General features: G+C 39.8%; 1 pseudogene; it reads left to right on the top strand.

Annotated features, from left to right (window-relative positions):
• The first annotated feature begins 27,613 nt into the window (after window positions 1-27,613).
• On the top strand, window positions 27,614-27,934 carry LOC139020512 (small ribosomal subunit protein mS33 pseudogene; annotated as a pseudogene).
• The last annotated feature ends 116,245 nt before the right edge of the window (window positions 27,935-144,179 follow it).

Here is a 144,179-nt window from a genome sequence, read left to right on the forward strand (position 1 = left end):
TTTATTCAGGCAAGGTTGGAAAAAATCAAAAGAGCACATCTAAAGCATTTTCTTCCCTTTTGCTTTTCTATTTGAATCAGGTTGAAATGCGTGGGGGAAAAGAAAAGCAGTGCTTATTTTTTTATGAAGGGGGAAAAATCCAAGTAAAAAGCCTTTTTAAACTAATACATCTGTTAGATCATTTGAATCTCAGTTTAATGAAGGGACATCAAAGGCGCCCCCAGCATCCCATGGTGGGGATTCTTTCAAGGGCTACCTGGTCTTGGCTCATGAAACATTGACTCGAAATTAATGTGGGGTTTTTTTTTCCCTTCTTCTTCTTCCCTTTTCTTAAACTCTAAAGACTCTCATTACTATGTTTTATACTCGAGCTCACAGGACAGAGGACAGACATTAGCAAACTTGCTTCGCCCAGTTTAAAAGCCGATACAGTAATAAATTGAAGTCTAATAGCTCCGGTCAGGCTGTCTTTCCCCCTAAACCAATTGATTTAAATGGCAGTAATTTGGCCAGCGAGGCTAGTCCTGTTTAAATTAAACCCATTAATATAATAGCACAAGTCCTGAATGAAATCCATCTGCAGCAAAGGCTCTACTGGTCAGTAGTTTCATAACTGCCAGGGGATGTCCTGAAACACCCACAGTCGTACAAACAGAAATTACAGATTACATCCAGGACCCTGGAGGGAGGGAGGGAGGGAGGGAGGGAGGGAGGGAGGGAGGGAGAAAGGGAGGGAGGGAGGGAGGGAGCTTGAGGGAATAGGATATGAACAAAATAGTGTGAGCATATACATTCAAAGCAAGTGAGAAACCCACCTGAAGTTTTCAAGGGAAATGACCTTGGTTATTAGTAACAGCGAAAGGTTAATTTTATTAATAACGATAAGCAGTGTTTCTGCGGGGAAAGCCCTGTGCATCCTTCTTCTTTCCCTACCTCCCATCTGACTAAGGAGGCATTCCCCGCCCCCCCCCCCCCCCCACCTTTAACTGTTCTGCCTGAACCTCGTGGCCCAAAAGGACAAAAATAATTTTTTTTTCAATGCGGGAACATAACCCAAAAGGACAAAAATAATGTCTCCAAGCAGAGAATTTGAGCTATGCAGCTGAAGGCATATGTTTGTGCATATTTCAGGGTTGGGCTTCAACAGGACACCCTTGCCACATCCGTGTTTGGTTCGGAGTCAGTTTGCATTAAGGTGGTCCAGCGAGTGAGATTTGGATTTGGGAATCAGGAGTGCAGCTGCCATTCCCATCACCGAGTCCGAGACAGTGTTTAAACCCCAGCAAATTGTCTGCCATCTGTTCAAAGGGAAGAGATGCTTCCTAAACAGACCAGAGAGAGCTTGAACTGATAAGCGATGGAATTGGGGGGACTTCAGCATTTAGGGATGTTTGAAGGGTGACAGTAAAATAAGGCCACACACGTTCGCAGGTGGCCGGTCAAAGGAGTTTAATTACTTTATGGGCACACTCTGAATCCAACACTTTAGAAGCTGGTAGGAGGCGGCGCGGATCTGAGAGCAGGACTAGGGGTTAGGGATCCGGAGTTCCGGGTTCTAGTGGGTCTCTGTCATCGATCAGCTGTGCAGTCATAGGCAAGCACCTTCATCTGAGTTTGTTTCCCCATTTTAAAAAAGGGAGGGTGGGAGAGGTAGCACTTGTTCTGCATTCCTTACAGATCGTTGCTGGAATCGAGCAAGAGTGCATGGAAAAGCACTCGATAATCTATAAAACCTTAAATATATGGATGATAGTAGTAGTAGTAGTAATAGTAGTAGTCATTGTACCATTATTAGGTTTACCAACAAGGCAGCAACTTATAATATACTAAATTTAATGGGTGATTGCATAGATTAATGCGATTTTTATTGGATGCTTACCATGTTGGGGCACAGTGATAGAGGCTCTCACAAGTGCCATCTCATTTACAGCTCATGCAACCAAGTGAGGTAAATATTATCCTCCATTTTATAGGTGAGGAAAGTTAAGCTTAGAGCATTTGGCTCATCACTTTCAACTCTTCAACTAATAAACAGTGGAAATAGCATTAGAATCTAGTTCTATATTGTTTAATGTTCTTTGAGAAGGACGTTCCCCTTCCTCAGAATTGCCACCCTATTTCTTTACTCAACTATTCAGTGGGTCTTAACTCTGAATGCACATTAAAATCACAAATATGTGTGTGTTTTGTTTTTTTTTAATAATGACAGTCAGGGCTCCCGCCAGAGTTTCTGAATCGAGAGTTCTGTGTTGGGCCCAGTGTGAAGAATACGGGTTTAGCCTAACAAGAGAGAAAAAATTACAATGAGTAACCCACTGCTCCTTCCAAACTGTGCCCTGTTCCACACAATGAAGAGTCACACACAAACACAGTTTATAAACTAGGAAAAGTGCATATTTCTGTGACTGCTTTTATGACTCAGGCCTTAAAAGGCAAAACAACAGGATGATGGTAGACCTTCCCTAAGAAATGCCTCACTTCCCTTGCACACTGTCGAGTAAGACAACAATATTGCTCATCCCCTTATCCTCTAACAGGAGGCCATATCCCAAAACATAAAGGTCCGCCCTCTGAGTGACAGACACGCACAACCAGCACACTCCGGTGCTGTACAAGAGGAGGTGGGTGGGGCATTCAACAGGTGAGAGGCCCGGAGCAAGAAGGGGAGAGCTCACCGTTTCCATGTCAAGCTGCTATTTAGGGGCATTTCTTTGCTCCTGCTTCTTTCATGGAGTGATGAACACAGTTCCTTTCTTGCCTGGTGGGCCCTATGCTTTTCTCCCAGTGTTATTATGCCAAAATTGATCCTTCTCTGAGAAATATCAGTCAAAGGACACCAGAAATCCAAATGGTTGATCCCTCAGCTTTATCGTATACATCACACAGATTCAGGAGGTGGGCAGAATACATATTTTTTACTCCATATTTCACTAGTAATGAAATAGGAGATGTGTGACTTACCCACAGTCACAGAGCTAAGATACATTGTAAGTGGGGCATGTTCATTATTTATACTGGATGCCTACTATATCCCAAGTAATGTTCCCAGTTCTGAGAAATCTGCTATCATGAAACTGACATTTTTGTCAGATAATAAGACAACAACAAACAAATGTATAATGTGTGTGTGTGGGGGGGGCGGGTGGGTGGGTGTGAAAAGTTCTATGAAGAAAATTAAGCAGGGTCTGGAGACTGAGGATGATGAAAGCGCTATTTCATACAGGATGGTCAGGGATATTCTTTCTGATAAGATGGCATTTGCATGAAATGAGGGAGGTAGCCTGGAGGAATGCATTTAAGGCAGAAGAATCAGCAAGTGCAAAATTTCTGATGCCTGGCTGTGCTTGTCTATTTAGGAGTTTCAAATAAAGTTTCCTAATCTAGGTTCTGTATTCTTTCAATTATTTAGTACAGTCAATGTGAATGTCGTAAATCCTAGCACATGGTATTTCCTCATTGTCTCCATCTGTGCCCATAATCCAGGTATTTAAGCAGATATTCTAAGGAGAGAGACAGGGGTGTGCACCCCTCCCTGGCCCCATGAAGGTCTCTTGGGAGAGAAAAAGGACAACGTGAAATGACCATGGCTCGGTGGAAGGGAGCCACCTTGCTCCCGCCTGCCTTTTCGCTCTGCCAAGAGTTGCATGCAGCTCATTATAAAACCAGAAGATTTTGCTTCCTTTTATGAGCTTTTCTCATGGGTAGATTGGTTTGCTATGGAGCCAGTACTGGGGTTCAAAAGCAACAGAGAGCCTTAGTTCACAGCCAAGCCTTGGCCACTGCCAAGCTCTGGGCTCTGCCATTTGAGGAGTCATGCAAATGTCATCTAAATAGCAGTGGAAATGCTGAAAGTTTCACAATGCTTTTGGGTTAGTTCCCATTGCCTCAGAACCACCATCTCCATCAAAAAAAGCCAGGAATCCCACTTCTATCCCAAGAAACCAGAAACACCAATCAGAAAGGACATATGCACCCCTATGTTCATAGCAGCACAATTCACCATAGCTAAGATTTGGAAACAACCTAAGTGCCCATCAGCAGATAAGTGGATTAAAAAACTGTGGTACATCTACACAATGGTATACTATGCCGCTATAAAAAAGAAGGAACTTTTACCATTTGCAACAGCATGGATGGAACTGGAGAGCATTATGCTAAATGAAATAAGCCAGTTGGAGAAAGATAAATATCACATGTTCTCACTCATATGTGGGATATAATGATCAACATAATTTGATGAACAAGAATAGATCCAGAGACAAATGGTGTGTGTGGGGGGGGGGGGCGGGGGGAATTAGAGAGCAACTAAAGGACTTGTATGCATGCATATTAGCATAACCAATGGATACAGACACTAGGGCAGTGGGGGCTTGCCTGGGGTGGGAATGGCTTAAGGGGGGTGGGGGTGGGGGGTCAAGTGGGGAACAAGGAGATATATGTAAAACTTTAGACAATAAATTTTTTTAAAAAAGAGAAAGAAATAGAAAAAAAAAGCCTCCTTGTTTTGAAAACCACTGCCCTATTCTATTTTTTCCCCCTCTCTAACCTCAGCCACCACTTATGCCAAAATGCTAAACCAAAAAGCTAGGAAATGCAGAGCCTGTGGGATGCCTATAAAGTAGCAAAGATGTAGTTAGAATATGGGTCAACTTTCCCTTTCCAATGAACAGGACTATTGAGCTATCCTTACACCCACTGGCGAGTCTTTCTTTAAATGTTTGTCAGATCTCACCATGAATGCCTAACATCAGAGTTTGAATCAATACTTGTAAATATTTGCTTGGAAAATCATGATTACGGACAGAGGTGAGCCCACATATGCCTACCAATAAATGGCTGCTTAGGATGCTGGGCTCCATGTGCCATTTTGTGGGAATCTTGAAATACAATCTACATGTTTGGTCTTGGAGGTCACACAGATCCATTGTCCCATCACCCAGGCACTTACTTCCAGCTGGCAGAAGCTTGCAAAATTGTTGGTTACACAGTATGCAATTTTTAAGAACTCATTTGTTAACAGAAATCATTCTAAAAACGTAGACTGTAACAGGCTTTTTTGCTGCTTAAAACTCTACATCTCCTCTGTCCAACTCTTCCAGAGAATTTGATCAGGAGGAAATGGATCAGGAAAGAGCACTCAGATTTGCAAACCTCGGCCCTCACCCACTCTCACACTCCACAACTTTAGCCACAGCCAATAGCCTCTGAGACACACACACAGCAAGGCTCTGTCCTTACCCTTCAATGCATATTTGTTTTGCTCCACCTTCTGTCCAGAGGTCTGGCTTCATCACACTCCCAGTGCACAGTGGTCGCTCATGACTTGTGCCTGCAGTTGCCTAGCCGTCCTGTCCTTCTTCCTTTTCCCTTACCCACAGCCCACACCCTTTCCCTTCCCCCTCCTCACTAGACAACTGTCCTCATCAGTTTAATGAACATCATTTTGTTTGAATATATTTTTGTAAGGGGTGTATGGTTTTCCCCACACATTTTAAATTAATGCAAGAATGTTGTCTGGTATATGAAAGCTTATTCTTTTTTTCTTTTTTTTAAAACTCAGCACTATTTTTAAAAAGGACTAGACTATCTTTTAAATTAGTTTTAGGTTACAGAAAAAATTGAATGAGAAGTACAGAGTTCCCATTCATTCCATCTCCATCCCTTCTCCCCATGCTTACGGATTCCCCTGTTATTAACACCTTGCATTTGTGTGGTACATTTTCTGTAATGGATAAGCTAATATTGATACATTATTATTACCTGAAGCCAACAGTTCACATTAAGGTTCACTCTTGGTGTATGTTCCATAGGTTTGGAGAAATGTATAATAACATGTATCCATCACTATAGTATCACGCAGAATAGTTCCACGCCCTAAAAATCATCTGTGTTCTGCCTATTACCCCTCCCTCCCCTCTAGCCCCTGGCAACTGGTGATTTTTTTTTTTTACTCTCTCCATGGTTTCACGAATGTCAGATATTTGAAATCATACAGTATCTAGCCTTTTCAGATTGGCTTCTTTTACTTAGCAATATACATTTAAGGTTTTTACAAGTCTTTTTGTGGTTTGATAGCTCATTTCCTTTTAGCTCTGAGTTCCATTATATGGACATACCATAGTTTTTAATTCATTCTCCTATTGAAGGACAACGGTTGCTTCCAAGTTTGGGAATTATAAATAAAACTGCTATAAACATTCATATGCAGGCTTGTGTGTGTACCTTGCATTTTTAAGGCCCATTCAGTTGTTATTTGTACACTCAATGTAAAAACATAAATGTGGCTGTCTGATGCTCCAAGGTACTCTGTGGTGTGCGCCCACCACATTTCATTCTCTTCTATTCTCTCAATGGCATCCATGTTGCTTCCTAGTTTGTCACCATGACTAAGTTGCCATAATCATCCCCATGTCTTTTGGTCCTGTGTCCTGTGTAAGAATTTCCTTGTTATACTTATGTTTGGGAGCTGGATGTATTCCTGGATATGCATAGACTTAATTTGACTAGATTGTATCAGCTTGTTCTCCAGAATGAAGGAAACAGTCCCCTTTCCCCCAAGCTGGGCATGAAAATCCCAGGTCTCATACATCTTCACCAATACTTGCATTGGCCAGATGAATTGTATCATTCTCATGAATATGAAAAGATACCTCATTGCTCTCTTAATTTGCTTTCCTCTGATTACTGAGTTTGAGCTCATTAACCTTTTGGGCCCCCTCTTCTCATAAATTGCACATTTATGTCCCTTTGCTGTCTATCTTCTCTATGTACAAAATGTCCTGTGGTCATTAGGTGAGTCTACATTCTCTGGAATGCCTCCCGCTCTGGAGTGGGGTAGCAGTCTTAGCAGTTCCTTTCCTCCCACCACCCACAGCGAATCCCTACACATTTTTCTAATGCCCAGCTGCTCTGTGCCCAGAAGATGCATGCTAATTGTGCTCCGACATGCCAGACCCAAGTTTTTCAGATCCTGTTGTGATGAAAATGCATAGAAATGGCATACAGAGTTTTGTACATTATAGTATCAGTTTTATAGAAAGAGGGTTTATCCTGGTAACAGGAAGATATATACTGGATTCTCTTTAATTAGAAATGACAAGCTCAGCAAGGTTTTAAAAAAGAATCGAAGTTGCCAGTGGGTTATAGAAAAACGAGTCTGTTACATTGCACAACCTCACTCCTAATATTTATGCCTTATTTGAGGGGCTTGTTTGCAGAGTAAATACACTTTTAGTTTTACCTCGCTGCTTAGTTATTAATAGTTATTAATACAACTGAAGAAATAAAAATAATCTTGCTAGCTGTTTTTTGCTACTCATGATTTTGTTTAAAAACATATTAATTTAGTGAGATTATACATGTCATTCATTGTACAGTGATATTTTGTTATATACACTTTTTAGTCCAAAGATTTTTATTTTCTGAAGGTTTTTTTTTTTTAAAAAATGGGAATTCAAATATTCTAAACTCAGTGCTTTTGTGTCCCATTTAACTGTCAGTATCTGCTCATTTCATTTTTTCTCCGAAATGGTTAACTTGTGAGGAGTTTCTGGCATAAACTAACGGAAGGATCTCTTCCCCTTTTAAAGTGAAGAAAGGAGAAATTTTAATTAAAAAAATTTTTTTAGATAGAGAGAATCCTAGATGACTACTTGGGGAGCAGGGGGAAGAGAAGCAGAAATGTGACTTTGTGGTATGAGACTTTTTGTGTAAAAGAAAACTTGAGTGTTTTGTGTGTTCTTTTTTCTAATTCCAGAGACTATAAAGGTCTACTCTGTATAACTGGATCTCTATTTTAGTATCTCATTTGAATTTCCTCTTCCTAATTTCTGGTAACTTCTAAGCCCCTAGCACTCATACTATATGTTCTCGGGGTAATAGTTACATCCTGTAGAAATTCCTTCCCTGTCAAAAATTTGAACAAGATGTAGGGTCCCTTAGCAGCGGATCTAAAATGCATGTTGAGTAAATTAACAAGTGAATGTGTCAAGACTTAAAGCTTGATTTCCTCTCCCCAGGAAGGTCTGAATTTTAATAGATGTATCTTGGGAAAATAAAACAAAACAAAAAACAATCCAAACATTGAAAACCTGAAACCATTAACCTCTGAAAAGAGGTTTTGGGGTGACCAAATGTCAGTGGCGATGAGTACAGGGAATCATACACCATCCCATGACACCTCAGAGCAGCTACCAAAGTTACTCAATTATAGTTCAATTTTATTCCACTCAGACCTGCCATGTGGGGCTTGTCTGAGATGGTTCTCTAAATCCCCATCTCACAGATTTAGTATGAAACATTGGCCAGATTTGTTCATGAGGTGAGTACAGTGAAGCCAATGGTAGGAAACAACTCTTCCTGGGAAAATCCTGCCAGGCTTCCTAGAAGAAGCAACATTTGAATTGTATTCTCTAGATCTTAGAGAATGAGGAGGAGTCCAGCAAGTGACTAAATACTGAAGAGAATGAGACACTAAAAATACCATGGGCCCTCAGAGGGGAGGCAGCGGCGGGGAGGGAGCGGGTAGATGGGAAGAGATCAATCAAAGAACTTGTATGCATATATATATATATATATAACCCATGGACACAGACAACTGGGTGGTGGAGGCCGGGGCGGGGGCAGGAGTGGGCCAGAAGGGGTCAATGGGAAAAAAGGGGGGGGACATATGGAATACTTTCAAGAATAAAGATTTTTTTTTAAATAAAATTAAAAAAAATACCATGTACTAACCTCATATTATATATCACCAATAGAGAGAAACATGATCTGCCAAGTCCCCCACAGCCACGTTCTTTGGGACACCTTGCTGAAATGGTTGAAGATATGATGGGCACATACCATTCCACTATCCCTGCTCCTCTTACAGTCAGGTCACCTTTTTCAAGGGCAGTCTTTTCTCTTTTCATTCTTAGGTTCCCTTGGTACAAGTCTGTATTGTGACAATCAAGGTTGATTGTCTTGGATTAGTTATACCGATGAGCTTAATTTTCCTTTTGAGCTATTAGCCATTCCAAATGTGCTTGAGTCTGTGATTAGTTTTGCTGAGATTTCCGGTTTGGGAACGTGGGTAGCTTTTCAACCCTGTTTTTCTGGCAGCATTATGCAGATTTAATAAGAACTCAGGTTATAGAAAATTTGGGGAGACGAAGAGATGTTAAACCAATATTATGCTAATATTTATTGCCTCTGAGCCTATTCTAAGCAATGAAGGAGAAATGGCTGCTACCTGAGAGGTCAGAGTTAACAAAGAAATGACCGTATATTTTTAATTATAAAGCCTGATGTTCCCCTTTGTGCACCCCCTGCCCTTAATTTTCTTTGAGGAAAGAACACAGCTAATAGAGAAAGGCCATCTCTGCCTTCTGTGTCTTATCTTGAGATGGCGAGTCCATTTCATCATTCTCTTGAATAAACGAATGCTGCATGCTAACTACTTGACATTTCCATAGCAAAGGTGAGAGTTCCAGTTATGGGGCTCTAAAAAAAGGGATTTGGACAAAGGCACAATGGATTTCTGGGTATTTATTGTAAGGATGCATATCTGAAAAAAATCATAAGAAAATACTAAGACAGAAAGGGAGGTATTTAAGCAGGGTAGCCAGGAAAGCTGGCTCTTAGTCTCGGGGAGATACCTGGCTTATGTGAGCCAGTCTCCCAAGACCTCAGCTACATTCATTTGCCCATAAATCTCTTTTCAGTTTTGTTTTTTTTTAAGATTTTTAAAATCAATTTTTAGGAAGAGAGAGAAAGGGAGAGGGAGTGAGAGAAAAACATTGATGTGAAATCAGCTGCCTCCTGCACACCCCACACTGGGAATTGAGCCTGCAGCTTGGGCATGTGCTCTGACCTGGGAATGCAACCTGCCACTTTTTGGGGTATAGGATGATGCTCCAACCAACTGAGCCACACTGGCCAGAGTCTTTTCAGTTAATTTTATCACAGAGACACTGAGGTATGGAAGGGGAAGTGGCACCAGAGAGGGACAGATAACTACTGCTTCACTATAATAAAAAATTGGCAGTAGTTTCATGCCAATGAAGCAAGTATACAAAGATTTCACCCACGTAGGAAGCTACAGTTCATTGCCTTATGTTCCATCATAGCCCCCGCTAGGTTGACAGAAAGCCACACCCTTGGTCTACAGTAGTGCAGTGTGGGAAAACACCACTCTCCTGGGTAGAAGCCCTCTGTGTCTTAGATGTACACATAGGCTCTCCCAGGCACACAGCCGCTCACAAGGAAACCCTTGATGTATGGGCTATCAATCCTCAGTGTGTTTACAGAGAGATCCCCAACTGGGATCTCCTGCTGGAGGAAATACTAGATATGATACAGCACACAATACATTTCAATTAAAGCAAAAAGGAGTTTCTACTTTACAGAGTGCAATACGAAGCTAGAAGATGTGTCCAAATGTAAAATTGAAAGATAGAAGTCTTGGCAACATTAGATAGTAGCTTTCTACGTGTGCAATAATTTGGAAGAGATCACACTGCATTTCCTTTCTCACCCTCAACAGTTTATTCCAAATCAAGGTGAAATCAGGTTAAAAAAATTGGTGTCTGACTGGACATAAGAAAGGACTCAGCTAGAGGAGGCACGGTGTGTACAGACTGGAGGAGTAAGGCAGAGAGAGAGAATAGCTCACCCATTTTGCCTTGGTGATAACTCAAGCAGAGGGCTGGTTGTTATAAATGAATGTTATGTGCATTTTAAGTGCATGACTTCTCTTGATAAACATAGTTCAAACCATCTCTAGATTTGATATCAGGAAGGAAATTCTCCAAGAATGGGCCCTAGTTCTCCTCTTTTGCCCATAAGTTACAACTATCCCTTTAGGAGTTTCTAAAGCTTTGTGATTCCTAATGTCATCACTATGTTCAGTTGTCATGGGTCTGTGATTCCTTCAGCATTCTACCCTAGTATAGATCTAAACCCTTCTTTTTGTTCTCCATCAATATGGTTGATATTTTCAAGGTAAACTTTACTTTGAAAATGATGATCTGATCAAAGACTATCAAAATAAAAACCAATGGAACTAAGAAAAAAGCTATAAAATACAATTTTATTTTTTGTCTTAGAAAAGACTATATAGTGACCTCAAAATAGTTGGAGCTACTATATTGGCTTTAAGTTCTTGATCTCTTGATTCCTGATCTCCGCTTGGATATGAAGATTTTCATTTTCTCTTATTGGGACCGTTTTTAGGGCCATTTCTTCCTATTCCACTTGTAGGGGAGAAAAATTTTTGTACCTTCACATGTCTTGGGTTATCTGGCTGGGGCCCTAAGAAATTAGACTGTCAAAAGACAGAATAAAAAGAGAAGAACAAGCAGAAGTTTACTATTTTACATTGTACATTCACATGGAAGTGTCCAGTGATGAGTAACCCAAAAGGGTGATTAGAACTCTGGCTTAAATAGCATATTAGGTTAAATAAGGTGAAAGGGGTTTGGGGCTTCTGTGGGGAGGAGGCTAGTCATGGGAAGGGGACCAGAGAAAGTATGGTAAATAAGGGTTGCTTAGTCAAGTTGGTTAGGCAGATTTAAGTCAGGGCCTTCTCCATTGATGAGTTATTAAAAGTCCTCTTCAATCTTGAACAAGAGAGGGAAACACCTTTATAAATGAAAATTTTCTTTCTACAAGTAAATATATTTTACAAAAGGAAACCATATGCTCTATTTTTAAAGCTTTTCCTGGTCTACTGGTTTTCAATGGCTTTTAGCTCAAAATAACCCACATGCTAAGGAAGCATATTTTAAGGTGATATATTCTGGTCCCCGTCACAATGAAAACCAGAAGATCTTGTCTTAATGTCTTAGTCTCCATTGGGTATCTTCACTAAACTCCTTGCCATGGCTCTTTCATTGGCAATGGCTGAACTGTCTACTCTGTTACCCTAAGGCCATGATATCCACCACATGGGAAAAACTGGCAATATATTAACATCATACATATGTGTTGAAACATGTCTCACCCAAGAAACTGAGATCATCAAAGAAATAGTAATTTAAAGTTAATTTAGGTATTTTCCTTGTATTTCTTAAAAACAGTGAAGGGCATTCATAGCTCACAGCATAACATTATTTTTTTCTCTTTTAACAACTTCCTTCATACCACTCAGGTGCTCTTGACTGATTTATTTTCAAACTTCTTAACTAGGTCTTGCATCCCACCCCCATCAATATCAGCAGTTTTTCACTAATCCAAGCCGATGTATCCTTTCTTTTCTACCCCTTGCCCTTACTTCTGTACCTCACTCCCTTCTTTTATTCTGTACTACATGGACCTGGATTACTGCCCTGGCGATAGTGGCTGTCAATGAAGTAGCAGAAGCCTCCTCAGCAAGTTGGAGTAGAAATAGAGAAAGTGAAGCCAGGATCCTTTCTAATGGGCAGGGGAAGGGGGAAGGTTGCATACTTCCATGTAAATAATTTTTGTTCTTCTATACTTGGAATAAGATTAGACATAGTTGACCTGGGAGAGTCTTGTGCCTAGTCTTTATTTAAAAGATTGATATATAATTAACATATAGCATTATATTACTTTCAGGAATACAACATCATGATTTGATATTTGGACATATTGTGAAATGATTACCACTGAAAGTCTGGCTAACATCTGTCACCAAACATAGTTACCAAATTTTTTCTTGTCATGAGAACTTTTAAGATCTATTCTCTTAACAACTTTCAAATATGCAATACAGTATTATTTAAACTATAGTGGCCATGCTGTATATTACATCTGTGTCTAGTCATCCTTAAAAGATGAACTGGACAGGTCCCCTACTTCAGTCCCTTTATTCACTACCCCTGTTTCTACCCATGTTCCTCATCAACAGCATTAGGCCCAGGTCCATCTCTGATCCTGAGATAACCTGTTGTTAATTATTTGAGTTGTTGGTATAACAAAGCTGTGGCCTAGACATTTGGAATAATTTTAATCAAACGCTTTGAAAGTATCAATATTAATCCCAATTCTCTCACATTCATCAAGTCTCTTTTTCTCCATTAAAAAAGAGAAAAATTCTCCCTGCAATATTTTTGAAATGGTATGCTTACCCTCCTAGGCATATTTACCACTGACCTCTGATATGTGAGTTTTACTTTAATGTGGCTTTCAAGAAAGGAATACAGAGCTCAAAATAGCACAAGCACATTTGAAATAGGTATGGGAATTGAAAAGATATGATATTGGGAATGTTGGAAGTAGATTCTTCTTCTTCTTTTTTTTTTTTTTTTTTGAAATTTTCAATAGACTTTCTGGATCAGCAGCTCCCCTCCCCCTTGACAAGAAACTCTATGGTTTGCAGGAACACAGTGGTTTAATAAAATTGGCCTTCTTCCTTCTACTAAAAGTTTACCTGCGAGAGCCCCGAACATAATAAAATCAGATTATGAAGGCAATCATATTTACTTGTAATAAATCAAATCTTGCAGACATCAGTTAAGTCTCCCTCCTGCACTGGGACAATATCGCGCGTGCATACATCAATACCTGAGGTGTCAGAAATATATTTCATAAGTTCAGAAAAATTGCACATACACTTGCAGCACCATTATGAGCAGTGAATTTGTAATGTGAACATTATGATGTATAAAGTGGCTTTGTTCCTACATTTAATAAGCACCGCATGTCAAGCCCACAAACATAATGGAATTTGCTGGTGATTTCTTACCATTAAATGTAGGTTATTGTTTTCAGAAAAAAAAGAGAGAACTTTTTCATGCTTTGCTACCATTACCCATTTCTAAGCACACAACCTCCTTCCATATAGCACAGCCTCTTTAAATGAGTAAATAAATAAATAAAACCAGACCCACCACTGTGACATTAAATTAGGTTGGACTAAAATAACCACCGACTCCACTCTTTGTCTAGAATTAGCTGCTATGAAAATATATGCCTTTCCTTTTCAGAGACATCTTTCAAAATTACAGCAGTCCAAAAACGCACTGTCTCCTGTAGAAAGGTCCCAATACAATATGTCATTTTCAGGATGGATTCATGGAAATTTTATGGCTCTTTCCTGCAATCCAATACTTCAAATTGCTAGCTTATTTATAAAGGGTTATAAAGTGGAGTTTGAGTTGAAAGAGTTAGTAAATTTTACAGAGGTGATTTGGAGGAGGTGGCACTTGTGTGTATTTAAATATCTTTTAATAATTTCATAGGTTTATTACAAGAATGAGTCTATGGCCCTCTTTTGAGAATCTTTAAAAAACTAGTTAATGAATCGTAAAAATAACTATAGACTATATCCTTTCTTTAATATGTTTTTTGAAATAATATTTTCTCAGCATTCTATATGTATGAGGTCTTGCTGCATTAGGACATTAGTATTTCTGTTCTTTTTGGAGGGGGGAATAGTTAGAGATGTTGGAGGGTCTGGGAGAAGCAGCTGTAAAATTGATAAATCTGTGGGGAACCAATGTTTGATGCAGACTAATGCATATCATATGCACCCGATGATGCTAGAAATGTGGGCCCCACTGGGCGAAAGTAACATCCATCAGCCAAGTTCAATGCTTTATGTCACATCTCAAGCAATGACATCTGGGAAGATTTCACAGATTCTCCAGGAGCTTTGTTTTCATTCTTTCTCATTCTTTCCACACCTTCCCACTGTTCCGTCCTTTCCCATGTCACTTCCTTTTTATCAGAGTACATCTTATAAATGCACCTTGTATTAAGCATTTTGTAAACGGAAATGTTTGATGAAGTCTCTATTTTCATGGGGATTACAAGATAAGAAGACAAGGACAGTCCACGAAGGGGTCATAGAAGACCTTACACATGTTCAAGTGAGTGTTTACTGGCAACAGAGGTGAGTTATGAGAGGAGAAAGTGCACTGAACTAAGTGGTGGGTTTGAGTGGGGACTTTGAAAAGGGGTTTTGTATTTGTAGGGAATACAGACAGAGGAAAGAAAGCCTGGAAACATACTTTCCACTTCCTGGCAGAAAGGCAATGCATTACTGTTTAATTTTATTCTTTAGATTTTACCCAAAGGAATTTTAAGCACGTCTCCAGAAAAAGTTCAGCATGTTTACTTATCACAGAGTATTTTCAGATGGAACATTTCCCCCTTTTTGATGTCGTAGAAATAAGCATTTCCATTCATAATTGATCTCAGAGATGCTACTTCAAACACCACCCACAATGTGTTTCCAATGGTATTTAAAATGTTCTGTGTGTTATTGTTCATAAGACTTACGCCAGACACACAGTAGAAAAGCAAAGTTCAGTGCTGCAAGGAACTGAGAACATCCATTTTGTTGCTCTCAAATTAAGGAAAAAGACAGAAAAGGAGGAAGAAGAGACGCAGACAAAAGAGAAGGAGGAAGAGATTTACTAACATTGCTTGAACACTTACACCCATTTTTGTATCAAGTTCCTCTCATGTATTTCCTCACATCAACCACACAATGACTTTTGAAGCAACTATTAAAGTTATCCCTATAGTTATGAACTGAGAATTCAATATAGAGAGATTAAGAAAATTTCCCAAAATTCCCAAGAGGTAAAACTGTGTTTGAAACTCAAGTCTATTTGTTCCAAAGCGGGTGTGATTATTCACTGCATTTTCTAATAAGACTATCAAAAAGGGCAATTGGCTCAGTTGGTATGGCTTAGTAGTTGAGCAGGGACCTATGAACCAGAAGGTTCGATTCCCTGTCAGGGCACATGCCCTGGTTGTGGGCTCCATCCTCAGTAGGGGGGACCAGGAGGTAGCTGATCAGTGATGCTCTCTAATCATTGATGTTTCTCTCTCTGAAATCAATAAAAAATATATAAAAATAATAAGGGCAATTGTCTGATATTTTCATTTGTTTACAAATTTACCTAATTTAACTAAACTCAACCTTTAGGCTTGATGGGTTTCAAATCCTTTTCTTATTGCCATCTAGTTGGCAGTGCAAAGGAAAACTAAACTGGGGGGTTTAATTTTCAGTTATCCAGTTAAACTTTTTGAGTGATTGATACAATTTTTTCTTATTGGTAGTGGAGACTAAACACCATTAGGAGGGGAAAATGTCTTTCCTGTGTCTGAATTGATGGGGATGGCATATATGCTTGAAAATAACTTGATTCTTTAATGATCATCATTAATATTATCAGATGTTAAACAGAGTATGTAAAGTCTTTAGTGTGCTGGCTTTGTCATGTCAACATGGCTATACTGAGCTACAATTTCCAGAGTTCCATTTCCTATATGTTTCTGGCTAAGTTGAGCCACCAGAGAGATTCTTCTATGAGATTTGAGTTATAGCTGCCATTCTGTAACTCACACATTTTGGTTTACCTGCTGGCTCACTCCTTGCTGTGGGGAGGCAGGCAGGCTGGCAAATGCCCACCATGCCTTGGATCCTCCAACTCCTCTGACCCCTGTGCTAGGTGAGTGTCCAGCTGCATGATGAAGTTTACCATCTTCTCTGGCAGCATTCCCATAACATCAAAACCAGATGCAGTGTAACTGACGTGGTGTCAGTCCATTCCTGTGGGTTCCAGCTCATGCTGTGGACCCCAGTTTGTCCTTCTCTTTCCCAATGTTATGGATTGAATTGTGCCCCTCTTCCAACCCCAAGAAAGTTGTGTTGAAGTCCTTATCCCCAGTAACTCAGAGTGAGACCTTATTTGGAAATGAGGTCTTTACAGAAGTCAAGTTAAAAAGGGGTCATAAAGGTGAGTCCTAATCCAATATGATGATGTCCATATGCAAAGGGGAAATTTGGACACAGACATGCACAGAAGGAAGACTATGAGAAGACACACAGGGAGAAGTTAAAGGACCAAAGTGATGCATCTAAAGCCAAGGGATGCCAAAGACTGGCGGCAAACCCCGAGAAGTTCCCAAAAAGGAACCCATCATGACATTCAGACCTCTGGCCTCTAGAACTGTGAGACATTAAATTCCTTGAATCTAATTTTAAGCCACCTGGTTTATGATACTTTGTTAAGGGCAGCCCTGGAGAGCTCAATCCCCAGTATCAGAAGCTAGTACAACTGTCTTGCAAAGACTTAATCAGCTACCACAATCATGTAAGTTCTAGTCCTGGCTACAAGTCCCTAATGTTCTGCTTCCCTGATTGAGCCCTAACTGATGGGAAAAGAACTTAGTTTAAAAAGGACCATAAAGCTTCAAGACAGTTACACAGTAGGGAATTTAAGGGTAACAAGACGAGGGATACTACTGTGATAGTGATATTCTGTTATTCCATAACAAACGGAATAAACCCGAATCTTAGTGAAAAAAACTGACAGCTTATAACAAAAGTTCTTTTCCTCTAACACGAGCTGTGCTATTAAGTTTGTTAGTTTATTGATGGTGCCTGTGTTAACTAAACACATTATAAGCTCTGAACAATTTATGCTCTTTCAAAAAAGAGGACTACAAATTCAGGGAATACTGTCCTATGTATTATTGTATACAGTTTAACTATCAGTTATTAATATTGTAACTTTCTTTGAAAAAATATCAATGTTTGGCAGGTATTACTTTATTAAAACCCTAGCAGTGTCCTTGTGAGTGAAGAGATAGCACAATTAGTTATCACTGTTTTCAACACACTCTGGGCCCAGCAGCTGATCAGCAGGAAGCATAGAGCACACCGGTGGTTGTTTGAATCCCCAACTAATGTGGTATTTCCTCATAGAAAGAGCAAATTTCCAGTGAAGTTGTTGATTTCTTGGCATTTTTTAATTAAAATTATTACAATAATTATTTGTCCTTAAGATTCCACATTGTTTTGGATCTAAACAGAGGAAAACATATTTGTTACAGAACCATATATCCCAGCAAAAAGGAAATGTATTCAAGTTCTTTTTTTTCTGCAGGAACAAAAGCATTTTAATATCTTAAAATTTGCCTTTGAATCATCAGCATGATATTTTTATACTGCAAGGTATCATCTTGTAAGTTATTTATTTTTGTTTAATTTTCTCTCTTAAAGACCTTAATCAGATATTCAGAAAGCTACTTAAGACTGAACTGTTTAAAATGCATTTTATAACTAGTTTTGGCAAAACTAAGACTTGGTGGTCATTCCTTAAACACTGCTTCTCTGTCTTTAATCTGGGCATCAGTTCAGCTGTAAACACTTAGAAGTTACTAGTCCACTTCTGGTAGATTTGTGATTTAATATGTTTTCCAAGGTAGAACACAAGAACGAAGCTAATCAGTACAAGCTCGCAGTATCTCATGGCTGTAAGCTTGGTCTAGGTATGCTTCTTCACTTGCTACCATATAATTTATTTATATTAGTGTGGAGAACTTTGATACAGAATATTCATCATTTTTTTTCAAATTCCACTTGCCCACTTTACCCCGTTGCGAATGCTGCAACCAATAGAATTACCTAGTACATCCATTTAGGCACTTGACAATCTCTTGTAAGAGGATCTATGTGAAAGGTGTGTGTATTTTAATAGCCTGCTATGTTTCAATTGTCTTTTTAAAATAGTAAGATAGGAGGGAAAAAGTAATAGAAGTTCATTCTACCAGAGATCTTTGACAGAATAACAGTTAGTTATTGGATTACTTCAACCCCCTCATGCAAATTAACTTATTTGCTTGGATAGTCAAAATGGTGAGCTTAACGATAGCTGTAGGGGGTGACATAATTACGGTGGTTAAGAATAAAACATTTCTGGTTTGGAGAATCACAGATATTTTTGCAGAGCAAGTAAGCGGGAAATGACCTTGTATATATATATTTTTTTATGTTGCTCTGTCCCCATCATTCAGAGAAATGTTGGGAGCAAAGTCAGTCAGTTCTCTCTAAAGAGGAGTGGCGGGGGGGGGGGGGGGGAGGAAGGAGTAGGAGTAGAAGGAATCTGAGAAGGATTCATATACCAGCAAACCAGCAACTATTAAAGAGACAGTGCTGTACTTGTGTGAATACCAAGCTGTAGTAGTATTTGCAACCAAGTAATTAATGACTGTATTCAACAAAGCAGTTCAGAGCATATAAAACAGGCAGACCTGGCAATATAGCAGAAAAATGGAATAAGACCTCCTAGTAAATAAAGAGCCAAAACTAAAATGAGTGTTGCATCGTGTGTGAATAGAGTTCCATTTGGGGTGTTTACATGTAGGTGTTCATATTTCTTTTAGTAAGGTTCTGTATTGTATACTTAAGACTTGTTAAGCAAAGTCATAATTAACATATTTCATAAAGTATGTTTACTTTAACAGAAAAGCAACATTGCCAGGGTCATTGGTGTGGGAGAAAGCAAATTAATTAGTTCCCAGAAAGCTTAGCTCCTGGTTCGAATTTTGCCATCAGAACTTCTTTCACCTTGGGTAAGTGGTTATTTAAAAGACCCTTATTTCTATATCTGGGAAATAGAGAATCTGGAGAAGAGCAGTGTTTTTAAAACTTGGTTTTCAGGCTTGAAACAATGTGTTCAAGCAGAAATCTTACCTGGAAACCCAGTGTGCAAATCTAGAGCTGCTCAACTTGAAGCTGAGGTGGAGAGAACAGCCCCTGCCCTTGCTACTCCCTAAGGTCAGATGGCCGGGGGCAGCCTCTACTGGAACCGCAAGCATCAGAAAGTGAACAGCTCTCCAGGAGCTATGTTGTTGAATGATCAAACATCCCACCTTCCTGGAGCCCTTGGTGTGCTTATTTCTCCTTCTAAGTCAGCCTGAAATGCCTGGTGATCTGATCTGGGGACCTGCCATGTACACTGAGTGGCCAGATTATTATGACCACCTGACATTTGTAGGCAAATTAGCTATAATTTCACGCTGAAGTTGCTAGAGGGCCAGACCATTATAAACGTCTAAATAGCACAACATACCTAAGTATCATTGCTGATCAAGTTCATCCTATCATGTTGATGGTGTATCCCAATGGAGATGGCTTCTTCCAAAAAGACAATGTGCCATGTCAAGGTGCTCGTATTGTGCAGGAGTGGTTTCAAGAACATGAGGGAGGCTTTACCTTGCTTAGGTGGCCCCCACAATCACCAGATCTCAATCCAATTGAGCATTTGTGGGATGAAGTTAAAAGAGCCATCAGGCAGCTGGTTCCACAACCATCAAATCTCACAGAACTGGACAGTGCTATTCATCAGGCATGGTGTCAGATTCCTCACATCACCTTTCAACATCTCGTGGAGTCAATGCCAAGAAGAATCGCTGCAGTATTGAAGGCAAAAGGTGGCCCAATGAAGTACTGATGGGGTGGCCATAACAATCTGGCCTGTCATAATAATCTGGCCACTCAGTGTATAATTACACTGGTTCCCTTTACTTTAGTTTCTCTCAGTGGTTATGTTTTGAAGTTTCTTTTCTCTTATAATTGGCCATCTCCAATTATTGCTAAAACTGTCCCTATGCCACATTAACACATCGGCTCCCCTTTGCTCACCCATGTCTCAGGGAACACTTGATTTGGATTATAGTTTCACAGCCTGGAGAAAACCTTCCCTCACCAACTGACATCAACCTGTCACTCTTCACTTATCCTACGAAGTTCAGGCTGCCCTCCAATCTGAGCATATGCTAATGTTTTACAATGTCAAATGCCTTGTACTAGTATATAATTGTGCTACAGGTTAGTGTATGAAATAAAACAATTAATGAGGAATTCATTTAGACATAGTGTTTGTACTTATGCTGTTAACTAGAACAACCTATTTATTTCTCTTGAGGTTGCCATTATTTTAATCATTACTACCAGCTGGTGATTAAATAAGAATTGTAATAGTATTTTGCAAGTACATGTGACTCACAGATTTAAGTTTTTAATTTATTGTTTTGAATCACAGAATACACAGCATGGTTTTAAATGTCTTAAGGCTTTACCAGATTCATAACAAAAAACAATATTTCCAGCTTCACTCGCCCCTGTACCTGATTCTTATCTCTGGCAGGTTAATCCATTAGCACAATCTTCTAGTATTTGCCCCCATATTTCTAAATAATATTTTTATTTTTTTAATTTTATTTAGATATTAGCTATTGATCATTGACTAACCCCTCTAACCCCACCACCTTGGAAAGAACACATCCATTTCTATCAAATACCTAATGCAGTTACCTCACAATTTACTTAAATCAATAGTCCATGTTTACATGGTTATGGCTCTATGAATGTTATTTATAGTTGAATCAATGATTATATTTCTAGGTAGTATTACTTTATGTTTTTCCTGGAGTTAGTAATTGCCTTGCTCTTTCATGTTCTCTGATACTTCAGTACATTTTAGCCACAAATTCTTTTTTCAAAATAAATTTTTATTTATTTCAGAGAGGAAGGGAGAAGGAGAAAGAGATGGAAACATCAATGATGAGAGAGATTCATTGATAGGCTGCCTCCTGCATGTCCCCTATTGGAGACTGAGCCAGCAACCTGGGCATGTGTCCTGACCTGACCAGGAATCAAACTGTGACCTCCTGGTCCATGGGTCGATGACAATCACAGAGTCATGCAGCTAGGCATACACAAACTCTCTTGAGAAGTGTAATTATTCACCTAATACATCTCAAAAACATCAGGTAATTTGCTAGTTGTATTTTTCCTTTCTTGTGCTATATCCATATTTTTGCTCCAATTTGGTCTTTTTTTTGCTGTCTTGTCCTAGGTTTTTGCCACAGTTCTAGGATTTTACTTCATTGTCTTGTATCTTCTGTTACTTGAATCACATGTTTTGTTTTGTTTTCTTTATTTATCTTTTGCCTTATTTTGGTGTAGCACATTCTCTAGTGGATTTCTAATAAAAAAATGGAGAAACTACATTTCTTAAGAATTTGCATAACTGAGAATGTTTGTTTTTTATACTCTTACATTTGGTTTATAGTTTGACTCCATGAGTTTTCTATGCTGAAAATTCACAATTTCAAAGGCATTTAATCATTGTCTTCTATTTTTTAATTTTGCTTTGGAGAAATCCAGCATCATACTGATTCTTAATCTTCTGTGACATGTTTCATATTTCTCCCCTTTGGACATATTTAGCATTTTCTTTTTAACCATGGTATTCTGAAAACTTAGCATAAGTTTTCATGTTGTTGAATGAATGACTACTCTCAATCTGAGAACTTATAACCTTTGATTCTGGAATATTTGAGTATGGTTATTTTTTATTTAATCATTTCTTCCCTTCTTTATGGTTATTTTTCCCATTCTGGAAATACTATTATTTAGATTTTGAACATTCTGCACAGATCCTTTAATTTACTTATATTGTGTCTCTCCTTTCCCAACTCTTTTGTTGTTTGTTTCATTTTGTTTTGCTTTCTGATTGAAGAAATAACCCAGGAATTACCTTATCTTCCATAAGTCTTAATGTATTTTTTATTTATCTTATCTATTATTAATTTCAGTCATAGTTTAAAATTTTTCTGAGTGTTCCTTAAAAAATAGCATTCTTTAATGTAATAGCTTCTATTATCTCTCTAAAGATAACATTTTATAGTTTTTTCTTCTATTAGTGTTGTGATTCCTCAGAGTTCCTGCTTATTCTTTGCTTATTTTAACCCTTGTATTTCTGATAGAGGATTTCCTCAGATCTGGTGATCCTTAGCTCTCATTTGTATTTGAGGCACTAAAAGGTTGATTAGCAGCTATCTATGCCCATGATCAAGACTTGTCAGGTGATCCAATAGGAACTATGGGTTTAATTGGGAGATTCTTTCAGTTTCCTCTGGGGCTATAAGCTTGCCTGCCAGTATTCTCTGTGCCAGGTGGGGGAAAGGAGCTGGTCATGTCATTGTCCTCTGTGTAATATTCACTAGCCTTCTGTTTTTAGCTGTACTTGATGTCCCCAAATAGTCCCTCTGGTGGAACCTTCTCAGAGAGTGTACCTCCAATCATTCAATCTTTTGCTGGGGTGAAGGAGGGGTAGACACCTCACTGTGTGAAGTAAGGGGGGTGGATTTAGGCTAAACTGGCTACATAACTTGCAGGACCCAGTGCAAAATTAAAATGTCAAACCACTTGTTCAAAAATTATTAAGAATTTAATGATGGCAACAGGAGAGCATTAAACTGCACAGGTGCCTCTTAAGTGTGGGACCCTGTGCAAATGCACGGGTTGCATGCCTGTGAGGCCATCCCTGGATTTAGGTATCAACTACTTCTCACATACTTTTCAAAGTAATTTCCCTATTTACAGTCCTGCCTGTACTCCCATTCTTCAGAGGCACCCGATCCCTCCAGTGCCTAAGTTTACCATGCTTCTACAGCGCAACCGAGTTTGCTTCCTGGTTTTCCTTTCCTCCCCTAAGGCTGTCTCTTCACAGCAATTGATTTTCATGTTGCTTTAGTCATCCTTCTGCATTTGAAATTGCAAAATTGTGTTGACAACTTTCATATGTTGTCCTCATCTCTTGTTCTATTTGTCCTTATGGGTTTTTGTTTTCTTTTCACAAACCTATGTTCTCTTGTTGTACAATTGTAATGGGAGAAAGTTGAAGTAAGCCCTAGTCTTATATCTGTCATGTTTGATAGGAAATCTGAATTTCAATTTTATATTTCTCACAAAATCATTTCCCCTTTACTCCATTGATTTTAAAAATAGATTACTACTTTCTGTAAGGATCAAATTTTTCATGTAGTTAATAAATTATTACTAAAAAATATTTTAAAAGAATACCTTAATCTTAACAAGCAGTAATAAAAGCACTTAATAATGACTTCTACCTTGTTTTGATCATTACACCAAGTTAGTTTTTAAAAAAAATATGTTTTTATTGATTTTAGAGAGAGGAAGGAAGAAGGAAAGAAAGATAGAAACATCCATGATGAGAGAGAAACATCGATCAGCTGCCTCCTGCACACCCCCTACTGGGGGTCAAGCCCACAACCTTGGCATGTGCCCTGACCTGGAATCAAACCTCCAACCTCCTGGAGCATGGGATGAAACTCAACCAACTTAACCACACAAGCTGGGCCCAAGTTAGTTTTTAGGAATTGCTTTCCATACTAAAGTACCTATATTATTTATTGCTTTTTAAAAAATATATTTTTATTGATTTCAGAGAGGTAGGGAGAGGGAAAGAGAGAGGGAAACATCAATGATGAGAGAGAATCATTGATCGGCTGCCTCTTGCACACCCCACACTGGGGCACAGAGCCCGCAACCTGGGCATATGTCCTTACTGGGAATGGAACCGCGACCTCCTGGTTCATAGGTCAACACCCAACCACTGAGCACACTGGCCAGGCTACCCATATTATTAAACATTCAACAAATATTAATTGAATACATCCTATGGGCCAGGTACTGGTCAGAATGCTTAATTATATTACATCGTTATAAAATATAACTATATTTAGTAGTCTTAGAACTGGGAGGGATCTTGGAGAAAATTGAGTTCAATTTCCTTACTTTAAATAAGATGGAAATTAAGCCCAGAGAGATTACTGTATCATGAACTTCTTTAAGAAGTTGTCAGCTAACTTGCTTCAGTAAATTGATGATATACAGTATTTGTTTCTTAAGCATTTTAAAAGATAAAGTGAAGTGTTAAATATTAAATGGTAGATGATATACATTTTATTTGTTATAAAAACTATGATACAGTTAATATATAAAAATGTGGCATTCTCAGACATTTTGAACATTAAAGAAAGAAAATAATTTTAAAAACCTAAAACTTAGAAGAAAAAGAATAATTCGTTCCATATAAATGATTCAAATAAAGGCTGCTCACCAAGATTTAAGAATCTTTGCCTTAAGGAAGAACACACCAAGGACAGCATCTCCTAATGCAACTCATGTGGGGCAGCAGTGGTACCCTAAATGTGACCTTGGCCAGGGGGTTGGGGAAAGACTTAAGCAAGAGAAAGACCAGGAAGAAACTAGAGCTAATTCACTTCTAATGAAGGTCAGTGGCTTTCAAAGCCGCACAACCAGTTTCACGGGATCCTTATATTTGTGATGACTACAGTTAGTTGCCAGGGTTCAGCCAGGTGTTCAGCTGCAGCACCTCTAATGGGGTGACTTCAGGAGAAAAGGGGAAATAAACTTTCAGTTTGTCTCTTATGAATGCCTTCTTGCTAATAGATACAATGGTTCTAAGAGGCAAAAATTAAAACTCCTAGGATCTCTTGAAAGCAAAAAGAAATTAATAATTTTCAGAATCATTTGCCATCCCTTTGTATCTGTTGCCTTACTAAACAATGACAAGAAAGTTGCCAGAATTTATTAAATATCTTTGTTGCACCAGGAAGTGTGCTAAATGCCTTTCCTCCATTGTTCTGTTTGAAATTTACAATAACAATCCTGTAGTATATTTATAGCTGTAGGAATTAAGTCTCAAATATATTAAATAACTCATTCAAAATAAAAGTATAAAGAGAGGAGTCAGATTTTTGAACCCAATTTTCTCTTAGTTCAAAGCCCATGTTCCAATCAAACATACAGAGATCATGCTTATTTGATTAGATTGATTGGTAAGTATCATGGTTTGTTGCTGTTTATATTAATGCCTAATTGATTGATTACCAGATGATGGAAAAGAGTGAGTTGAGGAAATTAATATTATCAGTGAAGGTGGTTATATCAAACAGTGCCGTGAAAACAACCGAGAACTCTATGTAGAGACGTTCACGGGATCCTCTGATTCCTGTTGCTTACATCTGATTCTGATAGCAGATCATCAAATATGATATGATCTAATCTAATAAAAGAGAAACATGCAAATTGACCGTACCTTTGCTACACCTCGAGCCATGCCCACCAGCCAATCAGAGTGACAATATGCAAATTAACCCAACCAAGATGGTGGCCGGCAGCCATGGAGCTGGAGCAAGCAGGAGGCTTAGTTGCCCTGGCGATGGAGGAAGCCAAGCTTCCCACCTGCCCTGGCCAGCTGTGGCCTCCACTAAAGGCAACAAAGTTTCAATTATAGAAATAAATAAATCCCAGATACCTGCTTCCAGCCAGCCTCCACTGGGAGCTTGGGTGGCTGGGGGCCATGGCCAGCCTGTAAACAGCCATCAGCCCCTCACCCAGGATGGCCAGGCACCCCAGTGGGGTCCCCCCACCCTGAAGGGGCTGTGGCCAGCCTGTAAACAGCCATCAGCCCCTCACCCACGCTGGCCAGGCACCCCAGGGGGGACCCCCACCCTGAAGGGGCTTGGTCAGCCTGCAAACAGCCATCAGCCCCTCACCCAGGCTGGCCACACCCTCAAGGGGTGAGGGTCCCTGCTGGGGGGCTTGACCAGCCTGCAAACAGCCGTCAGCCCTAGCTGGAGAACCACTGACTATAGAAAACCAAAGCGCTCAGTGTAAGATACACAAGCCCCGCTCCTCTCCACTTGATTGTTCCAAGGTGGGAATACTGGCCCAACATGGCCAAACCTGAAAGGTTTTCAACAGAAGCCAGAATTCTAGGTATTTTTAAATCTCAAAGCAGAGTTTTAAAATACTAGTATATAAGTGCCTTTCTTACATTATTTCTAGAGTATGACTATGATGAGGATGAGACAGTTGAGGGTTTTCAGTAACTTCTGAGCTGGATCATCTCCAACATAGGAACACACATTTTCATGGAAGTGTGTGTGTCTGAGATAGGTCACTTTTGAGTGCTGGCCAGAAGGAATAAGTGTAGAGCAAAATCGGTTTGAAATTATGGGGAAAAGCAGTAGCTCAGAGAAGGAATGAGGTAAACAATGTACTGTTTTTAGACTGATATGTGTATCTTTCATGAACTCTCCCTAGTTTCCTTTACCCAATCATGGCTGCTCAAGTGTAGCCAGTTGTTAGAATTTTTATCATGGTGTTGCCGGGGAGCATCCACACCATGTCCTGGCTCTCCACGAGGAAATCAAATTCAGAACAGAGATGTGTTATCCTTGCCCATCCTTCAGCCACGAGCACCATTTTCTGGCTATTTACCTGACAGATTAGATGTACCATCTACCAGAAATAAACATCTTTATAAAACCAGCAATTTTGAAGCATTTAACTCATTTGTACTTAGACTTCTGCTCTCTCTTTAATCATACATTATCAAATAAATGTCTGAGTCAATTCTCCAAAAATATTCTTTATAAAGAAAAACCCAAATCTTTAATAATAATACCACATTTATGACAAAACCAAGCAACAGAAAAGCATTTATTAAGATGATATTCTCCCTTTTGCCCGACCAGTGTGGCTCAGTGGTTGAGCATTGACTTATGAACCAGGAGGTCAGAATTCAATTCTCAGTCAGGGCACATGCCAGGGTTGAGGCCTTGATCCCCAGTGGTGGAAGAGGGGTGTGCAGGAGGCAACCAATTGATAATTCTCTCTCATCATTGATGTTTCTATTTCTCTTTCCCTTTCCCTTCCTCTCTGAAATATATATATATAATATGATATTCTTCCTTTTATATTAAAACATTGAAAATATGCTGAATGTGTCAGGTCTACTAGGAATATAGTAATTAAAAATTATAGTTATTTTATTATGTATTAATAGTCATTAATTACAATATATGGTGATTAAGAATAGCAGTTCTTTTTCATTATAAGAAAAAGAATTCAGAGTTATTTAAGGGACACAATACCAAGTTGTAATCCAAAGAACTGGTCAGGCTTCTGATAGAAGGGCGTGTGGTAGAGGAAGGTCACCACTCGGGGCTCTTCCTCCTTGCTGCCCCAGAAATGTCTTCACTTTCAGAATATGCCTTGTGCCTGACTCATTTGAGTGCCCGGCTACTTGGTGAAGTTGCCAGGCCTACTGATTCCAAATCCATGAAAGTGGTGAAACTGTTTAGTGAGAAGCCTTTGGCTAAGAGGAAGGAGACATATGACTGGTATCCAAATCACAACACTTATTTTGTGCTCATGGGGATACTGCGTTTTTATGGCCTCTACAGAGATAAGCATCAGGACTTCAAGGATGAGCAAAGACGTCTGAAGAAACTTCATGGAAAGGGGAAACCAAGGAAAAGAGGAGGAAAAAGAGCAGCAAAAAGGAAATAGTGTTGGTCAGTATAGAGAGACACTTCCTCCCCAGCAACTGAGAGCAGAAGCAAGAGTATTTATACTCTTTCCCCATGTTGGATGGGTGTAGGCTTCCTGAGCTGAAGAGCATTTGGAGGAACACAAATGCTCCCTGTTGAAGTCTGAGCCAGTTAAAGTGACTGGTTTCTTGAACACATTCTAATTTTGCAAAGTTATTTTGGCCTTGGCTTTGTAATCTGAGGTTTACCACATTCCCTAAAGAAATGAATGCAGCCCAGCCAGTGTGGCTCAGCGGTTGAGCATTGACCCAGGAAACAAGAGGTCATCAGTTGGATTTCTGGGTGTTGGCTCAATCTCCAGAGTGGGGCATGCAGGAGGCAGCCAATCGATGATGTTGCTCTCTCACTCGTCAGTGTTTCTCTCCCTCTCCCTTCCCCTCTCTCTAAAAATAATTAAAAACATTTTTTAAATAAAAAAAAAAAGAACTGGTCAGAGGAAAGTGAATGCTTTGGATTTTAGGGTGACCAACTGAAACAAAACCTCCACCAGTCATTCACATCTTCCTTGTATTCCAGAAATCATTTCACTGACTTGAAATCCCTGAAGTCCAGTTTTGACAAGACTAACTCTCTAAAGTGTGAGAAGACGGTGATAGCGGAGTCTAGCAGTTTAAAAGTTATATGCTCGGGAAATATTTCAAAGAGTGTTAGACTGAATAAAGACGTCTACCGTCTTTATGATGCCAAAGAATCTAAACTTCACAACATGATATTTTTGATTGCCAAGGTGTGCATTTTGTAATTCAGTGACCAAAAAATGGTTTCGGAAAGCTTCGCCCTCATAATTCCCCTTAGTAGATGGAGTTGTAAGCACAACTCTGGGGTAGAGAAAGTTTTGCTCAGCTCCCCCAGGCCAATATTTCTCTATATGTCACTTTCTGTACTCTCTATTACACCTTTAGGTGTCTTACATTCACTCCCAAATTCATTCTTAGGAAATTATCTGATATTTAACATTTAGGGTGTGTTTGAGTCAACATGTTGATGTATCAAGTAAACCTTATCTCTAACTGTGGAACAAATGAATACTTCTTGTTATAGAAATTTCAATCATCAGCTCTGAGATGAAGAAATAACCTGTCATGTAAGAAGAAATTGTCTTTGGCCCTCATAATCACAATACGTGGATGGCATGAAAAAGTTCCCAATGATAAAGAAACAATAGTCCTATTATGGTTGTGTCTATGCCAAACTCTTATGTAGCTTGGCTCAGCCTAGGAAGCATTCTGGGTTTATCAATAATATGGTTTAACCTGAACCCTTGGCTCTGAATGAAAGCAGGTATACACATGAAATCAAGATGACACTGGAATACCCCTAAGGGTATTTAGGTATGTGGTCAATTACTCATGGAAACTTTGATTCCTATTGGCTAGCCACTATGTTTCATTCACTCCTCTTCTTTACCCTTATCTAAAGTTCTCAAGATTTTCTTTTGGAAATTTTCACCAGTGTTAAACGTATTTCCAAAACTGTGCAGGAAAAGTTGACCAGTTGGGGATTGAGTTTTCATAAAGGATCAAGATACACTAGCCCAATGAAGTAGAGTTAGGAATAGAGTGGGAGTAAAATAAAAGTTGCTCAAACATTACATCACACAGTGGCACCTTAGTCAAGGTCAAAGTTACAGATAATGTTTTGATTCATTTGCTATCCACCAGATCTACATCAGCTTTGGAAAGAGGAGAACATGCCCAGTTTTTCCAACTCTAACAGCCGTCACTCATGTATGGCTCTATCTAGTACAAGGGAAACATTCATTTACTGCTTGCCCTGAAGAACTCCAGAAGTGTGAATCATCCATAGTTGTCCTGCTCTTTGGCTCAACTTCAGGTACTGATACTATTGTTAAAGCTCTGCTATGCTCACTTGATATGTCACATTTTAGTATTTCATCTACTTCTACCACACTTAAAATGCACCCTATAGCCAACTGTTGGATATGTGATTCTGGGAACAACACTCTAGTCCTCAAATGATCCCTATGAGCCCACAGTTCATATGGCCTCTCTCTCCATGTTCTATAAAGGGAGGAGTTTGCAGGAATAAAGTACATGGTCACTTGAGCTTTTGTGAGGGTAAACAAAACAGACTTTAATGCCTTTGTTTTATAGTCATCTACTTCCCAAAAAGAAAAGAGTGAGTCTATGTGATTTTTTTTATCCAAGTATCATTCTCCAAGACAACCCTCCCTCCCCGCAACTTCTTTCTAATGAAAGCACTCCTCAGTGATCTAGTATCATAAAAATATTCTCAGTCTAGGACTAGGTTATATTCCAAAGAGGCTATCTTATCTGTAAGATCTAAGGCAATTTCTTTGAGTACAAAGGCAACTTTTTATGTAGCTTAGGGCATTAACAAAATAATTTTAAATATTAATTTTTCATTGGTTATTCCATGAAGAGCCTGTCTTCCCCAGACAATCCTGATAGAGGCTGAAATTCAGGTTAGAAGTTAGCTATAAAGAAGAGATTTCCTTTCATGTTTATTTACATATACCACTAAACTGGACAACTCCAAAGCCACCATTTACATCATAATCCATGTGCATTGTCTTATATGGCAACCTTGTACTTGGATTTTTTTTTTTTTGCAAGCGCAAGAGAAAACAATATAGTCACAAAGTATGTGGGATCTGTGTGTTTGTGTGTGTTGTATGCACTGGAGATGAGCTTTGAGGAAGACCAAAAAGGAAAACACAAGGTTGTTCACTAGAATACAAGTTCCATGATGGAGGAGTTTTTGTCTTTTGTATTCACTGATGAATCTTGAGCACTTAGACTTATTCCTACCACATAACAGACCCTCAATAAATATTTGTTGAATAAAAAAACCATTTATGTTTCATTCTCCATAATAGATAACTGAAAGTAATACTGCCCAGTTACCATATGAGTCTTGGAAAAATCTAATTTACTCTATATTATCCTAGCAACAAAAGATATTTTGAAAAAAAATAAATTTAATGTTGATAATAATTTATGAGGCTTTTAATTTATGTAGCTGCTAGCTACAATCCTAGGTGCTTTCCCATAATTTATTTAATTTGATTTTTCCAATATCTGTAATGGAAGAATAGTTATGCATGTTTTTACAGATAAGGAAACAATGCTAAAGAGACTTAGTTACTTGCTTAAGGTAATATATAATAAATAGCAGAACAGGGATCTAAATATTGATTGGTCTTTTGATTTCAAGTCCAATGGTTTATTCACTCTGCTGAAACATATGTTTAATTTTTATGTAGAAACTAATTTATTGTGCTCTGTGGCATGCTTCATTACATTATATATTCCAAATTCATTTCCTGCATTGTAGTAAGAGAAACTCTTTATACCAGAGGAGAGGAAATCCTAAGGATGATTTTAGTCTTGGCCCTAAACTTTTCTACCTAATTCTTTTTTTAAAAAATATATTTTATTGATTTTTTACAGAGAGGAAGGGAGAGAGATAGAGAGTTAGAAACATCGATGAGAGAGAAACATCGATCAGCTGCCTCCTGCACATCTCCTACTGGGGATGTGCCCACAACCCAGGTACATGCCCTTGACCGGAATCGAACCTGGGACCTTTCAGTCTGCAGGCCGACGCTCTATCCACTGAGCCAAACCGGTTTCGGCCTACCTAATTCTTCTTCAATTCAATTGAAATGCATTGTTAGGCTGGAGTGACACATTTTAGATCTGCAGTCCCTAAGAATGTAAGGGAGATGTTGGGTATGGGCTGGATGGTAGAGTGGGATGAGGTGAAGGGGGATTGACATGGACATTTTATTAAGTAATAAGGGTGCCAGGTTGTCAAAGGACCTCTCAGATCTAAGACTACTTTGAAGCAAATCTGTTTTTAATAATAACAGTTGGACATTAAAAATTCCTGATTTCATTCAGAAAAGAATGTGACCCATAATTGGAACTAGAGCAATTCTGAAACAGAAATCAGAGGAACAATAGTGATTTTGAAATATGATTATCTATGTGCTTCCCATTCAAGATATCAAATATGTTTGAGTCATTACAAAAAGTATAGAAAAATCCAATTAGAAAGGGAAACACTAAGTTTTGTTTCCAAAACCTCATTATGATAGTTTAATATAAAACAAAGAATAACTATATACTTTGAATTTTCTGATGTTGGCAAAGTTACAAAGTAAATTTGAGCATTAGGACTCAGTATAAATGTTCCTCCACTGTGAGCATTTCTTGAAATACAGAGGTAACCTTAGAGGGTTTATCACCCTCGCACACTCTATTTCCTTTAATCACTTATCTTATTGTCCTGTGATTATTGGTTTATTTCTCTTTCATTCATCATTAAACGTGTACTAAATGAATCAACGAGTCAGCACAAGGCAATAATGTAGCTGGAATATGTTACTTTCTTAGAGAACTTTGATTTAATATTTGCTTAAGCCATGCTGTATCAGATTGTCTATATTATAAATGTGCCTCATGGTTTCTCATAGATATTGTTTTCTAGGTTTCTTCCCATTCCTAAGGTTTAAAAATGATGATATTGTTTCTTCAGACCAAACCAAAAAGGGGATATTGCATTTTAAAACAGTAATAAGCAAAGGTCTTCTAGCCAAGTTGTTCCCAAACTTCGGTGTGTAACAGCATTATCTGGAGGGATAATAAAGAACACAGAGGAATAGACTGGTTGAAGAGGTGGGTCTGGTCTTTGTACTTTACCAAATTCCCAGGTGATTCTGATAACCAGCCAAGGTTTGGGAAAAAAGTCTTCTCCCTACTCCCAATACCTTGAACCAATAGGGACCCAACAAAGGAATGAAAGACACCCAGGCAAAGGAAGAAACAGTGCCACCTGACACATATATCATGGGTATTTCATATGTCCTGAGCCATCAAGAGCCAGTCAGACTTCTTTTGAGTTTGAAGAAAATACAAATTGTTTACAGGGCTTATTTTTTAGGGCTTTGTTTCCATAGACTCTTTTTCTTCAAATGAAATCTTATGTGGCATCTGGATAAGTAAAATCCAATATCCCTGGAACTTTTCTGTTGGAAATGAATGTGGTCCAGAGTGAGGCAGGGCTTGGCCCTTGGTCTACTAACTGCCCCTTTGGTTTTTATAGTGGCTTTTAAGAACTTTCCATGGAATTCCTAGGGTGTATTGGAGCACGATTTGAAAATGACCAATATAGTTTAAAAACTTTCCCCCATCATATCCTCCTGGATTCATTTTGGTGGATATAGTCAGTGCTGATGTGATAAATCATGAAAATACAACTTATACCTGATTCTCACATTTAGGAAGGCACCTACAAGCCAGGAAACACATGCCAGATCTACTCAAAGAAAAGTCAAGATGAAATTCTTGGCTTAGGTTTGCCTCTGGACAGAAAAAAACCCATGAAGAACAACAGCATTGAACATGCCAGGCAGACGAGTTTTCATCCTGCAGTTGCCAGTTTGGCTTCCTGTTCTCTTCCTCCAATTGCAGGAGATGTGTGTCTTTTTCAAGGGGAAAGGGAAGAGAAAAGGTTCCTGATGTTATTCCATGTATGGTCATCTGCTTCCTTACCCTCAGAAAACGGTAGCCTGACCGTCTCATTGATTGGTGAGATTGCTTCGTTATTGCCTTATTTGATACAATCATTTTAACCAAAGGTTAAATTTTTCTTTGTAAATGGATCTTAAAGACACTTTAAAAAAAAATTAGCCCTAGATGGTTGGCTCAGTGGATAGAGCATTTGCCAGCGGATTGAAGGGTCCTTGGTTCAATTCTGGTCAAGGACACATGCCCGGGTTGTGGGCTCCATCCTCAGTAGGGGGTGTGCAGGACGCAGCCGATCAATGATTCTCTCTCATCATTGATGTTTCTATCTTTCTCTCCCTCTCCCTTCCTCGCTGTAATCAATAAAAATTTATTTAAAAAAATTTAATTTAACAGTTTCAATTCCTTAGCAAACTGACTTTTGACTTTTAGAGGGACAAGGGAATACCTGATAGTGGTTATTAATCAAACTGCATAAGCGATGGACACAGGAAACAAATGCACGTTTCATACAGCTTCATCTACTTTATTTCAAAAGGGATCTGTCTGACATGAAAAAATGGAGAAATTACAATTTTTTTATTTTTAATGTACAAACCAAGATTCACCCATGTTGCAAAGGACCCTGATGAGACGTATGTAGAAGCATGAAAGTAAAACAGAATGCTTCTTCAGTAAACCTGCAATACTCCTTTCATATCTGACACGACAATCCATTTTACAATTATCTCATAGGATTAAGTCACTAGAGGATAAGCTCCTTAAATCTGCTTTCCAGAAAACAATTATTAGAAGGTTCCAAAACAGATTCTTAATTCTTTCACTAGGGAGGCAGGAAGAAATTTTACTTTTCCTTTATCAGGAAAATCTCAGGATCCTCCTGGGAGAAAGACATGTGGATAATGTATTGGGATTTTTTATTCTATTCTTTACACTGCTTTATTGCCATTCCTAACGCAAAATTTGTTCAACTGTCTGAGCTTAACAGATATTTCTGGGAGAAAATTCTCTCTGGCCTCAATAAGAGCAGTGAAAGAGAAAAAGGCAAATTTCTTATTTGTATTAAAATATTCATCTATAATAGCAGGGTAAAACCTGCTATTTAGAAGTTGGCAGGAACAGATAACAAGATGTGGATTTAGCTCTTCTCTGTATTTATACCTGTATTTATGCACGTGGACCGTGGCCCTCATACGCGTTTTCACTGCAACGAGCAGTTTGTTGTCCATGTGAGGACACCGTTTCTGTGCTGGTGAGTGTATGCATTAGCCAATGTCCAAGTTTTACTTTCAGAGCAGCACCAACAATGTAGTCTTTAAATTCACAAGTGTCACAGACTTTCAGAAACTTTGTCTTCTCTGGTTGCCATACCTATACTCACACATTTAAAAGGAGCTTAGAATTAACACTGGTATTTCCATCATGCCACACATTTGCTCCATTTTGTTTTTTTGCTGCACAATATAAATACAAAAAGCAGTGGGCAATATATACAAAATAAATGTAATTCAGTTCAATATCAGACCAAATGATTTTTTATGTAAAAAGCATGAAAATAAAAAATGAACTCAGCTAAGTCAGAAGTTTTACTTTTTTGCATAAGGATACTGATGAGAAAAAGTTTTTTTTTTTACAGTGTGAGGAAATAATAAAAAATCAAATGGTTCCTTGTTTTGATTCAATTCCAAATTTTTAATGATCTGAGCATACTTCATGCAAAAGAAATCCTCAAGGTTTATATCGGTTGAATTTTGCCTCATCTAGAATGTTAAATATAACTGAGTACCTTGGCAGTAATGAGAAAAGAGGATTACCCAGTCTAAAATTCTTGGAATGTGGCCTAAACAATCAGTTGAGAAAACCTCATCTATCGTTGTCAGTGCTTACCACCTTCAGACATGGGAGGACCGAATATAGTTAGTTCTATTGGGTCTCAGTGTTTGTACCAATTTCTCCTCAAGGTGAGAATGTTAAAATATTATTTTGGGGAGGGAGGGTGTTAATCCTTACCGGAAGATATTTTTCCATGGGTTTTTAGGGAGTGTGGAAGAGAGAGAGAAAGACAGAGGAACATCATTGTGAGAGGAACACATCGATTGGTTGCCTCCTGCATGAGCCCTGACCAGGGCCAGGGAGGAGCCCTGACCAGGACTGGGGAAGAGCTGGCAACCAAGGTACATGCCCTTGACTGGAATTGAACCCAGGACCCTTTGGTCTGCAGGCCGATGCTCTATCCACTGAACCATACTGGCTAGTGCTGTTAAACCATTATTTATTGCTCTGCTAAAGGCCTCAGGAATCTGAAAATATTTCCAGTTACATGGGGATAAGTTACAGGCATTTCCTAAATGCTAACTTCTCTGAAGCAGTGATAGAGAGAATGCCACATTCCTATGAAAATCGCCTACCCCCTGAGGAATAGAGAAAAACCTCTTTGAGGGAGCTGACATGCATTTTTCTGGATCAGAGCATTAGGCACCTTGGCCCTGGTTTGGTCATTCTTGTAGTTTGGTCATTCATACACTGGCAGCTCAGCTCAAATCCCAAATGATGTGGATTATACTGCTATCGCTATCTCTACCATCTCTCTATGCAGCTCTCTTTCTCTTTCTCCGCTTCCTCCTAGCAAAGATAAGTTTAAGAGGGTTTGATGGTTAATTTTATGTGTCAACTTGACCAGGCCACATTATATCCAGGTATTTGGCCAAACATTATTTTAGGTGTTCCTGTGATGGTATTTCAGGATGAAATTTAAAAGGGGAGACTGGCCTCCATAATGTGGATGGGCCTCATCCAATCAGTTGAAGGACTCAATAGAACAAGAAAACCAGCTTCCCTCAAGCAAAAGAGAATTCTCCAGCAGATTGTCATGAACTTCATCTGTGGCACTGGCTTTCCTGGGCTTCTAGCCTGCCAACCCCTCTACGGATTTTGGACTTTCCAAGTCCCCATAATCACGTGAGCCAATTCCTTATATTAAGCACACCCTTCTTCTCCTCTCCCCTCACTATATAAGTGTGCGTGTGTGTGTGTGTGTGTGTGTGTGCATGTGTGTAGTGCATGTCTCCTTAAATTAGGCAAATGCAGTTAGAATTATCCTTCACTAGCACTTTCTACAAATTCCTCAGAAAGCCCTTAAGATCACCCTGCTTTCACGAAATTTGGTCGACATCTTACAATCATTACATTATTTTCATCATCTGATCTGAATCAGATTTCTTGCAAGGTATTTAGGTTTCTTGATTTTTAGAGTAAAACAAACAAGAGAATAAAAGACATTTTTAATTATGAGTTATCTCCAGGAAGGAGAGGACTGGGAATACCCCCCATTCCGCTATACACACAACCCAGTACCAGGACACGAATAGTTCCATGGGACAGTGCCCCACACCGAGCATACAATGGAAAAATAATTTCTTTCATCTGCATCAAAAGGACCAGGTTCCTGCTAAAACTTCTTCGGTTATTAAACACTCAGTATCCTCTTAATATAGAGCTTATACCAGATAGACATTATTATATCAAACTAGAGGCCTGGTGCATGAAATTAGTGTACAGGACGGGGGTTCCCTCAGCCCAGCCTGCACCCTCTCGCAATCCAGGACCGCTGGCTCCTAATTGCTCACTTGCCTGCCTGCCTGATCGTTCCTAACTGTTCACCTGTCTGCATGCCTGATTGCCCCTAACCACTCGCCTGCCTGCCTGCCTGATCACCCCTAACCACTCTGCCTGCCTGCCTGATTGCCCCTAACCACCTCTGCCTCAGCCCTCACTGCCGCAGCTTCACCTGGAAGGACATCCAGAATGATGTCCAGAAGGTCATTTGGCTGTCCAATCTAATTAGCATAGTATGCCTTTATTATTATAGATGAAAAAACATTTCAAATGTGATAAAGAACTATATAAATGTTGTTGTTGTTATTAAGATAATTGACCTTCAGGTTAGAAAATGATGCTGAAAGGAGTATTTTTTTTGTGTGCCCAAGTATAAAGACCAGTGCAGACTATAACCATAAGATACCTTTTTTTTCATTCCAGTTATATCTCCTTCTCCAACTTGTTGCTAGCTTTTCTATTTTTACTTCTTGGGCTCTTATAGCTTGCTCTCTCAGCCAGCCCCAGAATAGCTGGAGTGTCCATTGCTAAGAATTGTATTGGAGCAGCATTTTCCTTTCAGTCATGATGAACTGGGGAGCTATCTAGGACTTTAGGGTTGGATGAATCATTCCTTGCCATTCAAGAATCATGAGAGAGAGAGAAACTATCCAGAATAGGAACCTGAAATCACAATGATAAATAATAATAATAATAATAATAATAATATGAAATTTGGGCGGCTTATAATTTCTTTTCATCCTTAAGATAATCATGTTTCACACTCTTTTCTGATGTAGAAGTGATGGAAAAAGATAATACATTTCCTAGAGTGACTTTTTAGCTCATAACAAATTGGGTATCCTCTGGTTGTCTTTGATACCCCATAAGAAGGATTTAGCAGCTGATTGTGAAAAAAAATCCTTATAATAGAGCTGAAATGACAGCTGGCTCCTGTCCTCAGCATCCAACTCTAAGAGAAGCTGAGGGAAACATTTTCCAGAAATAAAGCCTACCTTTCTTTAAGTCCTATGTCCGCCTGCATTTCCAGCGAGCCTGCTGACATGCAGCCTGCTCTTTGCTCTCTCCTCAACCACATCAACTAGAGAGATTTTATGTTACTATTAAAAATTTTTATAAGAAAATGTAAAAACAAACAAACAAACAAAAAAATCCACCACAACAGATCTGTTATTACCCATGTCCCTTGGAAGGATGATGAGTGAGGCAACACGTATAAAATGTTTAACTATAAAATAATTCTCCCCACTCTCTGAAATCTCCTTTAGAAAAAGCTACCCTCACTGATGCCATAAAATAACTTTATATTAGATTGCCTTGTTTCCTTTCTTTCTTTCTTTTTTCCTTTGGAGGGAAAAGAGGCTATTTTCTTCTGAATGGGACAAAGAAGGCTGTCATGTGGCTCCCGCTTGATGCTTTCCCCCGTTTTAATGAAACCCTCATCAGCGAATGTCCAGTCAACCAATTATTTGAGTCCAGCCTTTACATTAAAATATAGATTAAATATAAAGAGTTCACTACACAAAAGGGAATTTGCCTGATTCCTCAATAAAAAAAGCCCCCATGTCATAAAAATATCCTTTCCCTAATCAAAATATCACCTGAATGAAGTCATCATGTTTAGCCTGATTGCATTTTCCTCATATATCTGCAGCTGCATTTGCCTCTCCATAAATGTCATTTGATTATGAGAAAATAAACAGGAAGGGACTCAAAGGGAGTCAGTACAGGGCCTGCTTGTTTACCTGTGGCAGCTTTCTTAGCTGAAGAACAAATGTCATGCAAATGGTGCACCAGCAATGAGCTGCCAATCACCCGGGCTTGGCATTCAAGATGATTTGCTAAATCATTTAAAGAGACATGCTTTACTAAATGAAAAAATATCAGAGGCAAGGGCCTGTGTTTAAACACGGGGCTGAGTTATTATCCCAGTAGGCTGGAATGAAATGAAGACATCTTCCAATTAAAGCTTGCAGATGAACCCAGACAAACCCCCCTTTTTTCATAAAGACAAGCAGATTATGATTGGGAAGGAACAGCGACAGAGGCTTTCATTACACGCTGATTATGGTGATAAAATTCCCAGCGCTGTGTGTCTGCGGGCCCAACTTCACATTTGAAGGTTTTTAATATAATTTCCTTAGGGTGAAATGCTGAAGATTTATTAAACTTTATGAAGGGCTTACAGATCCAATTTAAGAGGACATATCATAGGGCAAAACTGACAGACGATAAAATACATTCCAACTATAAGAGAAAGGAGAAAAAAAAAAGCAAGGAGAAAGTTGAGCCGTGAAACTGTTTTTAAACATTTTTTGTTGTTGGCGGTATTCAAGTGAAATCAATCATTTCCCCCACTGTTACAGCCTTGTTGCTTCACTGAAGTTTTCTGCATGCTTTTTACAGGAGGTAGGTATTCGGGCCACAGAAGGGATGCTTGGAGAGCTTACCTAATTTAAAGCACCAAAATAATTTTGAGGTCATTGAGGCATAAACACTCTGAACATTTAGAGTTTTTCTGCAATGAAGCTTGCATGATGCTCTTTATTCCAAAATACCACCATTTCGGCATTATGCTGATATGGATGTAGACCTGTTTGCTCTGACCATTTTCATACAAACAGACATTGTCAGGAACACAGGTTTAGCAACTTCTATTGGTTTTGCTTTTTCTTCAAAAGTTTCAAAACATTTGTAGGAACTACTTCTCTTTAATTTTTAGCACGATTTCTTGAGCCCGCACTCATGAATTTAGGTAGAATTTTTATATAGGGTAACAGACAGTGTAGGATCAGGCTTCTAGTAGGGAGGACAGAAACGTTTTCTAGGTACTGACAAGGTTTCAATAACTGACAAGCATTGTTCATCACTCCAAGCAAGGCACAGGTAAGAGCAGCCACAGGGAACTGATGTCTTCTGTTGCCTTTATCTGGGAGGCCCCAACCCTGAAATCTTCCTAAATTGCTCTACAGATAAGATTTCTTGGTCCAGAGTGTTTTTTTTCTGGGACCTACCTTTCCTTTTCCCTCCCTCTCTTTCTTTCTCCCTCCTTCCTTCATTCCACCCTTCCTTTCTCTAGCTTTCTTAATGTACAATTTACATAGCATAAAGCCTACCTGTTTTAAGTATATGATTTAATGCTATTAGTAAATTTACAGAGTTGCACAATCCTCATCACAATCCAATTTTCAAACATCTTTATCATCACAAAAAGATCCCCCATGCCTGTTTGCAATCAATACCAGTTTCCACCCGGTAGCCTCAGGCAACCGCTAATCTGTTTTACTTCATATAAATGGAATTGTACAATACGTAGTTCTGCCCATACCTTTTAACCATTTCAGGGCTAGACACGGATCCCACTCAGGAACTTTGCAGGGACTTGGTTTATACTCAAAGCATGCTGGAAAATAGGGCAGGCCAAAGTAGGCCCAGCCCTGTGGCTGTTTCATGGTAAATGACCTTCTTAAGTGGTCTTGGTGAAACCAGAGAGGTGAGATTAAAGCCCCTTAGTTTGTTTTGTTTTTTTTTGTTTTGTTTTTTTTTGTTGTTGTTTTTTGCGGGTAGGGATTTTTGGTAGAATCAAAGAAAACTAATAGTTCTTGTAAAGAATCTATTCTACTTTATAAAAATATGCTGTTCCTCATTAGAAATAAAAGCTTTGTCTTCACTGATTTTTGCACCACACTCTCGCATGTCTCCTAGAACAAGGAGATAAATCCAGGAAGGAGGGGAAGGAGACAGGAAACTAAATGTAACAAATGAGCCTACCTTGGATCAGGGAAAATAAAATACTATAATAATCTAATTAGGGAGAATTAGTGAAAATCTCATATAGACAGCATATAGAAACTAGTATTATATAGATCCTGGATTTGATCATTGCACTGAGAATGTCTTTGTTCTTAAGAAAAATATGCCAAAGCATTTGGGGTAAAAAATATATATATGTACATATATATTATTGGTGAAGGATATAATGGGATATTCTTTGCTCTATTCTTGCAACTCTTCTATAAATTTTACATTATTAAAAAAATAAGTTTAAAAATATGTAATGGTAATAGTAGTTATAAAATGGAAACAAATAAACCCTACCTATTGTGTCTGCTCTTTCCTGGGGATGAAGTATTTAGAGCCCAGGCCATCAAGGAGATAATGATGATAATTATTGATAGCTCATTGCATGCCAGACATGGCTAAGTGTTTTGATTTTTTATCCCCTCCAAAACAAAAGGTAAGGGAATGGACTAGTTGAAAATCGCTTTGTGTTTAAGTAGAAGGGCAAAAAGAAGGCTGCCCCGTAACTTTCTTTATCACATCTTGACCACAGCACAAGTACCTAGAGGTCATGAGATATAAATCAGGTCCAGTTTCCTGTGACAGGCTAGCGGGTGCTGGAGCTCAGCACTTGGCTCCCGACATCTAAGGGGATGCAATGAGCAGTATGGCTGCATCATCAAAAAACTAAGAGCCAAGTGCTTCAAATGATGAAAATACACTCACATTTCAATGGATGCTTCAATGTGCCAGCTGTTACACAAAGCATGCATGTGCAATAGATGTTGGGGTGTGTGTGTTGGGGGGGAGGTGGCTGTGAATGTGCTATCTGTACAGATATATATTCTTGTTAGTTCCTCACAACCATCTTTTCAGATTGACATTATGTATATTTTTTTGTTGCTCAAGGTCTCGGGGCAAGTCAGTCACAACGAAAGACTCACAGGCAGCTCTGCCTGACATCATGAGTGGCTCCCCACCGCTTCTGCTCTGTCTGTCAGCCTATCCATCCAGTTAGGAGAAATGAAAATATGTCCTCTATGTGCTTGATAAGGATGGTAAGAGGATTTATGAAACAAATATATTATGATATGCTTCATAGAAAAAAGAAAATAAAGTTCCTTTTGCAGAACAACAAAGCACTGGGGACAGGACTGCATATTAAAGAAAACCCAGCTTCCAGTTGGCTGGCTGTGTCATTCTCACGTACACTAACTGCATATCCCACAGATCAATAATGGGTCGGAGACATGAAGACAGGAAATATTCCTTGTTGCCGAATTCTTGCTAAGAGATGTATTTAACAATGCAATTGCTTATTACTCATAATGGGTTCCTAAGAACAGATTAATTCAACTAATAATAGTGATATAATATAAACATGCATTTTATTGTAAAGCAAGTAATATTTATAATTATATGACACATAATAATGATTGATAGCAATGGAGATAACTTCTATTATTTCTTCAACAATTTATTTTCATCATTTTGCAAATATTTGACATGTGTGATTTATTCTTATTTTGTTGATTTTATATGCATTTTTTACCCTTGTTGCTGCCACATAAAAATAGGTTTACAGTTGTATGGATAACACAGAGTTTATTCCTGTATTTTTATTAATTATTATATTATTTTCCATACAAATCATTGTAAACCTACTTTTGCCCCACCCTGAATATTCTGTGGAAGAATGCGGCTCCAATTAGTATTGCTTCTCATTTCCTTATTCATGTCTAATTATATCTGGAAAGTGCTTCAAAAGCATCTCCTTGGTTATCAGCACTAACTTTTCTGCCCTCTCCACACTTTCCCTATTACTCTGTCCTGTGGTAGAACTGAAGACTAGGCAACAGTTAAGTTGACAAATACATAGCTCTTTCAAAATTCTCTCATTTAATTTATATTTCTGAGGCATTGCACCTTTACTAGTAGGTACTTTGGGAACTCACAACATTATTGAACAACTGGATAAAAATATGAAACATTCCCCAAAGGCATGCTGGAAGCAAAAAGGACAGGTCAGCCTGCCTTTCCTTGAGCATCCAGACAATGCGGTTTCCCAGGCTGCAATTGTGCTGTGCAGCTAGAAACACATCTGGATCTCCTCCCTTAGCAGAATTCCTTCCCAGATTGGGTGCTACACCACCTAGTGAATTACTGCATTCTCCCTTCTGGGGCCCTAAAGATCTCTACACTGCTCTATTGTTACAATTAAGTTAAAATATGAAAGACTTATCGGAACACAAGTGTTAAGTCTGTAATAATTTGGATTCCCAAGTATGAAATGTTAAACCATTGGCTAATGGAACTAAAAGAAATCTTTGAGGTCATCCCTACTGACATCCAATATTCTAAGTGATGCACTGGTTTGCTCGGAGTTGGGGGTAAACTGAAGAAAAGAGCAGAAGAGACGCGAAAGAAAAAATTTACATGACAGAGAAAGGAGGTGAAGATGGAAAGCAATGGAAGAAGTTCATTTCATTTGGGGAATTGTAAAGTGACATTTAAATTCTGAGAGTGAGAAATAAAGTGGAATTGAAAGAGGATATTGAGAATTAGAGAAGTACCAAATAGAGTCTTTTGCCCTTTATGGATAAGTATGAATGAATTTTAAGAGACTCAACTCAAACAAATATTTATTGAAACCTATTATGTGCAAGGCATTCTGCCAGGTGCTGTATTATGCCAAAATGAGTCAAACATCACTCCTGATTAGAAAAGAATCCAAATAATGGAGAGACAGAGAAATCTCCAACAAGGAGAGTTCATGTCAGTTAGGGGTAGAGAGAAAATAAAGATTTAATTGAAGATTCTATCTTTGGGCTAGAGCTAAAAAGACAAGTGAGATCACAATAGTTCAGGAGGCAGTCTGGACGTATGGCTATTCTAGGTAGACTGAATGAGCAAGAGGACATTGATAGTGGGGTTAAGAATCTTCTAGAACCAACCCAAAGTCCAGTTAGGCTAGTATACAAATTTTATACCAACCAGTACATGGGAAATAAGGCTGCCATATGTTGAGAGAGTTTGTAGTATAGTTGGTGATGAAGAACACTGGGTATTGACTTTGGGTGTACAGTGAACTTTGAACAATGTTGGGGTTGGGGTTAGGGTCTCCCACCCTCCCTGGAAGTGAAAAATCCATTTATGACTTTTGACTTAAATTGTCCTTCAGTATCCACAGGGGACTGGTTCCAGGACCCCACAGATACCACAATCCATGGATGCTTAAGTCCTTCATATAAAATGGCTTAGAACAGTGCCCTTTGCCTTCCCAGATTCCCAACTGTGGACTGAAAATATTGTTTTTGTATCAAAGTTTCTTGAATTCATGGATGCAAAACCTGAGGATATGGAGGGCCAACTTTATTTATATTTATTTTAAAAAATCATGGGTAAAGGGACCCATGCAGTTCCAGTCTGTGTTGTTCAAGGGTCAACTGGATTTGCTTGTTGATTTTCTGTTTTACACAGAAGACTGTATGTGAACAAGAGTTGAAGCAGTGAGTAGAAACAAAGGAGGAGGGCAGAGTGAGGGATAAAAAGAGATTAGAACCTACAAGCTATCCTAAGTGAACAATGGCAGAAAAAGGACAATGGATTCAAGAAACACAGAAAAGAAGACTGAAAATTGACAACTGATCAGATAACAAAAAGCAAGATTAGCAAAATGTTTCGTTTGCAGATTTTCCTACAGGAAAACGTCAATTTGGAAATTAAAATTGCTTTTAACTCATTTAACAAATAGATATTTAGCATCTACTATGACCAGATGCCAAGTGCTCTGTGGGTAAAACAGAGGAATTATACAGTTCTGCACCCAAGGAAGGCACACATAAGTATTGTACAAAATAGAATAAGATAGGTTTTGTTACAAAATCCAGTTCTCTGGGGCTTTATTACAGAGGGGATCAGGAAAGGGCCTTTGGACAGGGCCAGGGAAAAAGAAAATTCTGACAAACTAAAATGGTAGTGAGTGGCAGCAGAGGGAAAAAAAAGAGATTTAGACTTACCTGGGAAAATTTCAGGAGGGGCTTAAACTGGTGGGAAATCCCTATCTGTGTTTCTCTGTGTCTGTCTCTCTAATGCCCTCTTCTTGGTTTTGACTATGGTTATATGGTTAAAAGTGGAGAGTCTCTTTCCCCTTCATCTTCATCTTTATCCACATATCTCATATGGATAGTGTTAGGATTATCTAAACTATGTAAAGGCCTTCTATAAATTCAGAAAAAAACCACCATAGAAATATGTATAAAATATAAATATAAATGAATAAGGCTGCCTTTCATTATCAGCTTGCAAATACCTTAAATATAGCTACACAAATGATCATTAAAGATAGTCACTATCAGAAGACTTCTTGTATGATCCTCAAAGGGAGAAAATATATTTTATTCCATTTTAAAAAAATAAAACTTCCCTGAACTCATTCAGCTATAGAGATTGTGTTATTATTTGGGATCTCCCGAAAAGTTTGAAAATCTGGTGGGTAAAAGCTGATGCTTAGCCTCTGAAACAGAACAAAACAAAATAAAACCTTACAGTGGGCTTTTCTAAGTAATATCTGTTCCCGAGGTCATGAACTGAAAAGCCACAATTCTAAGTTCAAATCAGAACCAGCTCATGCTTAAGGCCCAGCCGGTGTTATAATGAATCTGAGTCATCTGGAAGACTCAATTATCAAGAAGCTACTTTCAGCCCTGGGCAAAGATTGCAGAACTACATAAAACAATATCACCTACATCTTCTAACAAAGAGTATCATGAGGCTTGTGTGCTATTTCTGACCTGGTTTCTCAATGAACCAACTCAAAAGGAAGAAAAAAATAACCATTAAGGATAAAGGGCTGGAATTAAGCAATGTTTACTTATTCATCTTCAAAGGAATTCGGAAGGCCCTTCCTGAAGCATGGGGCAGCCTCAGAAGAGAGCTGGGGATTGATGTGTCTGCCCTGATAACAACTCAAGGCCGCAGGCTTGGGGGATGGCCTGCACAAGGCCAAGTGCTCCGTGTTAATTGTGTTCTCCAGCAGTGGCCTCTGTGATCTGGGAAATGCTCTCTCTCTGGTTTTCCCTTCAGCCATGAAAAATACTAGCTACTTACTTTTCCCTCCTCCAAGGATGACCACTGGGTTCTTTATTGAATAGTGTTATCATTTGCAATGTAGGTGAAGAAACAGAATATAAAGCAATCTTGTTCCTACTGCAGGTTTACTAAGGGGACAGTGCCTAGGAGAAGAGACCACCAAAGGTCTGCTGTTCATGCCCCCCCCCCCCCCCCCCCCAGCTGGCTGCCCACTGTTCCCAACACGTCAGATTGGAGAACTCAGTGACCTGGCCTGGTTTCTAGGATGTGTACTTGAGTTACCAATAGAGAGAGGAATTTAACTGTATGCACGGGGACAGACTGACAACAAATAGTATGAATAATTGATATTTTTCCTTATTTTTATTCTGTTTTAAAGGGTTTGAGAGGCTCCTCATCATTAAATTTAAAATGTGTATGGTCCCTTGTCATGGAAAGAGACAGGAAAAATTTTTTGATAATCAGAGTAATAGTTTCTTTCTAATATATTGTCCAATATCTTCTTGCCTTGTATGCAATAGATAATAGTATCAACAGTAATAATTTTTTTTTTATCACCACACATAGGTGGTTTCCCTATTAGTAAATTCACTAGGAATTTCCTGGTACATAATTCCTATCAATAGTCACAATAGCTGTTGCAGAGAGAAGCAGGAAAAACCAGATCCAAACAAACCACATACCAAGTTTACACTATGCGGTTCAGAATTCTTGGCCATGGCTGAGCCACATGATGGATCAAGCCTGTTTCACTTAGATACTGAATATCAGAACTATACTCAGAGCCTGGGGAGCAATATGCCAACTTCTAGTTAACAGCTAACAATAACAGACAAACCTGCAACCATTGCAAACAAGAAAAACTAAAAGTTGCCATGATTTATAAGTGATTTCTTGCTTCTATGAGCAGCTATTCCTAAAGGGAGCCTTATCTTGATACTACCCCTTGGCCCTCCCTCCACATGCTTCATTTTTCTTTCAGTCTTTAGCCTTGGCCAAGAAGTCTGCTGTGCATTAGCCCTTGATTGACTGCTCTCAGCGCTTTCCATCTCCTGTTCTATATTAGTGAGTATTGATTCTCACTATTGGATCTCTCCCTCCATGTCCCATACCAGGCACTATTAAGTCTGTAATATATTCTTTCAGCAATGCAACACTTTCAGTTGCTTGAGTATAAGAAGCACAGAGGCACAGAGTCTCAGAGTTAAAAGGAACCTTACCATCAATGCAGTTCAACTCCATCATTTTACAAAAGATGAAACTGAAGCCTTGGAGAGGTTAGGAGGCTTGCATATGATCAGGATCAATCAAGTATTAAAAGTGAGAGATCAAGGACCCAAACCCATGGATTCTGTTGGCAAGTCCAGCCCTGCTCTTGACTACCTTGCACAGAACTGAGGCTCATTAATGAAGTAAATCCGTCACCTCTGGGCTTGGCTATAATGAAGGGATATATTAAGGAGAAAATCCAGAACAGAATGTTATATATCAGAGGAAATTCAGTTGTTTAAGATATAGAAATTCTAATAAAATTATACAAGATTAAAATATTATTACTTCCTTGTGGTATCCAGGAAACAGATAGGAAATTAAAAACAAAAAGATTTTTTCAAAATTTCAGGCAAATAGATTTCTAATAGCTGGCCAATCATTCTCCTGCACATGTCTAAAGGCTTAGAAAATACAACTGCTTGTTAATTTGTTCTCCTTTACTTGGAGAATATAGAAACATGCAGAAGAGAGTTTGAGAAAGGTATACTAGTATGGTTGGTTGGCTATGGCAGACAAGGAGGCTATGGACAATTGTTTCATATTGTGGCTCATCTGCTGGTCATTCTCCATTAGTCCCCCCTGTCTACCCATTCTTCACTTTCTCTGTATTGATATTTGCCTGGACTGGGGAGACAGAAGTCCTTTATGACCTCTACCTCTGCATTGGCCAGACTTCCTTAACCACTAGCTGCTGGTTGGAATAAGCCAATGGGAAGCTATGGCAGGAGATCAAAGGGCAGAAGCAAAAGGATAGGGCATTCTTCCTCTATTTGCTCCCTGCTTTGTGCTGCCTTGGCCAAGAAGCCTCCATATCCCTCAACTACAGGTGGCTCTTCTCTATGCCTCCAGCTCTCGATGGAATTCTCTAGGACCACTCTCTCCCCTGCCTCTTCAGGTCTCAGAATGGTAATAGCTTCCACTGTGGCTAGTCTCTGAGTGCTCCTTGTCCCCTGGAATTTCCCTTAACGCTGCTCTATAAAGAGCCCCTTTTCACTCTGTAAATTGTCTCATACTTCCACCTGAGCAGACTTTCTCTGCTTGTCTGGGCAGTGACTGAAACAGTTCATTTGGGGTTAATCATAGTCTGAAGTCACCATTTATCTTCTTTGCTACAGCAGCAAAGCCATCATTAAAAAGGATAGGATCAATTCTTGTTCATTTTATATCTCACAGATCTGCTAATCCATGAGAAATGCAGCTAAGCTCAGCAGAGGACTGAATCTCACTTCCACTTGCATTTTTGCCTTTTGGGTATGGTTGACATCACATGTAAAAAAGATCATTAGCCAAGAGGAGGATACAGAAGCAAAGATTATATTTGGTTTATGCCTATGGATTCTAACACTTTCTCCTGAATTATGGAGACTGATGTAAAAACTTTGTCTTTCTATATAGAACCTGGTAATGTTCAGAGGACAAAAATAGGTCTGGATTTGTTGAATTATTACAGGATGAGCAAATATACCTGGAAAAAAAATATCACCAACTTTATTTATAAAAGGGCATGGTAACTGGGTAGGTTTGAAACTGGCCCCGATTTTCCTTAAAACAGAATTATTATGGACTTTTTAAATAAATGTTTTCTCTTTTCTCATTGTGAAACTAACCAATGTTGATTAATGAGAATTCATTTCCTAATTCTTCTAAATATCACCAACTGCTCTTTAAGCTGTAGGAATTATTTCTGCTAGTGGAAGAAATGATATACTTGGTTGTTGTGTTTTTTTTTGTTTGTTTGTTTCACTTTGTTTTATGAAAAGGATGCTGTTGTGTTTGTTCTTTTCCATTAATCTCCATGAGTTCAGGGAGTTCTGAAGGACAGAGATACATTTTCAAAACTAGGAAATAGGCCTGGCTGGTGTGGTTCAGTGCTTCAGTATTGACCCATGAACCAGGAGGTCACAGTTCGATTCCTAGTCAGGGCACATGCTTGGGTTTCAGGCTCAATCCCCAGTTGGGGGTGTGCAGGAGGCAGTCGATCGATGATTCTCTCTCATCTTTGATATTTCTCTCTCTCTCTCCCTCTCCCTTCTTCTTTATGAAATCAGTAAAAACATGTTTTTAAAAAACAGAAAAAAATTTAGGAAGTGGGACAAGAGGCAGAGTATGGAGCTTCTCTCTGGCCTAAATGTTGACTGAACTAGGGTTATAAGTCATTCATTTTTTCCAATCCATTAACATTTATCACTTCAGTATTTATTAAGTCCAAGTAAATGCCAGGAGCTGGGGATGGAAAGATAAATAAGACATGCTTATGGCACACAACCAAATAGGGAAGGGGTTGTCTGGGGAAGTCACTGTCCTTCACCAAGCGAAGAGATGGCACCAGCTCTTACATATCTAGTTGGTTTGGTTTAAGAGAGAAGGAAACTCAAGTCCTGTTTCACTGGCTTTGTCATTTTGGAACTCAACTTTACTGTAGGGCAAGCTTCTGGCTCCACTTTGGGGAGCAATATGTGGCAGGAGGGTGTTGAAGGTGGAGCTGCAGTTCCCTATAAAATACTTTTTTAAAAGAAAGTTTTGATTGCTAAAAGAAAGGAAGGAAGGAAGGAAGGAAGGAAGGAAGGAAGGAAGGAAGGAAGGAAGGAAGGAAAGAAGGAAGGAAGGAAGGAAGGAAGGAAGGAAGGAAGGAAGGAAGGAAGGAAGGAAGGAAGAAAGGAAGGAAAGATGAAGAGGAGAAAGAAAGAAAGAAAAAAGAAACCCATTGAGTCTGCAGACCTTCTCTATCAAGGGCCAAATAATAAATATTTTAGGCTCTGTGGGCCATATGGCCTCTGTCACAACTATTCTGATATGCTTTGTAGCACAAAAGCAGTCAGAGACAGTAAATAAAAGAATGGGCATGGCCTTGTTCCAATAAAACTTAACTTTGGCAACACTAAAATCTGAATTTCATATAGTTTTCACATGTCACAAAATATTACTCTTCTTTTCCACCTACTTGAAAATGTAAAAATCATTTTTGACTGGTGAGCCACAGTCCAAATTTGGCACATGGACCACAGTTTGCCAATTCCTGGCCTAGAGTAAGAAGCCTACGGCACCAGGGGAAGCATCGTATATTACTGCTCTGCTAGAATAGCTAATCATTGGTGTCCAACCCTCCATTCAGTGTATCCACTGATGAGGACAACTGGTTAACTAGATCCAGCATGTCCCTGTGACCATGGGTGCACTAGTTGGCCTATGTGAACTTCTCCTTCTTGCCTGTTAGACAACTTTACCTGGCATTTTTAAACTTACAGGTTTTGATGAGAAGAAATGAAATAAGCATCCATGGAAAGGACTTTGTGCTCTGAGGAAGAAAATCAGTATACAAACCCAATGTATTATTTAAAAAAAAAAGCAAATCTGTCTGAGAGAATTGGAAAGCCCCAAGCATAGTGCAACATGACTAAAAAATGCTGCCCAAGATGGAGTTCTTTCTGCTAAGAACAAATCTAGCTCTCCTTCCCTTACACAATCATCCCATATTTCATCATCTGCAACTGGGATTACTTGACTGCCTGTTCTATTTTTTTCTTTTCTCCCCACTACCCCTGCTTCATTAATGCATTGAGAGAACCAAATTGTTCCTCAAATGGATCGCTCTGTGGCACTTTGCTGGCTCCCTCATCTGACGTAGCTTACGGGGCTGTAGTTATCCAGCCAAGGCCTGTGCTTGCCTCCCAAATTTCATAATTATTTGACAGATTATCCCTGTGTGTAGCATGGTATCAAAAGCTTTCCAATAAAGTCCAGGCAAAATATGTCCATGGTTTTTTAGAGTCAACTTATTTCTATACTTAATCAAATTGCCTTTTTAGTGGTGATAGAACATGATTATTTTTGTGAACTAGACCTCCCTTAATTTTGGTAAGATGAGCATTTCATTGTGTTTTATAATTCTTTCCTCAGATGAGTTCTTCTGGCATCTTTCCCTATAAAAGTAATTCTGATTATCCTCATTCCCCCCAGGTAAAGTAGACTAGTTTTATTAGACTCAATTTGCCCACCATAGGTTGGCCCATGTTTCTGCCTGAAAGTACTGAGTTTCCTATCTTCACATATTATGATTCCCAGATTTTTCTCTATCCAAGTGTAGCTGGAATTTCTAAGAATGACTAAAACAAGATTCCATTATATCTTCATGTCATAAGAGAATTTCTTCTTTCCAATGGAAGTTGCCCTCACCTCCAGTTCTTGGTATATTGTCTTAGAAATTATATATTTTAATTTTCTGTACATGAACTGTTGTTGCTCTTGTAACTTTCCAAAGCTTGCTTTTTAGAGTAGAATTAGGCATAGAAACACTCAATGGGAGAGGATGAAGACAAAGAGTAAAAAAAGGAGCTGCCCTTGACTTTGATTAAGGTTAAACTTTATAGTCACTTAGCTCTTAGGGATGGTATGATTAAACCTCATCTTTCTATAATATCACCATTCATGTGATATACCTTTTCTTCCTAACTTTTAAGGTCCATTTCCATGTCCTGGATTTATTTCTCTGTGTTCTTGTTATTATTATACCAATAATATTTCCACATGAATATAAGTGACGTGAATTAGTCTATTATTCTATAGTTCTGCTCTCCTGGTGATTTCTTCCAGACTTTCCTTTGTAGAACAGAATTCCAATATTCTATGACAACCTTCCTCACCGTAGTTTGATACAAACTTGTAATGTCAGTGCAGGCAGAGTAAAAGATAACTTTCTAGAGCCTTGTTTCATAAAACTCGAACCATAATTGATATCAGATGGAAAAAGATCTCTCCTAGTAGAGGGGTAGAGAAGAAAAGCACTCTTTTCTTTAAAAGGAACTTTGAGTGGTTTTAATAACAAACCATTCTGGGCCATTGCTATTGTGTCTAAGAGGTACCAATGTCCCTCACTTCTGCAGTTTGTGCTTAAAACAGTGTCACTTGTTTTCAATCAAGTACAGTCCTCTGATTACTCTTATTTCTGGGACAGATTTTCAAGAGCAACTTCTAATTTTAGGATTGTAGCTGAGGTACTTTCCATTCTTTGCACTCCAATGATGTTCTCTGTGCATTAACATCCCTCTAAAGGCGACAATCATAGGCACTCCATCGATGAGGCAGAAAGCTTGTGTGGGTGGAGGTGAGGGAGGGCAGAGATAGAAAGATATCTCTTTGTCTGTCTGTGTCTGCATGTTTAATTTACATGACCATTTTAACAAATAAGCAACTTTTTAAAACCTATTTTAATTATTTTAATCCTAGAGACTAGAATACAATCTGAAGCTATTGTAATGATTTAGAGTAAGGCGTAACATCTCTTTTCTTTTGTGTATGAATCTCAGTTTGGATTCTTACTGTACTTGTGATACATATAATACACACTGCTTCTTCCTAGATATCTTAAAGTTGCTCTCCACAATATTTTATCTCTGCTATTAATGCAGAAACCAGGACAGATAAGCTGAAGAGGAGTCACTATGGGTGCATGACTTAGGAAGCTTTGAAGTTTAATTCTCAAGTAAGTGTACCTCCTAGGTTGTAATACTCATCCAGACAAATCCAACTGCCTGGGACAAAGTCCTCCCAAGTTAATTTCCTCATTGTTCTGAATTGTCTAGAACTCTAGATTCCTGCTCATGACTGAAAGCAAAGACCTACTTGTAGGCAGAGATTAGGTTCAAGGCAGGACCACCAGAGACATTGCTTAAAAGGTGAGTGTCATAAGGATTGAGGAATAATGCCAGGGCAAAAAGATTAAGGAGTCTACCATCTTTCTGTGTTAGAAAGATGGAGTCATCATTTCCGTTTCCCACTTCCTACCTGGACTATTCATATGTAACTCAGTGTGGTTCCCATTATGTTCTTAATGTTCTTGAAGTTGGATATGGGAGCTCTTGAACTCCCTGTGTGAGTTAGGATCCCAGCCAGAACTAGTGGACGTTTTCTTGAGGAGCATTTAATGAAGTGACTATATACTTGCAAGATGTGAGTAACAGTTAAGGGAAACAAGTATGAGATGATGTATACCCTTGGACTGGCAAAAGAGGGAAGCCAGGATCAATCGCAGGGCTGAAGGGCAAGAGTAGCAAGCCAGTGAGGCTGTGGCTGTACAGGAGGGTCCGAGATGCACTGAGACCAGGCAGGTCAGGGGTAGGGAGGAAACAAACCTCTCCCCATGTTTGTCCTCTGATTCTCTCCAAGTGGCTCCCATTGGATAGTACCAACTGGCTGGAGAGAGCACGGGAGACCCTGGCAGCAGGGTCCTCAGAATCCAGCCGCCTGGCAGAAGATCCAGGCAGAGGAGGGGCGGATGGAAGATGCCCGCACATTCTCCTCACATAACCCTGCTTCTACATTTTCCTGAAGTTCTTGGCTTTCTTTCTTGATCTTCTCCTCCCGTCCTTATGCTCTCAGTTTCCCTGCTTAGCAGTATTTCCTCACTCTGCACACTGTCTGTGCCATCCATCGTGCGATTGGCACCCAAAGGCCTCCTCCATCTGCCTGCTCCACACTGCCTTCAGCTCTGCACAGCTTCACTTCAACATCCAGGCCCGCAGCTCCCCCTTCAAGCTGTCCCCTCACCTGCGGGGGCTCTGTGTGGTGTGTCTCAGCCGCCTTCCGGAACTGGAAATCTTTCCGGCACCAATATTTTGAAGTCACGCTTTGAGGTTGCAAATCTGTCACTTCCATATATTTCTATATATCCCTTAACATCACACCATTTGTATTTTAAGTGTTGCGTAGTAAATCCTAACTGCCACCAACTAAAATAGAAATAGGAAATAGGAAGTGTGGGCATTTGTTAAAATTTACCATTCACATTGAATCTCCTCCCCAATGTGACTGCAATAACAGCTCTTGCATAAAACACCAAGCAACACGTTGGCCTGAACTGAACAAAAACTGCTTATTTGCTCCAAGTTGCAGTTAGCTTATCGTTTGAGGCCTGGTGGGTTTTCTCTCCACAGGAATTTTGAAGATGCCCATTGATGATAGGTCTGCTTGCCAAAGCCAAGCTGAGTCATTGAAATGGTTGGTATTGTGGTCACTGGAAGTGCACAAATGTAAGGAGTGATGTTTACATCCAGCTGCCCTTGTTATGAGCACCCAGAGGAAAAACTTTGCAGATCTCAGTACTAAGAACTGCCACGCTTCCTCTGACAAAGCTGGCGTATTTGTATCCTCTGAACATGGAGAACCTTGTGTGAGGGAATCAAGCTCTTCTCTTGGCTTCAGCAGTTAACTATCTAAGTATGAGATTCACCCCTAACGTGAGTTTATATACTATATGACTCCCATCATTATTTTATTTTTTCACTTTCACTTTCTCACATTCAATCTATGAAAAAGCTGTTAATTCTACTTCCAAAATACATTTGAATCCATCTATTAGTCAACCTCCAAATTTACTCTTAATATCCACTGCAATGACAGGGGGGAACCACCAGCATTTCTATCCTGGGCCACCTCGATAGACCCCTGGCTGTTCTTCTGCATGCCCACTAACCCCAAACCCCATTTCTTCTCTGAGTAGCACTCTGAGTAACTTCTAAAAAACAAGAATCAAGAACCTAATTATTTCCTCAAACTTATTTTAGAAAAAAAAAAGAAAATTTGTAAGAATAATACAATAAACATTCATGTACTCATCACCTAGGTTCATAGTTTATCCCTGAACCCTTCATTATATATTTGCTAACACAAGGGCATCCTACATAACCATAACACCTTTATCATTGAGGAAACTTAGCATCGACACAATACTATTATGTAACATATAGTCATTGTCAAACTTTCACAATTGTCTCAATAAGGCCCTTTATAGCCATTGTTTTTTTTTACTGATGTTTGTGTCTGTGTGTATATTTTATCCATGATTTAATCCAGGATCATGCATTGCATTTAGCTGTCCTGTCCCTTTACTCTCAATTTAAAGAATTCAGGCCCGTGGTGTTACAGGATATCTCAGAATTTGTCTAATTGATTTCTCATGATTAGCTTCAGGTTAAAATGATTATTTTTTATTTTTGAACACTATGGAGTTGATGGAGTGCCCTCAGTCCATCATAGCAGGGGCATAAACTGTGATTTTATTCCATTATAGGTGATATGAATTTAATCATTTGGTCAAAGTATTAGCCACTAGATTTTTTTTTTTTTTGTAAATGTTCCCTTTCCCATTTGTAGTTTATATCTAATATTCAGAGTGAGGAATCAAGTTACTTTAAAGCTATATGTCCAGTCTTTAGAAAAAAATATGTAGTTAAAGCCCTTTGAACTATCTTCTACCTAAAGGGCTTCGTATATGTTGTTCTCACCTCTGTGCTCATCGCACAGTTATCTTCTCTATAGGCTTCATGTCAAGGATCAAATGCCTGCTGTCAGAGGGGCTTTCTCCAATTATCCAATCAAAGCAGGCCTCTCACCAACCACTAGCTCTTCAGTGTCACAGTGCCCTATCTTCTAGTGTTGCCTGGCTACTTATTTATCATCTAAAGCTGTAACTAGACTGTAAGCTCTTGAGGGTAAAAATACCAGGATTGTCTTTTCCACTATTGTAATCCCAATGCTTGAGTATATAGGACCATACACATGGTAGACTATCAAAGAAACATTTGTTGAATGATAAAATCAATGAATGTATGAATAAATATGATATCTTGGTAGATTTTACATATTCATATATTTAAAAACATTTTTACAGCAAGAAGGCCAAGGGAATGGGGCAGAGATGTGGGACTCTACATCAAAATTTATGAACACCCTGACTGGCCGGGTGACTCAGTTGTTTGGAGCATCATCTCCTTGGCTTCAGCAGTTAACTATCTCAGGGGGAGGCAACCGATAGATATGGATTTTATTCTCTCTTTCTCCCCCCCACTCCATTTCTCTCTCTCTAAAATCAATAAGCATATCCTTAGGTGAGGATAAAAACAATTTATGACCACCCTTCCATAGTATAAAGTTGGGAAGCAGCTGCCCAAGCAGGAACTACATTTCCTTGCACTCCTCATATCCAGGTGGCCATGTGATTAACTCTTGCCAATCAATGTGGGCGTGTCTCTTCGGCTCTGCTATTAAGAAATAGGTGGGATTTGTCCATGGGCTCTTTCTTCCTGACAGCTGGAAAAATTCAAGCTTTTAGGGCTCAGCAGAGTCATAGATAGAAGAATCCTAGATCCCTGAGTCATGATGAGGAAGGAAGCTATCTGTCAGACTGTGAAAAGAATAAGAAAAAGATGTAGTGTATGTATCCATTTAATATTTGTGATTTATTTATAGTAGTATCTAGCATTACTCTGAATAATCCTATGTAATAAAAGGCTAATATGTAAATTGACCGAATGGTGGAACGACCAGTCACTATGATGCTCACTGACCATCAGGGGGTAGACGCTCAACACAGGAGCTGCCCTCTGGTGGTCAGTGCGCTCCCACAAGGGGAGCACCGGCGAGCCTCTCCTGCCTCTGAGGCAGCACTAAGGAGCAGCAAGGCTGGCTTCACAGCTGGTGAGCACAGCAGCAGTTGGACATCCCCCAAGGGGTCCTGAACTGGGAGAGGGCACAGGCCGGACTGAGGGACTCCTGCCCCCAGTGCATGAATGTCATGCACCAGGCCTCTAGTATAGAAATAAAATCTGAAAAACTGGTAGTCAGAAAAAATTTTCTAAGTGAAAAGACATTTGTGATGACTTAAGGTTCACTGTCACATCACTATTTTTTGCAGTGCATATTTTCCAGATTCCTCAAGTTATGTGGAGCAGGATTATGCCTAGAAACACACAAGTAGGAGACTCTGAAGAGAGTTTTATTATAGAGTAAAATCAAGGGCTACCTTTGTCTTTGGAAAAGGTGAAAATGCAGTCGCTTACCTTGTAGAGATGGCATGATTAAACCTCATTGTTCCTGAGATCCTACATTCACTGCCAAACTAATCTGGGGAAATTCTAGTATGATTTAAGAGACAATCCATCAAATCCTTTCTTTGTTGCCTCTGATGAATTCAGTTTGCTGTGGGTAGCATTACTAATGGAACAACAATCTATCTAGTAATTATTTATTATCAAACCAGTGAGTAAAAGGATTCCCTGACTTTTAGAGATGGATGGGGTCTGAAGCCTATTTTACAGTGGGCCCAGATAATCTAAGTGCATGCCTTTCAGAGTGTGGTACAGTATGTCCTGGCCAAGCTGACCCCAGAAAGTAGGGCTCCTGACCATAATAGTTAGGTACGTACTGGATACAATGCTCTATGACACGCAGACCATGGCTCAGCAGGAGTGATTTTAAAGGACTTTAGTGTCTCTGATTTGTTTCAGTTGTAATAAGGAGAAGTTGGTAGTGCATGTACAAGTATGTATCATATATGTGTACATTTCTACCACAATGTGAAATTTCCAAAAAAACATAACCCAAACACATTGAGATACTTGTGAATCCTTAAAGGTTATGTATTTATACTAGAGATGATGTCATTACTCAGCATTTTAAAATTTGTATTTAGAATTATCTTTAAGAGCCCAAATTATTTCTTCCCCTTTGATTACAAAAGTATTTCTATATACTCTGGAAGGAAGAAGAAAGTTAAAACCACCCATAATTTGATTACTGACTGGTAATGAGTCTAAACATTATAAAGTAATACTGTTTATGTAAATGTGTGTAAGAGTATGTCTTATAATATTGCAACGATGGTCTTGCATTTAAATTTTTATATTGTATATTGGTCTATATAATCAATTTCTTAAGTTTAACTGTCACATTGAGTTGGACAGCGAACATAAATTTTTGTTCAATATGCCAACTAGTGTCGGTTATTGGGTGAAAGTTTAAAGAGTTTTGATCTTTAAGTAGGTACATACTTTTGATCTTTAAGTGGGTACATTCTTTTGACTGTCCTTTGTACTGGTAAACATTCATCCTTGGAGTTGTCATTTTAAAATAAGCAAAATATATTGGATCTAAGTCTGGTAAATAGAGTAAATGATTAATCCAAGGAATGCATTTTGAGTCAAATAGAGAATAAAATAAATAGAATAAAATAAAATGTAGAGAGACTCCCTGAAACTGTCATGGAAGGCAGATTCAGAAGAGGAGTTTCAAAACACTTAGAGTCAGGGAGGCACTTACTGATTAAATATATATTCTCCTATGATGGCTACTTTGAAGAAAACAATCACTTCAATGCTTAAGAGCTGGTGTTCCTGTCAAAAAATCAGCCCCTTGATTCACAAATATTTCCAGACATTTGTGCACACCATCACATAAACGGGGGAAACAAGGAATCAGGATCTACTATCGTGTGTGCATAGGAGAAAGCTAGATTTTAAAAATTTCCTATATCCTGTTCTAATACAAAGAAATAAAGAAAGAAGGAAGACAGGAGGAAAAGAAGGGGGAAAAGAGAGAAAGAAAAGGAAAGAAAGAGGGAGGAAGAGAGAAAAGAAGTAAGGAGACAGAAAGGAAAGAAAGGAGAAAAGTTGAAGGAAGAGAGAAAGGTAGGAAGGCAAATTGTTAGCTCAGAATTCCTCTGGAGTAGTTTATCAGCAGTAATTTTACTAATACTTAAAGATCAGTTTCTAAAACCAGTCTTGAACTTAGTGCAGACTGATGGTTTTCAAAAGTTTCAGGATAATGGTAATCTTCTGTAATCTTTCCAATATGCTGGAATTCCAATTACAGTGGAGTCTAAGAATAGGTTGGAAATGATGGAGCAGATACACACAGAGACACATTAGACACTGCCTTCACAATCATATTGGTTCCAGAGAACAACTTCTGAAAGCCAGTTTTAGGCTGATGGTGCCCATTAGTACAGTTAGCTTGCATATCAGGACTGCAGAAGAAGGGAAGCTCATGAATACCAGATAAAGCTATTTGAACAATGTTTTCAGAATTCAAGGTCCTTAGAGCTAAAGCACCCTGACCAGAAATGGAATATTAGTGCCTTTATTGACTCATTAACCTGCTTGTCCTCTAAAAGCACACCATTGTGCCGCATGTGCCCATTAAAACCCACCACCTTTGAGGATAAAATGCTATCCAGAATTGCTGCCTCTCTTTAATCATATTTTAATACAAGGGTCAAAAGAAAACTTGACTTTAGAGATGCACTTTTTTTTTCAGATCTGGGAAATCCTGTTGCTGCTTTAATAAATTTAATTTTGCTAACATTTGAGTGAATGTATTTTTTAAATTATGCACACAAACACAGTTCAGAAGCAAAAATTGCTTTTCTGTTTCCATCTGAATGTATTACATGTTTCTGGAATTAAGCCACAGTATATAAAATCCTTACAACGGTGATCAGATTGTTATATAATAAATTCTACACATGTAACAATTAAAATGATAGATGTTGGAAGGATTGCACATCCCTTACTCTTCCAATTTATGTGATAAAAGACTGAAAAGTCTTATTTCAGTAATATCAAAATATAGAAATAACAGATAAATACTGAAAAAAACCCATGTCAAATTTGCTGTTTTCCTAATTATGCCCATCCATAAAAATTCAGGGAAAGAAGGAAAGTAATACAATTATTAAAGATACTTTGTTTTGTAAGTATGTTTGGGATTGGGCAAACATTTTTTTTTTAAATGACACAATAGTCAATGTTAGTTTCCTAAAAGCTTGCATTTTGAGAGCAACTCAGAGTAACCAACAGAAAAAAAATTTACAAGAGTTAAACATTATAATCAGAACAGGAAACAGAAGTAGAAATTACAAGAAAGAATGTAGTATCAAAAAAAGTCATTGTTTCTTGTATTTTATCTTCAATATCAGAAATATTATCTGCCTTCTTAAATTTCAGTAACTGAAAATATCAATAATAAGGTAAGTAAAGGATATAGAAATAATGAATAAAAATGGATTTCAATGCAAAGCAATGGTGAAGAGTAGACTTTCAAAATCAAAGCATTTATATAAGGTTTTATTAGCCATGGTAGGCAGAATAAAGACTTCCCAAAGATGTCCATGTCCCAAGCCCAGAACCTATGTATACATTATTTTACATGGCAAAGGGGAAATTACTGTAAACTAAGTTTCAGGATCTTGACATGGGGATATTATATTTATACTTAGAGGCCCAATGCATGAATTCATGCATGGGTCGGGTCCGGCTGGCCTGGCCCCAATCAGGACGGATTAGGGCTGGGCCTGTTGGGAGGAGGAGATGGCAGGAGGTCGGTTGGCAGGCCTGCCCCGATTGCCCTATCAGGGCTGGGCTGGCTGGGGGGAGGGGCTGTGAGAGATTGGCTGGCAGGCCCCACCACCAATTGGGGTGGGGATGACTGATTGGGGGTGGGGCCAGTCATGGGGAGGGGTTGTGGGCGGTGGGCCAGCCAGCCTTGCCCATGAATGGGGGGCCAATCAGGGGCCAGCAGCCTAGAGGAGGGGCCATGGGTGGTTGGCCGGCTGGCCCTGCCCCTGATCAGGGTGCTGGGGGCTCATCAGGGGCTGGGCTGGCCAGAGGAAGGGGTTGCAGGAAGTTGGCTGCCAGCCCCGCCCCCTATTGGGGCAGGGAGTATGATCAGGGGTGGGGCTGACCAGGGGGAGGGGTTGCAGGCTGATCAGGGTGGTGGGAGTCCATCAGGGGCGGGACGGCTGGGGGGAGGGGCCCCAGAAAGTTGGCCAGCCAGCCTTGCCCCTGATCGTAGGAGGGTGGGGGGATGACCAGGCGCAGGGCCAGCTAGGGGAAGGGCACCGGGGTGGGGTTGGCCAGTCTGCCCCACCCCCCTGATCGAGCCAGTTTGCTGGCTGCAGTGGGCGTCATAGCGACTGGTCATTCTGGTCGTTGGCTTTTTATATATATAGATTATCTGGGTAGGCCCAGTGTAATCACAAGAGTCCTTATAAGAAACAACAATAAAAAACCAAACCAAAAAAACAACAAGGCAGCAGAGTCAGAGGTAGAAGTGATGCGGTCATGGGGCAAGGAGCGTGGGCCACCTCTAGAAACCAGAAAAGACAGGACATAGATTTTCCCCTAGAGCCTCTGGAGGATTGCAGACAGCCAACCTATTTGGACTCCTGACCTCCAAAACGGTAAAAGGATAAATCTGTGTTGTTTTAAGTCACTAAATACGTGGCAATTTGTTACATTAGATTGGGGCAGGGGGGAGTTCATTTTAAAAGAAAATTCACACACAATCAGACTCAATTTCTCTCCAAACAGATAGTTTCTCAGTTCATAAAGGATTATGCCAGATAAAATTGTAATTTTATTTATTTATTTAAAATATATTTTTATTGATTTTTTACAGAGAGGAAGGGAGAGAGATAGAGAGTTAGAAACATCGATGAGAGAGAAACATCGATCAGCTGCCTCCTGCACATCTCCTACTGGGGATGTGCCGGCAACCCAGGTACTTGCCCTTGAGCAGAATCGAACCCGGGACCTTTCAGTCCGCAGGCTGACGCTCTATCCACTGAGCCAAACCGGTTTCGGCAATTTTATTTTTTAATAACTTTTTGTTCCAGTGCCACCTTCATACTAAGAGGAAAAGAGCTGTCCTTTCTTGTACCTCTACTAGGTATAGTCAGAGTGATGATATTTCTTCTTATTATTTTAGTTAATCCTTATAACAACTCCAAAATGGACATATCAGCACCTAAATAGGTATCTGATCCTAGAGAAAATAAACAACTCAATACATTTCAAGTTGGTGATAGAACTAGAAAAATTCAATAATGGGGCAGAGATTAGAATGTAGGTAATTCATACTCTCTTTAGAAAGCAAACACAGTATAAAAGAGATAGATGAGGAGAGGGAGAGAGAGAGAGAGAGAGAGAGAGAGAGAGAGAGAGAGAGAGAAAGAGTATTGGACAAAATAACACCGAATTTTACAATCAAATTTAGTGTGACCAAAAGTTTGCAGGGCAAAGTCTGGCTTAGATAGTTATTAGGAAAAAAGAAATTTCTGGACACTCCACCTAACCTCCTGGTTTCCTCCTCTATAAAAGAAAGATAACAATAGACATCTCTCTCATAAAGAATCCCAGGAAATAGGACTCAATACTGTGACACTGAAGTGCTCTTTAAATAGTGATTCAACACTCTTCAGTCTACTTAGGATCCCCAAACCAATTTGTGACATTCAATACTAAGAGATTATCTGTTCTGAAGGAGAAAAAGGGACATTGTAAATCAGGAGGTAATGAATGATTCCAAAGGGAATGGAACATATTCTTTGTCCAAGTGAACAGAAGATGCTGCTATGAGTTGTGTGCTCTCAGAGAGGAATAGACTGAGCTGAAGCTGGTTACCAGAGAATGAGCACAATGCAAGAGAACCTTCAAGAACAGCAGCTCCCAAGACATCTTGGATAAGAATCTCAAGTTAGGTCATCAAGATGAATGAGGTCACCTACTTATAGTTTAGACAACTGCAAAGCAGAACAATATGACCCAAGACTGGCTTAAGACCTCAACGAAACTACAGAGCCAACAGCAGCTGGAAACTCTTAAAGACTAAATGCAAAGGAGAGAGTAATTTTGACATCAAAGGGATCAGTTTGACAAATGAAAATCAAATTGGATGGACTTTAATGCAAACAGCTGGGTGTGATGCAACCTAAAGAGGCAGATTTCCTGGAGTCAGCCAAACACATTTATTAGAATCCTCCATACCTCCCAAGGAGAATGTAAATACATAGTTTTAAATTTTCAAGTTTTTCTGTCCCCAACAATGGAGCAGAGAGTATGGTAAGATAAACATTCCGTACCACTATCCTTGGGATAATTTATTAGTGGCTAGGCTTGTTCTATCTGTGCCAAGATGTTGTCTCTGTTCCATCCACATTTTCCTCCCTTCCTTTCTCCCATCTTTCCTTCTAATGTGTAGTAAATTTTATCTTCAGATAAAATATTTGATTCAAAGAGTAAATATTTTCCTGCTAACGGATTTGTGATATTGGAAGTGCCTCTAAAGGAGTGGGCCAGGACTCCACGACGCCATGTGTGAGTGAGGATGATAGATGCATTTGCTTTCTAACATGTGCTTGGCAACCAGCTTTCGGCACCAAGAACAATATGGATCTGCATCAGCTGTGGTTTACACCAAAGGGTAGGTAACTCACTTGCTGAAGGAGAGATCAGACTCAAGGAAAGTGGAGGAAAGAGCAGAAGTTTATCATTAGCCAGCGAGCAAGGCATTCTGTGGAATGGCTTCAGGGACATCTGTTTGTTCTGTTTTGTATAGCGATCCACCCTTATCCTGTTATCAGTGGTAACTCATCTGAATCAGAATTCAAACATCCAGTACAAAGGATTAAAGGTATTGGAAAAGGCAATACTATTGCAAGTCTTACTGCCCTAATTCCCCTGCTATAATATAATAGGAGCTGTTGAAAGACAGAAACACTTACCCAAGCTGCTTGATATTGCTCATTACTGTATCACCACCTAGGAGGCACACTGTACATATTTAATATAATGTGAGTAATATGGGTGTAGACGTGATTGCATGTAAAAGGAGGGATAAGATCTTCCGTTTCATTAAGTCATCCTTATCCATTTAACTTACCTCCTCTGGCAGAATCTGTACAGCCAATTCAAAGCCACAAAATCTAAGTTCAGGATTCATTTGGGGCTCAAACAAGACAAAACAGAAAAAAAAAATATCCTCCAGTTTTGGTACCATATGATAGAGTCTGTTGGCCTCACTTCAGAACCTATGCAATGACGTCTGAGCAGCACTTAGGAGGTTTTAAGATAATACGCTACTTATTGCGCTTTGCTGGTGGATCAGTGGATGACATAATGGACCTGAAGCTTTGTTCTTGTTCTTGTGCCCATCTAGATTATTCCACAGATATGCTGAAGACAGACATACAGGTGAGAGCTAATTGGCTCAGCAGATCTGAAGCTGGTTTTCTTTCTGTTTACTGCCTGCAACTCCTGCTGGTTTCAAATGTTTGGTCTTACATCTGAAGGTAAGTTTTGTTTACATAATAAGCTATTTTAGGGCCAGACCTGAATTGAGGTGAAGGTTTCCTTGCAATTTCAGGCTTGCAAATCAGCAAGACAAAGAATGAAGTAAATGAACAGATATTGTGCCCAGAAAGTCCCATGTGCAATTAAGCTAATGAACCTGCAACAAAGCCTGGGAATTGAAATGGAGGTGCATTTATATTTGGGGTAACAGCCTTTAGACCCTTTAGACTTGGTAACCTAAAGAGTTTAAGACTTAAAGCATAACAATAAAGTGATGCCCTCAGGATCTAACTTTTCATTCTTGATTGTGCAGCCCAGATGATGCATTTATTTATTTTAGTATAATTATTTTTTGTTGTTGTTAATCCTCACCAGAGGATATTTTTTCTATTGATTTTAAGAGAGAGTGGAAGGGAGTGAGGGAAGGAGGGTAGGAAGAAGAGAGGGAGAGAAAGAGGAGAGAGATCAATGTGAGAGAGACACATAGATTGGTTGCCTCCTGCACACACCCTGATTGGGGCTGGGGATCAAACCTGCAACTCAGGTATGTGTCTTGATCAGGAATTGAACCCTTGATCCTCTGGTCTGGGGACTGACACTCTAATCACTGAGCAACACTGGCCAGGGCAATGTATTTATTTTTTAAGAACAGTTCAGAAGAGACAATGCTAGTGCTTTATGTGTATATGCAAATATGTGCATGTGTACATCAGATATAATAAAACCTAAACACTGAACTCTGATTACATTAGCTTACAAAAGCCAACATGGCTGGTGAAGAACTAAACTGGAAACAAAAAGTGTAAGACTATGTTTTGAATATCAGATAACTTCAGCATTAGTAAAGAGGGTGAGATCAACGTTATCCAGCTAAACAGTCATAGGCTTTTCAAACACATTGGATATCAGTTCATAGAAGCAGTTGATTTTAGCATTAGCTGGATGAAATTAACATTCCCCAGATAACAAATGAGCTTACCATGTACTGTTGAGCAAAACTTGATTGGTCTCTATTTAATTTTAAAATAGTTTCCAGAATGCTTAGTTCCATTAAAATTATTTTCAGCCAAGCCAGTGTAGCTCAAATGGTTGAGCACGTAGTCCCATGAACCAGGAGGTCAAGGTTCAATTCCCTGTCAGAGGCAGCTGACTGATGTTTCTCTCTCACCAATGTTTCTATCTCCCTCTCCCTCTCCCTTCATCTCTCTGAAATCACTAAAAACATATTTTTAAAAAATTATTTTCAGTTCACAAATGTTGCCTTTTCTCCCATTTTATTAGAACCCCCCTCTCTCTCCTTAGCTTTTGCTACTAAACAAAAAAAATTGATGGAAGTTAACTGATTTCCCTGCTATGAACTCAGTACATGTCTAAGATTGATCCAATTTAGGCAAATTCCATGTATTTTGGGTGAACTAGCCCCACAAAACTTACACTTTTATCTCTTAGCCATTAGGCAGGGGGCCTATTCATCTACATGATGAGGTTTTTAGGAAGCTAGTTCACCCTGGAACACAATAGTTTTGAGTCAAAATAATTTAAAGAATATCACTAGACTTTAGACTGTTTGAACAACAACAACAACAAAATATTAATAAAAAAAGATGCCTTCAAAATGGTAGAGAAAAAAAATGTACAGGAGAAGGAGCTCAAAAATCAGTGTCAGTCATTTGCGGGTCATTCTGACTTTGCGGAAAGGGTTATCTCAGCAGTTAGGAGTTTTCTACGTAGTTAGCAATGGAAGCTAGAGAGGTTAAAACAGCTCATCACTTTATCAGGATTACTGAGGGTATGAGGGAGGCCTTAATAGTCTGGCAGTCCTTTTTGTCACAATTTAATGGCATATCGATCTTGCAGAGTGAACAATCATGACCTTCAACTGTTTACAGATTCTTTGGAGGGAAAAGGCTTAAGGAGCTTATTCCAGGGAAGCTGAGAAGGTTCAGTTCTGACCAGTCAAGTTTGGGAACTCAAACAGCAATCAAAACATCCCAGTTTGGGGCAACTTTCCACTGGGGGCGGCACTTACAAGGGGGAAGATCACAAGTGCTTTGAGAAAAGCCAGTGGTGTTACAGGCAATCAATAAATCAACCAGGAGTGTCATTAACAGAGAGTGAGTGGTGTGTGTGTGTGTGTGTGTGTGTGTGTGTGTGTGTGTATGTGTGTAAGAGGGGTCCTTGCTTCAATTTGTGCATTTCTGCTAGAATAGATTTTCAAGAAAAGGTTTTTTTCAGGTGCCTGCCAGGTTTGAAACCTTCACAACAGCAAGCTAGTGACCCTGAGAAGAGGTAATCACATTTTACAAGACAAATCTGAGCAAAGAACAATATGAAACAGTGTTTTTTCTACATCACATAATTAATCTGAGGGTTGTGGAAGGCTTTTTTAAAAAACTCACATAAAACTGACTGCTAAGATGTAGAAAACTACTTTTCAAGAGAAGATGAATGCACTGAAATGAAATTCTCAGGAGTAGGAGTTGGGATGTTTATCCGCATCATCTATTTCAATGACTCCAATCGGTTGAATCCCAACACAAAGGTTTCAGTCTTGATTCTGCTGACTCTCCACTATTTGATCTGCAATGTACTGGGTGCTAGTCAATGTATAAAATGTAACTCTTGCCCTCAATGAGTTTGTAAGTGCCCTGAGCAGTCACAGATTCACATACTTTTTCTGGCTATGAGATTCTAACTCCATGATCTTTGCAATGGGTTGGATGGTGGCGCCCTCAAGAAATATGTCTCCATCTTACTTTTTGAATCTGTGAATGTAAACTTACTTGGAAAAGAGGACTTTGCAAGTGTAATTAAGGATCTTGAGATAAAATCATCTTGATTGCCTGGGTAGTCCCTAAATCCAATACAAGTACCCTTGTAAGAGACTCACAGAGAGCAGAAGGTGATGTGAAGACAGAGGCAGAGATTGGAGTGATGCAGCCACACACCAAGGAGCACCAAGAGGCCCCCAGAAGCTAGGAGGCACAGAAAGGATTCTCCCCCAAGAGCCTCCAGAGGGAGTGCTGTTCTGCTAATACCTTGATTTTGGACTTTGGCTTCCAGAACTGTGAAGAAATAAACTTATGTTACCTCCAAATTGGTGGTAATTCATTACAGCAGATCTAGGAAACTAATACAGACTCTTATCTACATTAGTTTTACCTTGCCTCCCTTGTACTTGACTTTATGATACACAATGAGAACCAAGATGTATGATATCTGCAAACAGTTACTATACTGTAAAAACAAAATGCACCTTTTTGCTCACTGCTAATTTGTTTGTTTCCCCTTGAATTTCTATATAAGAGATTTAAGAGGGCTGCAAAGGGAGAAGGGATTTGCCCAGAAATCTGTTGAATGGTGAGTGGGAAAGAAGCAAAGAGCAGGCCTATACCACATTGGGTGGGAGGAGACCTGGTGGTAAGGCTGAACATCAGCACTGGGTGTTCAAAGTACACAGCAGCAAATTAGCTAATATTTAACTGTCCTCAAAAATGTGTTACAATTTTGTAAAATTTGGGCTCCAGGTGCTAGACATATCTTTGAAACTGTCTCAAAATTTAGTTGCAGGAAAAGGACCTCAAGATTAGCTTCAGTCATTTGCAGGTCTTCCTGAGGTGTTTTCTATGTAGGTAGCAAAAGAGAATGAAACAAATGTCAGTATATGTTGTGTGCTGACTGATTCTGTTTGGCTGCCCAAGGCACAGGATTGGTGACAGAATATCAAGTCAGGCAGAGCCATATGGTGCTCAAGCTGTGGCGGATGCTCTCGGAAATGCTCACAGGGACAACTCCCATCCACTTGTCCAGCTCTTGCCTGAGATGGGGCTGAAGCTATGAGCCAGCCTCCAGCCTCCCCTACTCCAACCATGTTTCACTCTGACAAAGACATCTTTCCACCATGCCAATCTGATCACAGTTGTCTTCTACCTGAAATCCTTCAGAAATAATAGTCTGGCTCTGAAGCCTTTATGATCTGTCCTCACCTAGCTCCACCTTCTGCCTCCAATTCCCCTTTGTCTTCCCTCCATGGAGCTGCACTCCTGCCATTCTATGCAATTAACGTGGTGTCTACAACGATGCCATGATTTCTTCCATGTGCTAATAGCTCTTCTAGAATGCTCTCTCTGCTTGTCCACTTGGCAAACACATTTATTCTTTAAAATCCAGCTCAGCCGTCTCCTGTTATGAAAATCCCCCTGACTACTAAAGCAGAGTTCATTATTATCATGTCTAGGCTATCACTAGTCTACACTGTTGTAATCGTCATATTGTACTGTATTTAGCTTATATAACCATATCTCATGATAGACTGTGAATGCAGAGGGTAGAAACTTTACTTCCTCTCTGAAGATAAAAGCATATCTACTGTGTCAGCGTATCTACTGTGTCATCGTATCTCTAGTGCCTGGCCTAGGACCAGACAAAGAATTGGTATTCAATAAATGTTTGATGAATAAATGAAAGAATGACTAGTCCTTTCTGTGATTAGTAAGCTCTTAAAAGCTCTTAAGACATGTATGTTTACTCACAATTCATTAATGTACAAGGAGCTTGTCTCCACACATATAAGATCTTTGAGGGAGGAGATTGCTTTTTCTCTTGTTTAAAAATCTAATAAGCTGAATATTTTCTGATAATAAAAGTAATGCAAGTTCTTTACAGAAAATCAGAAAAATAAGAGTAAATATGAAAACAGAATTCATCTCTAATCCTGTCATCCAATGATAAACACAATTAATTTTTATTTGCAGGTAATTAAAAATACATCCAGATGGTCATGGGAGCAAATAATCATGACAGAATACGTACATATGAAAACGCAGACACCATGTACTAATATTCTCACTCATACACACACACAAATTACAATCACTATATTAGTGAATGCAATGCATGCTAGTATAAAACCCAGCCTCCAACGGTATGATTTAAACATCATAGAAATGGAGGTCTCCCTTGTACAATGTCTAAAACGGGTGTTTGTGATCAGCAAGATGAGAGACCCAGACTACTTTCATCTTGTGGCGCCACAATCTTCATAGCAGAGCTTCCTAGGTGTCTATGTTCCCACAGAAGAACAAAAAGCCTGTGAGCGAGTCTAAGGGACAGGCCTAGGGGTGGCATGGATTACTCCCATTTACATTCCATTGGCTAGAACTCAATGGACATGACCCTATCCAAGTCAAGGGAGGCTGGAAAACATTTATTTGTGTGCCCTGGAAGAAAGGAAATGAGTTTGCTGAGCCATTAAACAGTCTCTGCCATACTTTAAATGTATTTTTGTGTAACCTGACATTTTTATTTAAAAACATTTCATTGGAATGATGTAAAAATATTATACTCCTGTGGAATTATTGAGGCAAATAGTAATATGTTCGTTTTGCCAGACTATCAACTTTTTAAAATATTTAAAAATAATGGTTATATATATTGTGATAATATGTAATTAACAAACATACATATTTTCATTGTGGAATTTACTGTTGATCAACATATGTCTCTACTCATCAATGTCTTTTGTCCTGTATTCTATTTTACTTTAAAGGAATGCTACCACTCCTGCTTCCCTTTTGTTTGCATTTGCCTGACCATCCTCCTAATATTTCTGAGTCACTTTGTTTTATGCATGGCTCTTATAGATTGTGTATAGTTAGTTATTTTGACCCAATCTAGCAGTCTTTTTACTTAAATAGAGATCTTTAACCTTTTAATAAATATTCATCAATTAACCTATTAGTCATACATTTACTATCATGTTTTGATTTCTGAGTCAATGCCCTTACATACTCACTTTGTAACACGTTTTATATTTATTTTGTCAATCAACATTCTAATTTGTACTTCTACTATTATATCTTATGATTTGCTTTTCTTTTGATTTTCATCTAGTAACCTGGAAAATCGTAATTTAATTTTAAATCTTGCAACTTGTTTTGTTTTGTTTTTCAGATGATGCTTTAGTAGATGCCTCAGTTTTCCAAAGTCCTTTTTCCAATCAATGAATGGACAAAATAAATAAAGGAAGAAGCAAATTATCTCTCTAAATATGAGTAAAAACATTTTTTAATCCTCATCAAGAATATGTTTTTCATTGATTCTAGAGAGAGAGAAAGAGAAAGATCCACATGAGAGAGAAACATAGATCGGTTGCTTCCCGTACACACTCCGACCAGGGATCAAACCCACAATCTAAGTATGTGCCCTGACCAGGAATCAAACCACAGCCTTTTTATGTACGGGACAGCACTTCAAGAAACAGGGCCACCCAGCAAGGGCATGACTAGAAAATTTTTATGCTTTTGTTCCCTCCTACCCACTCTATCCACTGCTTAGTTTTAATGAAAGGTGATTTGTATAACCTAATCTACTAGACCCAATTTAACATTAGAAATATTTTTATTATATGTTTCACATATAAAAAGCAAATTTGCTAGCTATGGAATTGTTGGGTCTTATTACCACAACAGTTCTATTTCTATAATGACCCCAGTCATATTTTTAAAAAATATATTTTATTGATTTTTTACAGAGAGGAAGGGAGAGGGATAGAGAGTAAGAAACACCGATGAGCGAGAAACATCGATCAGCTGCCTCCTGCACACCTCCTACTGGGGATGTGCCAGCAACCAAGGCATATGCCCTTGACCGGAATTGAACCCGGGACCCTTCGGTCCACAGGACGACGTTCTATCCACTGAGTCAAACTGGTCAGGGTGGTCAAAGTCATATTTAGCTGCAGTAAAAACTCTTTCCTCAAATCCTTAGTATAGCTCAATTCTGAAGTAAGAGGTAATGTATTCTGTTAATTTAACAACAGAGATAGTTTTCTGTGGTAATATAGCTTGGACAAACATAATCCACACGGGACTCCATGCCATTCATCCAATCTTATCTTCATCGTACAAGGTGTAATTAATTCAGGTTCCACCTCCATTAAGGGGCTATGTCTCTCCCTTGGAGTCCATCCTCTTCTATAATATTCACAGTTTATGTTTCATAATTAAGCCATTAATTATAATCCAGTTTCTATTATCTCTCATTGTTTGAATGATTGTCTTATCTCACTAGTTCAATAGTAATTTCTTTGATGGTGGAGCCATGCTTTATTTCTCTGTATAGCCAGTCACCAAGAACAGCAATGAACACTGTGAGCCCTGGCTACATATTTCTTGCTTGTTTTATCATATTAAAGGTAAATTTCAATTGTTAGTTTCAAATCTCTTCTTTTATTTAAGTCATGTAAGTGTGTAAAAGTTAACCACATTATATCAGCCTAGTTCTGATCCATCATTTATTTTTGAGCTTCACCCTATGTACAAAACAACCAAAAAAGATGAAACAGTTGAAAGGTGGGCAACTAACTGAAATGAGAAAGAAACAAATTATGTGAGAGACAGGAAATTGACTTTATTTTCAACCACAACAACACCAACTATGATTAAAATCAGCAGCAACGATAATAACTATGTCTTTTAGTGAATGCCAGATACGATGCTAAGTGCTCACATTAATTACTTTATACAATCCTTATCTTAAACTTACAGGTAGCTAGGGCTCTCCCTCTTTGTAAACATGAGAAATCTGAGGAAAAAGAGAAAGAGAGGTTTGTTTTTTATTTATCCTCAGAACTAGAAACCACAGTTATTGGTTACCCAATGTGAAAATGCCTATTGAAAAAATTTTGCTTTTAGATGCACCTTCCTATATTGAAAGCAGTGCAGGATTATACACTAAACAGAAATGGCTTAAAATTTTAACTTTGTTTTCTGTGTGATCTTGGCAATATTACTTAATATCTTTGTCTCCAATTTCATCATCTATATAACAGGAATTATATTTACATTGCAAGGCTACTAGGATAATGGATATTAATGTATAGAATATGTTGGCACATGGTAGTTATTTAATTGGTAGCTACTATTATTGTTAAAATAATTATCACAATGCCCTGTCCCTATCTCAGGCTATTAAAATCTATTTTTTCTATCCAAGGTTCATCTTAAGTGACATCCCCTTCTTCTATGATATTCATAATCAGCATGTGACCAACATCTCTTGCCTTTTAATCTTAATAGCTCTTCATTTAGGTTATATGTTTTTAATACCTTCTGTATTTGTTTTTCCTCTGTCTCTTAGCTTGTTATTTTTTTTAGGCTGAGAACTGCCTGTTATTTTCCTTCACACTCTCTACACTCTCATGTGGTGACTCACTCAGAGTAGGTCTTCAACAGTGTCTGTAACTCTGTCTTTGTTAACTGCCATATGTATTAAATTATTTATTTAAAAATACCTTTATTTCCTTTTAACTACTGACCTCAACATTTTACTAGTTCATTCCAAAGTACATAGTTGAATCAAGTGAGTGAATGAGCAACATCTTTTTAAGTATCTTTAAAAGGAATGGCTGAATTTTTATTATTCTTATAGAAGGACTGTGGCCCTCAGTCTTGGTTGAGTGAGTTGACACTTGACATGGTTTTTAATAGTCAACATTGCTTTGAGTGAAAGTGAGTTCAAATGAGCAAAGGAGAGCTTTAATGACCTTTAAAATATTATATTAAATAAAATACAGGTAAATTCACATGGTAAGCCAACACTAAAAGTATTTTATAAGGGAAGAAAAATGTAGAAAGACTGTATTAGAATCCCATAAATAGCCAATAAAAATTCACCTTGTCTGTGTATTATCCTAGGAGACACAATCTCATTTACATTTATTAGAAGTAATGATGTAGTATCCTTCAGATAATTAACACAATAAAATGCTGCTAATTTCACAGTGTCATTATAAAATTTGCCAGTTCAAATTAGAAAGTGATTAACCCTCTGAGTGAGGCAATGACATTTCCATTCGTGGTTTGTGAATTATATTTGAAAAGATGTTTCCCCTGGTTTTAAAGTTTAGCTCTCTCACCATTCTTGTCTTATCTTCACCATTTTTACCATGGCCTGTCTGAGAATGAAGACTCTGGATTTAAGAAAAATAATTTATGGCAATTTTGTACTTCAGTGTCCAGATTCTCAACAAACATATAGGTTTGTTTCAGAACAGGAATGAAGCCAATTTTCTTCATTTAAAAAGAAGAGTGGAAGGAAGAAAGGGAAGAAGAAAGGAAAGAGGGAGGGAAGGAAAGAGGGCAAGAAACAGCAATCTCCGATGAGCATAATTTCTTTGAGTAATGAACTTCTTGTTGGTGCGTGTAAGTATAAAAATTCCCCATTAACACGTTGCCTTCACAATGTGCTTCATTTCATTTAATGGCAGTTACTCTTTAACCTTTGCCTGAACACCACTTGATTCATTTACTGCATATCTCTCATCCACAAATGATTTTAATTAATTCCATAGAAAGGAATAAATTCATTACAGAAAAAAAGATTTACAGCACCTCATTTTAAATATTTCTACTCAACTGAAATCCTCTTAAGGAATATTTAATGAGGGAATGGTATTGTAAATGTATGATACGTCAAGTTAATGATAAAATGGTCCAACCTGTTAAGACAACTATTAAATAAATCTAATACACACATTTAGAACGCTGCTAAAAGTATGGTGCAATGGCCTTCCTCTGTGCTATCCCCTTCACTCCTTTTCTTCCTCTAATGATTCAGGGTAAAAGAATGTATAGCTGATGTAAAGTACTCTCTTAAAAAGTAGGTACTCATTTCCAAAGCATTAAACCTTGGTAACTTCAAAGAATAAAAACAATGAGACATGTTCAGAGAGCTTTTAAAACACTATTTTAAAAGCATTTCATTTCATAATTTACTCTATATTTCCGAGTGCATTTGTTATTGCTCACACCTCTTCATAAAACTGTTTTTAAGGCTGTGAGTGGCCAAAATATAATCTGAACTAGTTTACATAAAAAGATGAACTCTTGGCTAATTATGCTGGATCCAGAGCCTCCGATGATGGCACAAAGACTGTCTTTCCATATTGTAGCTCTCCTTTCCTTTATGTGGCTTCATTCTCAGGCCTATTTTCTTCACATACATCCCTTACAGCCATGGCCCTCATCCTCGTGGAGAGAAATCAAAACCCTGACCTGGTTCTTTCTGGTGGAGGTGAGGTCAGGTAGATGCTGGGACCATTCACTGTGATGCTGAGTGGCCAAGCCCAGGACACCTGCCCATCCTTAGCAGAGGGGTTAGTCCCACCCACACCAAGTAATAGTCTACTGACACCCAAAACAATTACATTGGGCAGTTAAAGTTCACTGACCCAGAACAATAATCAAGTGCATGTATGTTTTCTGAGAATACTGAAACCTAAAGAGGCTATATCTGCATGGCTAGGTAGTGCCAGAATTCAAGACTCAAGCTGGGATTCCAGCATCCTTCTATCATTCACCCCTGCTTTAGAAAATTGATGACTAACTGGATTCTAGTATCCCTTACACTCTGACATCCTGCAACTCTGTGGTTCTGTTTGGAAGAGCGGAGGCCAATAACTCTGAATGCTTAGCCAAATACCATTGATTTTAGTTCCAGCTCCATTGTTTAAAAACTGTGTGACTGAAAAATTCACTTCATCTCCTTGGCCTCTGGTTTTCTTATCCACAAGAATAAATGATTATTATTAATCAATAGTTTTTAGATTTTTTTATTGGGGCATAACTTTAAAAAACTGAATATTAAAAGCTCTCAAATATGCAGTTCTTGGTTCATGTATATTGAACTCATATATGCTTAGGTGCTTTATTAATGCATCCCTGTTCAAACACACTTCTTAGTCAATGAAGACAAAAGCTACTATAAGTTGTCATGTCAGCATACAGTGTGATTGTTACTAGACAATGATGTAGGTAACACGGACAATCACCAGTGAATGGCCCCACAAGGCATCACAGATAATCGCCACTTCTATTTAGAACATAAAGTTTGCCTGCCTACACTGAGAAATTACTTGTGTTATCAGGGTCACATCTGCTTTAGGTTGACAATTTGTGATGATCAGGAAAGTGTCTTTCAGTGTTTCAAAGAGAAGCTCTGGTGCTGGAATTTATAAAAAAAAAAACCTTCTTGGAAACCATAATGCCCAGATAGGTGTATAGGTGAGAACATAGGGAGCCTGACCGAGGACTGGGCTAGAACTGAGTGTCAGGGGATTTTTTGTTGACAGGAAATAAGCAGTCCCTCACTTTAGTTCCCTGGGAGTTGGCTACCTAGAATGGGCCCAATGGAATCTTTCATCATAATTGCCTAGAAACAAATACTTTTTAAAGTCACAAATGCCTTTAAGTCAGATGACTTAAAATGACTACATTTTTTAAGTCACACGTGCTTTCCAATATGCACTGCTCTTGATAGCGAGTAGACCTATGATAGGAATCAAAAGTGTGTGTGGTGGAGCTCAGCCTACTAACTCCCTCTGTGAAACATTTGGGCTCTTGGGAATGTGATTGGAAAACCAGTGAACTAGATAATCTTTCACATCCTTCTAGCTCTAAAGTGAGAAACACAATAAGAAAGCCAGCTGTTCTCAAGTTCTTAAATGTCCATCAGTGGCCAAGCTAAGGATTTTCTCACATCTGAATTTTTGTTTATTCATAATGCACATAGACAGACAGGCGCGCACACACACAGACACACACACACACACACTCTTCTAACAGCAGTCCTTATCTACAACTGGGAGGCACCATTCTATGTTTGCTATTACTAGTTTCTTCCCATGGCAACTTAGGTTTTTTGCCGAAAGGCAGAGTGGGGGAACATACATTTTTAAATTGGATTTGATTGCAGCTCCCACAAAAACCCCATGTGGAGATTATGTCCTGTTGGTATGTCCTATTGCAACACAAGGTGGCAAAGCACATAGTTAAAGCTGCTCCCTGATTTATGGGTGAGATCTTAAGAGTGGGAGTGCCTTGGAGCAAAGGGTGTAATTGTTGAGTGTGCTGATTGGAAAGATAAGGGAAGATAGAAGACAAACCTCTCGTTACACAATAGATTTTTAGTGTATTTAAACTGAGAATATTTCACCCACTGTCAAGGAAACAAATTGCTTAACCTTAATCTATGCAATAATTTCTCCCACACATAAATGCCCTTTCACTGTTAAATCAGGTCCCTCCTTTCCTGCCAACTTCAGCCCACAGCTCATTGTGTCTTGTCTAGGAGGGTTGGCCCAGCTTATCACCCTCCACCTCCACTAGGACTTTTCCCTATGAACATATATCTCTGTATTACTTGGCACTTACCCACTTTATATAACTTAGTCATATTATTCTATCTAATAAAGAGGGAATATGCTAATTGACCCTCACACTGTTGCAAAGATGGCGGTGCCCACAGCCAATAAGGAGGAAATATGCTAATTGACTGTCCCACCCTCAAAGATGGTGGTGCCCACATCCACAAAATGGCTGGCAGGGAAGGGCAGTTGTGGGTGATCAGGCCAGCAGGGGAGGGTAGTTAGGGGTGACCAGGCCTGCAGGGGAGGGCAGTTGGGGAGAACCAGGCCTGCAGGGGATGGAAGTTAGGGGTGATTGGGCCGGCAGGGGAGGGCAGTTAGGGGTGACCGAGCTGGCAGGGGTGGGCAGTTAGGGGCAGCTGGGCTGGCAGGGGTGGGCAGTTGGGGGGGACTGGGCTGGCAGGGGAGGGCAGTTGGGGATGACTGGGCCAGCAGGGGAGGGCAATTGGGGGTGATAAGGCTGGCAGGGGAACAGTTAGGCATCAATCAAGCTGACAGGGGAGTGGTTAGGGGGTGATCAGGCTGGCAGGCAGAAGCAGTTAGGGGCATTCAGGCAGGTGAGCGGATGGGAACCAGCAGTCCCGGATTGTGAGAGGGATGTCTGACTGCCACAGTCGGACATCCCCCGAGGGGTCCCAGATTGGAGATGGTGCAGGCTGGGCTGAGGGACCCCGCCCCCCCCCCCCCGCCCCAGTGCACGAATTTTTTGCACCAGGACTCTAGTTTATAGTATAATTATAGCTTAAAATGTATGTATTTTATTAACTAAAAAACCTTAAACTCATCTGATTAACTGTGGTTACATGGGTAAGTCATTCTATTCTGGTTTCAGGATTATCCTTGGAGTAGGTAGCTCCCTTAATTTCCATTTTAAACAAGTGAAAATGATGTGCTTATATCTGCACTTCTTTGAATACTCCTTACATCCAAGAGCTGTGTGATTAATTTATTTTCTTTTAGAGTTCAGACAAAGCTGTTAAATGTGTAATATATTATATAATTGGGTTTTTTCTTTCTTTTTTAAGAAAAAGAAACTATGCTATGCACAATGTAAACATTTTACATACATACTATTACTTAACCCTCATATCAATTCTATGAGATAGTTAATTTTATGCCCATTTTACATATGGGAATATTGAGCCTCAAATTTAATTAACTTGACTGAGCTAAGAATTAGATAGCTAGCATTTGGACTGGGTTGGTCTGGCCCCAATGTCTATTCTGACTTATCCTCTTCAGTATGGTGCTTTCTGTGCAAACCAATTTATTTATTTTTTTATGTGACAAATTTACATGAGAGTTCAGAAAGGGCACTGACTTAAGTAAAGTGAAGCCAACACAAGTATTATTGATATGATTGATATCTACTAGTCATGTGACTACAGATCCATTGTTCCCCTACTTAGAGCCTCATGTTACTCAATAATGAGTTGAATAAGGCTATCTATAAGATTTCTTCTAGTGCTAACAATTCAAGAACATGTGCTATTTGATTACACATTTAAGCTTAGACTCCTGCAACTGTATAGGTATCAAAAACTGAAAAAGAAAATATGTAAATTCAAATTCCCATAAGTTTATAAACCGAGTTTATATCAAGATAAGGTAAAGACTCCACTTAAAAAAACAAAAGGTAGAAGAAAAGATTGAGGCTCTATGTGCATCCTACCTTGCTACTTTGCTACAGAATTCCACCACACCTCCAACCCCAGGGGCAAGTTTTGGGAGTGAAGCACAAGATAGTATCATGGGCGGTTGTACTTTTACAAAGAGCCAAAGGATTTTCATTTATTATTTCACCTAGGAGATATTTTTGTGCTACCATTGGCTTAGCTATACTGATTTCTGCTTATTGCCCTCCTTTTGGATTGCATTAAAGTCTAGATAACATGCATCTCAAACACATCAAGAACAAAGGCCCTTTAAAAAATGTTGTAATCATTTTATGGGGAGCTTGGCTGAGTCAGTGCAGCAGCTGCCAAGACCCAGGGGGCTGAAGTAGTTACTGCTGCTTGAGCACTTGGCTTGTGGCTACTCTGGCTGGGTCCTCCTACTTTGATGAGGTTTTGGAAGGTGGTTGATATAAAACCAGACAAGCTTTGCAAGTTGTTATAGAACATGATAAAGTACAGACTTGATCTCTTACAAGAGAGGAAAACAGATTGAATATGATACTCCTTATTTTCCTGGATATGATTAAAAGGAGTTTTCCCAGGTAGGAGGAATAGAATAGAATGCATTGAGTAAAAGGATAATTAGAGAAATGCAAGGACATATATAGGTGGCTATAGTAAAAGTTTTAGAGAGAGATGGTCAGGACCGCAATGAGAATTTAAAGAAAAATGGGCAGAAAAGATCTGTTTCTTAAAATCTTTGGCTGTGGAAGTCAATTATACATACAAGGTGAGGAAAAATGAAGGCTGAAAGATGTCTCTGAAGCTCTTGGCTTGGGCAACTGGGTAGTAGATGGTGGTGCCATTAAGATATGGGAAGCACAAAGAGGAAGGTAGGAGTTTAGAACAAGTTTCCCCAAGATGTGACTCTGGTATGTGGATTATTTTAAGCCAAAGGCAATTGTGACCCTAAAGGGCCAAAAGAAATGTCAGTCCCCACCACCACCCCATTAACTATCTAGAAAAATTTAAGTTAGGGCCCTTGTGTATAATAAGAGATTATCAGAGATTATCTTTTTTGACCTGTCTATAGGGCAGAGCAAACCACTAATTACTGAACATCTGCTCTTACTCTCATCCTACAATGACCCTCTGAGGCTCCAAGGCACCTTATCTCATTCTTAGCTCAGAATGTCATATATACCTCATTTTCCCTTTCTATCTGTGAACTTCTCATGTATGTGGCGTTTCTGACTCTCATTTATGTGGGGTTCCCATATGTATGCATGTAATTAAATTTGGTTATTATTTCTTGTTAGTCTGTCTCATGTATATTTAATTATTAGGCCAGCCAAAAGAACATCGAAGGGTAAAGTGTCTTCTTCCACCACAGAAGCATGTATAAAAGAGCATGAGTTCAATTAAAGGGTAGGCTGTGCTTATATTAGCTGTAGGTTACTGAGGCAGAGATATAAAGTAGGAGAGAAGTCTGAATGAGGGATATCAAATTTGTGTGGGGTTATACAGGGGATAGAAGAAGCTATAGGAAGATATCCTCCAGAAATATTGAGTACAGTAAAGAAAGAGAAAGGTTTAGGGCAGAATTCTGAGGAATATCAGCATGTTAGGTATGAATGGGCAGAGAAAGATCTGTGAAGGAGAATTAAAAAAAATACCCAGAGGTAAGAGGAAGTGTATAATGGACGATAAGGGTTAAGAGAGCTTCAAGAAGAGTATAAGGATAAATAAAAGCCCCAAATAGAAACTCAAATAAGACAATCTTTACCAATTTTGCAATTTTGCCTATTTCCAAGCCTTTTCAAATGCATAACATGATACAAGGCTTAGTAGAAAGATGATTGACTTGCCTCACTTCTGTCGCCTTGGGCCTACCCCTTAACTACTTGGAGCCTCATATTCACATCTGGGAAATAGGAGACAAATTAAATTTTTATATTTAGAGGACTGATGTAAGAATATACAGTTCTCTGAAAACAGTACTTATTTTTTGTGTAACATATACAGCAGTGGGCAAAAGTATGTTGATAATAAATAATACAAAATAAATAATAATACAACCATAAACTCTGTGTTACATGTACTCACAACATGTAAATCTACTTTTGCTCACCCCTGTATATTGTCTAGGCTCTGAATACTTAATAAAACTTTTTCATGATGATAACCAATATCACAATGGATAAACTAAACTCTCCTCTAAAGCAAAAGCTTAATTGCCATGCTGTGCTAAAGCAAATTTAAATTTCACCAATATTTTTATTCAAATAGAGAATAACTTACATTGTGAAGAATTTCAGAAATGAAGTGCTCTCCCATTCAAGAAGAGGAAATTTTTTTGCAGCCATTCTTTGATACCAGTCCAATTAAAGTTCTGTTCATTTAAGTTGTTCTCTTCTAATCCTGGACTGGTATGAAATGCAATGATGTGTGGCATCTGTCCATAGTAGGCATTACAAGTATTGAATTTTTTAGAGTCCTATTTCTTATCTATAATGAAAATATCACCCACCTATACGGTATAAGCAAGATGCTAATGTAGCCATGACGATCTTGGCAGCATTTGCTGAAGTGGATGAAACCAATGTTAGAAACTCTGTCTTGCTAAGTATTACTTTGCATTCTTCATTATAGGTAAGCACTGAATACATACATATTCCATAAATAGTGGTTCTTGTACCTAAAGAAGGTACAACATTTTTCTTAGATTCCACGCCTTTACTAAGGAAGTCATTAAGTCTAAACTTGGAAAAAGTTGGAGTTATTATTTTCCTACCATCATTGCAGAATTTAAAAATATTTATATTTTATTGATTTTAGAGAGGAAGGGAGAGGAAAAGAGAGATAGAAACATCAATGGTAAGAGAGAATCATTGATCAGTAGCCTCCTGGACACCCCCTACTGGGGATAAAGCCCGCAACCCAGACATGTGCCCAGACCAGAAATCGAACCATGAAGCTAGGCGCACTGAATATTAATCATGCGCCATGCGCTGGGAGCCAGAAGGCAGGAAACAGGCAGGGTGGGCGCTCCAGGTGAGCCTCATGAATATGTATCACTAGCACAAAGGCATACCTGGCCCATGTGGCTCAGTGGTTGATGTACTTTAAAAAAGTAGCATGTGTACCATTCCATGTCAAGGATGGTCTGTTAGGATGAATGAAACATCACACAATAGGGAGAGAATAAAAACATCCCAAGGATGACTGAACAAGTAGGACAAGGAGGGAAATGAAGGGATTGAGAAGTGGCCTACCAGAAAAGGGAAGGTTTTTGGTCACAAATTGCCTTTTTCATAGTCTTGCCTAAAGTTAGAGCAGAAACATTTAGTCTATGAAGACTTATCAATTCACTTCTGTCCAAAGAGAAAAGGTAACTGGGAGGGGGTAATATGGTCTGTGTGCTGGGGAGGTTTAGAGAGGATGGAAACTCAGTGCTCTATGAATGAACTCACAAAATTAAAATAAAATAACATTTCAGCTTAAAATTTCACATTAGTTATATACATATGCATACCCTGGCAAATTTAGGGCATCTTATTCAGATTACACACACACACACACACACACACACACACACACACGTGAATTCAGGATCCTAAATCATCATATGTGGCTAATAATATTAGTAATAATAGACAGACTGAGAGACTCCACTCTAGGGAGGATAAAGGGCATTAAGGGCCCACAATTAGACCATAATAGATGTCACTTTCCTAGTATGCATTGGGTGTGGCCCTGCCCTTAGGCAATGAAACAGACTCAAGCACCTACCTGTGAGCATAGGTTCAATGCTTTCTTTTAAGATGCAGGCATGTTTGGAGAGGTAATAAGATGGTATCTATAAGGAATTTAAATTCTTAAGACAGGCCAAAAACAACTTCTGTGCTGTGTTATTATCACCCTGTGAATCACTCAACACAATAATAACCAGTCCTACTATGATGAGATTCTGGAACCTCAACCACAACTAAAACTCTGGATTTGAATTTGTTTGACTGAAGTTAAGTTTTCATTATTGCTCTTGTCCATTATTCCACAGAGTGTCTGCAAAGGTGATTGTTTCATCAAAGGCAAACCTTTGCAATCTTGGCTCACTTTCCTTCCCAACTGTCCCGCAAAGCAGAGAAGAGTTGGGCATGGACAGAGAAAACTCTCCCTCCTCACAGAGAGGGAACCTTCTGAATGTAACTAATCACAACACAGCAGCCAAGTGGCTGGAAGCACCAAGAAAATTATAGGCGAGCACATAGGACACAGAAGGTCAACCGGTGAATGTGGTTGGTAGACATAGTTTCGTAATCAGCTCAGAAAAATCTGGCTCTCCCTTTCAAATAAGAATTCGCAAGGACTCCGACTACTGTTTCTCACCTGGTGGGACAAAGAGATAGCTGGATCCATATTTCTTAGAAATTTCACTCTCCATGCCCCTTAAAAAATCAGGGTTCTCATAAAAATTGAACATATTAAACCAAATATATGGTCAAAATGTGAGAATTTGACATTCATTCATTCATGAACCCATGTTTTTGTTCATTCAATAACACATTATTATGCACCTATTTTATGCCGGACTCTGAATTAGATGTTGGGAATACAGAAATGTATAAGATCTTACCCTTGCGATTATCACCCTCAGCCTAGGGGAGACACATAAGTAAACAGATAAGCACAGTGCAGAATGCTCTTGGCAATGATACAGGTAAGTTGGGATGTTATGGGACAAAAGAAGAGTATTTAGGGTCAGCCTGTGGCTGTGTGCTGTAATTGTACCTGTGCATGTATGCATGTGTGAAGGGCTGGGATGGGGGTAGAAGTGGGGAGAAGGCCAATTTAAAGAAGTCTTCTATACCTGGCTCTTCTTTAGTTATGCATGAGGGAGCAAAAAGAAATAGAAATCAGCCAATTAGAATAAGCCTGAAAAATATACAAGCCTGAGGAACTGTGTGTGCACAGTTACAGTGGTGTGAGAAAGCAGTTTCAGAACCCTGCAAGTAGTTCCAAATGACTACAGCATTCATTGCATGTTTGGTAGATTTGGAAAAAGAAGTAAACAAGATAAGGTTTCTAGATTTTTATCACCACATTGATAAGGAGCCAGGGGAAGGGCTATGAAATCAGTTAAAGATCATTGTGGCAACACAAAGACAAGTTTGAAGTTGTTGCCACTGGAGGCAGTAACCAATTAGGAGTCTACAATCTTTATCCACATGAAAAGGGGAAAATGCCTTTACCTGAGATACTGAAGATGGTAAAAAATAAAATCCTTGTGAAGTGAAAAATAATAAACTGGAAATGAAGAGTGACCAGATGCATGGGATACATAGGAGCTGAGATTTATGTACTGTATGGGTATTTTTCAATATCATCACTATCCAGGTATACTCAAAAGCATAGGTATGTGTAAGGTGACTGTAAGAACATAAACCAAGTGAACAGAGGAAAAGGCTAAGGAGAAAACCATAGAGAATATCAAACTTTAGTAAGTAAGCAGAGATGGTGTGGGCAGGAAGTGGCAACGCCCGCCTGACAAATCTCCAAGAGCCACCTACTCTTAGCCCCGCCCCTCACGCCCATTGGATAACAGCAAATGTGTCCCTATTGTATTGGCTGCTTACCCCTTTATATACGGCTGTACTTCTTCAATAAAGTTAGATCTGTGTTTCTGAACCTGGTCTCCGGAGTCATGCATGCAGGACGCCCCAGCGCATTGGACTCCGTCGTCCTCACCCCCGAGGGACCCCCTGTTTCATCTGGCGCCCGAACAGGGACCCTGGCACGGCAAGCTCCAGGTCGGGTGAGTGACCCTCTGTAACGATGGGAAACCTTCCCCCTTCAGCCCGAGCCATGCATTGTTACAGAGTAGGCGAGTAAAAGTAACAGAAAAGGAGCTACAAAAGCTCTGGGATGTCCTAATAGCATTTAACCCTTGGTTGCTAGAAGCTCCCATTTGGGACCCCAAAACATGGGAGAAAGCATTACAGAGGATAAGATCAGCAGAGGTCCATGAGGGAAAGACTTTTCCATTTTCTCTCACACCTGCTATTTAAGCAATTTTAGCTTGCTTAAGCGGGCCCCGCCCGAGCCTGCATTTCCTATATTGAAGGTTCTCTCTGCCACCGGCGGTGCGGTCGGGGGAACAAAAGACTCTTTACCTCCCTATTCCCCTCCAGAGCCTTCTGCCCCCACAGATTCCTGGGCTGTTTTTGACAAGCCAAAAGTAGTTTCTCAAAGCTCAAGGACGGCTGAAACTGAGATAGCAAAAACCTCTAGTGAGGTGAAAGCAGGGGAGTCTCCCAGGAGGCTTCCTGCCAGAGTCACTCCCCCACTCCCCTCGCAGAGCGAACAGAAAGTTTAACTGCCCAGCGGCCCCCAAGTAACCCTTTCGTGGGGGACACGGATGATAATCCATGGAAGGGGATATATCAATCCATGGCCAGCCAGAGGGATAGGGCAAAGACATCTTTAGGCCTAGAGACCCCTGGCCTCTTTCCTGTGAATGTTAACCCTACGGCTGCTCAGCTGCAAGCATGGATCCCACATGATCAGAAAACGTTAACGACTATTAGAAAGGCAGTTCAAGAAGATGGACTTTCTGCCCCCTACACTCAGCAATTATTAGAAAATTTTAGCATGAATCTAACTGTCCACAAGACTGGAAAGGGCTGGCACGTACCATCCTCCCTGCAGGGGACATGATACAATGGAAGTCCTTGTTTTATGAACAATGTGAGTTGCAAGGCGAAAGGAACCAGGCAGCAGGCGTGCCCTTTACGACCACGTCTCTCCAAGCCATAGCACCCCTTAAAGGCGCGCCCATGGATGATTGGGTCCTAGCCTGCTGGGACTCGGGCAGCCATTCTGCTGCCGCCCTAGCTACCGCTCTAGTGGCACAGCTCCAGATAGCTAGGCAGGCCGGGTGGCCAAAGGGAACCTGCTATAGATGCAAGGGAACTGGCCACTACGCTAAAGAATGTCCCTACAAGAAAGGGAGACGACGCGGAGGGCAAACCCCTCCCACATTTAACCGAGAAATGGGGCAGCTCTCAGTCCCGCAAGTATATTGGGCCCTATCCCTAACCCAAAACAAAGCCTTTCTCACCATCACTATAGAACAAAAGGAGATCAAAGGGCTCATTGACACTGGAGCCGATGTTTCAGTTATACAGGAAGAGGTTAGAGACCCCAGCTGGCCCACAACAGTGGGACCCATAGTACAGGGCGTCAGTGGCTTTAAAACAGCTACTCAGGCTGCACGCTGGCTGAAAAGAAAGACCCTGACAGAAACACTAGGAATTTCAAACCCCTCTTCATGAGCGGGGTACCCCATACGCTATGGGGAAGGGACAGTAAAGGCCACCATCTCCACACAACCCCCCCCCCCCCCCCCCCAATTCTAGGGACCACTGTTCACCCAGGTATCCCCGACCCAATCAAGCTAACTTGGGATACCGACCAACCCATATGGGTAGAACAGTGGCCCTTACCCAACGAAAAGCTTGAGGCGCTACACCAGCTAGTACAAGAACAACTACGAGCCAGCCATATAGAGCCCTCTATCAGTCCTCACAATACTCCTGTCTTTGTAATCCAGAAAAGGGATAAAAGCAAATATAGATTCTTACAAGATCTCAGAGCAGTCAACAGACATATGCAAAAGTTGGGTCCATTGCAACTGGGGCTACCTCACCCCTTTGCTATTGCCAAAGGAGCCTATATAAAAATAATTGATATAAAAGACTGTTTCTTTTCCATCCGTTTACACCCCGAGGACAGACCTTATTTCGCTTTTACAGTCCTCTCTACAAACTACCAACTCACATCTGAGCGATACCAATGGCAGGTATTACCTCAGGGCATGAAAAATATCCCTACCATGTGTCAGGCCTATGTAGGGGTAGCCACAAAGCCACTTGCAGGGCAATGCTTTATTACCCATTATATGGATGACATCCTCCTAGCTCATACGGATCCAGTGTGGCTAGAGTCCTGCCTACAAGCTCTGCTCAGAAACTTAAAAAGGCTTAATCTGACCATAGCCCCAGAAAAGGTCCAGGCCATTCCACCCTACTCTTTCCTGGGGTATAAAATAGAAGAGCAAATCACCCCCATAGCATCACAATTAAAGATTTCTGATAAAATAACATTACACGAGCTCCAAGAACTTTGCGGTCAGATCAACTGGGTCCGCAGTAGTATATCCTTGCCCACCCAGGCCTTAAACCCCCTCTTTATTCTCCTTGAGGGGGAGTCAGACCCCCTTAGTCTTAGGACTCTCTCCTTGGTGGCTAAAGAAGCTCTTCGTGCAGTCAATACCGCCCTTAGGGGGCAAAAACTAGAAAGAATAGACCCCACACAGCCCATACAGGCAATAATTCTAGCAACCAAGGGAACCCCTACTGGGGTCCTCTTCCAGCAGGGGCCGCTCTATTGGGTACACCTAGTATACAGCCAGCTACCAAAAATCACTCCGCCCATCACTGCTTATGCCCTTGTAGGGAGAAAGCTAAGACGGGCATGCCTTACCTTATATGGTAAGGAGCCAGACACACTCATTCTTCCATAGACCAATGAGCAGCTCAAACAACTGATAAGCACAGACTTAGAGACAACTTTTACTGCTTCATTTTCCAGGGCAAACAGACAATCATTTACCTAATAATCGGCTCTTGCAGACACTACAACGGCTGCCACTTTACCCTATAGGGCTCACAAGACCCACCAGCAAGCCTATTCCTGAGGCACCATTGTATTCACAGATGCTAGCAAGAATTACTGTGGAGTAGTCATTAAAAGCCACAAGTCACAATGGAAGCCTGTTTATTTAAAATATACTTATACTGGCTCTGTTCAAGTAGGAGAACTGCTGGCGATAGCGTACGCCCTCACCTACTGTCAACACCATTCAGTAAGCATTTTCTCAGATAGTACCTATACAGTACACACAGTCACAGCCCTAGGCCACTCAACTTTTCGAGCTAAAGAGACACCTATAGATCAGGCCCTACTTTTTATCAAGGGAATCATAGAAAACAGACAGCATCCCTGGTACATACAGCATCTAAGGGCTCACATGGGTCTACCCGGACCCCTATCGGAAGGCAATCACCAAGTAAACCACCTAGTCTTGACCTTAACACCCATAGAAGAAGCCAGACTGTTACATACAAAATTTCATATGTCAGCAGCTAGCTTACACAAGCTATTTCCTCATTTAACCCTCTCTAGCTGCAAGCATCTCATACGGGCATGCAAAACCTGCGGCCCCCTATTGCCTTTAGGCCCCCTCCAGCCACAAGGGGTCAACCCCTAGGGGCTCCAACCCAATGCCTTATGGCAAGCAGATGTAACCCATATTCCCAGCTTCGGTAGACTCAAACATGTACATGTAATCATTGACACTTGCTCTGGGGCCACATATGCTCAAGCTCACCCAGGTGAAAAGACTCGCCACCCACGCAATAGTAACCCTCAAGGGAGCATTTTTAACATTAGGCTTCCCTTGGGAAATTAAAACAGATAATGGTCCCTGCTACACCAGCGAGTCTTTTCAGCAATTCCTCATGAAACATAATATCAAGCACGTTACTGGCATACCATACAACCCACAAGGGCAAGCCATAATAGAAAGACAAAATAAAGAGTTAAAAACCCAGCTTACTAAAGAACAAGGGGGGGGAAAGATAGACCAAAGATTAATACCTTAACAGCAACTATTACAGGCTCTCATAACCCTCAATTATTTTCATTTTGCCCCCGATGGTCTTCCTCCCATTTTCAAGCATTGGGGAGGTCTCAGAGACATACCAACACCTCTCCCTCTGGTCCGGTGGAGAGATCCACTAACTGGGGCTTGAAAGGGCCCTGACCCACTCTTAACCCAAGGGAGATGGTTTGCTTGTATTTTTCCATAAGGTGAGAAAAATCCCACGTGGATTCCTGCCCGTAACATCAAACCCTGCACCACCAGCGATGAGCCGTAGACCACCATCACCATCACCATCACCCCCGGTAGAGGAAATGGAGGACCTGACCATGGAGTACAACCAGCCCTGGCTGCAGAGACGACCAAGACATCGACGAGCCCACAACATTACCTGGGGAGACATCAAGAATCTACAGGACCAAGCTGCACGCATGGCACCAGAAGGCAATCCGTCAGCAGGGTCATTATTCCTATTAATGTGTGCCATCATAACAGCAAACTCTCAGGCGCGAGCACAACATGTATGGGCGGCCATACCTCATCCAGGGGTGCTCATGCCTGTCAGCGCCGACAGCCTACAATTCCCCACTGTCCAAGTGTCTGACTGCTCTGTGGGCTTACCCTGTTACGGAGTGGAACCAGTCTCATCGCCATGGAACGGGACGGTATGGGCTGATACCAGTAGCCCTAACCTCCTTAAGTGGACTCTGGATAATAGGACTACCCCGGAACAAGGGTGGATATACCTAGCACCTCATGAAACTGGGGACTTTTACTGTAATAACCATTTCTGTAAAGAGGGGGTTATGCTGGGACTTAATGCAACCTTTCCCTTGGCTTTATCGAGCGGGACCAGGGTCTCCACCAGCCCCTCCACAGTACCCCTCTGCCCCTACCTTTTCCTCTCTGAGGCGTCGCCCCCCGTACTCCTCCCTTCCATGAGCATCCCCTGGGTAGAATGCCTCCGTGCCTCCCAACCCGATGCACAGACGGGCGCCCTGGGAATTTGGGGAAGACATTTAAGAAAGGGAATGACACCATTTGCATTAAGAAACCCCATACAAGGGTTGCGCTCCCAATTCGGGCGGTGGGATTTATGCGGGCCCAATGCATGTATTGACCAAAGAGCCTTCACCGGCCTAAAAGGGGCCCACCTGTATAACGGCACCTGGAAAAAGCCGACAAGTAGATGGGAGAACAACATCATAGTCAACCCCAAAGCCACTCATAGTTTTAGTTACTGGCCCTGTGTGAGACCCCCCTTCTTCTTTTTACAAAGCAATTATAGCGCTTTTACTTGTACCCAGCAATCTTGTATACTATCTAATTGCTGGAATCCAAACCATGCCTACGCTCTAGCCATGCACACCCCCTAGCTACTTTGGGTTCCAGTAGAAGTCAGTGACTGGGACGGGCCGGCTGAACTAATTATCCATAAGGAATTCCAGAAAATAGAAAAAAGGGCTGTAGGACTAGTAATATTAATCATCTCTTCCATAATAGCTGCTATAGCAGGTATGGCCACAGGAATCACTTCCCTAGCCCAGGAGGGATTAACAGCGCAGAGTCTAAACTCCTTATCAGAGGTCATGGCCCAAGCCTTTGCTACACAAGCAACAATAAACCAACAGGTATGGGGAGCATTACTCAATTTACAACAACAAATAGATTTAATCCAAGAAGACCTCGATAATTTATGGCAAATATCACACACCCAATGTGATATAAGATACGCTGCCATCTCTGTAACACCCATTCCAGTGAGAAATGCCTCCTGGGAGCGCAAAAAATTAGCAAATCTCCTTAAAGGTCCATTCAGCCAGGCATTCCTAAACAGCACCTATCAGCTCCAGGGAGAAATCCTAAAAATCAACAATACCCAAGTAAAACCCATTGAGTTTAGTTTCTTAAGTGATGCCCTCAGCCATCTAACCTCCTGGTTAAATCCCGCTAACATATTCATATGGGCCGTCCTAGCCGCAGGAGGCTTCCTTGCATTCTGCTTATTTCGTTGCTTTTACTCCATGATCCAAAGAATAAATGCACAGCAAGCTATGATTGTCCACATCCAGCAGGCGCTTATAAAAAGGGAAGGGGGAGATGTGGGAAGAGCTCAGGAGATTTATCTCAGTGCTGCGGCTGAAGCAACACTGTGAGCACACTCCAGCGAACAGGCTTCCTTGGCACACCAGGAAGTGGCAACGCCCGCCTGACAAATCTCCAAGAGCCACCTACTCTTAGCCCCACCCCTCACGCCCATTGGATAACATAGCAAGCGTGTCCCTATTGTATTGGCTGCTTACCCCTTTATATACGGCTGTACTTCCTCAATAAAGTTAGATCTGTGTCTCTGAACCTGGTCTCCGGAGTCATGCATGCAGGATGCCCCAGCGCATTGGACTCCGTTGTCGTCCCCCCCCCCCGCCAGGGACCCCCTGTTTCAAGATGGAAGAGTATATGATGAACATTAAGTGGCAAAATCAGAGAGGTGGAAGGAAACCCAGAATAGACCATTACTCTCAGAAGCCAAGAGAGACTTTTTATGCAAGGAGGGGTTAACAATGCCCAATGTTGACAAAAGGTCCAATTTGGATCTTGAAAGCATAAGTTGAGATGTTAACTTGAATACCTACCAATATTGATGCAGGGATAAAGGAAATAAGTTTAGACCCTTACATGAAGCTCCTGATCTTGCCTACATACCTGTCATACATACATACATACATACATACATACTTTATTGTCCATAAATAGTTAACGATAATGCAAAAAAGACCTAGTTAGGGACTGCAAAAAAAACAAAAAACCCTCTTTAATAAGTCGTATTTCAATGTTGTTCTATTGATTCTCAAATTTCAATAAATAAGATGTAGGAGCGCAGCTCTGAAATTATCCTTAATGCTCCTGCCTTTTGGTCTTCATGCCCTTATGTAATCCCCTCTTCTCGAGTGTGGCTGGAATTAGCGACTTGCTTTTAAAGAATAGAGTGCAACAGAGATGCGGGGATGTCACTTCTGAGATTAGGTAACAAAAAAATGTGGCTTCCATCTTGCCTCTCTCTTTGTCTCTTTCTCTGTTTCTGTCACTCTCTCAGCTCTTGAGAGCAAGCTTTCACATTATGAAGAGCCCCATGGATAAGCCTTCATGTCAAAAGAACTGATATCCCCATAGGACAGCCAGCAAAGACCCGAGGCCTGCCCACAGCCACATGATTAAGCTTGGGACTGGATCTAAAGGCATCAACAGTCATGGGAATGAGCTTGGAAGTGGATCCTTTCCAATTTGAACCTTGGGATAACTGCAGCCGCAGCCAATAGCTTCACTGGGTCTTTGTGATAGGCCCTGAACCAGAGGCACCCAGCTGAACTACCCTGGATACCTGATGCGCAGAAGCTGTGAGATAGATGTATGTTGTTATAAACCACTAAACTTCGGTGTAATTTGTTACACAGCCATAAGTAACAAATACATAGGATAAACATCAGGTACTTATGTTCATCAAAATGCATTTCTCTGTCAAAATATACCTTCAGCCATCATCTCAAGCAGATGTGAGAATATTGTAATACCAAGAATTTCAGGGACACAGTGTGTCTCCTAATTTTTTAAATACAAATCCACAACTTTCCTACTTAACCAAAAATCAATAGCAATTACAGTTTTTAGAATTTCTTAACATTATAGCCACCCATGCGCTCAATTCATAATGGAAGCTTAGAGATGCAAGAGAGGTCATCCTAGTGCATTCATTCCCTGCCAGCCAGAAACAGAACTGGCCATCATCTCCCCGCTTTCCTGGTGATTAATTCATCACACCTGTCGTCCTAACCGATGCCTTCCTCAGCTGGCATCTTGTGCTTTCTGTTTACTAGACTCAGAAATGCCATGTTTCCTAACCCTCCGATCCTCATGTATAATCCTGTGCTCAATTCAAATGTTTCTTGATTGTATTGGATGTTATCACATCCTATTGACTGCCTGGAGTTTGCGGTTATCTCCGGAGGGTGTTCATCCTTTTGTAATTAACAGCTTATTTGATTCAATGGTAGCCGAGGTCATGCTGTGTGTATTTTACCATTCTGAGTTTGCAGGGGTATTTGCCCTTCCCTTTGATATCTTTATTTTAATTACTTCTGAGATTTGTGTCGGTATCAGAGGATGTTGAGCGTGAGTTATTTTAAACACCCCTCTTCTTCTTAATATATTTTGTGAATGCTTCATTCACTCCTACAAGGCACCACGCCAGGCTTATCAAGCATTTCCTTTCTGCACTTATTTTTATTTGTTTTTTTTTTGTTTGTTTTTTGGCTCGGCTCCATTTTCCTCGTATCTTAACAACCAATTTTCAGTTTGCATATTTTGACGCAGACATCACAAAGGGCTAGCTGAAGCCCTCCCAGGTGGAAGTTAAATAAATTCCTGGGGATAAAAACCAAACATATTTTTATGTGAAGTATACATCTTGTTTCTACATTTTCTGAATCACAAAATGTAAGATGAGTAAATATAAGCAGCTTTCATAATGTATTCTGAAACTTTCTTCAATTACCCAAAGAATCTTGCAGGCCAGTGAGCACAAAAGGCTTCCTTTTAGGTACAGATGATGAAGTTTGTTTGAAATTTAAAAATATAATAAAATAGCTCCATGTTACCTGCTGTTGTTATCGTTTACTTAGTCTAGGGAAATATCCTTTATTAAAGGCATGCAATAAAGGTTTAATGTAAAATCTGTCACGTAGGAATATTTGCAGCTTCCAAGGAACAACAACAACAACAAAATCTGTTGTTTTTTTTTCCCCCTGAGGAGAGCAAGGTTAAATAGGCTTCCAGTTTATTGAAATAATCACTGCCATATTTTGTCTTCAATCAATTTGGCTTTTGAATTTGGTTAGGGACAACCTAGTTATTCAAAGATGGGCACACAGATTGGCAAACAGGCATATTTAACTTTGTAACCAATTCATACAATTATCCTAGCCCTTCGTCGGCAAGGCAAACTGTGGCTCGTGAGCCACATGCGGCTCTTTGGCCCCTTGAGTGTGGCTCTTCCTAAGCCTTAGGAGTACCCTAATTAAGTTAATAACAAAGTACCTACCTATATACTTTAAGTTTAAAAAATTTGGCTCTCAAAAGAAATTTCAATCGTTGTACTGTTGATATTTGCCTCTGTTGACTAATGAGTTTGCCGACCACTGTACCATTAAGCAGGACTTATAAGTTGGCTGGAACATAGGTATTTAAAAGCAATGACGGAGAAAGCCAAACAGTTAAACAGCCTGAAAGAAAGAACCAAGACTAAATTTCAAAAGTCAGGGGAGGTCATGTTGTGATTTCAGGTGGCCAGACTAGTAATAAAAAAGTTGGCTATCTAGTCTACAAGGATAATGAAGATACAGATTTCTGACTTAGTTTCCCCACTGTAACTGAGATGTAACTTTCTGGGCAGCTGCAGCATTCTGCAGAGAGTCACCCAACTGACTCATCCTTCCAGAATATCAACTAGACATTCGCAAACACATATTTTTCCCATTGAAATTATGCCATCAGTAATACAAGTTAACTATATTTTTCTATGCCCATTGGTCCCCTGGATGTTCCCTGGTGATGACTATTTAGATTCAACATCAACAACATGATTCATAAAAGACATGATTGATAACTTGGACTTATCAATAAGCAGTCAATTATATGCAAAACCAATGAAAATATCTCAATAATTAAATTGCATGGGACCTCTACATCAAAGCAATGGAAGAAACTGGAATAACCCAGAAATAGACTGAAGTGTATAAAGGAATTTAACATATGATCAAGGGCATATCTCAAATCAAGGTAAAGATAAAAATGCTTTTAAAAATGTTTTTGGAAAAGTTGGGTAGAACGATGAGTCCCTATAGAGTATTTTCAGATGTTGGTGAAATAAGGAAATCCCCTCCCCACACTTCACACTGGGAGTTTCAGATTGTTTTAAGAAAGAACCAATGAGAGCAGCTGGGGGCAGAGGGGCTTCCCTTTCCAGACTCGGAAGCACAGAGATAAGGTGACTCCCCCAACGTAATGTAGTGGCACCACCAGGGCTAGTATCTATCCTGACTCCTGTCCTGGATGCATGGACCCCAAGCCCCATGGGCTTTCCTTTGCACCACACTATTTCCAGCAAGGCCCTCTGATGTTGGCAGCAAAGAGGAGAAAATATCAATATTAGCATTTCCCCAAATTAGTTCCTTGAAGGATCAGTCTGGCATGGCAAGCCATTTTACACACACACACACACACACACACACACACACACACACAAACAACTTTCATAGGCAAAGACGTTTGGGCAAATGTTACATTTCATTCTGAAATGGTCAGTGCACATAACAACTCCCCCAAGTCCTGCCACAACAAAGCCTGCTTAACTTTATTTAATGCAGCATTTCTATGGAACTCCTTTTCTACTAGTATATCACACTATATTAATACTATAGAATAGAATACGATTAGAAAACTGCTATAGACTCATGTAAAAGTAAAATAATTGCCTAAAGTAGGGAGACAAGTAAAGAAAGCGGGGGAGGAGGCGGGTAATTGCCCCAATTCTCCATTTTACTTTATAGTCCCAGGCCTATAATTAAGTGCGTTCCCGTGCCTCTCCCAGCCGCATGCGGCTGAGTCACCCATGCCTGCCACCTACAGTCTGGGACCTGCCCAGGTTCTGAACTGAGCCTGAGAACGATAGGGAGTTTGCAGGCAACCCAGCCCTGCAGACACGGGATTGGCGTTAGGAACACTGATATTGATCTCACGGAGTCACAGGTTGCTATCCTCCCTTGCTATGTTGGTTGAAGTCATTTGAGAGTTTTTACCTCCATTTGGTTTCTGGTATAAATTTCATCCAGAATCCCAGTCCCCATCTTTAGCAACCTCTTCTTCCAGGACTACAACCTTCAGCCAGCATTCTTTTCATATTCCTGAACTTCCTTCCAGGCATTGGCTGGGGTCTGAATATGAATGAACTATTACTAATATTATTATTATCATCATGATTACTTCTACCTAGGTCCAACAATTTCATCACCCCAATAGCATGCCCCACACCCATGAAGAAGTCCCTACCCGTTCCCCCTTCATTCCAGCCCTTGTCTTATATTTCTTTTTCTTGACTAATTTGTTGACTATAACAACTTCCAGTACAATGTTGAATAGAGTATCACAAGCAGTCATCCATGTCTTATTTCTGATCTTAAGGAGGAAAGTTTTAAGACTTTCACCATTGAGTATAATGTTAGCTGTGGGTTTTTTTCAAATGTTCTTCATCATGTTGAGGGAGTTCCTTTCTATTTATAGTTTATTGGTGTATGCTTTAAATCATACAAGGGTGTTCAGTTTTGTCTGAAATGCTAATCTTTGACAAAGGGACGAAGATAATATGATGGAGAAAAGATAGTCTTTTCAACAAATGATGCTGAAACAATTGACATCTAAAGGGAAAAAAATATGAATCTAGACACAGACATAGCCTTCGCAAAAATCAGCTCATAATGAATCATAGACCTAAATGTAAAATGTAAAGCTATAAAACTCCTAGAAGGTAAATAGGAGAAAAATCTAGATGACCTTGAGTCAGATGATGACTATTTAGATTCAACACCAACAACATGATTCATAAAAGACATAATTGATAAGTTGGACTCCATTAAAATAAAAAAATAATGTCTTTTGCTCCGTAGGATATACAGATGTCAAATATGGAGGCAAATTACTAAGTGAGTGAAGGTAATCAAAAGGCTGCATACTGTATGGTTCCAACATCTGGTAATCTGAAAAAGGTGAAACTATGGAGACTGTGAAAAGATAATTGATCACTAAGTGTTACAGGGGAAGAAGAGATGAGTAGACACAACACAGAGGATTTTAGGGCAGGGAAACTATGCTATATGATACCATACTGACGGATATTTGTTGAAACTCATAGACTACAACACCAAGAATGAACCCTAATATAAACTATGGACCTTGGGTGAGAATGATGAATCAGTGTAAGTTCATTCATTGTAGCAAATGTACCTACCTCTCTGGTGCAGAAGCTTTAAGCAGAGGAGTGATTTGATCTGACATTTAAAAAGATCCACTCAGCTTTCTATGTCAAGTTAAACAATAGGAGGACAAGGGAAGACACATGGAGACCAGTTAAGAGGATACTGCATAATCCAGAAAAGAAATGCTGATAGATTGCAACAGCATAATAGAAACAGGGAGGAGACTGGAGTCTCTATATAAATGTTTCCATATAACTTAATGACTGGGATGTCAGGTGTGGAAGAAAAGAAGACATAAAGGAAGACTTCTTAGTCTCCTTTGTCTGGATCATATGCTAGAATAGAGTACATGGAATAGTAGACTACCAACTGTGTAGCCAGGGACATCTGAATGAATCCATCACTCACCAGTAATGTGACTGGAGTCCCATTGACCTCATCTAACATGGTATAAGAACAACAAGCTCCCAAAAGTCATGAGTGTAAAACAAGATAACAATGTAACGCATCTACTTTTGTGCCTACATTGCAGTAAGAAATAAATGAGTTAAATTCATTTTACTTCTCACTCTTTTCTAAACCTGGTAACAGTGGGCTCATTTTAGAGGTTCTTTGTAATTAAACGAAGCCTCCCTCCAGTTCTCAGACTTCCAAGGCTATAAGCTCTCCTAATTGAAATTTTCGGTTTGCTCTCTTTAGAAGTATATACAGAGAGATCAAGAATACACTTCCCCCTGGATGTGAACTAGACATCAGGATCTGACTCCTAGAATCACAGCTTATTATAAATTTGAATGATCTCATTTTATTCTCTTTAACATCAGAGTCCTGCAGGAGACCACACTGTAGACATTTCTTCCCTTGCTTTCTTATCAAAGGAACCTTGGGGAAACTTTTACATGTTTTCTAGATCTTTTCCAATTAACAATGTGAAAGGGGTAATTTTATAAACTGAGGTTCTTGGACATTGTCACCATAATTATAATTATTTGGTTGATGGAAAGACATAAAAAGACAGAAGAAAAACATATGTTGCATTAACATAGGTTGAAGACATGAGGACATACCCAAATGTGTGCTGCCATGATCGGGGACACTACAGCACTCCCTGTGAAAGAGGATGCTCCCTCAACATTCAAGTTTCCACAGAGACAAACAGCTCCCCTGGATGGGCATACATATCCCAACGTGTTCATCAGAGAGATCCTGTTTACCATTCACATGGGCGCTCTTAATGTCTTCTGCACCTTTCCAATTGTTTTGGCAACTTCGGGCATGTGTCTTTCTACTAACCAGGTATAAGTAACAGATGAAAACCATGGAAAAATTCTGTTTCCTGGAAGATTGATTGGCTCAGAGTTCATTTCTCCAAGCATCCAACCACTCTAGCCAACCTCAGGACTAACATGGGATCTGTAATAGGTCTTCTTCCTTATTCATAAAACCCTGGAATATACTTACTAGGCACAAAAGAGAGAAGGTTCACAGTTCCTTCTTTGTTAATTTTCCTCACAGCTTTGCTGTGACACCTCTCCTACTAACATGCACAGAGAAGGACAAGAAATCCAGCCACGGGGCTATGCCTGAAGTTTGATTTGGTCTACAGGGCTTCTCCCTACAGTCGTCACAGCCTCGGCTTATCTCTAGTGTGTGTAGTAGATGCATTCTCTGGTTGGGGAGAGCTCCATGTAGTCACCTGCTCCATAGGTGGGAGGCAGATGACCCTGGAGCTCCAACAGGCCTGTAAGAATTTGCCCACCGGAGAAGCACTGAGCTACTTGGAAATTGATGGGATTAAAGAAAGACCTAAAAAGGCAAAGGGAAGAACACTGGCCCCAGGGGGAAATAAAAACTGTTTAACATGTGCGGTGGCATCTCTGGAATGGATTTTTAATGAACAACAGTTCTCATTTGGTCCAAAAGTGAACCAATGAATAGACTAATACTACATGATTGACATTATGGCCCATTCATCTGCTAAAGTTGTTTGAAATTTTCAGCTGCCTGCAAAGGATTAATATTGATTTCTAGGCTGTCTTTGTTAAATCCCTGCTATGGAGTACCACTCTCTTATTCTCCTTGCCAACTTTTTCCCCAATTGCCACTAGCATCAAAATGAAACCTACCTATTATTAAATCAATCATGCCTGGCAAAACTATCCAAAAAGAAGAGAGCATCCATCATCTTTACCATCAGCATGAAGCCTGACTTTTTTTTTTCTTTTTGTTGGTCAACCAGGAATTGCTGGTACAGCTAATTACAACATCCTTTCAGAACTAATATAAGAAACCAAAAATGAAATATGTCTGTGGAAGGACAGTGAGTTCAGGAGAGGCAAATTAACATTGTTATAGGTGCAGGAGCATGCCTTTACCTTGAGCTTCTATCAGCTCAGTGCATGAGCCTAGGCTGATATGTTTGATTTGGGCGGGGGGGGGGGGGGGGGGGCGCCCAGTTTTTAAAATTTGGGTTTCATAATGCCTGCGGCGAACTTATGACCTTTTTTCTGATCACAATCTCTTACCTCCGGGAGCTTATAAACTACTAGGATAATTAAATATTTTTAAAATATATTTTTTATTGATTTCAGAGAAGAAGGGAGAGAGAGAGACAGAGATAGAAACATTAATGATGAGAGAGAGTCATTGATCAGCTGCCTCCTACACGCCCCACACTGGGGATTAAGCCCACGACCCGGGCATGTGTCCTGACAGGGAACTGAAACAGTGACCTCCTAGTTCATAGGTCGACATTCAACCACTGAGGCATGCCGGCTGGGTGGAGAGGTAAGTCTTATAAACAAACAATGTACTTTAAACCGACAGGCAAAAAGTCCAGACCCAAATCACAAGCATAATCATAATAACTCATCAAATGTACTTTTCAAAACAAACATTTTTTGAAACTTCTGTTTTCCCTATTTAATAGACAAAGACATTGATGCTTAGAAAACTTAAGTCACTTGCCCAGCTCCCGAATCTGCGCTTGTAAGCTGTCCTGTGCTGTGTTTGTTTTGGTAATAGAGGGGTCATTTCCTGCTTGGATAGTCAAGGAAGTCATCACGGAAAAGTGAAGTAGAAGTTTGTCCTTAAGTGATGGCCCGCACCAATTTTCCCCCTCCAATTTCATTGACATAATATTGTGTAAGTGTAAGGTGTACAATGTGATGATTTGATATACATGTATGGTATATTGTAAAATGATTGCTACAATCAGATTAGTTAACAAATCCATCACCTCATATAGTCACCTTTGTGTGTTTGTGTGTGGTGAGAACATTAAAGTCTACTCTCTTAGCAATTTCCAAGTGTTCATATAATGCCATTAATTATACTCACCATTATGCTAAGCAAAATAAGTCAGACAAAGACAATTACTGCATGATCTCACTTGTATGTGGAATCTAAAAGTCAAACTCACTGAAAAAGAATAGATTGGTGGTTGCCAAGGGCTGAGTGGACACATCTTAATGGTTTCTAAGAAGGTGGAATAGAACGAGCAAAGGCTGAGAGGCCAGTGCATCCATCTCTGGGAAGAATGAGTTGTTTGCTTTGGCTGGTGTGTAAGGTACATGCAGAGGGTAGCAGAAATATAGTATTGAAAGGCAGTTTGGATTCAGATTTAATAGGATTTTAAAAACTAACAATCAAATTATATATATATTTTTAGCAATAGGACACTATTATATTTGTCCCAAAAGCATTCTTTCTGAGTTAAGAATTAGTATGCGAAGTAGAGGATAAGATGGTTAAAATGGATGAGTAAAATACTGTTTGAGAGAATGTAATTCCACCACTGACAAAGCCCACCAGTAGTTAGCACAACAGATTTGCAACTCCAATTCTGAAAATGACTTGCTTAGCAGATACAGCCACTTTCATATTTACTTCTTATTATCCTTCCAATTGCTATAGTTACCAAGCATCCAAAGGAAGTTGTCAAGTTTCATTCCAAATTTAGCAAGTATGAGAGTAAGTAAATAAATTGAGGATAAATATAGAGGCAATTAGAAAGCATGTTAGGCCTAACTTAAAATATTTACATATCAGTTTTTAAACAATCACTTCAGTATCCATTTAAATATTACTCTTTCTGAAACATTTTGAACACTCTGATTAAAATTGGAAAGTACTATTCCATCTGCCATAGACCTTAGGTACTCCAGCGTTCAATGTTCAGGATCTTTTTGCAATGTTTACTAACTTAGGGTGTCAACTTACTTCCTATATTAGCTGAGACTCAGACACTCTAACTGCATAAATAGTCACTACAGAACGCTCCTGGTTGCAATGGCTTTCCAGCTGCCAGATTTCTCCCGCCCTCTCCATTTTTCTTTCCTTGTACTGCTTGAGTGTAACTACATATAGGAAACTACATTACTGATCAGATTCTAACTTCCTCCACATCACAGTTCTAACAGAGCTCAAACAAAGACAACTCTTCAAGTTACTTTCTCCTTTTGTCTGGCGAGAAAGGCATTGTCATGGTGATTTGAAGAGGAGGGAAAACTCTCCCAGCTTTCATCCCTGCTTGGGAGGCCTGGGTGGGAAGGGAGGGAAGGGGTGCGTGATGACTGTACCATTACACAGAAGTAAGACAGTAGATAGCGACCTGTAGAATGTGATTTGAGGGACCTCTGACTCCCAGTATCCCTCTGACCAGGCACTGAAATTCCCACACACAGAAGTTCTTAGGGGTCTTTAGATATATATCTTTATTGTTTGAAGCACTATATTAACAAGAAGATATATAATTAGAAGACAAAAAGAGGATATCTTAATTCATTACTATTCATTATCATTCATTAGAGAGCAAGAAACCATGAGAATGAGACTCAGAGGACGCAACTCTGATGGTCAAGAAGAAGGTAAGTTGAGGAAAGCATAAGCAAGCTACCAGAGCATGTGTGTGTGAGTGTGTGTGTGTGTTTGGTAGAGTAAACAGAACACAAGATGATTAGTGCTTCAAATGAAGCATAGTGTTTTAGTTCAGGTCTGTCAAGAAGCAGATATCAAGACAGAATTAGATGAGCAGGAGACTTAATTAGGGGAGAAAATAAGAGAAGATGGGAAGAGGGAGCAAGAGGAGGCAGAGAGAACCTTCAGGCAGACACTTATATCATGGCGATCAAGGAGAGAGGAAAGGAAGAGTAGGAAGAATTTTGGACTGCAATGCAGTTTCAAAAAGATTCAGCCAGGCCAGTGGGAAGCTCTAGAGCCCAAGACCCTCTCTGGTAGTGGTTCTCAACCTTCCTAATGCCACGACCCTTTAATACAGTTGTGGTGACCCCAATTTCATTGTTAAAAATTTAACATAATTAAAGCATAGTGATTAATCACAAAAACAATATGTAATTATATATGTGTTTTCTGATGGTCTTAGGTGACCCCTGTGAAAGGGTCATTTGACCCCCAAAGGGGTTGCGACCCACAGGTTGAGAACCACTGCTCTATGGGGAGTTCTGCATCTCACTGGAAAGGGTCCACCCTATTACCCTCTCCGTGCTCAGCATTAAGTAGGAGAAACCTAAGAGAAGCCTGGCTTTGGTATAAACGTGAGGGTTGATCCAGAGGGTCAGCAGATAGGACTGACCCCATATTGTATCATATCATGTGTCATATCATCATATATCATAGAGTTAATTATGCTCTCTAATGTGAGTGGTATATTTTCATGGCCACCAAAAGTAACAATAATACTTATTCAGCCTTCAAAACTTTTATGTCAAATATAACCAGAAAAAAAGCTTTTGATATTTAGTAATCATTTCCATTGTATAAAACATTTATTTAGTTGCTATGTTATCATATACAATTAAGACATTTTATAATATAAAAAGCTAAGTGTGCAATATTGTTTGTTTGTTTTTTAATGACTTGCTTTCAAGGGCATCGCAAAACCCAAGGGCAACTGTTTACTATTCTCATTGTATTAATGACTTAAACACATTCTTGAGAGAGAAAACCCCCTAACCCTAATGAGCCTTCCCTGACAGTGATTCTTACTCCGTGGGTATTATAAGGTTATATACAAATTGGGATGCTGTGGGATAATTTGAACTCTACTACTCATCACCATCACCATCACCATCACCATCACTATCACCATCACCACCAAATACAAGGCATGATTTGCTTTGCCTGCATTTTTCAGAAAATTCCCCTCTGAGGATCATTGCTTAAGGAAATGAAGTTCAAATGTGAATATGCATTAAAGTAGAAGGCAGGGAGGCTTAAAACACATCTGTTTTAGTAGGTCTGGGGTAGATACCATTAATGAGCATTTTTAATAAGTATCTCAGATGATTCTATATATCCAGGTGGGCCACACAGACATATTTCCAGAAGCACTAAATCAGGGCCATGATTGGCTATCCCTAGTTTATAATGAACCAAATGTCATCTAGACCTAAGGGAGCCATGCAGCAGAATGGGGCATGGGCACGGTTCAGAGGGCACCACCTGGTGAAGAAGTAGCAAGATGGTCAGAGGAATGGGGAAAAACCAAAGGATGGAGAAGTATATATGATCTATATATCTATATCCATCAAACTATGTATGTATCCCATCGTCAACTTCATCAGGAAATTCTGTTTCAGTTTAGACAATGGAAAGAAATACATCACAAAAAGTTATGGTTTTACATCTTAGTGTTTTATTTCCCTCTGGATTATAATAATAAAATCTATCCATATATATATAATCTATCCATTATATTGTGTTGTTCACACACACATATTCACTGTTTTCTTAGTTCTTCTTAGCTTTACTTTAAATATAAAGGAATGGTACTGGTCTTGCACATGCATCTATCTCTATATATAAAAGCCTAAGTGACCAGTCGACCAGTTGCTATGACATGCACTGACTACCAGGGAGCAGACATTCAATGCAGGAGCTGCCCCCCTGGTGGTCAGTGTGCTCCCATAGTGGGAGCGCCGCTCAGCTGACTGGGCGCCAGACGCAGGTCTCATGGCTGGCCGCCGCAGCCCCGAGACCGCAGCAGAGTGGCAGTGAGCCTACCAAGCGGTGGCAGCAGGCACAACGGGGCCTGGATGAGCAGGAGCGGCAGGCGGCATTGGACTGCTGGTTTTGACCCAATCCCTGTAGGCCACGCAGAGGGATCCCACCAGTGCCCAAATCCATGCACCGGGCCTCTAGTATTATAATACAATGTATTATATATCCAGTCACTTGTTCCATCGAGTAGAATGTGAGAGCCATGATTATTGTGTAAAATTATCTGCACAATGATAATATCAGCATAAGTATAGCCTTATTCTTGTTTTACAGTTTTCAGGCTACAAATTGAATATCAATACCTGATGGAAAACTGAGGCCAGCCCTGGCCCACCAACCCAGTTGGTTGGAGAGTCATCCTGTACACCAAAAGGCTGAGGGTTCAATTCCTGGTTAGGGCACATACCTAGGTTTCGGGTTCAATCTCCGGTACAGGAGGCAACTGATCAATGTTTCTCTTTCTCTCTCTAAACATCAATAAAAAAAGATACCCTTGGGTGAGGATTAAAAGAAAAATAAAAAGAACAAAAAGCAAAGCTGAAGCCAGCAAGTAGATGATAAACAATTTAACCAGGGGGACAGAGATTTTTTTTTTAAATTCTCACTTTAGAGAGAAAGAGAGAAACATCAATTGGTTGCCTCCCATATCCACAACAGTTTTTTTTTAATTTTTTTAGTTTTATGTTATTTTAGTTTCATTTATTTTATGTTATTCCCAAAAACCTTTTTTTTAAAAAATAATCTTTCAAAAAATAATGCCATTCATAGGCTGCACGACAAAAGTGCTGCTATGTCTCTGTGTACCCTAGGCTGGCCTCCCTCTTGTCATCACCCAGCTGATATTATTGTGACATGTTGGCACTGCATTGTGACCCAGTGACCCGGAGCCTCCAGCAGCCTAGAAGGACAAGTTGACGAAGGCACATTAGGAGGCGGTGAAGCAGTTCATTACTGCTACGGAGAAGGCGTCTGCTCTGGAGACTAGAATTCCTATCTGAGATACAGACACTCTCAATTCTGCTTCCTGACCTGCTACTGACTGACTGTGAGACCTATCACAAATCATTGTAATTCACTGGTGACTCGGTGTTTCTGTCTATAAAATGGAAGTAACCCAGCATATATGATTATTTTTAATCCTAGGACAGTGATTGCATTTGAGGCCCATCCGTGCTTCATAGAAATTTTGGAAGAGCACAGTTTGAGAAACTAAATTAAATGATGATCACACATGATTGACTTCAGTAGTGTCATAGTTTGAGAACTATTTAGTGCCCTGCCTTGCTCTCCCTGCCTAAAAGGTCTCCCAGGATAGTCTAGCCATGAAATTCTTCTTTGGTCTTTACTTAACATTAACATTTGTTCCTTACATATTAATGATAGTGAGTTGTATCTCACTTTATATGGTGTTATGCATCCCACTCACCTCAAAATTCCGTCTGGCAGATATTCCTTGATAGTATATAACCTCAATTACTGCAAAACAATTATCCTTTGGTTCTGACAAGCAGTGTTTTCCTTGGAGATCATGTCACAGAGTCAGATGGAAGAGTCAGTGTCTGAAGTCATGGCTTGTCTGAAGTGTCTAATGGGCCAGCTCCTGACCTGTTTTACAGACTGACCCTTTCCACACGGAAAATGCAACCTGGGACCTTCTGGGCTTAAAGTCCATGCTTTCTCAGGTCATCTGTGAACAGGAACATTCTGGAGCCCACACTCCCTTCACAAGCAAATGCCTTGCATACAGTAAAGCCCAGCCACTACCAAAATGCCCGTCTATTCTGCAGTGAGTAGCAGAGCTGCATCTTGGACCTTCCATTCCCAGCATTTCAGAGGCAGGCAGGGTGATGAGCCACGGGGGGTAACCACAGCGGGAGTTCTGTAATCGAGCCACCAGGGGGCAGGGAACCATGCTCGATTGCCACCTCAGCCAGGGGAACTTGGCCTGAGCTGTGTTTTGATAGCCTTGTTTGTTTTCTGAGCTATTTGAAGAGCATACTAATAAGGGTAGTCACAGAAGAAGGGGAAGATGGGATTAACTGCCAGGGAAAGTCATTAAAATGAAAGAATGGGATAAGCCTCACAACTATTTTCAAAGCTTAGCTATTTCCTGTCCCAAGCCAAGGCTCCTTTATTTGGTAAAAGATGAGTAAAATGAAGGCAAAAGCATGCTTATTCCCTCCATGCCCTGTATTAGCCAAGTCCTGCTAACAGGAGCCCGTGTGGTGAGATGAACAGCTAGATGCCTCATAACCCTTTTCTCTTTAACATACAAACCTCAAATGGTTATTTTTTAAAGGGGCTCTGCACTGTGCATGCTCCTTAGCCCTCACAACTCCCCACTTTCAACCACAACAGCAAAACAGAAGCAGCAGTAACAAAATGCAACTGGATTCTCACAGGAAAACAGTGCAGAGCCGTTATCACTGATGAAGGAGCGAGTGGCACTTGTCGAGGAAAAGCTTGACGAGACTTTTATTACCAAACTATCGAGGATATAGCCTAAGTACCTTATACTGGGCATGGTGAAAATTTCATTATTTATGAACGTATTCAAGGAGACGAATTCAGTGCTGCTGATAATGACTGTACATTCCAGAACAGAATTATGTACATAGAATTTTAAATATTTTTATATTTAATTTTCTTTTTAATTATAAAATGACTTAAAATATAGAGAATATTGAATATAATGAACGCTCATGAATTCATCACCCAGATTTTATAGACAGATATCAACAATTTGCTAGCTCTCCTGCTCCAGTACCCTATTTCTTTTTCAAAAGTGTAAATAAATCTTTCAGGACTAAAGGCAATGCTATAGGAAAAGAAAACAGACCAGTGATTGCCAGGGGTTGAGGTGGGGGTTTTCTACAAAGGCTTTGGGGAGACACGAGGGGCAATGAAAATGTTCTGTCTTTTGATTGTAGTTTTATTTGTCAAAATGCATAGAAATGGACACTAAAAAGAATGGATTCTATTCTTTTTGAATTATACCTCAATAAACCGGACATCAATGAAACAAACAAACAAAAGTCTCGAAAGGCTCATGGAGAAACACCTTGCACAGGGGGCAGAGATGGTTCTCTGTATCACTGTTAACAATTTATTCCCACCTAAAAAGTATGGGGGGAATTTCAAGTGTCCTAGGTCGGGGCCCACAAAGCCAAATAAAACCTGGCCTGTTTCCACTGCAGTTTCTGTTGGAAAAACCAGGAAGGCTGGGCCTGCGTTCAGTAAGACCTTCCCCTCGGCTGGAGGGGGAAGGGAGGTCTTCGGAGAGGCCCTGCTGCAGTTATCCAGAGAGCCCTTCCTGCTGAGCGGGCCTCGGGTGCCCAGAAGGTCATTGCTGCCGAGGAGGGAGGCTCCCCAGGCTCCCCAGGCTCCCGGAGTCACAGCACACCTGAGCTGCCCTCTACAGAGCCTTGCTGGAAGCATGCATGTGGCAGGAGGAAGGAAGGAGGGGAGGGAGCCTCTCTAATATGCAGCCTGAATATCTCAGCGCAGGCCCGGATCCTGGCAGTTTAGATCCTCTGATGATTGCCGGGACACTGGCAGAAAGACAATGTGGGAAGCAATTTAATCAAAGCGGTTGGAGCCATCACCACAGAATAAAGCCATCTGCAGTGTCGTCTCGGACTCTCGGTCTTGCTGCCTGAAAGCAGCATTTCTTTGACATGCTGGTTTGAAGAGTTGGAGCTATTCTCTGAGTCCGTTGTAGAACCCAGCAGGATAAGATATTAACAAGCTTAAAAGGTATTGCCTGCCTCCTGGTACCAGGAGACTTGCGGGGACCGTATTTCTTGTGCTCTCCTGAGGGAATGAATTAAGATTGCCCAGGTGGAAAGTATCTGCTTTAGATGAATCTCACTTTGCCAGACAGGAGAGCCTCATTCCCCTGATTGGCTGACCTGGCCACACTGCCCTTCTTGCTCCAGGAAAGGGGAAAAGGCTTCTGGGTCATAGCTCTTGAGGGATAAGTAACCTAGGTCATTATCATCCTTTCATGAAGCCCATAAAAAGCGTAGGATAAACCGGAGAGCTGAGTCAGTGGAAGGGGTGATGAACCCATAACAATGCACCATCTTTGGCAGGACAAGAAATGCCAAAGAAGCATGCGAATGCCCTGTCCTTGCTGTGCACTGATTCTTCCTGGACCCGGGGTCGTGACAGGCCCATGTTTTAAGTCCCGTTAAAACCAGCTGGGAAAAAGTTTCCATTAAAGATTTCAAAAGGGTTTGTTGCTGCAAAGGGGAAAACAATTACAACCATAAAAACTCTAATTAATTCAAAATGAGATTTTCTATTTTAGGTTTTGTGCACTGTCTCTATATAAAAGCAGAAAGCTACCCTTTTCAGGGGAAGCAAATTACTGAGCTATGGCCTTAAACGGGACTTCTTGAACTTGAGCTTGCAATCCAGTCTTCTGCAGCCTTGTTAAAATGCCGATTCTGACCCAGCATTTCTAACAAGCTCCCAAAGGGATGCTACTAATCCAGGGAACACATTGTGAGTAGCAAGGAACTAAAAAGATGGGACTGCAATGAAAAACTATTTGCAAATTGAAGGGCCTGGGTCATGCAAGTTACCCAAATTATTCACTGTAACGGAGACATTCCCTGTCAGTTTGTATTTATATTTTTGTTAAAACCAAGTATCAAATTTCTTTCCCTTTCACTTATCTGATCATCTATGGATAGCTACCAGCCTGTCTCGCCCAGCGCCAAGAACCTAACATAATCTTGGCCCTTCACTGACACCTCACTTATTTTGAGATATCTGTTTAGTATTTCCTTGTCATGTGGGTAAGTCCACAATCACATCACCTTTCTAAATGCTTATGCACATTTGTGAAATTATTGCTCTTTTCCCTCCCAGATCAGAATAAACTTCTCTTCAAATCTTTGAAATCTTTGCCTCCACAGGAAATCTGCTTTTTTAAGAAAAATGCTATAAAAGTAAATATGGCCATCTTCTCTCCATCCATTAGAACTCTGTTCTAAAGGGCCTAACAGACGGTGGATGACTCAGACTTTACAAAGACACGGACGATTTGAAAAACAAACACACAAAAACTAAACTCAAACCACAGATATTTTATTTACTTTGAAAGGGACGAGCTTTGTGAACAGATAACTCTAAATTTTTTCTTTCACTGCATAAAATCGTTAATAGGTACCATTTCCAGGCATAATTACATATTTTAAAACCAAGGAGAAGAGGTGGGTGTCTCTGAAATCTGGAGTAACAACTGGACCCATTTTTCGTGCTTTATACACACATAATTAGCAGTTTAATTTCCTCTGTGGCTACGTTAGCCTTAAGATTTCATTTAATAACAAGCACGATTTAACAGCCAGCAGCGAGGTTCCAGCGCCAGCCTTGGCTCAGCACTGCCCTCTGCCGGTCGGCAAGCAATTCACGCCGCCCCGCTCTGGGTAAAAGCATCAGAATTGGAAATTGCAGTTGGGCTGCACAAAAATTAATTGTGAGAGAAATGGAGAAATAGAATTCATTTAAAACTCGCTTTAATGAGACTTTTGTTTTTATCTGAACGCCAACAAAAGGCATGAAAAATTATATTACCAACTGCCTTGCCTCTAGTCTCCCAGATAATAGGCATTATCGTATTAGCCTTGAAGCAAGTTTCCCTTTCACACTATTTAGCACAATTATGTTGAATACCTCCATGCCAAGGATGGCCAAAAACAACTGTTACACACAAACTAGCAGTTTCTATTCTTTAAATAACCAAACTAAGCATGGTCCATTTTATTCCTGGCAAGCCCAGTTTTGGCCTTATAACCCATCTCTTTCCGCAATTATTTTTTAATGAGGGAATGAAGTTACTTCTATGCCCACGGGGCCAGTCACTTGTGTTAACACCGCGTGTGACTGACCACTGAGAGTTAGAGATGTGTCTGGTGGATTCCTGCTAATGAGCTGAGGAACGTCAAAGCGACTCTGTTCAGAGTCTGTCCTCCCAGCCTTCGCTTTTCATCAGAATGGGAGATTTGACAGTTATATGTCTTTCCATTATGCCTCTATGCCATGTGCAGAAATACTATTACTGCCTTGGGTAGCTATCTGAAATGGGAATGAGAAGTATTCACTAGGATTTGGAGAAAACAAATAGCTATTCCCACTGGAAATGCAGGTAGATTGGAAGTCCAAGAAGCGCTGGTTCCTGGGTGCAATGAAGCTACATGAGGCTCTCCTCTCCCATGTGCCCTGTCAGCGACCTCCAGCAGGATTCGCTGGGCTGGGATGATGTGGATAGAGCATCCTTGTTTCCAAGGTCTATTATGTATCAGACTTTATAAAATCGTGACTTAGGGTAAGACTGGGGTTCACATGGCAGCTTTGGTGCTTCATTAACTATGGTTTGATCTCAAGTAAAAGACTTCCATTTTCTAAGTCTGTTTGCTTACCTGTATAATCGAGGTGATAATGACACATGTGGCATGCAGGTTATGGGGTTTAAATTAGATGCAGTAGTCTCCCCCCTTACCCACAGTTTCGCTTTCCACAGTTACAGTTCCTTGTGGTCAACTGTGGTCCAAAATCTTAAATGGAAAAGTCCAGAAATAAACGACTTATATATTTTAAGTTGTGCATCATTCTGAGTAGTGTGATAAAACATCAAACTGCCCCATTCGGTCCCCTCCAGGATGTAACTCATTCCTTTGTCCAGCGTATCCATGTGTTAGATGCTACCCACCCATTTGCCACTCAGCAGCCGTCTGGGTTATCAGATTGACTGTCGCGGTGTCACAGTGCTTGGGTTCAAGTAACCCTTATTTTACTTACTAATGTTTCCAAAGCACAAGAGTGGTGATGCTGGAAATTTGAATATGCCAAAGAGAAGACATAAAGAGTATGTGCATATAGGAAAAAACATAGTATATATAGGGTTAGGTACTATCCATAATTTCAGGCATCTACTAGGGGTCTTGGAACATAACCCTTGTGGGTAACAGGAGACTACTATACTTTGTGAAAAACACACAGTCAGAAACCCTAAGTATTTGTGGATTCTGAACCTAAGATACAAGACTAAGGGAGAGGGGTGGTAAAATAGAGGTGCAAAGAGAAAACACTCATATCTCTGATAGTAGCTAAGAGCCTAGGCTTTCTGATGCGCAGGCCTACATTTAAATCCCAGCCCACCACTTCCATTGACCTTGGGAAAGTTCCCTGAACTTTAAACCTCAGTGCCCTCATCTGTAAAAGATGGATAATGTTAATTCCAACTCCTAGTATTGCTGTGAACAATACAAGGAAAGTCATCACCATAGGACCTTGTTTATAGTGTTTCTACAAGCAGTAGATGTTAGTATGGAACTAGGCTGTTTGGGGGACCTTTCTTCAAATTCAGAGTCAACATTTTTGTTGGCTCTATGTCTTTGTCTGTTGCATAGCTAAATGCTGCAATCACGACTGCTCTATTTGTGTTCCTAAGAAGGTTTACTGTATTTTGTTTAATAAGTCAGTAGTGACAAAGAGAAAAGAGCTACTTAGGAAAACCGTCTGATCTGAAAATCTAGGAAGTCAGCCAGTGCCTGTATAGCTGTGTTCGGCTTTATACTGGGTGGCTAAGGAAGAATCTTTACAGCTGGTTTACAGAATTCATTGGATGCACAGCGATGACCTTGACTATTATTACCTCATATCGTCCTCCTCTTTTAAAGGGCAATGACCCAACTAATTTACAACCCTGATTCTGGGACACCGAGAAGGAAGACCATTGCTGCAGCTTCTGTCTGGCCTCTGGTACCGATGCTACTTAAGAGACAATTAAGAAATCTCCTGGGTGGAGAGGGAGGGGCAGCTGTTTTCCTGCACTGTCTCCACACTGTAGTATATTCCCAGAAGACAAAGGAGACAGCATACAGACTGGTGAGGTGTTAGAGGGCCAATACATGATGCTTTTCTTCTCTGCCTGAGTTTGGAATTTGGGGCCAATTAAGAAATAGGAGACAGACAGCTCGAGATCAAAATGTCAGTTTTTCGAGTGGGAAAAGATGGATTGCAGCATATGGCGTTAGCTCTGTGTCCATTTCTGAAATGTCAGGTCTGAAGGAGACAAACATACTCACCAGCAGTTAAGGCTGGCACTTTCTGGGATGATAGGTTTGGTTATCCTCCTTAGTAATTATTCTAAGCAACTTACTTATGTGCTCCTTGAACCAATCCTACATCTACTCGTATTCTGCGTCCAGGGTCCTACCCTTATTTTTCTTGTATAAATGGAGAACAAGCAAAATTTGTTCCTTAAACAATTAATTTTTTGTCCATTCTCAAGTACTATCAAGTAAACTCCAACTGGGTTATCGCAAATGTTATAACCCTGTTTTAAACTGTGACATGAAGCCTGATGAAGATGGTGTGAGGACAGGGTTATGATTTTATTGTGGGAACTCAGCCAACTTCCACACTCAGGTGAGTAATAACCTCTGGTATTGGCTCACCCATGTGGCCTCATCTGTCTCTCTCCATCTTGTATCATTATCCCTCATTGTAGACCCCTGCCCTTTTCAATAGCAAATATGTTTAAGGAGGAAGGACATTATCCTCACTCATTATCATTAACTTGAAATTGTATTAGTGACTCCTTCCAAATGAAGAAGGAAGGTTAATGCTCTCCTCAATGGCCACTGGGAAAGACATTAACTAAATGGACCACAGTAGAATTGCTCTTACTTCTTCCTTTCAGTTTGGTCCCCTTTGAGTACAGTCTTGGAACCAGCCTATATCTCCTTGACTTGTTAATAAGAATGTCATGTAAAACGAAATCAGAGTCAAAACTCTAGCTGCATTCTAGGTAGATACAGCTATTGCATTCCCCCTTATCACCCTGGCATGTCACTCTGGCACAGAAGGAAATGAGATGGGCCTGGCCAATCAGATTGATCTTCACAAAGCTATTGTGGTTGCACCTCAGGATCTTGTTTTCTTGTAGGAGGTTGAAAATTGATAGTTTGATTATTTCTTCGAGTACCTTTCTGGGCCTGAAGTAAGATACAGAGCTTGGAGTCACCAAGGATAATTCTTTTTCTCTTTATTAAAAGTTGGCAACTCATTTGTATTTGCCAGCCTTCAGAGTTTTTACTCTGCACTGTACAAATTTTTATAACAAAGTGGAAAACTCAGTTAGCCACAGCTATCCCTGTCTCAAATGCACAAATATCAAAGTTACAAGTTATGTCAGTTCTACCTTTTAAATTCCTTGAAAGTGTTCTCATCTTTCAAATTTTAATGCCTTAATTTAGGCTCCTGTCATCTTTCACCTTACATTTATAGCGTGGTAATTGATCTTCCTCTCAAAAAATTTTCCTCAATTCAGGCCATCCTCCATACTTTAGACAAAAAAACAAAAACAATCAAAAATTAAAATGCCCAAGCTAAAATAAAAAAAAAAACAAGGAAACAAATGTAGTTATATCATGACCATGGTTATAGGTTTTCATTGTTCCCTCAATAGTTGTAGTGCAAAGTGCAAGCATCCTAACATGGTAGATAATACCCTTCAATATCTAAGTCTGTAACCTCATCTTCTACCACCCCTCCCCAGCACTATACACTTGAGTCAGGCCAATTTTCTTTCTATTCACAAAGATATGATAATATCACAGGTATCTTTCAAGTTTCTAAAAAGAGGGGGCTGTTGCTCTGTTTACCTCTGTTCCCTCATAACTTCTCCATTACCTGGGAAATAGTAGACTCCATAATAACTGATCAAACGATGGATAACTCAAGTTAGATAACATAGGTATCAGGTCCAACTCGATATAGATTGGCTTTCTGTCTCCCATAACTGTGTAATTATTTGATTCATTTTAACTTGGCAGGACAGGGAGATAATGAAGGAGGAAAGAGATGGTTGCCTGGGATGAGGGGGAAGGTATAAAATAAAATTCACTGTCTTCACAACTTCACTTTAGGTCCATCTGATGATTCAGGAGTCACCATTTGATCTACAGAAACTGACATTTAATGAAGAAAAAAATCTAGGTCAGTGAATTCACTAGGGGTTGAAGATGGTTTCATTCTTCCTGTCCACCAATTTAGGAGAGGCCAGACTGAGATCTACGATCGCCACAATGGCCTGAGCTAGTCCACTTTTGCTACCATTAAGATAAACTTACTCTTACTGCAGGTGATATTCCTCGCTAGGCTGTTGTGGTCAGCTCAGGATACAGAGATATCATGACACAAGCTGACTCTGAGAGTACTAACCCCTGGACAACTCTGGCTTCTACAAACACGGGTGGAAACTAGGAAAGCAGGTGCATGTCAACGTTGGTAGTAAAGCAGCTTAGCTCCATTACTTAATCAGTGCATGACCTTATTTTATATTACCTCATTAATCCTTGCAAATTTTAACATGGTTCTACTTTGCATGGGATAAAGGCAAAGGTTGCTGTGAAGGTGATAAGAATGGAATCCCTTTGAGGGCTGGAAGAAGAGCACTTTGGAGATCACTATGGGCCTAGAGCCCGGCCAGCTCTCCACTGAACTTCATCTTCTACAATCTTTCAGATGCCCAGTGAGGCGAGAGCTATTGCTTCTCTATTCCACTTATTGAGTAAACAGACAACTTAGTGGCAAGCAGGTTGGGAGGGGACCCACAGTGGGGCTGTGAACACAACGGGGTGGCTTTGGGCTTCTTCGCCTGGAGTTTAGTCCCTATTGTTCTGTTCTCTTTAGAGACAGCCCTCAACTGCCTTTTATTCTATGTGTGATCCCACTGGGTGTACTTGAAGACCTTTGTTCCACTACCCTCAGCTCTTCCTGACTGCCTCATTACCCCTCTCTGTTAAACTTCCCTCATGGGTCCTAGTCCAACCCGTTAGTCACTGCAGTTTGTACTTCCCTGGATCCTCTCCAAATAACTCAGAACAAGATGGCTCACAAAACAAGGGCTTCGCCCAGGGGTCACGGGCACTCTGACATCTCAGTGACAGCAAGAAAATAAAGGAAGAAGAAGAAAGCAAACAAAGACATAGAGGATGCCATTCAGGGCGACAGCTTCCTGGTGAGCACCCAGTCCCTCGTGACACTCCCTTGGCATGGCTCAGCTATTAGGCCGACTGGGATTTTGTCCAGAGCTGTCTTCAGGTGAAAAGCAAGCCCTGCTTCAGGCTGAGGAGGTGCCATTAAGTCATTTTCTTACTGCCTTTCAGATCAGCTTTGAACTATAAATAAACCAAGTGCCCAGGAGTAGCCACAATGCTTGCTGTAAGGTTATTTGCATCCCTGTGTCTGTCTGAATTCCCCTTTCGCCAACTCTCCCTTTTAGAAAGCCCACAAGGTTGGCAGGTCCACCTCCTGCTGCCAATGTCAATGCATTAGCACTTAGCTTAAGTGAACACAATATGCCAGGCGGGCTCACGGCTTTCTCCCCCCTCCTTCATAATGGAAACACTTTAGATAAAGAATGACACCACTAATATATTGCATATACTTATTGTATTGGCCCTATTTTAGATTATTAGCCCTTGAAAATAGTAACTAAATTAGCTAAGCTATTGTAGAGTGACCAGTACAGGTGTACGATGATGGTAAGAATGAAGATGATAAGATAATAACAGTACTAGTGGTTGCCATAATAATAATAACAGTGTTTATTGTGTGCCTACGACTGTTGGTCAGGCATCATCAGGACAGTGCATTTTGTTTTATACATTATACTAGAGGCCCGGTGCACTAAATTTGTGCATGGGGGAGGGGTATCCCTCAGCCCAGCCTGCACCCTCACCAATCCGGGACCTTTCGGGGGATGTTGGGCCTAAAGTGGCAGACATCCCACTCGCAATCCAGGACCACTGGGCTCCTAACTGCTCACCTGCCTGCCTGCCTGATCGCCCCTAACCCCTCTGCCTGCCTGCCTGAGCACCCCTAACTGCTCCCCTGCCAGCCTAATCACCACTAACTGCTCCCCTGCGAGCCTGATTGCCCCTAACTGCCTCTGCATCGGCCCCCACACCCGGAACCCAGGCTTCCCTCCTCCAGTCGGCTGCAGGCACCTGGGACCATGGGCCGCTTCACCCAGGCCGGCCACAGCCAAAGGTGCCTGGGACCTCGGGTGGCTTTGCCTGGGCCAGGCTTTGTCAGGAAGCATGTCTGGAAGACGTCTGGTCTAATTAGCATATTACCCTTTTATTAGTATAGATGAGTTGTTTCTAATTGTCACAATAATCCAGAGAGTTTCTTCTAAATTTTAGCTGGAGAAAGAGAGGCTTGAGGCAGCAAAATTACTTACCCAAAGGCCTGTGGCGGGCAAGTAGGACAGTCTGTGTGACTCTAACATCAAATGTCATTTCTGCTTCCTGCAAGTTACCTCTACGCTTAACTGCATGTGACAAGGAAAGTCAGAAGAGTTTAATTTTTAAATTCATTTAAAAATATTAAAGTAGTCTCACTTCTCTTAAACTTTCATTGGAAAGCCATAGAGACAATACATTTTAAAACGTGAGATACCTACTAGAAGCTAAGACTGGGTTTCAGTAGATTAAGGTGGGGTTTCTTCACAATCATGACAGGCTAAAAATAGAACAGTGAATATTCTCTCAGCTCCATTGTCAATTGGCTGCCTCTACTGTGGATCGAGCCCCGGAACTCAGGCATGTGCCCTGACCAGGAATCGAACCATGACCTTCTGGTTCATACATTCAACCACTGAGTCATGCCAGTCAGGCTCAAAAAATAACTTTTAATTTTTTCATTCATTTACCAAAAAAGAACTGTCTGATGGTTTTCTGTCTATTTTAACCTTGGACAACAATCTTCTTAACATTCTTTTTGGAGCTTTTGTGTGCTATTTCTTTTCAACAGCTATCTACCAGGGTGGGACCTATTTCATCTCTGAATGAGGAAGATTTACCCAAGACCCTCTCACACCAAAGCCTGTGGCCATGAGAACCCACCGAGAAATCACAACAAGGCTTAACCAAGTCCGTGGAGCCTCGACAGCCACGGATGAAAAGGGCTGGAGATGCACAGACTATCATTTATAATTTAGCAGCATTATTTTATTATGGTCACCTCTGCTCGCCCAGGTGTGCCTCACATCCTCCTTGGCATTTTAAACAAAAAGACGCTTCCCTTCAATCCTCCTCCTGTTTTTCATCAGCCTGTGTTATGTCTTGTCACATTAGGTCATGTTTGATGTGACATGACATGGGGCGGTCCGGAACTCAACCCAATCAACAGAGGAACCAAGAGGTGGGTCTTTGACCCAAAGCTGGGGTCCAGGGTTGCTGACTGCTCTTTTAAATCCCTCCAGTTCTTTGGGGAACCAGCTAGGACAGGGGCAGAATTAGCCTCATAAAATGTGACAGTGTTCTATTTGTTGTTTTCATTTTCCCTGCTGATTACCTTGTCAGGGAAGCTGTGGGTGAAATGTTTTTCATCTGGACATTCTCTAACTAGATAGTTACATTCTGTCCATCTAGGACAGGCAATTTGCAGGGCCCAGTGTAGAATAAAAATGTGCAGCCCCATGTTTGAAATTATTAAGACTCTCAATATCAGGATGGCGACATCAGAGCATTTAGTGGAGCCCTTCTGAGCATGGGGCCTGGTGTGACACATGCGGAAGGCTCCTGGTCTTAGGATCACATGCAGAGGTCGTCCTGTCTTTAGAAAGTGCACCTTGCAAGATGGTGCACATTTCTGATGATGGTCTATCATACCAGACACAAGAGGGAGAAGAGGAATGTCATTACGATGACATTCAGGGATATTTCAATCAGCACTGATTGCTTCTCCTTAAAGTACAGCAATTTGCTGCGTGGATTCTGTGCGGGTGAGAACGGCACCTCCTGCTCTTTCTTCCCTCTGTCAACCTCTCCTCCCTGCAATGGTTCATTTAGTCACTTTTTTTTTTTTTTCTGTTTTGGTTTGGTTATAATGCTATGGTAAAGATTTAATTTTTTTTTTTTTTTTTTTACATTTTTACATTATGGCTTTTATTCTAAATAAAGTCTACCTTGCTTTGTATTGTTGTATTTGTCCTCTGCAATCAGCAGCAATGTATTGCACAATTAACTGGTACAGTTTATGGACTGAAAGAAGGGACCCCTTTCCTTTGAGCTTTAAGGTGTGTGTGTGTGTGTGTGTGTGTGTGTGTGTGTGGACACTTAACATCTATATCCAAACACATTTTGAAAATTGCAAATGAACTAGAACAAATTCCTTTGGTATAGAAACACATGGTTTTGAAGGTAGTTGTAACCCCTAAAAGTATAATGTGCATGAAACGGGGAGGGGGGAGGAATCTAAGAAAGAAAAATGGGAACAAAAAGGATCTTTTAAACCAAATACTTTCCTTTTCAAAGAGGTTGGCATGAGAGACCCAACTCTCTGTTTTAAAACATGTAAAATGGTGTTAAAATCCTACAAGATCCAGCCCATGAATAAGACCCTGGGTCCTCTCGCACTGCCAACGTTTAATACCAGCTGGCACCAGCAGCCCTGCTCAGTGGAGCCTTTGAGGCAGCAACCCTGCCTTTGGAGACCTGGAAAGGAAATTACCCAATTAAGATGTAATGGCCCTCCAGCCTTCGCTGGCTGTGCCTGAGAGAAGGCATCCTTACAAGCACAGCGCGCCATAAACTTTTATCCGGTTGTATCGCATCAGCAGGACTAATTGAGCCAGCGCTGCCCTGATGCGGACTCCACATGTGCAGGCGCAGGCGAGGGTGCAGGACGCATAACCAGACGGGTCGGCCTGCCGAGGGGTTTAGGAAGATGTTCAGAGGACGTGGGGTTGGGGGACGGAGAGGCATTAGGATGTAACGTGATACAGTTTACCCAAGATGGTTACTATCTGTTCCCAAAGAGGCCCCACTGATCAAAAGCCAACTATTCCTTAAAAAAAAAAAAGAACAAAAAAAGCATCATGTAGGCAGCATGGGTATTTTTACACATTCTCTGGAAATAGTAACACATCCTAATTTGTAAAGGGTTATCACATTTTGAGTGGTTCTAAGATGACTTGGTTTTAATCACCTTTTAATTTTACCACATTTCCCGAGAAAATGTCCTTGTTTTCCGAACATGATTTTTGTTTAGGGAGCTTAAGCAGAGCTTTCCATTCCTCCAAAGGCCAGGGATGGTGCCTCTGTCTTCCTCCTTTGTCTTTACAGACCAGCGCGAGGCTGAATAGAAACGGGTGCACGCCTGTCAAAGGCGACCTTCTGCTGGGCCTTCGGAGGGGACAGGAGCACCACTGGCGGGAGTGCAGAGCATCCACAACCCAGGCCTGCACCAGCGCCTCCGGTGCCTGTTCAGGAGAAAGGCCTCCCTCCCCTGAGACAGATCAAAGCAACAGCATCTGAGTGGGGGACAGAGGAATGGGAGGGGGGGCGGATGCACAGGGAGTGGGGGTGTGTGTGAGCGAGGTGTGCTGAGTGACTGAGGTGAAGTGTGCGTGTGTGAATGAGTGTGTGTGTGTGTGTGTGTGTGTGTGCGCACGCGCGCGCGAGCCAGGAGAGGGGAAGAGGGGGAGAAGAACACACTGACAGAGCCTGGACTTTGCTGTAAGACCGCTGATGTTTTCCCAATCTGCGTTTTAAACCGGAGATTCTCTAAACCTCTGCTTTCCAGGACCACAGTCACGCTCACCACGTGGCTACTGAGCACTGAAGTGTGGCCAGTCCAATGGGGATGTGCTCCTCAGTATAAAACACACACTGCATTCAAACATGATAAAGAGAATGTGAGCTATTCCACCAGTGTTTATGCTGATTCATGTAAAATTGACAATAGTTTGGACATATTGGGTTAAATACAATATATTCTTAAAATGAACTCACCCTGCTTTCGATACTTTTAAAATGTGGCTCTGAGAAAACACTTACATGATCTATGTGGCTTGCATGCTTTTCCAGTGGACAAGGCTCCTCTAAATATTTCAGTCTCTGTGTGTGTTGGGGGGGAAGGGGGTGGGAGACGACAAAGGGGGGGTTTGGAGGAGAGCTGTGAGTTCCCGCCCACATATGTATAATTTTTTTATCGTAGTGTCCTGATTACCCTGAAACTTCTCCCTTGATTACCAGTCCAGGAAGGTAGGACACATTCCAGACAGGACTATCTCTGGTTGTCATTTTCTCCATGTCCTGGAGCCAGGCGAAGGAAATATATTTACAAGGCACTTACGCCTGGCAGCTCTCTTATCTTTCTTAAAATATGGGTGTGGGACTGGTTCTGTGATTGAGCACAAAACCGAAGCTGCTCTTTCACACCATCTTCCAAGCAGGTGGTATTATGTGCCAGTTTATTTATACAGCGAGTCCGGAGCCCAAACAGAGAAAGCAAAAAAAAAAAGAGATTGAGAGAGAGAAATTCTTTACCCCAAACCCCCCATTTCTCCAGGAGCATATAGAGAAGAAAAATACATTTGGTGTCAGCAGTAGTTCATTATCTAAATCCTTAGTAACTATTCTAAAGCTGCCATGAAAGATAAAAAGTGATTATAATATTAATAGTATCTTCTTGTATTTGTGCAGCTCTTTATAATTTAAGAAGCCTATCCTCAGCTATCATTTGCTCTCTTTTGATGACTCCCATGACTTAGATGGTTTATTGCCATTTGCAAAAAAGGTGACCGAGGCTGCAGGAGCTGCCGAAGAGGTACAGTCAGCAGCAGTGGGCCATGAATGGAGCTCCAGGCTAGAAATGGCTTCTGGGAGCATTTTCTCCTCAATTCCTCTCCTACTTAATGACTTGGCTGGTCTTGCTTAAAGGTACTTTAAGGTGTTTTCTCCAAACTCTGTATGATTGAAAAGATAAAACCGAATAAACTCTTGGGCCAGGGCAGGGGACGGGCCGGGGGAATGGGCACGGAGCACACAGATCACTAAAGCAACTGGTCATTGTCACGTCACTTGAAATCAGCTGGTTTCAGCCATGATGGTGACAAGGCTGTGATCGCCAGAATGGATGGACTGTGAACAAACGGAGTGACCTGGAGGGCTTGTTAAAACACAGATCCATGGGCCCCATTTTCAGAGTTTTTGGTTCCATAGCTCTGGGGTGGGCCTGGTCATTTGCATTTCTACAACTAGCTCCTAAGCAATGCTGATGCTACTGGGCCAGGGGCCAGAGCCAGGAAACCACTGCTTGTAGGGTGTTAACCCCGTGGCAGAGATTCACAAGGACAGAGGACGTAATTGCAAGGACAGGGCGAAGTCAATGAATATTTTAGAAGCTAAGCTGGGTTTGTTTGTTTTTTTAGAACCTTTTTGGACCCCTTACATGAATGAATTTCTGGGATGTAGACAGTTTAGGAAACTGGGTCAAGAGGCAGTAGGAGGTAGAAGACAGTAGAGGATGGAGAGAGAGCCAGAGAGAAGTAGAAAGAGAGAGAGAGAGAGAGAGAGAGAGACTGAGAAATACACACAGAGACTGACATGAACCTTTTACCAGAAAAGAAGAACAAGTCAATACCACAGTTTCCTGTTGTACACATATTAAGAATAATCAAACAATAAAAAGGTCATCAGTTAGCTATTTAAATGTTTGCAATGTTTCCCCTAAGAAGGGAAATGGTCATTTATCACCGTAGCTGAAGTCACTTAAGAAGTCTAAACACACAGTTATCCAAATTGGCAGTGCGGGCAGAATCTCCTGCTTCTCCAAACTGTGATCAAGCAGTAGGGCTTCAAGAACGGTCTTTTATATAAAAGCCTGAAAGGGAATTACCAGTTAAGGAATGCAATTAACTGGAGGTCCTTTTCCTATGACATAAGTTTTAAGTAAATAAAGTAGATAAACGCATTGTTCCGGCTCCCACCCCCAGAGCAGGGCAGGGGACCCAGTTTCCCGCTCTTCTGACACGTCCTTTCCTCGTTTTTTCCTCACACCCTCTCATTTGTTTTGTCTATGCACTTCTAAGTTATAAAAGCGGGGACATGCAGTGAAATGACAAGTATTATGTAGCCATGGTCAAAAATTAAATTACCCAAAGTACATTAACAAAAACCCTTGCTTTAAGAAAAGCACTCTCTTATTTCAAATCTGGGACAAATGACATTTTCAGCCAAATGGTTTTCTGAGGCATTAAGTTGTTCGTAGTGACAGAGTGAAACAGTTGGATAATTACCAAGCAGTGTGCCACTTCGGAGAATAATTTCCCATTTAGGAGAGAGCCAGAAGCCGGTTTTCTCGGGAAGTACTTTCTGATTCGGCGGGTTTGGACAAGGAAGGAAAGTGGCGTCTAGCTCCTGATTGTCATGAATACGAACCTAATGAGCACGCAGAGAGCCCACACGCGCATAGCGTGGGCTCAGCACAGTAGTGGAGGGGGTCTCCTTTTTGCCCTGCTCAGGTCAAAGTCGGAAGGAGTGCAGCCATAGAAAGCTATGGCCAGCACATTCTCTTTATGGGTGAAATTTATAGAGTAATGTATCTACTTTGAGCATGACTACTGTTAAACCCGGAGATCAAGCAGAGTGACACTGAGTATATTGCTTTATCAATTGGATCCGTTCAAGTGAAAAATGCTGATCAGGCCATGCCTATCCCTTGGGTGCAGAAACCCTACTTCAACTCTTGAATGGTCGATACATAAAAGTCAAATTCATTATAATTTGTAGCTTTTTTTTTCTTGGAGAAGCACACAGTTCTCAGTACATCAATATCAACTCTTAAATCCACATCAGATGGAGCGGGTACAGCACAGTAATTCAATCTCTTTACACTTAATATGTTCAGGAAGGGAGAATGAAAACAGCCTCTTGTAAAATGATAGAAAAAAACAGGATGCAATCACTCTGGTAGAGCGGTGCAAAGGAGTCATTTTACACCATCCGTTACCAGGGCAACAAAATACAGTGAGCCCTATACATCTAACAGGTGACATTTTAGCTAAGAAATTGCTTCTTTGGTATTTTTTCTTTCTATGAAAAACAATGTTACCGGCGTTTTCACTTGTCATGTACTATAGGGCAACATATTCCTGCTGACAGACCCATAATGGAAAAATCGAGCAGTTAAATAGTATTACAGTCTAACTTTTTGGATACATGTTAATATGCTCTTTAAAGAGATTTCAGACATTTTCAAACACCCTGGAGATTCAAGGGACTGGAAATCTTGGCATGTGTCTATGCATTCAACTTGGTTTTTAGATAAGGAAAAATACTTAACTGGGTTTCTAAAATGGGGTGTAAATTCCCAGATTTACTTTTAAGAAAAGTAATTAATGTCATTGTTTCATGTCATGGGGCCCACTGGTTTGAAAACTTAATATCATGTTATGTGCACAGACCTTTCTTAAGAAACAAATAAAGAAAATGATGTTTTTATAGAACTGTCTTTTCTTTTCAGCTTATCTCAAAAGTAATCTGATGCTGAAAAATTAGGAAATGGGGAAATTAATTTCCTCAAGAATCTCATAAAGGTTTTATAGAATGTAATGCAATTGTTTCCTTAGGTACCTGGAAGAGATGATTAACTCCACCCACCCACCCACCCCTGCCATAATTCACACAGTGTGGTCATTAAAAAATGTATGTTAGTCCTCCCTTCAATTTTATTTCCCATCTAAGGATTTTGTTACTGCCCTAATGGTACTCTAGGTCTTCTAGGCTTAGATTCCAAAAAGAAGTATTCAAATTTGAGGCTGGGTCATTATTTGGCCTTTTATGATGTTCTTTTAGAACCACTGATGTACAAGAATAAAAATTGAAAGTTAGGATAGAGTTAGACAATGTAGTACAAACTTTCCTCTTTACAGATCAACAAATCAATGTCCAAGAGGGCAGAGAGCAGTAGAAGTGGAACTAGAACCCAGGTCCCCTACTGCTGAGGCCACTGCTCACACAATTACTGCAAAGTCATTCAGGTATTGATTGAGCAGGTGCTGCATGCCTTGCCTTCTGGAATACAAAATTGAATAGAGCACAGTCCCAGGCTGCCAGGAGATCACATACGTGGTGGCGGATATTAATAAATACAACAGGCTAGGTGCTCTAGTGAAGACCTGACCAGGCACTCCTGGGAGACAGAGGTGGAAAAGGTGCTGTTTTAAGCAAAGGCTATGTGAGTTAGGTTAATATATCTGCACTTTCCCAAAAGAAAAGGTTATCTTTTGGGATAACCTTTGTTGGTTTCAAACTTGGAAAGTTCTCCACATTTCCAGAATGATAATAAGAATTCACTGCCTTTTCATTTATAGAAGTAGCATTTTTAAAGTAGTTTTGAGGGTTTTTTCCCTTTTACTTTCCAAACTATCTGTAACTTTTTCTGTATGTGAGGTATGTACTTAGATGGTCCCTTTTCCCTAAGTACATAAAAAGTTTTGAATAATTGTTTAATGAATAATAATTTTCCTTTAGTTATTTGTGACATCACTTTCTAAATATATTAAATACTTGCCCACTCTATTTTTTCCCTAGCAAGACAGCTGCATTTTAGATAGATACCAATTTGTTAAAGTATAAGTAGAAAGCAAGTCTGACTGAGATAACATGGCTTTGTGTGTTATTAAGTGAGAATCTTTATTACTCAATTAGATTTTAAATATTTGTTTGTATTTTTCATAGCAAACAATAATTTTATGAACCTCAATTTGTGGATTTGTGAACTCTAGCAATAAGCAGTACCTTGCATATCAGACTTATACTTTTTAATTTTTATTTTTTGAGGTATAATTCACACTCCTCTCAGAGTTCCTGCAATTACAGATGAAATATTCATCACATATTCTGAATATAAAAGGTGTTATAATGAAAATGTAACCTACAAAATAGCAATAGAGGAATCTGTGACAAGATGTAGATAAAAATATGACCACAGTTAACAGGAACACCCAACTGGCAATATACTAGAACGAGTAGGGTACCAGGTAATCTCTTATTCTTCAAAGTTATTTAGGTGTCTCAAGTGAAAGTTGTAAGAGAAGTAAAAAGTACTGTAGTTAGAAAGGAAGATGATAAAAACACACACCAAGGGAATAACTAATAGAATACAATCCAATTCCTGTAGAAGTTTAATAACTGATCTCCTGACTTTTCAATTTTGGGGGATGAAAAGCTACCAATATTCAATAGGGGGGAGCTTTGCAAGCTAGGCTACAATCTTTAAATTGTATGTCAGTAAAATACAGTATATTTTTGTCAGTTTGTCAATAAAAATATTTTTTTCATGTTGTCATTTTAATTATAGTAAAATGTATAAAGAATGCAACCTTTATTTTTAACTTTTATAGCAAAAATATAATTTCAGTGAGTCACCAATGATTATAAAGAATAAATGGTTATTTAAAATTAGAACACCTTTCCTTTCCTTTCCTTTCCTTTCCTTTCCTTTCCTTTCCTTTCCTTTCCTTTCCTTTCACATTTTCTTTTCTGTCCAATGTCAACTACTTTAAAAATCCCTACCACCAGCAACTCTACCACAGAATACAGGTAGAAATGGATTAATCCCTCGTGACTACATTAATAATCTCCTTAACACTGGTGTCCCTAACACTATTGCCGTTTGACTCCTTTTACTAGTAATTCATCCTCTATGACACTAATGGAGTGACCTTATATTCACAGAACAGGCACTGTTCTACTTATTCAACAGAACAAAGCCCAAACTCATTGGTTTTATGTACAGCCTGACCATCAGCTACTTTTTCGCCTTGATCTTCAGTTCCTGATCAGCTTCTGCTCCACCCACTCTGAAAACCTCATGTTCTGTGGACAAGCCCTATGTATTTGCTTACCTTTGTACCAGACTACTATTCTGCAAACCCTTGTTCCCAAGGAACTGCTGATGGGTGCAAATATTTTTAAAAAGTCTTCTCATAGTGCATTAGAAATAAACATAAACACAGAAAAGCCAGCCTTGCCAAATAAGCTGAACCCAAAGTTCAAGGACAGTGGGAAAAAAATAAGCCAGCTTAACCCCAACCGGCATTTACAAGATTAACAATGAGGTTTGCAGTTCACTTGGAAGGAAACCAACCGGCTTTAAGATAATTAAGTGCTACCATCAAAGAAGGATTAGGCAGGTGCCAAATAAGGTTGTCTGGGACACCAAATCCCTCCCTATTTACAAAGTCCTAAAAACATGAAGAACTTGGAAAATGTGGAACCCTTACAGTATTTGTGATATTCTAATTCTGACTAAAGGAAGACTTACATAGGAATCTAGATGGAGGAAAGAGAGCAAACATAAGAGATACATGTTCCTATATTTTTAAACCTTAGTATGTAAATCCAAGACTTTCTTGGGTATTTAAGACATTTGTATTCTCCCTCTGGCTCTTCTTAAGTTAGTATAGGCAATAAATCCTGTAGCTGCCCATCCACATTGCCTTATCTCTTCTGAAAAATAGACATTATAGATCAGAAAGGAAAAAGCTTGCTCTTCTGGTCTGAGAAATGAGCGCTTTCTTGTTGGCCTGCCTTTATCAATGCCCAGGAGGCTGGGTCCACCCAGCAGTGTAAAGGTAAGTGTAGCAGAATCAACAGCTACTACCTCATTTTTTAGGGTCCACTTGCAAGCCAGTGGCTCTCTGGGTTTTTAAAATTTGTCTTTGATTCCTGCAGACAGGTTTAATTGCTTCTTACATTTGTCTGCAGCACTTTGTACAAGCCCACAACATAATATTTTGCATTACATACTTAAAAAAATTGAATTTCTTAAGGGTGGGAGCTAGAGCTTCATCTTTTATTGTTCCAATGCCTTGAATACATTTTGCATTAGAAAAAAATGTTTTTTTAAAATTAAATTGTCAAATTAGACAATGCATCTATAAGTTTCTAAGTTGTGTTCAATCCTTTTTATCCTTCAACTTTATTACCATGGTTTCATGAAGAGCTTCTTTGCACCATAGCCTGTGACCAATGACCTTCTTTCTCTGAACTCCCAGTGAATTTATTCTTAGAGTTTTATAGTTTAGACCTTAATTATTTCTCACATAGTCATTCTCACTTCTTTGGTAGATAATTGGGTTCTTCAAGATAATAATCACATTTTATCCTAAGAAATGTCTACCACAATACTGACATCTGAGAAGTAGTCAGTAAATATCTGTTGATTAGTGTACTTAGGCCAGTATCCTAGTTTCACCCAATATATTAATACCTAATATATAATTTTAATAATAATGGTAATGATAAATGACCTATACATCATAATCAAATGTTATAAACTTCTGAATTGCTTTCCCTCCTGGCATCATAGTTAAGAGCAATACTTGGGAATCAGGCCGACATTGCTGTCAATCACATCTCTGCCCCTTGCTATTATGTGACCTTGAATTAAATCTTTTTAAATATCAGTTTTCTGGGCGATGAAATGAGGATAATAAAAGTCACTACCACATAGAATTGTTGTGTGAATTCAGTAATTAAATGCATAGAAAACACAGAGACAATGCCTAGCACATAGTAAGTGCTTCAGGGAAGACAGATTTTATTATTATTATTATTATTATTATTACTACAGGCCTGATGCATGAAATCTGTGCAAGGGGCTCGGCCCTCGGAACCCTGGCTGCCTCGCAGCCCCAGCCACCTCGGCTGCAGCCCCACCCCATACCCACTGGTAGTTCCGGAAGGTCGTTCCACCATCCGGTCTAATTAGCATATTAGCTCTTTATTATATAGGATCGTTACTATCATCATTATCATTATCAGTATTATTACAATTTCAAGAAAATTAATCATCAGCCCAGGGAACTTTGGGCAGATCTTTAAATTGCTGAGAATGTTTTTCATTTAAAATCATCCCCCTCCTTGCCCCCCGCCCCCAGAAAAACACATGTAAATGACTAATATGAAGCTACAGGAAATACAATAATTTTTTAAAAATTACACAAAAGGTAACATTGGGGAAAATGTGCTATAAGAAATTCCAAAAGGCCAAAAGTAATAAAAAAAAAAACCTGGAAAATATTTTAAGTATGAACTTTTTAAAAAAATATATATTTTTATTGATTTCAGAGAGGAAGGGAGAGGGAGAGAGAGAGCTAGAAACATCAATGATAAGGGAGATTCATTGATCAGCTGCCTCCTGCATGCCCCCTATTGGGGATCGAGCCCGCAACCAGGGCATGTGCCCTTGACTGGAATAAAACCTGGGGTCTTTCAGTCCAGAGGCCCGACACTCTATCCACTGAGCCAAACCAGATAGGGGGGTATCAACTTTTTTTGAAAATCTGAAAACTAATCAGAATCTTGCAGCAACCTGGACAGAACTTAGTCAGAAAACGTGGCTGAATCATATTAAGCAGAGCAGGCTTGGTCCCATTTTCACTTACCCTAGTCCCAGCCCCTACTTGTCAGCTCAGTGATAGTCTTGAAAATTATAGTCCACACTACTGACACCTATTCCTGAGGGAGCAGAAGAACCTCATTTGCAAGGACTTGTCTGTAATAGAGCTGTCTTTTGACTCCCTTGAAGAATTTCTCAAGTGGCTTGCCTTAATCTTGGCTAACTGAGAATATACCTAGACAACGTCACTGTCCTGTGGGCATGTGTCAAAACTACAGGCACCTATTTTAATGGCTGCTTCTTGAGGCAATGAATAGCAGTTGTGGCAAATAATACACTGACCAAGACCTGGGAAGAAAGGCTGGATAATTGGAAAAACTCTTCTGTAGCCCCAAGAACTTATAAGAGCACACACATGCCTGGTCTGTTAACATGCCTAAGAATCACCTGAGAAGGTCCTAAGCTCTTACTTATAGCTGACTTTGAGACTAGACATGCCCCAAAACACAGAGAGCCTCTTTGCAAACACTGGAAGATCTTTTTTGTTTGTTCCAGGAATCTTAGGAAATCTCTATTCAAGCACTAGTTGACCATTAAGCTAGTTGAATGGATGTCTTGTAGTCATGCACAACAAAGAACACAGAATTGACAAAAGTGGTTTAGAGAAGTCACTAAACAAACCAAAATCACCACAATAAGTAGCAACAGTAAATCCAGACGACAAGGGAGAATCTGAGTTTCAGACTTACCACAGTAAACATTAAAAATGTCTAGTTTTAAACAAAAAAATAGGCATGTAAATAAATAAAAGAAATATTGGTCATACACAGGAAAAAAAGCAACCAATAGAAGCTGTCTCTGAGAAAGCTCACACATTAGACTTATTAGACAAAATCTTTAAATCAGCTGTTTTAATGTGTTCAAAGAACTAAAGGAAATCATGTCTAAAAAATAGAGAAAAGCATCAGGAATAATGTCTCACATATAAATAATACCAGTAAAGAAAGAGAAACTACAAAAAGGGAAACAAATAGAAACACTTGAGTTATAAAGTACAGTAATTAAAATGAAAAATGTACTAGAGGGGCTCCGCAGCAGATTTAAATAAGCAGAATAAAGAGTTAGTTAGCCTGAAGATAGGTCAATAGACATTATCCAGTATGAGAAACAGAAATAAAAAAAGAATGAAGAGAAATGAGCAGAGCCTGAGGGCCTTGTGTGATTCTATCAAATATACTAAACCATGTAAAATAAAAGTCTAGAAGGAAAGAGGAAAGGAAGCAGAAATAATTTGAAAAAATAATTTTTGCTTAGAAACTTGAGTTTTATCATTGGTACAAATATCATCCATTGTTTTCCTTGAAATGACAAACTCACTTTGAAAGTGTCTTTTTTTTTCAGAAGTGTCTGCCAGATACGCCCCGGAATAACTGTAGTTTGTCTGTCAGTCATTCTTTCAACTAACAATGGTGTTCCATAAATTAAAACAGCTTTTTCAGCTCATAACTGAATCACACAAGTGTTGTTCTTTGCTCTTCACTCTGCAGCAGAAATACTTCATGCTAAATTGCAACTTTAACATACAAAATATTAAAATGATGTGAGCTCAAGAGACAAGATATATTTATTATTTTTTTTTAATGTTCACATTCCTTTCCTTCTCAGCTAAGACTTCTCACTTCTATTTGAGTTTTCTTTTCTCCACATTTTTGGTTCTTCTTCACAAATTACCTAACGAAATCTTCCTCCTGGACAACCAAACTGTCTAGATCCCCCATATCATTTTTTAATCCCATTTTCATCCGATCTTTCACACTCATCTCTCGTTTTAGCTTCTACCATTATAGAATGTCATATTATGCATGAAACCAAGTTATCAAGCAAATGTTTTTTATTAATTAAATGCTTTTAACAATTAAACTAAAGGGAAAATTACATCGTTTATGGTTATATATTTTTAAAACTATAATATTTAAAATTTTAAAAGTTCTCTACCCTTAATGAAATATATAAATGGAAAGATTCAATTTCTATTAAACATGAAATGTCTCATTTTTCCTTTTGCCAAGATGAACTGATATAATCCAGAATTTTGTTTCTTTCAAGAAAAGATGAGCAACTTTAAAAGAAACATTAAAGGTGGGGGGAGCTCCTTGTATAACAAGTACAGCTTGGGTAACTGATATTTCTACATGACAATTTTGGCTCAATAAAAGAAAGAGGATTTTATAGCCCCAAATAGCAATGTGAAATCCTTCAAACTCCTATGGACAAGTTCGAGTATTAGGGATTCTGTATGATTTCTTTTCAGAACTAGACAAAATTGAATTTTGACATCTCATTTAAAAATTTTAATCCATCTTGATAGGATACCAAACAACTCTACCCAAACTATATATATAAATCTGAGTGTCTATGTTTCCTATTTAAAAACTGTATATTATTTTGATATTAATGATAAATCAGATTTGCAAAGTTTAGATTCCAGTTTTGGCTTTGGAACTTAGTTGTTATATATCCTTAACTTTCAAGGTGCTTCCTTAGAAGGGGATATTAATAGTGATCTTGGCTTCTACACAGTGTTATTATGAGGGGGGAAATCAGATGATGCATATAAAATGCATTGTAAGCTTCCCAGCACTCTATTGGTCCATGATTGATACCCAGATAGGACACGCGTGCTTATGAAATTCTATGTAATAAAAATATACATCCTCCAGGTCTAACCAATTCTCCTTGGACAATAAAGTTTACATGCATCTGGCTTGAATATTCAAATACTGATCTTACTAGAAATATTCTATTACCTTCCATAGATGAAGGGGGTTCCCCGTTAGCCATCACTTTTCTCCTTCCCAAGTACTAAGATAACTGGTGATAACAGTGCCTCCAGGCACCAGGATCACCCTGCAATTTGCCTAGTGATGATATCAACAGTCACGACAATAACAGTTAACTGGTGCTGTATGCTGCTAAACACTTTTACATTGTGATTTTATTTAATATTCAAAACCAATTTCTGTGGTTGCTATTATAATTATTCACTTTGACAGGGAGAAATCTAAAATTCAGTCAAGTTCATTCATTCATTTATTTATTTTTAAAAAATGTATGTTGGGTGCCAAATATGTACCAGGCAGGCACAGAGCTAGATGAGGGAGAAAGAGCAGTAACCAAGATTTAAACAATCTCTGCACCGGAGGAATTTATATTATGATGGAAAGAAAGACAGAAAACAAACAAAGAAATGACTACATCTCAGAAGGTAATAAGTACCCTGAAAAACACTGAAACTGAGTGGTTACTTTCGAAAATGATTAGGGAAGACCATTCTGAGGAAGGGTCCTGGAAGAGAAAGCTTGTATAACAGGAAGGGACCAGCCATGTGGTCCTAAGACGGGAATACGCTTGAGGTGATGATAAGGATGAAGAGGTGTGGACAAAATTAGGATACGTTCTGGAATTAGAATTGATGGATTTTTTGTTGGATTGGAGACTGGGGTGTGAGGGAAGGAGATAAGTGAAGGGTAATTACTTCGTTGGTTTGCTAAGATTGCTAATGTGCTATTGGGACATGGAGTAAGCAGTTTTGAGGAAAGATCAAGAGTGATATTTTTTAAACTTTTTTTTTATTATGGTAAAGTTTACATAAAATAAAATTTACCATTTTCACCAATTTTAAGAGTATAGTTTGGGAGCATTGTGGTATAATCATCTCCAGATTTTTATTTTCATATTTCCAAATGGAAACTCTGTACCTATTAAAAAATAATCCCCATTTCCATCTCGCTTCCTCCCCCTTGCCTCTAGCAACTACCATTCTACTTTCCCTATAAATCTAACTACACTAGGTACCTCATGCAAGTGGAATCATACAGCATTTGTCCTTTTGTGACTGGCTTACTGCACTCGCCTCATGTCTCCAAGGTTCATTCAGTTGAGACCACAAATGCCTAAAGGGTGGGTAGCATTTTCTTCCTTTTTCTTTCCTTCTTTATTAAATGACATTTTAGAGCAGTTTTAGATTCACAGCAAACTGGAGCAGAAAATACAAAGAATTCCTCTTATTTTTCTTCAGTTGTGCTGGAGAGTTGGGGTTAGATCTATCCAATTTGTTTCTTTCTACCACCAAAATGAAGCTTGCAACCTGCATTTCCCAGACTCCTTGGCCAGCTGGCTTCCTGCTAGGTTCCTACAGTGGGAGATATTGTGAGAAATGGGAATTTGGAGAAGGAAAGCTGCAGTTTTCTTTGTGTGTTAGCACCTGTGGGAGTGGCCAAACAGAGGTGGGCAGCTGTAGGGAGCTGTGGGCCCCAGCAGAGTCAGTGGGCTTAAGCACCACTATTAGGGTGACAGTGGCAGTGGGATGTGTGGATTCCTGGGAAGCAGCGCAGAGGACAAAGGGGATTCATAACCTTTTCATACTTCTCTCTGTGCTCTTCAGGCTCACTGTCTAACACCTTTGTAGTCAGCTCTCTGTATTACATTCCTCTCTACTGGAACTCTCCAGACTGGTTTCTGTATTTCTTGCACACACTGACTTATACATCAATATAACATAATAGAACACTATATTTTTAAAGATGTCAAAATTTACATACTTCTCCCAACAAGAAGTAAAACTACCTCATTTTCTCATGGTTTTTTTCCCAGGCTTTGTATAGAAGAATACATTGTAGATGCTTATCTCTCTGATAGTTTTTAAAGTTTCCATTCACTTTGGAGATCAGCATATTAATTGGTTGATGGTAACTTTCCCAGGAATACAAGTAACTTTCTCAGAATTTTGATTGTTATTTGATTTGAACATTTTCTTATGGTATTCACTAAACAATATATGAACATACACTAAGCCTTAATCACTTTTGCAGAATCCACAGTGTAAGAAGGACAAAGAAAATTTTAAGTTCAAATTCAATTTGTGGAAACTGATGATCACCTCAATTTCTATAGCAAATAAAAGAAGTAGTAGTAATTTAGGTGTTATCATCTAATATATAGACTTTTCCCTTACCAATGACACATCACTTAAGGAATTAAAAAGAGTAGTTAAGCCTGACTGGTGTGGCTCAGTGGTTAAGCATCGACCTATGAACGAGGAGGGTACGGTTTGATTCCCAGCCAGGCTCGATGGCCAGTGTGGGGCCTGCAGGAGGCAGCCCATCAATGATTCTCTCTCATCATTGATGTTTCTATAGCTCCCTCTCCTTTTATCTCTGAAATCAATAAAGTCTACTTAAAAAAATAGTAGTTTAGTTTTGCTTCTTTCCAGTTTTAAATTAGGATATACCTGAATTTGATACCTGCTATTTCTTTAGCTCAGTGACTTGAGACATTTACTTAATGCTCTCATTCTCAATTTCCTAACTCCAATATGGGAATAATAATGCCTAACAATAGGATTGTTTACAGGATTATGTAAGATATCTGTGTGCCATGTAACTAGTATAATTGATATATTTCCTCAGTTCTAAATTGCTATTGATTTTAAGATGCACAGCTGCTCTAAAATGTTTTTAGGACTATGGGGTGGTGTGAAGAACTCCAATGCAGTAAATGTATACATAAAATACAAAAGAAGCCATTTAAGTGCCATTTAAATAAGGGAAAATACAGTCTTAGGGGAAGGGCCAAGTACTAGTATGTATGTCACCTTTCTGGAAGCAACATTTGATTTAATGAACCTTGCTTACTTTGCCCCTCTTTTTATGAAGGATAAGCAATTACACAGATTAAAAAGCATTGGGTGCCATTTGGACAGTAGGAAAAGGAGAGAAAGATAATACCATTTTGACTATTTTCTTTCTCTAGACCAGCTCTGCCCAGTATTGGCCACTAGCCACATGAAGCTATTGGCTATGTGGAAACGGCTCTTCTGATATGCTGTAAGTATAAAATACACACCAGCTTTGGAACCATTAGTAAAAAAAATAAAAACATGAACATAAAATGTTGGCTTAATAATATTTAGCATTGGGTCATTGTTGAAATTATAATTTTCTAAATTATTAAAAATTGTAGTAAAGTACACATAGCATAAAATTTGCTATCATAACCATTTTGAGTTCATAGTTCAATGGCATTAAACACATTCACATTATTGCATAATCATCACCATTATTCACCCATGGAACTCTTTTCAACTTGCAAAACTGAAACTTTGTACCCATTCAACCTATGTCCCCTCCCACATGCCTGTGGAAATCAACATTCAACTTTTTATTTGTATAAATTTGACAACTCTAGGTTAAAATGATACTATTTGGGTTTGTTGAGTTAAATAAAATATATTTTTAAAATTTACTTTTACTCTTTTGTTTCTTTTTAAAATGTAGCTATTAGAAAATGTAAAATTACATATGTGGGTCACACTATATTTCGGTTGGATAGTGTTACCACACACAACTATCTAAACTTAAATAAATAAACATTAAATAAAATTAAAATGTCAGTTTCTCATTTGCACCAGCCAGATTGCATGTGCTCAATAGCCACATGTCCCTAGTGGTTACCATAGTGAGCAGTGCGGATACAGCACATTTTTATCATTACAGTAAGTTCTGTTGAAAACAGAAAAATCTGAAACAATGTGATGATTGAGTAAGTAGTTCTTATAGCCAACAAGGGAAAGTGACAATTAAATTATGATGCAAAGATTAAAAAATATAGTGAAATTTGCAAACGACGTTATTTATTTTAAAAATACTTGGGGAAGAACACATAACTTCAGATGTTTTCCCATGAAATTTTAGACACTGCCACCAAACATACAGCACATTATTGTGTACTGTCATAAGTCAGCTAAAACACGTGTAAACATATGTCATGTCAGTCATTTAAAAGAAGGGTATAATTACACTTTTAAATGTGGCAAAGCATTTGAAAATAGTGTATAATTTTCTGGAGCAGAACCTTTGTGAACATATCTTTCCCGGCGTGTTTATACAGCTTGACATCTTCAGGTTTGTTCAATCAAGAGCCCACTGTGAACAAGTCAGCTGCAGACAAAAGAAGCAATTTTGTCCTTTTGGTGCCATTTCATTGAGAGAACCAGAAAGACGTGGTGAGGTAGGCACAGAGTTGCAGACAGACAGGAAATCAGGACAGGAGACAGATTAGAGTAAGCAGCTGAAAACTTTGTAAGGTTTGTTTGTATTAAAGAAAAAAATTTTTAAAATTTATTTTTTAACTTCTGTATAGTTGGTATACAATATTATATTGGTTATAATAGCTTTAGGTGTACAACATAGTGATTCAACATTTTTATACCTTACAATGTGATCATGCCACTAATTTTAGTTATCATCTGTCACCATGGAAACTTATCACAATATTATTGACTATATTCCCCTTACAGGAACAAATTTTTAAAAATTGTTTATGACCACCAGCCTGTGTAGCTGTGGTTGAGCATCAGCCTATGAACCATGCGATCACAGTTTGATTCCCCATCAGGACACATGCCTGGGTTACAGGCTTGATCCCCTGTGCAGGGGGTGTATAGGAGGCTGCCAATCAATGATTCCCTCTCATCATTGATGTTTCTAGTGCTCCCTCTCCCTCTCTGAAATCAATAAAAATATATTTTTAAAAATATACTTGTTAAATTGCTTGTGACCAAGATGTTAGTTAACATAATAAATTTGTAGTTTATTCTATAAAAGTTGAAGTCTTTGTACTTTTCTTTTACAGCTCTATTAAGGTATTATTTATATACAAAATAACTGCACATATTTAATGTATACAATTGTTGAGTTTGGACATAAGCATACACCTGTGATATACCATTACCATAATCAACGTAATTTAACATTTCCAACATCTCCCAGTATTTTCTTGAGGATATTACTTATACATCTTATACAATCTATTTTGGATTAGATTACTAATTTTATTTTCCAAAAAAGTTTTAGCTCTCCTGTTTGTATTTCCCATTTAGTTTAAATGCTTGTGATATTTGATCACACGCTTAAGTTATCATCTAACATTCTGGTGTGTATGGAGTATTAAGGATAACATTAGGCACTTCCTATATTTTTACCATTAGAACATAGCCACTGAATCAGACAGTCTTGGATTTGAATTGTGACTGCTAATTAAAAAAAAGAGAATATATATATATATATATATATTACTATAACATTTTTAGAACTAGAATATCAATTGCCATCAGGTCTAAAATGAACTTATAAGAAGAAAAAAATTAATTGTTATAATTCAATAATTTAAATTATATTGATTTTCTGATATATGATATTATACAGTGAGAAATATTGATTACTGGAGACATTAAAAGGGGTATTTACTATATAAGTCTTTAAAAAGGTTCAAATTTGGTCAGTACAAATAAATAAGTAAAATAATTAAAAAATGTGTCCTGGAAAGCTGGATATCATAAAACGAAGATCAAGCAGGAAATGAGAACAGCCAGAATTGTGGACTATATTGTTTCATTGATGGCAGGAGTGAAGTGAGCCAAGAACTTATTGGTAATTTTGCCAAGTGGGGTTAAGGTTTTAGTAAAGGTCACAGCATACAGAAATCACTCATGTTATCCCTGGCAACAGGGCCATCTCTATGTGCTATTAGCATGTCAGTGAGAAATGTATAAATGAAATAAACAGCAATTAATAGGGGAAACTTTTAGATGGGGGGGATCTGAGGAGGAATTTGGAAAGGGTTTATGTCACATAGGGAAGGTCATGAGGGAAAAAATTTATGTCATGTTTGTAAGGGTTAATCAGAGACTGCAGACCTGCTTTTTTGGGGGGGCTTTATCTGCTATTCATATCTTATCTCATTTAGCTTTACACTTTTAGTATCATATATGTTCTTGTCCTGGCCAGTGTTGCTAAGTTGGTTGGAGCATTGTCCCGTACACTGGAAGGTCAAGGGTTTGATTTCCAGTGAGGGCACATATATACCTAGGTTGCCAGTTGGGGCATGTAAAGGAGGCATTCAACTGATCTATTTCTCTCTCTCTCTCTCTCTCTCTCTCTCTCTCTCTCTCTCCCTCCTTCCCTCCCTCCCTCCCTCTCTAAAAATCAATGAAAATGCCCTTGTGTATTTTGGATCATGTATATATGATCCTATATAATAAAAGGGTAATATGCAAATTGACCCTAATGGCAGAACAACCAGTCGCTATGACGCTCACTGACCACCAGGGGGCAGACACTCAATGCAGGAGCTGCCCCCTGGTGGTCAGTGGGCTTCCACAGGGGGAGCAATGCTCAGTCAGAAACTGGCTTATGGCTGGCCAGCGCAGCAGTGGTGGTGGGAGCCTCTTCTACATCCGCGGCAGTGCTAAGGATGTCTGACTAAGGGATGTCCTGTGGGGAGCAGGCCTAAGCCATCAGCCAGACATCCCCTGAGGGGTCCTAGACTGCGAGAGGGTGCAGGCTGGGCTGAGGGACACCCCCCCAGTGCATGAATTTTTGTGCACCAGGCCTCTAGTATCCTATCTAATAATAGACAAACATGGTAATTGACCATACCTTCGCTACGCCTCCTATTGGCTAATCAGTGCGATATGCAAGTTAACTGCCAACAAAGATGAAGGTTAATTTGCATACACAGGCTCCAAGCAGCGGAGGAAAGACTGAAGGCGAGCCGGAGCAGTGAAGACGGAAGACTGAAGGTGGCTCCGGCCAGAGCAAATGCCTGGGTCCCAGGTGCCGGAGGAAAACCTTTGCCGGCAGCCAGGAGAAGGGAAGGCCTATTGCACAAATCTCTTCGTGCAATAGGCCTCTAATATACATACATATATATATATATATATATATATATATATATATATATATATATATAATGTTCTCTTTGTGTTCTTGTCTCATTCTTTTCATTTGGTGCCACTCTTTTTCCCCAAGGATGGTCTTGGATCCTCCCAACAAGGATTTTGGAGACAGCTCGATGTTTGCCACATTTTGGATAGCCCCAACAGACTACTTCCTTTCAACTTCCTCCTCCAGTCCTCATTACCCAATTTTATTCCCTCCAGGGCTCTCAACCAGCTTCCATTGTCCAGACATAAGTTCCAACAATTTGAAAAAACTGAAAGAGCCTTACCTTTCCCTATCTCTCAAAGAGGGATATACCTTCTTTGTTTATTTCATAGAGATATAAAAACAACAACAAATAAATCAATGTGTAAGTTAATGTACAAATTCTAAATTCAGAGTTATACAAATCTAGAATATTATTTTTAAATTGTGTCATTAAATGTATTTCTTGTCAGCACATCTTCTGTAGTACCTAACAAGGCAGGTTATCCTTAGCAAGAAAACCACGCACAAAGAAATGCAATTTTTTTTTCAGCTTGCAATGAACTTCTGTTCAGTTTTGTCTCTCCTGTATGGCCAGAACTAGGCTTTATAATTGGCATTGGTCGAGGCAGTAACAACAATTACAGAAACTGAGAAAAAAGAGTCTCTTGCCCAGCTAGGTGAATGGAAGAAAGTTTAAATGATGGAAAGATTTTGAAAGTGTACATGAAAACCCCTTACTGGGTCACCATTACTCAAAGAATAATATTTTCTGGCCTGCTGAAAATAAAAAATTCACAGCTATCCTGCTGACATTGAGAGAAAGAAAACTTCAAAGTAAACCTTGAAGAAATGATTTTTAAAGCAGTAGAGTTGAGGCTTGACCCAGTAATAGATTTTGAAAGGGTGTTTGGTATCTCCGTGGTAAGTCGGGATGTCCAATAGACACGGCTCCAGACCCGAATACAAACAGGCTGGAGGTGCCTTAATAGTGATATTGATTGACTATAAACAAAGACAGACGAAAGTAACCAGGATAGCAGAGAAAAATGTATTTTGGGAAAAAGGTTATTATGCTCCTTCGGGATGACTAATACCACAGCTATAGAAATTCATTTTACAACAAATATTTTTTGAGATCCTACAATGTGTCAGGCACTGTATAAAAGACGCATTTCTAGCCCTCAGGGCATTTTTAGGCTAGTTTATGTGTTTTAGGGAGGTTGGTAGAAGGAAGAAAGAATCCATGGCCTATCCACAAAAATCAAACCTACCACTTTAACATTATCAGCAACCCACACTCTATTGAATTGCTCTGAAGAAAAGAACTATACCACACAGAATGACTCTCATTTTGTTTCTGTCACAAAATAGCTGGGTAACTTAGACCAGTCACTTCACTTTTCTGGGTCTTAATTTCTTCTTGGCCAAATATGGGGCAGGCTGGGGACAGCAGGGACAGGAGGAAGACAGTAAGCAAGAGTTATTTCTAAATCTTCTAATCATGAAATGTCAATTTGGTGGGGAAGCGATTGCAACACAATATCAGGATGTGACTTCTAGTGACCTCTGCGAACAGAATATAAAATCTCACTCTTTGCAAGAATCAACTTGGAGCAAACCTGCAGGTGGACTTATTCAGGACACGTGAGGAGCTTGCCAGAGTGCCTCCATCCCATGACCACCATGCTTCCCTGGCCTCAGGGCTCCTGTCTATGAACTGGGCAGAAGTAGCCCCACACTTGGGCAAGGGAAAATGTGGAGCTCAGTGAAGCCCCTTTTCCTTGACTCCCTCTGGATGGATATTTTCCAAAGACTGAGGTTTCATTGGTTATTCTGGAGTCATTCAATCTGGAGTAACTCTATGGAATGGAATATTTAATGGGGCTGAGGTTTCTCTTGATCTGCACATACAGTTAGTTACCTCCCAGCCTTGCAGTGGTCTCTGGTCCAGTCTGCTGTAGGTAGAGTATCTCTCAAAGAATGCACGCTGGGTGAACTGCAGCAAGAGAAGTAGAGGGGAAAAACAACCTAGTTGGGACCACCATCTTAAAGAGGCAATCTTGTGCTTCGCAGACACTGGGACTTCACAGTCACACATCAATTAAAAGATATTTAAGCATCACAGTGGTCGGCAAACTTATTAGTCAACAGAGCCAAATAGCAACAGTAAAATGATTGAAATTTCTTTTGAGAGCCAAATTTTTTAAACTATATAGGTAGGTACATTGTTATTAACTTGATTAGGGTACTCCTAAGGCTTAGGAAGAGCCACACTCAAGGGGCCAAAGAGCCACATGTGGCTCGAGAGCCTCAGTTTGCCGACCACAGAACAAGTAGAGTTCTAGGGATGAAGTGATGGGCAATATAAAAAGATGATTTGAGCCCAGCCGAGGTGGCTCAGGAGTTGAGCGTTGACCTATAAACCAGGTGGTCACGGTTAGATTCCGGGTCAGGGCACATGCCTGGGTTGTGGACCCAATCCCAGTAGGAGGCGTGCAGGAGGTAGCCAATAGATAATTCTCTCTCATTATTGATGTTTCTCTTTCTCCCTCTCCCTCTCTGAAATCAATAAAAATATATTTTTAAAAAAAGACAACTTGATTTTTCAATCTAAAGGGTGAGAGAGGCGGCACAAATGTTAAATCTAACCAAAAAAATATATCACTTCAGATAGCGACAACTGCTATTACACATCACAGCTCTATACCTGATTCTGGCTATGGCTGTGGCAACAGCTTCTATGCAAGCTTCCACCAGCTTCCTACAGGTACACTTGCTGGAGCCTTCCCTTGGGCCTAATATTTACCCTAGAGTTTCTAGCCTGGATGCCCATGGGAGGGCGCTCATTCACAGAACTGACACCCTTGAGCAAAGTGTGATGGAAGATAAATGTGCCTCCTATTTTGTCTCCATAGAGGAAAATTCTCAGATGTGTTTCATTGCGCACCTCAGAAGGTTGCACCAAATGGAAAATGCATTCTTGTATTTACTTTCCTTCACTACTTCACTCTCCTGTCCCTCCCTTTGCTCCTTGAGATCATTCCCAAATAAACTGCCTCCATGCAAGCTTCTGTCTCATGTTCTGCTCTATGGGAACACCTAGGCCACTGTACCATCCAAAATACTTGTGTTTCTGCAGGTTTGTCTGCTGATGTACTCCTTACAGCAGAGCAGAATATAATTGGGGTGAGCAGGGGTTGGGGGTGAGGGAAGAGAGGGAAAGTGTGGTAAGGAGGATGGAGGAAGAAACTTTAGAATTGTGTTTCAAATATGAAATTCCTTTGAAGACAGGTGGTTTATAGTAAAAGTTCATGGAAATTTTGCATGCTTCACAATAATTCCATGTATGTTTTAACATAAAATAATTAGCTTTATAACAACTCCCTATCTAAAGTCCTGTCATAACTTACTGGCTGGCCTCACTGTTTCTAGGGTTGCCACATTCAAACCATGCTTCATAGTATCATAATGATCAAGTCATTTGATCAAGTTGTTCCTTGGCTTATAACTTTTAAAAGGACAGACCATTTGATGAAGTTCTGATGAAGTTCAAACTCCTTTACACGATTTATAAAGTCTTGTGTAATTTGGCCCATGCTTACATCCCCAAACATTTGCTATCTTCTTGATATTGACCATCCAGCCATAATGAATTTCTTTTAATTCTCTAAACTCTCCATGTCCTTTTGCCTCCAGGAATCTACTCATTTTATAAAATCAGTCTATAGTCCTCACCCCATACTCTACATCCTGCCATATATCAGTTCTTCATTCTTCAGCTTCCTCCTACAAAAATGAATCCCCATCTTTGTCTAAATTAGATGCTCCTGTTACATCCTTATCATGGTACGTTTCTTTCGTTTGTTTTTACCTATTTGTCTGGATCTCCTGTGAAAGGAAAGCATGGGCAACAGGTCACCCCATTGGTCCCAGGTGCCTAGGGCCTTGCACAGAACAGGGAACAAAGCTAATGACTATAAAGTTAAGGCCCTCAGACTCACTAAATTCAAATATTGTTCCTCACATCTAAGACTTTGAGCAATTCTTGCAAGCTCTCTTACTGTTAGTTTCTTCATCTATACATTGTGGAGAGAATAATACCCTGACTATAGGAGGATTAAGAATAGATGAGATAATTTATGCAATTTAGTATAATGACTGATCCATAGAAAGCACTTAATAAATGACAGTTTCTGTTATTCTAATAATAATAATTATTATAATTATTAGGTATTCTATATGTAAGTTTTAAATGACCAAATGAATGCAAGATACAAATATTTTATACCTCTTCTCATTTGTTATTGAGTAAAAAATTTGAACGTAAATTATATCATTTAATTTAAGCTAAAAATAATTATCTATGCAGAGATCACTATCATATAGGTATACATTGGCCCTTCCGAAAAACTCTTATTCATAATATAGCCCCCCTTTTCATATAGTTGTAAGGAAAATATCTGAAATGTGGCTTAAAAGTCCAAAGACGAAATAGCAATGAAGAAAGATAAGACAGGGAAAGTTAGAAAAGATTTAAACTGTGCCATTTTTTTAACGTCGGTACTTAAGTTTTCCTATTCCCAGGCCCAAGGAAACTGCTCTTTCCTGAGACCTCACCCATTCAGACTTGTACCTGGAACTAAGACAGGCCTGGCAGAGAGCCTGTAAAGGTCAACGAAGGATAAAGCCTCCAGAATGCAATTTACTACTGCGCAGGACCACTGCTGAACTGCTCTCCTGGGTCACTGATGACAAGTTTTGAAATCCCACATCTAAAGGAAATTAAGATTCCTAAAGGACATTTTCCTTTGTTCCTATTGGAAACAACTTTCCACTTATTCAAGAACCTAGTGAGGTAAGCACTTGAGCAAAGTTACTACAAAGAAATAGTAAACGGGATGGGACAGGCAGACACTCAGTAATGTCCTCTGAGACATTCAGTAAAAAAGCAAGGTTAAAAATGACCATTTCAGCTTTAAAGAGGCAACCAACTAGTTTGTAAATCCTACAAAATATGGAGAAATGGACCCAAAATTTTAATGTTATCTTACACTTTGTCTACATGTACCACAGCTTTCTCATCCACTCATCTACTAATGGACACTTGGGCTGCTTCCAAATCTTGGCTATTGTAAATAACACTGCAATGAACATAGGGGTGCATATAGTCTTTAGAATTAGTGTTTCGGGTTTCTTTGGGTATATTCCCAGAAGAGGAATCGCTGGTCATAAGGCAGTTCCATTTTAAATTCTTAATCTCTTTCAGTCCTTACACATATATGTATTCTCCATCATTGTGTATTAAAATAAAAACACATCTCATTCAACATAAATGAAGAAATCCCCTACAAGTCTAAGAGATACTAGTGGTTATAAGCTCCTAAACATCTATTCTAAGCATCCTGTTACACTGCAGGGAACCTCATTGTTGGAGAAAATTATTACATGTCAGCATTTTTTATAATTACATTTTAAAAATTCTGATGTCTATATTAAAATTTCAAGACATAATTTGCATAAAGATTCCCCCCACCCCCAAGATAAGACCTTGACTTGTAGAATGAAAGATTTATATTAAAAATCAGGAATGCAACCAGCCAAACCAGTTTGCTTTCGGAAGGAGGCTGCAGCGTGGCATGGCAGGACTCAGGAACTGGAAACAGCAGTAAAGTACACATCCTTCCTCCATGCCTCCACACTTCCTGATTCTGTCTGCTGCCTGCTTCTCTACAGTCACAGCCAATAACATGCTGGGGATAGAATCAGAACTCTTTTCAACTGGAGTCTCCCATATGTTCATTATAGAAAATGTGTTTGCATTTTCACTGCAACACACCACATATACTGACGCTGCCTGACTGTGAATTCTTAGCTTGGAGAGAAGACGGACTGGCAGATAAAGTGAAAGGAAGTTGGTGAGAAGCAGAATTCCAGCCCAAGAGAGTTTCACAGACTTTGGAACTCTTCTGTTTGGCATAGTTCTCATTATAGATTGCCTGGGTTGTTGTTTTCCCCCCACTGGGGCCTGTTCCACTTAGACATGGGTATACTTTCATCAGTTAGAGCAGCGGTTCTCAACCTGTGGGTCGCCAACCTTTGGGTTGCAACCCCTTTGGGGGTTGAACGACCCTTTCACAGGGGTCGCCTAAGACCACCAGAAAACACATATATAATTACATATTGTTTTTGTAATTAATCACTATGCTTTAATTATGTTCAATTTGTAACAATGAAAATACATCCTGCATATCAGATATTTACATTACGATTCATAACAGTAGCAAAATTACAGTTATGAAGTAGCAATGAAAACAATTTTATAGTTGGGGGTCACCACAACATTAGGAACTGTATTAAAGGGTCGAGGCATTAGGAAGGTTGAGAACTACTGAGTTATAGCAACACATGAATTTTATTAGCATGGGACCCTATGTGAGACAGATGTGTCTAATTTTTGATTGGTTGAAGTCTGTCTTTAAAGTGATTTTCTTTTTTTCCTAGCCACTGACTATATATTCTTATTTCATGGATATCTGTAGATTCAACATCACTGACATATTCTACTTTACCTCTATATGATGTACATAGATGAATGGATGGATAGATGGATGGATGGATGGATGAATGGATGGATGAATGGATGGACAGGTAGATGGATAGATGAATGGGTGGGGGAGAGAGAGAGCGAGCGAGCGAGCAGTGATCATACTTTTGTCTTAATTTTAGCTAATCTTAGAGCTTGCTATTAGAAAGTCTAGCATACAAAGAAATCAGAAAATTTGATTTGTTGAATCTACATTTCTGTGCTGCTTCCAATAGACCACTGTTTGAAGTTTTGTAGCACCTCTCAAGTCCATGGCTTTCCTAAGGTTTCTAACTCTTCTTGATCTTGACTATCATTGCCACATTATGACCAGATTTATTTTGTTATAGATTACTTGAGATTTTCAGTTGCCTACTATCTTGGTCTACTAGGACTGCCATACAAAGTACCACAAACTGGGTGGCTTAAAACACACAAATGTATTCTCTCCTTTTATAGACTAGATGTTTGAAATCAAGGTTTATACAGGACCATATTCCATTTGAAGATTATAGGGAAGAATCTTTTCTTGCCTCTTCCTAGCTTGTGGTGGTTGCTGGCTTGTCCCATGACTTCTAAAAATGTAATTACAATTTCTGCCTCTGACTTTATGTGACCATATTCACTCTGGGTATGTTGCTGTGTTTTCACATGGCCTTCTTTTTTTAAAAAAATTTTTTATTGATTTTAGAGAGAGAAAAAGGAAGAGAGAAAGAAATATCCAAGAGAGAAACATCAATCGGCTGCCTCCTGCACGCCCCTTACTGGGGATCAAGCCTGCAATTTGGGGAGGTGTGACCGGAATTAAATCAGTAACCTCTTGGTGCATGGGATGACACTCAGCCAGCTGAGCTACACTGGCCAGGTCTCACAC

Source organism: Myotis yumanensis, unplaced genomic scaffold, assembly GCF_028538775.1.
Source record: "Myotis yumanensis isolate MYYU_CA2020_CCGP unplaced genomic scaffold, mMyoYum1.0.hap1 SCAF_12, whole genome shotgun sequence".
Taxonomy (NCBI): Eukaryota; Metazoa; Chordata; class Mammalia; order Chiroptera; family Vespertilionidae; genus Myotis; species Myotis yumanensis.